The 115268-nt window shown below is 58.7% G+C and overlaps 3 protein-coding genes and 1 long non-coding RNA gene across 15 annotated transcripts; 2 read left to right on the forward strand and 2 right to left on the reverse strand.

Annotated features, from left to right (window-relative positions):
• Positions 1-314: 314 nt before the first annotated feature.
• Positions 315-43951, forward strand: LETM1 (leucine zipper and EF-hand containing transmembrane protein 1). 3 transcript variants are annotated; one of them, XM_066232936.1, is made up of 15 exons: positions 316-579; positions 5157-5217; positions 14435-14885; positions 27050-27193; positions 27533-27670; positions 28335-28538; positions 30571-30690; positions 34608-34739; positions 35044-35187; positions 36168-36299; positions 39351-39485; positions 41375-41565; positions 42494-42632; positions 43254-43423; positions 43515-43951. In XM_066232936.1, exons 1-14 carry the CDS (start codon positions 501-503, stop codon positions 43401-43403), a joined length of 2220 nt encoding a protein of 739 aa, XP_066089033.1. In that variant the 5' UTR covers positions 316-500; the 3' UTR covers positions 43404-43423; positions 43515-43951. The 3 variants fall into 3 exon arrangements, with proteins under 3 accessions (XP_066089034.1, XP_066089033.1, XP_066089032.1); XM_066232937.1 differs by having other exon boundaries at positions 315-579; positions 36171-36299; positions 43254-43951; XM_066232935.1 differs by having other exon boundaries at positions 43254-43951.
• Positions 43952-48620: 4669 nt separating this feature from the next.
• On the reverse strand, positions 48621-49657 carry LOC136306682 (uncharacterized). Its single transcript, XM_066233108.1, has 2 exons — positions 49609-49657; positions 48621-49192 (listed from the first exon to the last, which is right to left on the reverse strand). The coding sequence occupies exons 1-2, from the start codon at positions 49655-49657 to the stop codon at positions 48621-48623; spliced, it is 621 nt and encodes a 206-aa protein (XP_066089205.1).
• A 1228-nt stretch (positions 49658-50885) lies between these two features.
• Positions 50886-70856, reverse strand: FGFR3 (fibroblast growth factor receptor 3). 10 transcript variants are annotated; one of them, XM_066278783.1, is made up of 18 exons: positions 70646-70856; positions 70063-70273; positions 62658-62927; positions 60614-60667; positions 58429-58598; positions 58222-58345; positions 57947-58137; positions 55929-56073; positions 55283-55470; positions 54842-54990; positions 54304-54425; positions 54067-54177; positions 53759-53949; positions 53523-53645; positions 53376-53446; positions 53027-53164; positions 52752-52857; positions 50886-52652 (listed from the first exon to the last, which is right to left on the reverse strand). In XM_066278783.1, the coding sequence occupies exons 2-18, from the start codon at positions 70169-70171 to the stop codon at positions 52503-52505; spliced, it is 2412 nt and encodes an 803-aa protein (XP_066134880.1). In that variant the 5' UTR covers positions 70172-70273; positions 70646-70856; the 3' UTR covers positions 50886-52502. The 10 variants fall into 10 exon arrangements, with proteins under 10 accessions (XP_066134880.1, XP_066134875.1, XP_066134876.1 ...); XM_066278778.1 differs by lacking the exon at positions 55929-56073 and adding an exon at positions 56732-56882 and having other exon boundaries at positions 70646-70855; XM_066278779.1 differs by having other exon boundaries at positions 58429-58601; positions 70646-70855.
• A 23397-nt stretch (positions 70857-94253) lies between these two features.
• On the forward strand, positions 94254-97544 carry LOC136338608 (uncharacterized). Its single transcript, XR_010731983.1, has 3 exons — positions 94254-94379; positions 94708-94837; positions 97264-97544. It is a non-coding gene; the product is annotated as an uncharacterized lncRNA (long non-coding RNA).
• Positions 97545-115268: the final 17724 nt, after the last annotated feature.

Below are 115268 nucleotides of genomic sequence, written 5' to 3' on the forward strand. Positions count from 1 at the left end.
CCCGCAGAAAGACGAAGCGGCTCCAGCACCGGGCGGACCGTGTGCGCGCGTCCAAGAGCCCGCCACGCATGCGCCTGAGCCCGAGCCCCTCAACCTGCGCGGCCCGCACGCCGGGCGCCGGCGCAGCGAGAACCAGAAATCCGCGGGCACGCGGGGCCGGGCCGCGGGGCACGCCGGGACTGGTAGTCGGCCGCGGGGCACGCCGGGACTGGTAGTCGGCCGCGGGGCACGCCGGGACCGTCCTCACCTGGCCGGCTGCGCGCCCGACGGGCCCAATGGGAGCGGCGCCCGGCCGCCACGCCCCGCCGGACGTCTGTGCCGGGACATGGCCGCCGCCGGTGCCGGGTCCTTGAGCTGAGAGCCCGCCGCCGGGAGCCAACCGCTGCCCACAACCGTCCGCGCGGGCAGGCCGAGGCGCCGCCGGTGGGCGAGGAGCCGCGGCTGCCGCGGAGCAGCAGGAGGAGGCACGGCAGGAGGCAGGAGGCCGGCGGCCCGGGCGCATGGCGTCCATCTTACTGAGGAGCTGCCGCGGCCGGGGGCCCGCCCGCCTCCCGGGGCCCCGCGCCGCTGCCCAGAGGGGTGAGCGCTCCGCCGTCGGCGCAGGGAGGGCCGGGAGGGGGCCCGGGACGGGCGAGGCGGCTCCAGGCGGTGAGCGTGGCGCTCGGGCGCTGCCCGGGCTGGGGTCACGCCGGGCCGTAGCGGCCTTGGCCGGCCCTGCCCTGTGCCCTGCCCCTGCGCCGCGCCTGGCGGGCCGGCTGCCGGGCGTGGCGGGCGCCCGGGGCCGTGGGTGCCGCGCGAGCTCGGTACAGCCGGCACGGCGGCGGCCGGTGACTCGCGGCGCGGTGACCTTAGGCGCCCTGCCCGCCAGCGCGCCGTTGGCAGCGGGTTGGGAAAGTTTGGAAGGGAGCGCGCCGGCGGCCAGCCCAGCGACGCTCTCCGCGCCCCTCTCGTGGTTAAGCGCCGTGGAACGTGGCGTCCATCACGAGGACCGTGGCTGAGTCCTTGGGTCACTTCCCGGGCTCCTGGGGGCGAGGAGGACCTGCGGGCTTTGCAGGGCGTTCGTGGGACCGACGTGGTGTCCCCCCTGGGCGTCTGCAGAGAGGGTCCCCACCCAGGCCTTGCTCTCTGTGTGGTCTCGGCCAGGTCCATTTGTATACATAGTCTTCCTGACCCCTATCTGTGACATGGGAGTTACACATAATGCTGGACTCTTAGGGGTCCACCTAGGTGGAGTGCCTCGCCATCTTACAATACAATACATGAACCTTTCTTTTATTTTATTTTCTTTTTTTTTGTTTTTTGTATTTTTCTGAAGTTGGAAACAGGGTGGCAGTCAGACAGACTCCCGCATGTGCCCGACCAGGATCCACCCGGCATGCCCACCAGGGGACGATGCTCTGCCCATCCGGGGCATCGCTATGTTGCGACCAGAGCCACTCTAGCACCTGAGGCAGAGGCCACAGAGCCATCCTCAGCACCCGGGCCAACTTTGCTCCAATGGAGCCTTGGCTGTGGGAGGGGAAGAGAGAGACAGAGAGGAAGGAGAGGGGGAGGGGTGGAGAAGTAGATGGGCGCTTCTCCTGTGTGCCCTGGCTGGGAATCGAACCCAGGACTCCTGCATGCCAGGCCGATGCTCTACCACTGAGCCAACCGGCCAGGGCCACAATACATGAACCTTTCTGAGTTTGTTTCTGATTTGTAAGAGTGGGGTCAAGACAAAACTTGCCCTGTAGACTGAGAGCTTCAGGTAAAATGATCTATTTTGAGGTGCCTTACAGTTTTGACCAAGGTACTCCAAGAAATGTGAATCTTGTAATTTTTAACAGTAAGGGCTGCTTGGCTGCGTAGACCTTTGGAGCGGTGGGAAGGGAATTGGCAGCAAGAACTCCCGTGAATGTCTGGTGTCCAGCCCAGCCAAAGTTTAGTTTTTCGCTTTACTGTGACGGTTATACTTTAGCCTCTTCACATTTCCATAGCATGTTTACAGTTTGAAGTTAACTGAATTTTTTTTTGTAGTTGCATCATGTGGGGAATACTAATGTTTCCTGTGGTGTGGTCTCTGTTACATGAACACAAGGGCGTGAGAGTGGGTCAGACAGTCGGCTTGCTGCAGGACCAACAGGGACTCCAGAGCCCTGAACCCTGAGAAAGGACACTCCCAGCTGTGTGCTATGACCCTTTTTTGGAGTACATTCCCAGTATTATTAATATCTGACATCAATATGATTCTTTGTTACAGTTACTAAACCAACATGGATACATTGTTAATAACTGAGGTCCACCATGCATTCAGTTTCCCTTTATTCTGATACTTTTTTTTTCCTGTTACATACTTTCCTCTTATTCTACTTAATACTTTTTTTCTGATGTTCCAGGATCCAAGCCAGAATGCCATATTGCATTTAGTCCCTTTTCCTTTTAGTTCCCTTTTGACTGTGACAGTTCTGTGGAAGACTGGTCAGCTATATTGTAGGCTTCTCCTCCATGGGGATTTGTCCGATGTTTCCACATGCTTAGACTGAGGCTGTGTGTTTTGGGGAGGAGACCACAGAGGTAAAGTGTCCTCATCACATCCTATCTAGGGTGTCTGCTATCAGTGTGATTTATGGCAGTCATGAGACCTTGATCACTGGGCTGAGGTGGTGTCTGTCAGGTTCCTCCACCCTACAGTGACTCTCTTTGCACAACCTGTTCTTTGGGAGAAAGTGTGTGCAGTGTGTACTCAGGAGTGGGCTGGGGCTTCCTCAAGGTGGGCTGATCAGATTCACCAGGGGCTGGATGTGAGAGCAGCAGCCCGTCAGGGGAGATTCCCAAGCGGGAGGACTCAGGGAGAAGCAGGCTGCAAGTCTTGGAGCTGTTGAATGAGGTGCCCATGTACCTGCTGGAGGGGTGTACCCACAGGTATTCAGGTACCAAGGGCCCAAGGAGGAGCTGAAGAGGGGGTAGAGAGAATTCTGCCTGGAGCAGCTGGCGGGGAGAATTGAGAGCTGAGAGTGTGATCTCCTGGAAGGCAGGTGAAGAAAGGTGTGGGATGTGAAGACATGCATGTGGTCTCTGTCTCTCTCCCCAGTTCCTGCCAGAGCTCCAAAAGCCCTTGGAGTTCCCCGAGTGATCAGGATGTCTCATGATTTATAGTGAGCCCCTTTCTCTCTAACCTGAGTTTATGCTAGTGAGGTACCGGTGATAGCATCTGGACCTTTCAGCCCCACTCCCAACCCCCAGGTTGGAGCTAGAGACTGGAGATTGAGTTCAGTCATCAGTGGTCAAAGGTATGATCAGTCGTGTCGTTGTAATGAAGATAAAAACCCTTGAATAGGGAGGAAGGGGAGCTTCTGGGTTGGTGGTACTTACTGACCCCATAGAGATAGAAGCTCTTGCATTCAGGACTCTTCTGGACCTTGAGCTATGCAGCTCTTCACCTGGATCTTCATCTGTGTCCTTTGTAATGAGTTGTAATAATGTGTAGATGTAGAGCACTTTCTTGAATTCTGTGTCGCTCTAGCACAGGGTTCATCGGAACTCCTGCATTTGTAGTTGGCAGAGTGTGGGCAGCCTGGGGACTCTAACTGCAACTAACATGTGCAGTGGGGGCAGTGGGACATGTGGGATTGAGCCGTAAACTGTGGGTCTGCACTAACTCCTGGTAGGTCAGAACTGAGTGATGGACACCTAGCTGCTGTGGAGAGTTGGTTGTTGGGAAAAAGACACACACACAAAAAGAGGGCTTCCAGAAGAGAGTTGCCCATGGCAACTTGCTGTGAAGGGGAGGGAGGAGAGGACAGAACCCTGGAGCCCACCCGGGGGTTTCCTCAGAAGGAAGCCTTAGAGTGCAGTGAGCATAGGAAGAGGGTGTGCAGGTTCATACCACTTTGAGATATGGGGCACACCGGGAGCCCTGGGAGCGGTGGCAGCTGCTCTGCCTGCTGGGGTGCGTGTGCAGGGCCAGAAGCCATTTCTGAGCCAAGTTGAGGTGATGGGCTGGCCCAGGCAGGGGTGTGGTAATAGGCATGGGCCAGGGGGAGAGGCTTCTGTTTGGGAGACAATGGTGGCGGGGGGCTCCTTAGCTGGAGTGGTGTGTTCTTTTTAATTTTAACTGAAAACCTAACGTTTGAAACATAAAAGGTTATTTTATGAATCATGGTGACTGAGCTTATGAACTCAGCTCCCAAATTAAAATTAGGCTGATATCCATATACAAGGTCCTAAATTTAATGCTTGTTGGAAATAGCCTTCTGCAAAAGAAAGTGAGATTTGCCTGTGTTGACGCTAGCCTCCTATTGAATTACATAAGTGACAACTGTAAGTCTGTCCCAGACGGTCCACTAGGAGCGGCTTGCATCTGCCTTGCCTCGTCTGCTCAGAGGGTGCCAGGAGTGGGTCTGTCGCCCGCCCTGTCCGTCTTCTCTGCCCTGCTGGCTCCCAGAATTGGCTGTCAGCAGCCCAGACCTTTCTGGGCACTCCAGCTGCCTGAAAGCCTTCCTGTGCCAGTTTGCCTTCCCAGGCTCACTGCTTGGCACCCTGTCAGGGTCAGGATCAGTCTTGTCCTCACAGGCTGTCTCCCAGCACAGGGTTTATCTCAGGTAGCCCAAAGCTTAGGCATGTGTAGGAACCCTGAGTTTATGCTTATGGGTGCACTAGAATAAGTTAGAGAAAGGGACAAAAATACATCAAAATCCTAAAATTATGCTATATGCTCATCAATATTGTTTAAGCAAGAAATGGTTTACTCTTGGCATTTGTTTTTCTAGCAGTTCTTAGCCTTAGCGTGGGGCTGCCTGTGTTGGTTGTCATGTGCACCCTGGCCTCTGCCCACCAGAGCCAAGCTGGAGCAAGGGGGAAGTTGTCTCACCTGGGGGGACCTGAAGGCTGGACTCCCTGGGCCCTTGGCTGGTGGAGACTGGTGTCCTCACGTGGGATGCAAGGAGCCATGGACTGACGCAGGCTCTCCTTTCCGCTAGGGCCACCCCAAGACACGTGTGTCCCTCACTGAGGCTGGCCCTTCCCCTGACAGCACTCTGAAACCCTCCAGCTGGCCAGCAGGCCCCCAGCGACTCCCCTTACCAGAGGGAGGCTCTCTCTCTGACTCTGAAAGAGTGTCAGCCCAAAGTGCCTGGTTTGAGACTGATTCTCTTGTTTTTCCTTTGTTTTTGTCATAGGTAGTCTGGGCGATCACGCTTGTCTCAGTTGTGCCAAGACCGTGGGGTTGATAAGCCGCGTGTAAGTAAATGAACATTGCTGTGTGCCGTGAGTGCCAAGTGAGTGATGGTGACTCTCCATTTGGGGAGCTCACAGCTCCTACTTTGCAGTTCTTTGTTTTTGCTTCTTTGGGTTTTTTTTTTGTTTTGTTTTGTTTTTGTATTTTTCTGAAGTTGGAAACGGGGAGGCAGTCAGACAGACTCCCGCATGCGCCTGACCGGGATCCACCCGGCATGCCCACCAGGGGGCGATGCTCTGCCCATCTGGGCCGTTGCTCTGTTGCAACCAGAGCTATTCTAGCACCTGAGGCAGAGGCTGGAGAGCCATTCTCAGCCCCCCACCCCCACCCCTGCCAATTTTGGCTGTGGGAGGGGAAGAGAGACAGAGAGGAAGGAGAGGGGGAGGGGTGGAGAAGCAGATGGGTGCTTCTCCTGTGTGCCCTGGCCGAGAATCGAACTTGGGACTCCCGCACGCTAGGCCATCGCTCTACCACTGAGCCAACCATGTCTTTTCATTTTGAAATATGTAACTATGCCCTGGCCAGACAGCTCAGTTGGTTGGAGCATCATCCTGAAGCACAGAAGTTGCCGGTTTGATCCTCAGTCAGGACACATACAGGAACAGATCCATATTCCTGTTTCTCTATCTCTCCCTTCCTCTCTCCAGAATCAATTAAATATATATATATATAAAAAATTGGTGAATCTGTGAAAATAAATGAACACTCATAATCCCAGTGCCTGTCACAAATATTATCAGCATTTTGGTATATTTCTTTTTCTTTTTTTTTGTCATTGGAAATACCTTCAATAACAGTTTTATTGTTTTCTGTCAGGTATTATTTAATATTTTTTCATCAATATTTTAAAACTCTTTCTTATAAGGTATATTTCTTCTATTCCTTTTTCTTGTCTGTCTCTTTTTACAACACTCAGTGATAGCCACAGTCTGCATGTAGTGGCCTTTCCTGTATTTGCAGAAAGACGTGGGCTGTGGCAGGCAGCATTGTTGGTGCTGGGCTCTGTCAGCGAACACCAGAACAGACCCTGCCTCACACACACAGTCCTTCAGGGAGACTCATGTTGAGTACTGGCCGTGGGGCTCACCCCCGCTAAGTTCTGAGGACACATCTGGAATAAGGTGAAGTTAGCCCTTCCCTTTGGTGAGAGAGGTCCATATTGCTCTGAGGCTGGAGGGCTTCCTGGAGGGAGTGGCATTCGCCCTCTGTGAGGTCCACTGCCCCATACAGACTTGGATTTCTCTCAGGGCTGCTGTGCTCTCCCACTTGCCGTACTCTCTGCCCAGCACCCCTGAGTAGTGTCCTTCGGATGCCCCTCACCTGCCTGTGGTGGGATGCCCAGACCTCTGTCCTGGCACCTGCCAGACCAGAGTCCTTTTCTCCTTTCCACCATCCTTGATTCTTCCTTTTCGAGGGTGCAGGACCTCCTGTCTGAGTCTGCTGACTGGCCCCTCGCAGCCCCTTGCCAGGGAGCAGTGGGGTCTCTTGGGTTTTCTTACTCATTTGCGATTGTTAATTTGTCACCCCATCTTGGGTATAAAGCTTTTCTGGAGGGTGCTTTTTGGAACCGATTTAATTGTCTAAAAACTACACAAGTCATACCTGAAAACTTGCTTGTTGTTAAAGCAAAACACACTCAAGCTTATTTCCCATTGCATTGTAAGGCTCTACACGGCACTCCTGTGAGCAGCCGGCCCGAGGGGACTTCTACGCGGGTGCAAGTATGTCTGGTGGAGTCTGGGAAGGGCAACTTTTTTTTTTTTTTTTTTTTTTTTAATTTTTATTTTTTATTTTTTTATTTTTTTATTTTATTTATTCATTTTTAGAGAGGAGAGAGAGAGAGAGAAGGGGGGAGGAGCTGGAAGCATCAACTCCCATATGTGCCTTGACCAGGCAAGCCCAGGGTTTCGAACCGGCAACCTCAGCATTTCCAGGTCGACGCTTTATCCACTGTGCCACCACAGGTCAGGCGAAGGGCAACTTTTGTTGGGACACACGAAGCCTGTTAGAAGCCCCTCTTAGCAGCAGCCTCGACGGCCCCTCTTTGTTGCCAGAGTGCTTTATTTTTTAATATTTATTTTATTGATTTTAGAGAGAGGGAGAGAGAAAAAGACTGGATCATCAGTCTGTTCCTGTATGTGCCTTGACCGGGATTGAACTGACAACCTCTGACCCACTGACCCATCCAGCCAGAGCAGCTCCTGGCTCTGGACGTTGGTTTCAGTTTTTTGTTTGTTTGTTTGTTTTTTTAACAGAGAGAGAGTCAGAGAGAGGGACAGACAGACAGGAATGAAGAGAGATGAGAAGCATTATTCATCAGTTTTTTGTTGTGGCACTTTAGTTGTTCATTGATTGCTTTCTCTATGTGCCTTGACCGTAGGCCTTCAGCAGACCGAGTAACCCCTTGTTCGAGCCAGCGACCTTGGGTCCAAGCTGGTGAGCTTTGTTTAAACCAGATGAGCCCTCACTCAAGCTGGCGACCTCGGGGTCTCGAACCTGGGTCCTCCGCATCCCATTCCAACGCTCTATCCACTGCGCCACCACCTAGTCAGGCTCAGATGGGTTTTATAGTCATACACTGAGGTCATGAAATCTTTTTATGAAGTGGAGCCATTGATGTATGAGCATAGGACAGCTTTATTCTTGGCCTTTCTAGATCTCATTCTGAAGTGAACTTTGTAACCTGCAGGTGGCATTTCACATGCCTGGGGCCTTTGGGTGGCTGAAAGCAGCGCAGCCCAGTGACCCGAGGGGACGGTCCTGGTTTGGTTTTATTTTATTTTATTTTATTTTTATTTATTTATTTTTTTTACAGGGACAGAGAAAGAGTCAGATAGAGGGATAGATAGGGACAGACAGACAGGAACTGAGAGATGAGAATCATCCATCATCAGTTTTTCGTTGTGACACCATAGTTGTTCATTGATTGCTTTCTCATATGTGCCGTGACCGTGGGCCTTCAGCAGACTGAGCAACCCCCCGCTCAAGCCAATGACCTTGGGTCCATGCTAGTGAGCTTTTTTTTTTTGCTCAAGCCAGATGAACCCACGCTCAAGCCGGCTATCCTGGGGTCTCGAACCTGGGTCCTTCTGCATCCCAGTCTGACGCTCTATCCACTGCGCCATCGCTTGGTCAGGCATGGTTTTATTTATTTATTTATTTATTTATTTATTTATTTTGTATTTTTCTGAAGCTGGAAACGGGGAGAGACAGTCAGACAGACTCCCGCATGCGCCCGACCGGGATCCACCCGGCACACCCACCAGGGGCGAGGCTCTGCTCACCAGGGGGCGATGCTCTGCCCCTCCGGGGCGTTGCTCTGTCGTGACCAGAGACACTCTAGTGCCTGGGGCAGAGGCCAAGGAGCCATCCCCAGCGCCCAGACCATCTTTGCTTCAATGGAGCCTTGGCTGCGGGAGGGGAAGAGAGACAGAGAGGAAGGAGGGGATGGGGGTGGAGAAGCAAATGGGCACTTCTCCTATGTGCCCTGGCCGGGAATCGAACCCGGGTCCCCCGCACACCAGGCCGACGCTCTACCGCTGAGCCAACCAGCCAGGGCCTGGTCTGGTTTTAGAGTACTGTGGCTAAGATGGGTTAGGGGGCTGCTGTGTGCTTAGGTTCACCTGCAGTCAACAACCCCAGGTGTGGGGGCAGCAGCAGCATGATCAGGGACCCCAAAGTTTGCAGGACCAGTGTCCTGTCTCCCTGCATACAGTATCTGTTCTTTTTTTTTTTTTTTTTTTTTTACAGGGACAGAGAGAGTCAGAGAGAGGGATAGATAGGGACAGACAGGAACGGAGAGAGATGAGAAGTATCAATCATTAGTTTTTTGTTGCGACACCTTAGTTGTTCATTGATTGCTTTCTCATATGTGCCGTGACCGTGGGCCTTCAGCAGACCGAGTAACCTTTTGCTTGAGCCAGTGACCTTGAGTCCAAGCTGGTGAGCTTTGCTCAAACCAGATAAACCTGCGCTCAAGCTTGTGACCTCGGGGTCCCGAACCTGGGTCCTCAGCATCCCAGTCCGATGCTCTATCCACTGCGTCACCACCTGGTCAGGCAGCATCTGTTCTTGATAGTCTGCCATTTGCCTTAGTGAGTTCTCCAGCCAGCTTTCCGGGGACAAGGCCTCACATGGTTTCTTATTTCTGGACTGTCCCCCTAGTTGAACTTGAGAATTATTTCAGTTTTGAAATGGTCTTTTTGGGATTGTAACTAGAATGTCATTAAACCCATAAAATCATTAGGGAATATTACTTCTTTTATTTTAAGATTTTTATTTATTGAGTTTACATAGAGAGAAGGGGGACAAGAAGCATCAACTCATAGTTGCTTCACTTGAGTTGTTTATTGATTGCTTGTCTTATGTGCCTTGACCCAGCAAGCCCAGGGTTTGAATCAGCGACTTCAGCATTCCAAGTTGATGGCTTTATCCACTGCACCACCATAGGTCAGGCAGGAATATTAACTTTTATTAAAGTCACATAAAGTGTTCCCAGGTGTAAATTTTTTTTTTTTTTGTATTTTTCCGAAGTTGGAAACGGGGAGGCAGTCAGACAGACTCCCGCATGTGCCTGACCGGGATCCACCCGGCATGCCCACCAGGGGGCAGTGCTCTGCCCATCTTGGGGCGTCGTTCTGCCGCAACCAGAGCCATTCTAGCGCCTGAGGCAGAGGCCACAGAGCCATCCTCAGCGCCCGGGCCAACATTGCTCCAGTGGAGCCTTGGCTGCGGGAGGAGAAGAGAGAGACAGAGAGGAAGGAGAGGGGGAGGGGTGGAGAAGCAGATGGGAGCTTCTCCTGTGTGCCCTGGCCGGGAATCGAACCCAGGACTCCTGCACGCCAGGCCAACGCTCTACCACTGAGCCAACCGACCAGGGCCCAGGTGTAAATTATTTTATTAAGACCTTTTCTCTGCCTACCTGTGGTGGCACAGTGGATAGAGTGTTGACCTGGAATGCTGAGGTTGCCAGTGTGAAACCCTGGGCTCATCGGCTTGAGCACAGGCTGGCCAGCTTGAGTGTGGGGTCACTGGCTTGAGACCACTGGGTCAGGGCACATATGAGAAGCAATCAATGAACAACTAAAATGACACAACTATGAGTTGATGCTTCCCATCTCTCTCTTTTTCCCCTTCCTTTCTGTTTTTCTCTCTCCTTCTCCCTTTCTCTTCATATGCATGTGCAAAAAAAAAAAAAAATCTCATGTCAGTCTCAGCATCCAAAAATTAATAACTTTTTCCACTGATTTAAGAGTGGGGGGGAGGAGGGAGAGAGAAATAAAAGCATTGGCTCACTGGTGCACTTAGTTTTTACATTTAGTTGTGCACTCATTGGTTGCTTGTATGTGCCCTGACTGGGGATCAAATCTGCGACCTCGGTGCACCAGGACTGTTCTATCCATTGTGCAGCCCTACCAGGGCCCAACAGTTTAGTTTTCATTTTGATCATACAGTAAAAGAGATCTTGAGTCACACAGATAAGTAATTGTAAGTGGTGACCATTTGTATTAGTTGTTTTGTGATTTCAGTCTTCAGTTCAAATGGTCTAGACCCCTGAAATGTGGACAGTTTCTGGTCCAGGACAACATTAGTAGGACATTACCTAGCTACTCTTGACCTTTTTTTTTTTTTTTTTCTGAAGCTGGAAACAGGGAGAGACAGTCAGACAGACTCCCGCATGCACCCGACCGGGATCCACCCGGCACGCCCACCAGGGGCGACGCTCTGCCCACCAGGGGGCGATGATCTGCCCATCCTGGGCGTCGCCATGTTGCGAGCAGAGCCACTCTAGCGCCTGGGGCAGAGGCCACAGAGCCATCCCCAGCGCCCAGGTCATCTTTGCTCCAATGGAGCCTTGGCTGCGGAAGGGGAAGAGAGAGACAGAGAGGAAGGAGGGGGGCGGGGTGGAGAAGCAAATGGGCGCCTCTCCTATGTGCCCTGGCTGGGAATCGAACCCGGGTCCCCCGCACACCAGACCGACGCTCTACCGCTGAGCCAACCGGCCAGGGCCTTGACCTTTTCTTTTAATCACAGAAGTGAAGGCAGAGAGGAAGCACCCAGACTTTGTGTAACTAGTCAGACAGGAGAGCAGTGGTTTTGAAACCTCACTTAGTGGAAAAGTCCGAGTGAGGGGAGGCTGTTTGTATCCTAACACCTTAGCGTGGCCGCTCACAAGATTGGGTACGGAACTGTTGACGTGTTGGTGTTGGGTGCTTTCTGCGCACGCTTCTACTGGATGCTTCTGCTGGATGTCGCAGGGCCTCGTGGGCTCCAGGGGAGGCAGAGGTGCTGTGGGCAGGGGCTCCAGTTCCCCAGGTGAGGTGAGCGTGGTTTCACCTCTTTTCTCGGGGCAGAGAGGTGTTTTGCACTTCTAGAGCCATCCCTCCAAGTCACGGTGCTGCTGGCATCACATCGCCCTGCTGGTGTCGTGTCCCAGAAAAACGAGGGCATGTGAAGGCTTGGCATCCTCTGGCCCAGCTTGTGGCATTTTCACAGCTGTTTACAGTCAGGAGGTGTGGGCCGGAGAGCAGTCTGGGTGCCCCCTCCCTGTGCCTGCTGTCCAGGGCTGTGCTGCTGACCCTGAGCACTGCTCCTCAGGTGCTGCTCGCTCTTCTCTTCCTGGAGGGATGGCAAGGTGTGGGGTTGACACGCAGGAGTCGGCATCCTAAAGTAAAACAAGCAACTCATGGGGGTTCCCAGGCTTTTGAATGTGACTGGAAGGGCCTTCCTCTGGGGACCATGTGTTCTTGTTGACTTGTTCCTTTCGCCCAGAGGTTTTTTCCCCACCTGGAAGGTGATTAAAATGGGGAGGGGCATCAGGAGCAGGTTTGATGACTGGCTGGTGGGAGGCTGAGCCGCTGGCCCCTGCAGTGAGGGATTGGTGCTTCTCAGGACGCTGGGTGCTCTGGTGGGTTGGGGTAGAAAGGGTCAGCCGTCTTTCCCGCCTGCCTCTGGAGAGGTGGCAGAGCCCAGATTGGTTTTGGTTAGATGGGAAATTTTTTTTTTTTAATATTTTATTTATTGATTTTTTTTAGAGAGAGAGGAGTGAGAGAGAGAGACAGACAGAGAGAGAGAGAGAGAGAAGGGGGAGGAGCAGGAAGCATCAACTCCCATATGTGCCTTGACCAGGCAAGCCCAAGGTTTCGAACTGGCGACCTCAGTGTTCCAGGTCAACGCTTTATCCCACTGCGCCACCACAGGTCAGGCAGATGGGAAATTTTTTAAATAACAAATTACAATTTTATGCTTTTGAAAATAGCTAACTCTCTTCTGGCTAGAGTATCATTAGCAATCTCTGATGCACTTGAAGGCAGCAGGTCCAGGACCTCACAGCCCTCGCTGGGCACACTGTGCTGCTCAACTCGGTCTGTCTTCACATGTCTGTGCCTGTCAGCTGCCCTTTGTGACTGCTGATGTCGTGTCCTCTCATGGAAGCCACTCGCTGGATACTTGAGCTTAATGAAGCTAGGAGTGGTTGATCTCTCCATGTGCACACTGTCCTTGCTGAACCGAGAGGTCAGGGTGGGGCACAGAGGCCTAGGCCATGGCCAGAATCTCACAGCTGCAGGTGGTCGAGGGGCGACCGGAGCCTCAGCAGCTCTGGGGTGCTCCTTGCAGCCTGTTCCTCAAGCACTGTGACTGTCAGGACAGGGAGGATTTGAGGGACCCTCCGTGGGAGAAGACTGGCCCCTATGAAAGCAGGAGCAGGGGCTCAGAACAGAAGAGAGGCAGCAGGGGTTGGTCAGTGGGGGGCCAGCGGTGCCCTGTGCCCTGTGTCAGCTGTACCTGCCCCCCACAGGCTGTGAGCTTGTCTTTCAGCACCCCCACCTGTGAAAGGAGCAGCTGCACTAGACGTTCCCCAGCTTTCTTAAGCCCGTTGGCACCTTCTCAGTTAGTTTGATGGGACAGTAATAATAGCTTCCACTTCTGTGCTGGGTGTTGTGCGCCAGATCTTGTTCAGGTATCTCATATATATCAGCACCACATTTACAGAGGACGTTCCCAAAGCACAGAGGTTAAGTTACTTGCCTAAGGTCACACAACAATAAATACGGAGCTGAATTTGAACTGGGACAGTCAGCTCTAGAGTTCAGGTCCACACTGCCAGCGTGCAGCCAGGTGCGGAGAATTGACAAGGGAAGAAGCTGGGGTGTGCCTCTGAAGTAAGGTGGAGGCTGCAGCCACCTAGAGGTAGATTTGTGCATGAGCAGGGCAAGGTTTCTGGGTACAGGGGAGATGCGTATAAGACTGGAACTGAAAGAGGATTGTATGGGTCAGTTGTCCCAGTTCTGAGTTATGGATGGCGTCCATTTTCACTGCAGTCGGGAGAGGGTACGAACCCAGAGGTGTACCAGGCTCGGCTAGGCACCGAGAGCTGTTGGCAGCACGGTCCATGCTTCACACTCAGGCTGTAGTGGCCCTCCTTAGAATTCTGTTTTGGTGGGGACAGAGGGTGCAGCTGCTTGGGGTTCAGAAGAGTAGACTGGCCCTGCTCTGGCTGCTGGTGGCCGGGCAGCCCTGGCCTCACTGTGTGGGCAGAGAGGGCTGTGAGGTGCTTGCTTACAGAAACCGGTGGCTTCCCACTGGGCCTGGCAGGACTCCTGGTCCAGTGGAAGACAGAGCGTGTAGGATGGATTCGAGCCTGGCAGGGGCTGGCAGGACAGGACTGCAGGTCAGGGGCTTGAGCAGGCTCAGGGGGCGGCCTGTGTGCTGGGTGGGGAGCAGGGGAGCAGTGCAGAGCGCAGTGAGCAGTGAGGCTTCAGGGTTACTTGTTGGTTTTTGCTGTTTTGCACCAGATGCCTTCGGGCAGCTGCTCCACATGTCTGGGTCACTGTTGATTTGAGCATCCTCCCTGATTTTCAGGACTTGCTCAAGAATTGCATGTCTTTGTAGAAAGTTACCAGTTAGGGGAGAGGACCTACCTGCTCTGTAACCCACCCCCAAACTCTCAAAGTCTGTGTGAACCGGCCTGGGAGACCTGCCCAGAGTTGGATCTGTTTCCAGGTCAAGCTTCTGCTGGCTGCGTTTGTGTCCAACCTGCCCATTTGAGGCCCTCAGCCCCTGCTGCTCTGGGACGTGGGCAGGCTCCTTCACTGGATCCCGGAGTGTTTTACGGGCATCAGGAAGTGGTGGGGACTTTGTTTTATGTGCTGGGAAGATTGGGTGTGTGGTTGAGATAAGGTGGGAGGTTAGAAACATCGCTATTTTCTCTTTTTCCAGGCATGTTCCATTGGGTAGCTGCACTGCCATCTACCCCACGCACCTTCCCTTTGGACGCGATCCCCTGGGTTGCTGGACTCCAAGGCTAGAGCGCGCATGTGCGGTGTCCCGAGGGCCGTGGGCCCCGGCTGTGGCGGGTCTCCTGGTCACTGGGCCTCGATTCCTGCCCTCACGCTGCTGGCACTCCTCGCCCCCGCTGGGCGACGACTCCCTGGTGGAGAAGTCGCTCAAGTCCTTAAAAGACAAGAACAAGAAGCTGGAGGAGGGAGGCCCTGTGTACAGCCCCCCAGCGGAGGTGGCCGTGAAGAAGTCCCTGGGGCAGAGGGTCCTGGACGAGCTGAAGCACTACTACCACGGCTTCCGCCTGCTCTGGATCGACACCAAGATCGCGGCGCGCATGCTCTGGCGCATCCTCAACGGGCACAGCCTGACCCGCCGCGAGCGCAGGCAGGTAATGCGCCTTCCCCGCCTCAGCACGCCCGCCCGCGGAGGTTTGCAGGACACGTGCGCGTGCTCTCTGGGTGCTTGCGGGTGGTCCACGGTCTTCTGGCTCCTTTTCTTTCTTTTTTTTTTTTTTTTTGTATTTTCTGAAGTTGGAAACGGGGAGGCAGTCAGACAGACTCCTGCTTGCGCCAGACCGGGATCCACCCAGCATGCCCACCAGGGGATGATGTTCTGCCCATCTTGGGGCATCGCTCTGCCGCATCCAGAGCCATTCTAGTGCCTGAGGCAGAGGCCACAGAGCCATCCTCAGCACCCAGGCCAACTTGGCTCCCATGGAGCCTCGGCTGTGGGAGGGGAAGAGAGAGACAGAGAGGAAGGAGAGGGGGAGGGGTGGAGAAGCAGATGGGCGCTTCTCCTGTGTGCCCTGGCTGGGAATTGAACCCCGGGACTCCTGCACGCCAGGCCGGCGGTCTACCACTGAGCAAACCGGCCAGGGCTCTTCTGGCTTCTATTACTGTTGACAGGACCCTGTCTGCTGAACTGTATGTGTTTGCGGGGGAACTGCCGTCTGTCTCATCGCTTTCCGTTTCGTTGAGGCTGTGCATTTGCCTCGGTTTGTTTTTATTACTGTTTGGAGTCTGCCTCCCTGACCCTGAGGTTCCACGTCTGTCATCAGTTGCAGAACCTTCCGGCTCACTGCTCACTGCGGTGGGCTCTGGGGAGTTTCTGGTTAGGCATTTAGTATACCACTCCTTAAAGAATTCTGTCTGGTTTCCAAGTGCTCGGACCTTCTGGTCTCTCTTACTTGGTCCATGAAATAACAAACTTGAACTGTTTTTCTTTATCCTTCCCTCTTTGCTTTTTTTTTTTTAATTGACTTTTTTAGAGAGAAAGAGGAAGGGAGGAGGAGAGAGAGAGAGAGAGAAACTAATATTAATTTGTTGTTCCACATATCTGTGCGTTTATTTGTTGATTACTGTATGTGCCCTGACCAGGGATGGAACGCACGATCTTGGCATATCCAGATGATGGTCCAACCAAGATACCCAGCCAGGGCTTCTCTCTTTTCCTCTTTGCTGGGCCCCAGGGGACAAGGGACAGCTTCAAGCTCTCAATGCCCTAAAATCCTCCAAGGAGAGGCACAGAAATGGCCCTTCTCTCAAAGTTGACTACCAGAAGATTCCTTCGTGAAAAAATGGGGACTTGACCACATCTTGGGAATTAGTTGTTACCTGTGAGGGTGACTGGCTTCTGATTTCATACTTGTTCTCAAGAAGTTCATTGAGAACATAGGTTGTATTTAACTGGCTGGAATTTTCTAAAGGATGCTCTTTTAGAAGGGTGCAGATTGGTAATTTGAAGGAAGAACAGTTGGATTAGAATTTCAGAATCATCCTATCCATGTTCACTGATTATAATGCACATTTTCATTTGGATAATTACAGAATAATACTTGATGACTCAGACTTCTTCTGCCTCTCCCTATACTGTTCTACTGTAAAAGTGACAGGCGCTTTGCTACTTCACTGAGGACAATATGAGCCAATAAGAAGACAAAAAGTTGGAGCACCCGTGAGTCCGGGGGCAAGGTCCCAGCATAGACGCGAGGCTGGCACTGGTGGCTTGGTTTGGGACTTAAAATGTGCATTTGCACAAAATGCTTACGGTCCTGATAACTATAGGGAAATGATTGTTATTTTATTATTTTTTTAAAGATTTTATTTACTGATTTTAGAAAGAAGAGAGAGAAAGAGAGGGAAGGGGGAGGATTGGAAAGCATCAATTTATAGTACATAGTTGGTTCTTTTTCTTTTTCTTTTTTTTTTGTATTTTTCTGAAGCTGGAAACGGGGAGAGACAGTCAGACAGACTCCTGCATGCGCCCGACCGGGATCCACCCGGCATGCCCACCAGGGGCGACGCTCTGCCCACCAGGGGGCGATGCTCTGCCCCTCCGGGGCGTCGCTCTGTTGCAACCAGAGCCACTCCAGCGCTTGGGGCAGAGGCCAAGGAGCCATTCCCAGCGCCTGGGCCATCTTTGCTCCAATGGAGCCTTGGCTGCGGGAGGGGAAGAGAGAGACAGAGAGGAAGGAGGGGGTGGGGGTGGAGAAGCAAATGGGCGCTTCTCCTATGTGCCCTGGCCGGGAATTGAACCGGGGTCCCCTGCACGCCAGGCCGATGCTCTACCGCTGAGCCAACCGGCCAGGGCCGGTTCTTTTTCTTTTTAATAAATAAATTTTTATTAATTTTAATGGGGTGACATCAATAAATCAGGGTTCATATATTCAAAGAAAACATGTCCAGGTTATCTTGTCATTCAATTATGTTGCATACCCATCACCCAAAGTCAGATTGTCCTCCGTCACCTTCTATCTAGTTTTCTTTGTGCCCCTCCCCATGCCTCTCTCCCATTCCCTCTTCCCCTCCCATAACTACCACACTCTTGCCCATGTCTGTTAGTCTCGTTTTTTTTTTTTTTTGTTTTGGGGTGTTTTTTTTTTTGTATTTTTCTGAAGCTGGAAACGGGGACAGTCAGACAGACTCCCGCATGCGCCCAACCGGGATCCACCCGGCACGCCCACCAGGGGCTATGCTCTGCCCACCAGGGGGCGATGCTCTACCCCTCCGGGGCGTCGCTCTGTTGCAACCAGAGCCACTCTAGCGCCTGGGGCAGAGGCCAAGGAGCCATCCCCAGCGCCTGGGCCATCTTTGCTCCAATGGAGCTTCAGCTGCGGGAGGGGGAAAGACAGAGAGAAAGGAGATGAGCGCTTCTCCTGTGTGCCCTGGCTGGGAATTGAACCCAGGACTTCCGCACGCCAGGCTGACGCTCTACCATTGAGCCAACCGGCCAGGGCCAAGTCTCGTTTTTATGTCCCACCAATGTATGGAATCATGCAGTTCTTGGTTTTTTCTGATTTACTTATTTCACTTCGTATAATGTTATCAAGATCCCACCATTTTGTTGTAGATGATCCGATGTCATCATTTCTTATGGCTGAGTAGTATTCCATAGTGTGTATGTGCCACATCTTCTTTATCCAGTCTTCTCTATTTTTTTTTAAATTTTATTTTATTTATTTTTTTTACAGAGACAGAGAGAGAGAGTCAGAGAGAGGGATAGATAGGGACAGACTGACAGGAACAGAGAGAGATGAGAAGCATCAATCATTAGTTTTTCATTGTGTGTGGCAACACCTTTACATTTTTTTTTTTACATTTTTTTTCTCACACACTTGCTCTACTTTTTTTTTTTTTTTTTACAGAGACAGAGAGTCAGAGAGAGGGATAGACAGATAGGAACGGAGATATGAGAAGCATCAATTATCAGTTTTTTGTTGCAACCCTTAGTTGTTCATTGATTGCTTTCTCATATGTGCCTTGACCGCGGGCCTTCAGCAGACTGAGTAACCCCTTGCTGGAGCCAGCGACCTTGGGTTCAAGCTGGTGGGCTTTTCCTCAAACCAGATGAGCCCGCGCTCAAGCTGGCAACCTCGGGGTCTCGAACCTGGGTCTTCCGCATCCCAGTCCGACGCTCTATCCACTGCGCCACCGCCTGGTCAGGCTCTATTTTTTTTTTTTTTTTTTTTTACAGTGATTAAAGCCTTTAAGCAAACTCTTGGCCAATACAGCAAGAATCCATAAAAGAGTAGTGTCCTTGGACTGATCTGTGGTGGTGCAGTGGATAAAGCGTCAACCTGGAAACACTGAGGTCGCCGGTTCAAAAAACCCTGGGCTTGCCTGGTCAAGGCATGTATGGGAGTTGATGCTTCCTGCTCCTCCCCCTTCTCTCTTCTCTCTCACTCTCTCTACCCTCTCTATAATGAATAAATTTTTACAAAATCTTAAAAAAAAAAAGAGTAGTGTCCTTAACATGTTCACTAAGTCCAAGTTGGCACCAACACCATTCCAAATCCCTGCAAATGCAACCCAACCTCAGTTCAGTCCTTTAGGAGCTGTCACAAGGAGCAGGAGTCCAGGAAAAGTCCACATCCAGGAAAAGTCTGCATGGCACTGGAATTGTTGTCACAGTTCTATACTTTGCAGCTTACGTCCAAGTCCCAATGACCGCTGCTTCTAGCTGGTAATGATTCAGGTAGACTGGAAAAGCCATCTGCAGCATGTGTGGATATGGAGCTTCTGTTCTCCTCTGCCTGGAGAGATGAGACCAGGGTGCTTTTCCCTGGAGCTCTGTGACTGTGGCATGTTAAAGAGAACCTTGGGATACACTAAGCTGGGTGGCAAAGGTAGATTCATGATAGAAGTTGGCAAAAGGGGGAAAGAGAGCTCTAAATTAGGAGTAGGTGCCAGCCTGAAATATGAGTGAGGCATTGAGGTAGGAGAAATAAAGGAAACACTATATATTAAACAAAGCAGCAGAAAATAGGACTATCAACACCCACAACAGAGATCTTCGAGAGAAGAATAAAAAACCTGACTATTCAGGCAAAACATAGTTAAGTGGCCCTTGTGCAAATGAGATCAGTTTACCTGCTTCTTTTTTTTTTTTTTTTTAAACCTTTGCTTTATTTTTTTTTTTTTTTACAGAGGCAGAGATAGACAGGGACAGACAGACAGGAACAGAGAGAGATGAGAAGCATCAATCATCAGTTTCTCGTTGCGCATTGCGACTTCTTAGTTGTTCATTGATTGCTTTCTCACATGTGCCTTGACCGTGGGCCTTCAGCAGACCGAGTAACCCCTTGCTGGAGCCAGCGACCTTGGGTCCAAGCTGGCGAGCTCTTTGCTCAAGCCAGATGAGCCCGCGCGCGACCTGGGAGTCTCGAACCTGGGTACTTCCGCATCCCAGTCCGACGCTCTATCCGCTGCGCCACCGCCTGGTCAGGCTACCTGCTTCTTGGAAGAAATACCCTAGGCTCATCCACAGTGTTGTAGATGGGGCCAATGGCCCTGGGCACCTTCAGCCTTCAGTGGCAAACCTCAGCATTCTGGGCAAGGTTAGGTCATAGGTGGCTGGAGCAGGGCTGGAAGAGACTGAACCCTCCCTTAGAGGAGCGAGGGGGAAGCCCACCTTCCAGTGTCCCTGTTTCCTCACAGCAGAGGCGTGTAAGCCTGGCAGGCTTTAGCTCAATGACCTTCCTTTCCACTATTGAAGCAGGACCCAGATGGAATCCTATGAGACCCCTTTGTGGCGTTGGAGCCTTTAAGGGCATAACCTAAAAGCTGGCAGTTCCCCTGATCTCTACTGGGCTTTTTCTGCCTCTTGGTACCTTAAAAGCCATGCTCAGAAGATCTCGCTGAGGGGTTTGAGGATCCCCATCCGCCTATATAAACCTTTTCCATATATCTGGAGCTATTTGGAAAAAGACAAAACAGTGTTATTAGCTGGATCAAATAAAAGAGGGTAGAAGTTTGCAGGAGAAAAAGATTTGGCATCTCCTGTTCATCAGCATTCAAAAGAAATTTAAAATTTTTTAAGTAAAAAGCATGATATGGTAGACCCATTGGAGTTCCAGGATATGACTCCCCCCTTTTAAATTTTTTTAAATTGACTTTAAAATATTTGCTGGGTACACTTTAATAATACCTTGACTTTAAAGATTGTAAGAAATACCCATAATTTGAAATGTTTGACAAAATACAGTAAATGCTTTTGCTGCATATGCAGGAGCATTGTCAGTTTAATCAGTTTAGGAAATCCAATAATAGAAAAATGCATACAGACACTGAGCTATAACATGCTTAGCAGCCTCTCCTGTCCTAGCAGAGGCTACCATAAATCCAGAATAAGTATCCACTGTAACGTGGACATAGGACTATTTGCCAAGTGAAGGTATATGAGTAACATCCATTTGCCAAAGTTGTCCTGGTAGGAGTCCTTGAGGGTTAACTCCAAATGAAGGGACAGATTGTAGTATAGGACCCCTTGGACAGGATTTACCAGTCTGCCTTGCTGCTTCCCGAGAAAGTTGAAACTTTACACAGGGCTGCAGCGTTCTGGTGATGAATAGTATGAGACTGAATTGCTCGATCTGTCATGGTTGCTCCAAATAATTTTCTCTTGTGTAGCTTGATCAACAACAGCAATCCCTTGTGCTAAAGCTCCAGGGAGCATGGAGTGAGCTCGAGTATGTCCTATAAAACATGGAGCTCTGTTGACATACAAGTCTTTGAAGAAGGAGGAACTGCTGAAATAGTTCATCAGCTATTGTCCCTAAGACAGCAGTCTTTATAGTAGAAACAACCATAAGTAAATATTTGCTGTCTGTATATAGATTAAAGGAGGAATATGGCAAATGCTGAAAAGCTATGATAATGGCATATAATTCTAGTCTTTGAGCTGATTTTAAGTTGACTGTTTCAGTATAAAGTTGTCCATTGATTTGCAAAAGCGGTTTGCCATTTAGTGGAAGTTTCCCAGAGCCATTGTTGTTGATCCTTTGAAAAAAGGAACAACAATAATTTTGAGGCTCAAAACCTATAAACTGTAAGGGTCGCCTATGCCCCTTGATAATCCAGGAGGCGACAAGATCAAAATATGGAAGTGTATTCCATGGGCTATTAGATGGTTCAATGTGCCCTAGCTATAGCTGCTCTTGTACCAATTGAGCAGCTGCTCTAAGTTTCTCCTGAGGAAGGGGCCATTGGTCTACCCATACAGGATTATCCGATTTCCAAGTAATTGGGTCTGCACAATGCATTATTGGGGTAGCAGGAGCTACCAAGGCCCCTGTGCTAAATTTTGATATCCTAATCCACACCTTCTGGTATTGGGTGCCACTTCTATGGGGGTGAGAATTCCTCGCTGTTCTTTCCTTAGTCCCTTGGTGGGCAAAAATCCCCGATCAAGCATCTGAGTACTGACTAAACCATTAGGACTGACAAGCAACACTCCTGTATTTTTCAAAACATCTCTACCCCACAAATTAACTGGCCATGCCTGACCTGTGGTGGCGCAGTGGATAAAGCGTCGACCTGAAAATGCTGAGGTCGCCGGTTCAAAACCCTGGGCTTGCCTGGTCAAGGCACATATGGGAGTTGATGCTTCCAGCTCCTCCCCCCCTTCTCTCTCTCTCTGTCTCTCCTCTCTCTCTCTCTGTCTCTCTCTCTCTCTCTCTAAAATGAATAAATAAAAAATTTAAAAATGTTTTTTAAAAATTAACTAGCCATCCAGGGAGCACATAAGGCTTAAAAATCCAGAATGACCTTCTTAATCTTCCCAATGTAAAAAACGAGAACTTTGTTGAGGGGATTTACTCTGCCCTATACCTTGTAATTCTGTTGCTGCTGCATGAATGGGCCAGGAAGGAGGCCAATGTAGCTTAGCAACAACAGATACATCAGCTCCAGTATCTAAAAGTCCTTTAAATGTATGCCCATGTATTGTTAGTTCCATTTCAGGGCGTTTCTGACCTATTTTTTTAAATCTAATTGGCAAAATCAGAGGAGCCAAATCACCAATTTTCTTGGGGCCCCTTTTGCAGGATGTGGCCTGAGAAGCAGAATTAGCATCCTTATACTATTCTTCTAACTGCCTGAATTAGCCATGAGACAAATTCTTTTTTTTTTTATTAATTTTAATGGGGTGACATTGATAAATCAGGGTACATATGTTCAGAGAAAACATCTCTAGGTTATTTTGACATTTGATTATGCTGCATTCCCATCACCCAAAGTCCAATTGTCTTCCGTCACCTTCTAACTGGTTTTCTTTCTGCCCCTCCCCTCCCCTCTCCCAACCCCCTCCCTCTCCTTCCCCCCACCCTGTAACCCCCACACTCTGCTAACTACTGTCCATACGCCTCTTCTAGGCTCTGGGGCTGCAGGCTGGGGCTTTGTTCCTGGGATTCAGGACCCTCCCCTCTCTGCTAAACTCACTTCCCGCCAAGTGAGTCTCTCCCGGCTGCTGTTCGCTCCGGGGAGCTGGGCAGCCCTCTCTGCGTTTCCACTTTTCCTACCAGTCTCGGTGTGGCTTCTTCAGTGTTCCTTGGTTGAAGAGTCCTCTTAGTTTAGTCCAAAGTTGGTTTTTCCAGATGATAGTTCTTAAAATTAGTTTGTAATCCACTTTGGTTCTGGGAGGTGGATGTTGGTACGTCCGTCTACGCCAGTGCCATCTTGCCTTCCCATAGTCGGTTCTTATATGTGCTTTGATAGGACAAGCTTGGGGTTTTGAACTGGCGACCTCAGCATTCTGGGTCGATGCTTCATCCACTGCGCCACCACAGGTCAGGCGAGACGTCACTTTTTAAATTAATGATATTTTACAAAAGCAAAGATAAAACCACTCTAGAGATATTAAAAATATAAAGCTTATGTATTGTTTACACGGAAAATACATTTGAAAAATATAAAGCTTATGTATTGTTTACATGGAAAATACATTTGAAATATGAATTTTTATCTAACTGTTGGATGCTTGCTCATGCTCTAGAGAAGGAAGTGTTTGGATTGCTGTGGAACGAAGCTTTTGGGGAGTCGTTTGTGCCTTGACACTGGGACCGGGGATTCCAGTATTCAGTGCAAGGAGGGTTTCCGTCCCCCAGGTGCTCCCCCCGACACAGGAGACCTGGCTTCCGCACCAAAGTGCTGTATAGGGACAGGGCAAAGGTGCTAGAGCACACAGTACGCTCAGTGAAGTCACAGCCTGCCCAAGCTGCGTCCAAGTGGCTGTTGCGGGGGGGGGGGGGGGGGGGCGCATAGACTGTCCCATCCTAAGCCGTAGTTCTTGCCTGAGTTAGCGAGTTTTCTTTCAGACACCGTAGGACAATGTGCAGCTGAAGGCTGGCTTGCCGTAGAGAAGGTGTAGTTGGAGGGTCATGGGAGCTCAGGTCTCTGCCTCCCACAGCACCACCTGTGCTGGGGGTCTCTCTCCAGGGCCCTCCCTTCAGGGTGGTCCCTGTGGAGCTTGCTTAAGGTGCCGCAGTGGAGGGTTGACCCCACCCCATGCAGTGGTCTTCCTAGGACGAAGCACACTGTTGAAAGTCATTGTGTAGCTTCTTTATGAGTCCTCCGGGAAGAATCTGGTGTTTTGTGACTTTGTGTGCGGCTTTGTTAAATGGCTCTCATCTGATCCTTGGTCCTTCCTGCTGTTGAACCTTCTGCCTCTTTTTAATTTGGTGACCAGGCCTAGCAGCCGCAATGCCCTGTTAGCAGTGAGCATCCCTGGCCTCCAGCCCTGGGCTGCTAGCCACCCCCATGAAGAGGAACCGGGGCCCCTTGAAAACAGAGCTGATCCAGGGCTGGGACAGCAGGGCTCCAGGGTGAGCCCGTGCCGGAAAACGAGGGCATGAGACTGACCGTTGGGCTGGCCAGTGGGCAGTAAAACAGGACATTTTTTATTTCTACCAGCAATATTGTGTGCTTTCATATTATTTGACACTGTTATAGATGAAATTTTTGTATTGTAGTAATATACACAATCTAAATTTTACTATTTTAACAGTTTTTTAAAATTGTCTGATTTTAGAGAGACCAAAGGGGAGGGAGCAGAGAAGCACTCATTTGTTGTTCCACTTAGCTGTTTGTTCATTGGTCGCTTCCTCTCTGCCCCCTGATTGGGAATCAAACTTACAACCTTGGTGTTTGGGGACAACACTCGAGCCAACTGAGCTAACCAGCCAGGGCCCATTTTAACCATTATTAAGTATATGGTTCTGTGGCATTGAAGTCCATTCCTGGTGTGTAACCATCATCACATCCATCTCCAGAACTCTTTCCATCTTTCCAGACAGACCCTCTGTCCCCATTAGACAGCAGCTCCCTCCCCAGCTCCTGGCCGTTGTCCTTTTTTTTGGCCTCCGAATCTGACCACTGTAGTGACCTGTAAGTGGAGCCGTACAGTGTTTTTCTTGCTGTGAGTGGCTCGTTTCATTGAGGACATGTGCTCCGGGCTCATCCGCGTTGTAGCAGGTGCCAGTCCCCTTCCTGATGGGGCTGGGTCCTGGTCCACTGTGCGCACGCACCACATTCCAGTCATCCATTGCCCCGTCCTAGACATGGAATGTCCTCATCTTATGGCTACTGGAGGGAAATAGAGTTTTTAAAATTTCAATTTCTAACTGTTGATTGGTAGTACATAGAAATGCAATTGACTTTATGTATTGATTTTTTATCTTGCAGACTTAACAAACTCACTTATTAGTTCTGACATCTTTTTTGTAAATGTCTTTAGTTTTTATTAGCAGTGAATTTTGTCAAATGAGTTTTCTACATCTAATATCTAGATGATCATAGGGTTTTTTTTTATTTTTTAAAGTTTTCTTGGTTATTAAATGGCTGAGATTGTCAGAAAAGAGAAGAAAGAAAGACCCAGCAATACGCCTTAAATGTAAGGACACATGGGTTAAAGTAGAAGAACGGAGAAAGCTAAGTGGTGCTACCACTGGTTGAAAGAAAGCTGGAGTGGCTACATGAACATCAAGGAGGTTCCAGAGCAGGAATGACAGGTGGTAAAGGGGCCAGGGCGTCCGGAGGACAGAGTGTGCTGAAGGTTATGCAGCTAACGAGCCAGACTTTTTTTGTGTGTGTGTGTATTTTTCTGAAGCCAGAAACCGGGAGAGACAGACAGACTCCCGCATGCGCCCGACCGGGATCCACCCGGCACGCCCACCAGGGGCGACGCTCTGCCCACCAGGGGGCGATGCTCTGCCCCTCCAGGGCGTCGCTCTGCCGCGACCAGAGCCACTCTAGCGCCTGGGGCAGAGGCCAAGGAGCCATCCCCAGCGCCCGGGCCTTCTTTGCTCCAATGGAGCCTTGGCTGCGGGAGGGGAAGAGAGAGACAGGGAGGAAGGAGGGGGGGGTGGAGAAGCAGATGGACGCTTCTCCTATGTGCCCTGGCCGGGAATCGAACCCGGGTCCCCCGCATGCCAGGCTGACGCTCTGCCGCTGAGCCAACCGGCCAGGGCCACAAGCCAGACTTGAAAGAGCTTGTTGTCTGGTTCCATGGATGAGAAATGTCCCAAAAAGGCAAGTTTATAGGAATAGATCAAATCAGCATTTACTCGGGCCCTGAGTGGACATGGAAGTGAGCTACAAATGGACACGGTCGAACTTTGTGGCATGGCAGAACTGTTCTAAAACTGGATTTTGGTGATGGTCTCATAATCTATAAATTTACCAAAAATCATTGAATTATATACACTTAAAACAGGTGAATGTTATGGTATGTAAATTAAATCTCAATGGACCTGTTAAAACATGTTAATGTAGAGATGTCAGAAACAGGCACCAAGTTGAAGTGTCTTTTCTTGGCCAAATCTGGGGGCCATTTGAGCATAAAAATAAAAACAGGAATAAATTGTAAACAAATGAAGATGTAGGAGTCCGTTTTGATAACAGAAAAACGAGTGTGTGAGAAAAGAAAGCCAGGTTGCTGGGTGGGGAGGTAGGCTTGAGTTAGGAAGTCCGGTTTGGGGGCATCAGGGCAGAGGCCGGCCTGGGGAGACCATAGACGAGGGGTCTGGGGAGAAAGAGGGTGCTGGTGTGTCTCTGCAAGTGTCTCCTCACATCTCTCATCCTGGCCCCACCCCGGAGGGGCAGACGTCACCTGGAAGTATCCCCCACTCCCAGCCATGGAGAGACATTTCTAGACGTGACGTCGCTCTTCCAGAGGGGGTGGGTTAGTCTCAGTAAACACGTGGTGAGGACACAGTGCGGAGGGCAGTATCTGTCCTCTGAGCCGCTGCAGTTTTAGTGGGAGCACTGGGTAGTAACGAGGGAGGAGAAGGCTTTGCTGCCTGGGACCCAGCCACCCTCGCTCCCTGTCCCCAGGGGTTCTGAAAGATGTCCTCAAGTTGCCGTTTCTTCAGTGGCATCAGCCATAGCATGTTTACACTGCCGAGGCACTTGTGTTTTCCCAATGGTTGCTGAGGAGTGTAGTCCTGATCTACCCATCTTAGGAAAAGCCAGGCACATGCAGTGTTTGGGGGTGGATGGTGTGGCCACAGCCTTCTCTGCAACGACCAGTCAGTCCTCAGTTGTCGCTTGCCCGGCGAGGCTAGGCCAGCCCGTGAGCAGGACTGTGTCTGCCTCAGCTGTTCCTGGCAGCACCCAGGTGAGTGCCGCCCCGCACCCCGAGTCACCCAGCATGCTTTCCTGACAGTTGCGGCAGAAAGCAATGGCCCTTGAGAGGTGTCTGCAGAGCCCGCTGGGGCCTGGAGCCCCCAGGTGTGTAGGACATGCCACCAGTGACCTCTGACCACACTGCTCTTTGCAGTTTCTCCGGATCTGCGCCGACCTTTTCCGCCTGGTGCCCTTCCTGGTCTTTGTGGTGGTGCCCTTCATGGAGTTCCTGCTGCCCGTGGTTGTGAAGCTCTTCCCCAACATGCTGCCGTCCACATTCGAGACTCAGTCCATCAAGGTGACAGGGCAGTGCCTCAGACGTTCGGTTGATGCTTTGGCATTTGTGTTCCTTCACGATTGTCGTGCTGCACTAGATGTTGGGGTTTGGGTCTGTTCCTCTTAAATGTGTTTGAAAACGTGGTTTCTCGACCCTTGTCTGCAAGCCTGGGCTGAAGCCATTTGCGGGGGTGGGATCCGGATCAGCCCCCAGCTGTGCGATCCCTGCCTGTTTTGGACAGGGCCTACGTGTGTATGAGACCAGGAACCGGGGGAGGAGGTTTCAGGGTGCTTCCCGTAGGGGGTGCTTCCCGTAGGGGGGTTCTGGGTAGAGGAGTGCAGCCCTGTCTCTGCCCCGCAGGAGGAGAGGCTGAAGAAAGAGCTGCGGGTCAAGCTGGAGTTGGCCAAGTTTCTTCAGGACACCATCGAGGAAATGGCCTTGAAGAACAAGGCAGCCAAGGGGAACGCCACCAAAGACTTCTCCGTGTTTTTCCAGAAGGTGCCCTGATGCTGCGGAGCCCCTATGGCCTCAGCCCACTGGTCCCGAGTGCTGGTTAGAGCCTCGGGCCACCTGCGTACCTGGGGAGTGGTCCTCATTGCCATTGTCCCTTTTTACACTGCAGCAACAGGGGCGCCCCAGGCAGGCAGGGGCTGCCATGGCTTCATAGGGCTCCCTGGTGTTGGGTGAACCTCTGTCCCAAGAACTCGAACCTGCTGGCACTCGGTTGCTTGTCTGTCTGTCACTTTGCAGCAGCCCCGGGGGAGGGAGAGTTTGGCAGATGAGGAACAAAACCCTGCAGTTGTGACAAGTTGGGGGGCTGGGGGAGGAGAGGATGGAACACAGGCTGCTGCACAGCCACTCCCGCAGTCGGGGTGGGGTGGGGTGGGGGGCATGGGCAGGGCCTCCTGCCCAGCAGTGAGAGGCCTGGGGCCTCCTCCAGACAGCAGCACAGGCCACCTCGGGGGGTGCAGTCTGAGGCCACTCTGAGCGAGGGTCTGGAGGTGCAGGTGCTCCCACCCCGTCTTGTCTTTGTAGTCTTCGTTTCCTTGTTTGGGGGAGACGCCCTGGGCCATGGAGGGGGTGGAGTGGTGTGTGTGGGTACGCGCGCGCATGCTGGGAACAGGCCCTCACTGTAGGTAACCTCTTAGCATTGCTCCTGCAGATCCGAGAGACTGGGGAGAGGCCCAGCAATGAGGAAATCCTGCGTTTTTCCAAACTGTTTGAGGATGAGCTGACCCTGGATAACCTCACGCGGCCACAGCTGGTGGCGCTGTGCAAGCTGCTGGAGCTGCAGTCCATGGGCACCAACAACTTCCTGCGCTTCCAGCTCACCATGCGGCTGCGCTCCATCAAGGCTGATGACAAGGTGTGTCAGGTGGCCTCCTGGTGGGGCCTGGGCCGTCCTGAGCAGCAGGTGGTTCAGTGCAGGCTTCTCTGTGAAGAGCATTTTGCATGAGAGGCCCCTGGGTAGAAATGGCTGCTAGGCTGTGTTTTGGTTTTTTTTGTTTTTTCCATTGATGGAGGAGGGGAGGGAAAGAGAAAGAGCATCAACTCCTTCCACTTAGTTCCATTTAGTTGTGCACTCATTGATTGCTTCTCGTACATGCCCCGACCAGGGGTCAAACGTACGAACGACCTGATGTGTCGGGACAACACTTGATCCAGTGAGCCATCTGGCCAGGACCAGCTGGGCTCTTTCATTTAAAATTTTTTTTTTTTTTTTTTTTTTTTAAATAAATGTCTGATAACATAAGAAGGTTTTTTTTTTTTTTTAGTTTTTTTTTAAATTTTATTTATTCGGCCTGACCTGTGGTGGCGCAGTGGATAAAGCGTCGACCTGGAAATGCTGAGGTCGCCGGTTCGAAACCCTGGGCTTGCCTGGTCAAGGCACATATGGGAGTTGATGCTTCCAGCTCCTCCCCCCTGTCTCTCTCTCCTCTCTAAAATGAATAAGTAAAATAAAATAAATTAAAAAAAAACAACAAACAAACAAACAAAAAAAAAACTTTTTTAAATTTTATTTATTCATTTTAGAGAGGAGAGAGAGAGGGAGAGAGAGAGACAGAGAGAGAGGAGAGAGAGAGACAGGGGGGAGGAGCTGGAAGCATCAACTCCCATATGTGCCTTGACCAGGCAAGTGCAGGGTTTCGAACCGGCGACCTCAGCATTTCCAGGTTGAAGCTTTATCCACTGCGCCACCACAGGTCAGGCCTCATTTAAAATTTGAGGCCAGTTAGCCTCCAGGAGCCCTTAGTAAGTTTACGTTTTCTCAGGGCTTACACACAGAAGGAAGACCCCCTGGAGAGAGTAGAGAGGTCTCAGTGGGATTTATATAACCCCACGCAGGAAATGGGGACCAGAAAGTAAACAAAAAGCTGCTTTTTCGTAAGAACTCCAAACTGGGAACAGCCCAGATGTCCTTCATGGACAAATGGTTAAACCGGGATGTGCGTGCCAGGCGGTGCTAGCACAAAAGCCAGTGACATACTGATGCACGTCACATCCTGCGTGGACAGAACGCCATGGGACCCTAGAGTTGCATGCTGTGCAGCTGCACTCACGCTCAGCGTCCGGTGACAGGGAAGTGAAGAGCGGAGGTGAGGTCATCTGCTGGGTGTGCAGGCTGCCAGCCTCGGCTGGCCTGGTGTCACCTGGTGGTGGGTTTGTACTGCACTCTGAGCTGTCACCCTGGGAGAGCTCTGCTTTTGTTACCACTGCCTGTCTATTTTACCATCACCTCAAGATACAAAGCTTAATTAAGAAAGCAGGAGGGGCACTGTCTCCCTCAGGACCACTGTGAGGGGGAGGGGACGGCTGAGGTGAGAGAGTAGGGACGGCTGAGCAGCCACTGCTGTCTCTTGTCTCTCCTCACTCCTCGTTCCTTGCACAGCGTCCTGATGCCATGTTCGTGTCCTCTGTCTCAGCCTCCTTTCTGCTTGTCCCTCTTTTTCCTCGGGCCTGGGGGAGCTTTGGCTGAAGTTAAGAGACATCTTGGGAGCCTCAGGCTCACTCTGCTCTCTGCCACTCCCTTCCGTCAGGGAGACACGGAAAAGGCTCAGGTTGGGGGGGCTGTGGGACAGGGACAGTACTGGGACCCAGCAGGCAAGGCAGTCTCTGCGCCCCTCCTGGCCGGGCCTGGGCGGAGGCACACTTCTTTGAAACTAGTCTTGGGGTTGGTCCTGGCTCTTGTGTGCTTCCCCCAGCCCCCCTCCATTAGATGGTTCCTGTCCTTGCAAATCCAGAAAGGGGTCTTGGTGGGGCTGGTTTACCTGTTACCTGGCAAAGCATGTTAGGGAAGTGGCCTATAATTCGACACTTAGTTCCCAGGTGTGCAGCCATAAACACCGTAGGCCTCCAGTGGCCTTTCAAAGCAATGATGAGTTGACTTTCTTTTCCAGCTGATTGCTGAGGAGGGTGTGGACAGCCTTAATGTCAAAGAGCTGCAGGCGGCGTGTCGGGCGCGGGGCATGCGGGCTCTGGGTGTCACGGAAGACCGCCTGCGGGACCAGCTGAAGCAGGTGCGTGGTTGCGGGGCCAGCTGGCCACGTGTGTGGTCTGAGGGCCTTTTCCTTCTGAACCACTCGTTTGGAGAGTCCTGCACGGAAACCTGCAGAGGGCAGCTCACTGCTGAGTGGTGGGCTCACGGGTCTCGGCTGTCCTGTAGTTGAGAGGAGATGGCGAGTCCTGTAGATGCATGGGCAGCAGCAGCCCCCGTTAGTCGGGGGCCTGGACAGGGCGTGTCTGACCCGGTTCTGTGTCCGTGTCCACCTCCTATGAGGGTGGCTTGTGGTTGATGTTAACGTTCTTTCTGTCTTTTCCTGGTCATCTGTTGACAGCTGAGGACTAGGTTAGAACTCCCTTTGAGCTTGGGCATGTCTCTTACCACAGTCAGGATTTCAGGGCCCCCTGCCCTCTGCAGCAGCTCAGATGGCATCAGACCTCAGGAAGGCGGCATTCTCAGGGATTTGCCTTTCCCATCAGAAGGGGCACAGTGTGCCAGGGGCCAGAGGGTCCTCCTCCCAACTGGTGCTGCTGGCACCCTCCCCAGGGTCGTCTGAAGGTCTGCGTGGAGGCGCCCGTGTCATAGCAGGTCCTCTGACACAGATACGCGCTGTCACACAGTGTGCCCTCGCCCTTGTCTTCCCTGTGCTCCCTGCCAGGCCCTGCTCCGTCTGCCGAGTATGCCGGCTGCCTGGCTGGCTCCTGCACTCGTGTGGCTCGAGGTGTGGTACCAGTGTCCTCACCTCTTCCTTCTTCAGCTGTCTCCTCAGCCTTCCTCCCTAGTCCTCAGTTCCTTCTTTTTTTCCAAATGAGAGGAGAGGAAGCAGAGAGACAGACTCCCACATGCACCCGGACTAGGACCCACCTAGCAACCCCCATCTGGGGCCATGCTCGCAACCAAGCTACCCTGCTCACAAAAATGAGGGGACCAGGGGACGTGCAGGCACCCCAGTACTCTCAGCCCTTGTACAGCGCATTTTCACCAATGAAATAAAAAGTTGGTTTGCATCTTATTTGCATAATCAAATAACTTCCTTTGACTTGTCATTTGCTTTTCTGATGTTCTTGTTTAATAAAAGAAAATCAAATGCTTTTTTTTTTATTGCTTCATATTCATTTTGAAATATCCCCTAGTTTTTGTGAGCAGTCTATTTTGAGCACTTGAGGCAGAGGCTCCACAGAGCCTCCCTCAGAGCCCAGCGCTGAAGCACTCAAATCCTTGGAGCCATGCTGCAGGAGAGGAAGAAAGGGAGGGGAGGTGGGGGGGTGGAGAAGCAGGTAGGCGCCTCTCCTGTGTGCTCTGGGAATTGAACCGGGACTTCCACACGCAGGGCCAACGCTCTACCACTGAGCCAACCAGCCAGGGATCTTCAGTTCCTTCTTATCTCATCTTTTGTCCAGTTGTCAGGGTTCCTCTTGTCAGTTTAGACCAGGGGTAGTCAACCATTTTATACCTACCGCCCACCTTTTAAATTTTATTTATTTATTTATTAAAGAGATAGAGAGTCAGAGAGAGGGATAAACAGGGACAGACAGACAGACAGGAACAGAGAGAGACGAGAAGCATCAATCATTAGTTTTTCATTGTGTATTGAAACACCTTAGTTGTTCATTGATTGCTTTCTCATATGTGCCTTGACCGTGGGCCTTCAGCAGACCGAGTAACCCCTTGCTGGAGCCAGCGACCTTGGGTCCAAGCTGGTGAGCTTTTGCTCAAACCAGATGAGCCTGCGCTCAAGCTGGTGACCTCGGGATCTTGAACCTGGGTCCTCGGCATCCCCGTCCAACGCTCTATCCACTGCGCCACCACCTGGTCAGGCCCTACCGCCCACTTTTGTATCTCTGTTAGTAGTAAAATTTTCTAACTGCCCACTGGTTCCACAGTATTAGTGATTTATAAAGTAGGGAAGTAACTTTACTTTATAAAATTTATAAAGCAAGCCCTGGCCGGTTGGCTCAGCAGAAGAGCGTCGGCCTGGCGTGCGGGGGACCCGGGTTCGATTCCCGGCCAGGGCACATAGGAGAAGCGCCCATTTGCTTCTCCACCCCCACCCCCTCCTTCCTCACTGTCTCTCTTCCCCTCCCGCAGCCAAGGCTCCATTGGAGCAAAGATGGCCCGGGCGCTGGGGATGGCTCCTTGGCCTCTGCTGCAGAGTGTGGCCCCTGGTGGGTGTGCTGGGTGGATCCCGGTCGGGCGCATGCGGGAATCTGTCTGACTGTCTCTCCCCATTTCCAGCTTCAGAAAAATACAAAAAAAAAAAAAAATTATAAAGCAGCCTGACCAGGCGGTGGCGCAGTGGATAGAGCGTCAGACTGGGATGTGGAGGACCCAGGTTCCAGACCCCGAGGTCGCCAGCTTGAGCGTGGGCTCATCTGGTTTGAGCAAAGCTCACCAACTTGGACCCAAGGTCGCTGGCTTGAGCAAGGGGTTACTTGGTCTGCTATAGCCCCACAATCAAGGCATGTATGAGAAAGCAATCAATGAACAACTAAGGTGTCGCAATGAAAAACCGATGATTGATGCTTCTATCTCTCTCTGTTCCTATCTCTCTGTCCCTGTCTATCCCTCTCTCTGACTCTCTCTGTCTCTGTAAAAAAAAAGAAAAATATAGCCTGACCTGTGGTGGCGCAGTGGATAAAGTGTCGACCTGGAAATGCTGAGGTTGCCGGTTCGAAACCCTGGGCTTGCCTGGTCAAGGCACATATATGGGAGTTGATGCTTCCAGCTCCTCCCCCCTTCTCTCTCTCTGTCTCTCTCCTCTTTCTCTCTCTCTGTCTCTCCCTCTCCTCTCTAAAATGAATAAATAAAAATAAAATTAAAAAAAATAAGATAAATATATATACACACATATATATAAAGCAGAATTACAGCAAGTAAATCATATAATAACAATTACTTACCAAGTACTTTATGTCAGATTTACACTAAGTTTGGCAGAATAAATCTTTATAAGACAATTTATTACAGATTTAAATCTACCTTTTTCTTTTTTTTTTTTTTTTTGTATTTTTCTGAAGTTGGAAACAGGGAGGCAGTCAGACTCCCCACATGCGCCCTACGGGGATCCACCCGGCATGCCCACCAGGGGGCGATGCTCTGCCCATCTAGGGCATCGCTTTGTTGCGACCAGAGCCATTCCAGCACCTGAGGCAGAGGCCACAGAGCCATCCTCAGCGCCCAGGCCATCTTTGTTCCAATGGAGCCTTGGCTGCGGGAGGGGAAGAGAGAGATAGAGAGGAAGGAGAGGGGGAGGGGTGGAGAAGCAGATGGGTGCTTCTCCTGTGTGCCCTGGCCAGGAATCAAACCCAAGACTCCTGCACACCAAGCCAACGCTCTACCACTAAGCCAACTGGCCAGGGCTAAATCTATCTTTTTATTTATACTTTGGTTGCTCGCTACCGCCCATCCTGAAAGCTGGAACGCCCCCTAGTGGGTAACAGGGACCAGGTTGACAAGCACTGGGTTAGAAGTTATCTCTGTCGCTAACGTAGTCTAAAGCTGTGCTGGCCCGTAGTAGCCGTGGAAACTGGATGTTGAGTGAATTCACAAACACCCCCTTTGGGTTTTTGTGCCATCTTGAAGTGAAGACTGCTGGCAGTGAGCCTGGTCTCGCCCAGTGTCTCACACACCCTGAACTGGGCTGCTGGAGCAGTAATTCAAAGTCCTCTGGTGTCCCGTGCTCAGAAACTGGTAGACATCCAGTCACAGAACACAGTAAATGGATCTTTCAGAGCTCAAGGAGGATGCATCCCAGTGGCACATGGACCCATCTACTCAAGTCCTGTGGTGGCTGCTGCCACCAGTTCCCTCCTCCTTCCCCCCAACCGGATCAGAACAGGGACCAAAGTTCCAGGGCCAGAGCCACGTCCAGGTCACAGGTGAGGACAGAACAAGGCCAGCAGGTAAGTCTAGGTCTTGAACTCCCAATTCCAGTGGCTGGAGCTGCACCTGCACCAGGAGATCCCGACATCACTGCTCATCCTGTCCCGAGCCCTGTACCTTCCGGACACCCTGTCACCTGCTGACCAGCTGAAGTCCACGCTGCAGACCCTCCCAGAGATTGTGGTACGTGTTGTGGGAGGTCCTTCTGCCACTCACTCTGTAAGGGGCCTCTCACTTCTGAGGTCAGGGACAACAGAGCCTCCCACCCCTTTGCCTCCCCCGTCTCTAGGGTCTGTCCTTTTTCTGAGTAGCGATGGCTCCTGTGAGACATGCGGAAGGTGACCCTCAGGGTCCTCGTGGTGTTTCCCAGCAGTCGGGGGCTGAAGCAGTGTGTCCCATGCCCTTCCGAAGGCAGAGATGGGGCAGGGCGTTGTGTGGGCGCACCTGGGCAGCCCCTGGCTCACTCCCAGGTGTGCCTTCTCTGAAGGCCAAAGAAGCGCAGATGAAGGTGGCCGAAGTGGAGGGTGAGCAGGTGGACAACAAGGCGAAGCTGGAGGCCACGCTGCAGGAGGAGGCGGCCATCCAGCAGGAGCACCAGGAGAAGGAGCTGCAGAGGCTCTCTCAGGCCACGGTAAGGGCTGGCGGGGCGCTGGGTATAGCCAAGGGCGTTCAGCCCCGGCTTCTGCAGAAGCTGCCTCAGAGGCAGTGCCCAGGGCTCTGCAGGGCATGCCAGAGGGGCCAGGGGACAGAGCTGGCTGGGGCTCCCTTGGTTTGGGTGCTGATCAGCCAGTGGGGTCATCTCAGCCCGTGGCTCAGGCTGTGGCTGTGTCCGTGTCCCAGCTCCTGACGTGTCCACAGGCGTTTATTCTGCACTTTCCAGAGGAACTTCACGTAGTGGTCAGGGGAGGACTACAGAGGACAGGAGACGCTATGGCTACTTGTGGAGGCCTCAGGAACCCGGGGGCCTTGGAGCACAGCTGCACACAGCTGCTGGGCTCTGTAAATCTTCTTTTTTTTATTTTTTATTTTTATTTTTTTGCATTTTTCTGAAGCTAGAAACAGGGAGAGACAGACAGACTCCCGCATGCGCCCGACCAGGATCCACCCGGCACGCCCACCAGGGGCGACGCTCTGCCCACCAGGGGGCGATGCTCTGCCCATCCTGGGCTTCGCCATGTTGCGACCAGAGCCACTCTAGTGCCTGGGGCAGAGGCCACAGAGCCATCCCCAGCGCCCGGGCCATTTTTGCTCCAATGGAGCCTTGGCTGCGGGAGGGGAAGAGAGAGACAGAGAGGAAGGTGCAGCGGAGGGGTGGAGAAGCAAATAGGCGCTTCTCCTGTGTGCCCTGGTCGGGAATCGAACCCGGGTCCTCCGCACGCTAGGCCGACGCTCTACCGCTGAGCCAACCGGCCAGGGCCTCTTCTGAACCACCCGTTTGGAGAGGTGCACAGGCACCTACAGAAGGCAGCTCACCGCTGCTTAGTGTTGGGCTCTTACAGATCTCCACTGTCCAGCAGCGGCTGTGCTCCCGTGCTGGGCTCTGGCCCGTGGCACAGTAGTGCTGGTGTGGGCGCCCGGGAAGGCTGCTGAGCTGCCCTGCCTGTCTTCCAGAAGGAAGTGACTCCAGAAGTGGTGGAAGCTGCCCCAGGGAGGCCGGTGGCTGAGCTGCAGCCAGAAGTGCCTGACGTGATCCTGCCATCAGAGGTCCTGAAGGACACCGCCCCCGTCCTGGAAGGCCTGAAGGTACTCAGCGCCTGCGCACACCAGGAGGGACGCAGCACGGAGCTGAGCAGCAGTGAGGACGGGCCAGCTCGTCGGCAGGGCTCCCAGGGCAGTGGTGCTGAGAGCAGTGCCCACGGCTCTGGAAGGGGCCTGAGGCGGCTGTTCCAGGGTGCCCGGGCCCTTGGCACTCTGAGTGCGGGTCTCCAGCCCCGTGTCTGCTGACTGGGGCAGTGAGAGGAGCCTGTGTGGTCACTCTGCAGAGGCCCATTTCTGTCACCTCTGGGGTCCTGGGCTTGGGCAGCATCAGCACCCCAGCCTGTGGTGTGCTGATTCTGAGTGGCTCTGCTGCCCTGGCACAGCCTGCTCCCCAAGTGGGCCCCTTTGTCTGGAGCTCCCAGGGGTCCTGAGCAGGGAGCGCCTGCATGCAGCAGCTTCCGGGTGCACTGTGGGGGGATGTCCACCACAGACGGCCCTGCTCAGGAGCTGAAGGGGGGCGGGCAGCTGACTTGTGTCGGGGACTTCAGGCAAGGCCACGAAGTCCGCCTGGGAGGATGGGCTCTGTCCAGAGGGGGTGCTGAGGGCTGGATGGATGAGGCGTGCTGGACAGTATAAGGTCATCGGGCAGGAGCAGCTGTGGCACAGAGGTGGGAGGAAAACCGAAGGGCGGGGGGGGGGGGCGGGAGATGGCAGGAGATCCAGACTGCTCACGACAAGACACAGCGCACCCGACTGGGGCTTTTGCAGTTGATGGGCTGTGACCTGCAGAGGCAGCATGTTGGGGACAGTGGAGTGGTGAGTGGCTTGGGCTCTCCAGAGCTTTCTGGGCTGCTTTTGGACATTGCTGTGGCTTGGAACAGGCCAGGGAGGCCTTCTGCTTCACTCAACTGATGGACTTGAACCTGGGAGAGGTCTGGGCCACTCCTGGGACATGGCTCAAGGGACAAATGGAAACAAACACATGGTTACCAGGGTATTGGGGCCAGGAGGAAGGGGGGGAAGGCCCAGGAGCCTGAGCTGGAAGGAAGGGGGTCCTGGGAGGTCAGTGGAGCTGGACTCAAAAGGCAACCAGGGGCCCTGGCCGGTTGGCTCAGCAGTAGAGCGTTGGCCTGGCGTGCAGAAATCCCGGGTTCAATTCTCGGCCAGGGCACACAGGAGAAGCGCCCATCTGCTTCTCCACCCCTCCCCCTCTCCTTCCTCTCTGTCTCTTTCTTCCCCTCCCGCAGCTGAGGCTCCATTGGAGCAAAGATGGCCCGGGCGCTGGGGATGGCTCCTTGGCCTCTGCCCCAGGCGCTAGAGTGGCTCTGGTCGCAGCAGAGCGACGCCCCGGAGGGGCAGAGCGTCGCCCCTGGTGGGCATGCCGGGTGGATCCCGGTCGGGCGCTTGCGGGAGTCTGTCTGCCTTTCCTCCTTTCACTTCAGGAAAAAAACAAAGAAAAGAAAGTAAACACTCAAGGGCAAGCTTAGGAAGTAAGGGTTGTCAAAGATGTGTTAGCAGGGAGTACAGACGTTTGAAAATGACAGTTGAAGAGCTAGAGCTCATTGAGAAGATGCTGTAAAGCAGGGAAACCACGCGCCCTGCCCCCGTGGGCCCTGCAGACATGGGCCTTGCCAGGGCAGAGAAGCCAAGTAGCGCTGCCCAGTCAGGAAGTGCAGTTTGTGCCTGAAAAGCTTCCCACAGAGGGTGCCTCAGGCCCACCTGGCTTCCCAGGCAGAGGGAGCGGCGAGTCCACCTGTGCAGAGGAACCCTGTCCGGTGCTGCGGAGTCCTGGCGGGGAGCTGGGTGAGGGGCCCCCAGCTTCTTCTGAGATGAGCATCACCGGAGGCCAGAACTAGACAAGGGGAAGCATGTTATGGGAGCTCAGGGGTAAAATCTCGACAGCCTTAGCAGATCCAGTACAGCTATTCTGTAACGAGAAGCGGGCCTCATGATTTTGCGGGGGTTTTCAGGGAGAAAAAAAACGTGTAATTACCGTATCGGCGCAACCATTCCCATGGGTGCAGAGCAAGCTCAGGCGGCACCTGCAGTGGCTCACGGGCACAGCCATCGCCCTCACCACCTGTCCTTACGCGGAGGGCCTGGGGAGGACAGCAGGATGAAGGGAAAGGAAAAGCGTGCAGACCAGAATGGAGGAAGCAGAGCCATCTGAAAGCATGCATCTCTTGTAGTAATGAAGAATCAGAGATTGCCATCTCAAAAGCATGCCATTTACAGGAGTATGCAGAAGATGAACTATTTGGGGACAGATGTAAAAACAGATATACCCTGCCCAGATAGCTCGGTTAGTTAGAGCGTCATCCTGAAGCTCAAAGGTTGCCGGTCGATCCTTGGTCAGGGCACCTGCAGGAACAGATTGATGTTCTGGTCTCTCTCTCTCTCTCTCTTTTTCCCTAAAACCAGTAAAATGAACATAAACAAAGAGACAGTAGACACACAAGGCTTGTACCCAGTGCTGTGAAGTGCTGTGTAGGTGAGGCAGGGCCAGGTGAAGGGAGGTTTCTGCACCTGCAGGTGCCGGGACTCGGGAAGGTGCTTGGTCTCCATCTGCCCTGTAGTTTCAAGGCCAGCAAGATGCCAGCAAGCTCTCCCATTGGCGTTCCCCAAGTTCCTCTAATATTTACATGGAAATTCAAAGGATCTAGAACAGCCCAGACAGTGATGAGCCAATTTGGTGTCTGCACTGGACGGGAGACTACCCGCAGCTAAGGGACACACACGGGTATCTTGACGTCAGGGAGTGAGAGAAGGCGGACGAAATTCTTTTTGTGTAAAACTCCAGCATGACTACCTTAAAAAAAACAACTCCAGCATGACTAGTCTTGAGACAAGGCAAGTCAGGGTAGGAGGGAGGGGTCACAGGGCACAAGGAAGCATTGGGTAACAGATACTTTTCTCTTGGGTGGTGACAGTCTCACGAGTGTCTACGTGTCAGATGCACCCACAGGGGCACTCCTGTAGGGAAGAGCGAGGACGGGTCCTGTACAGGCTGCCTGAGACCCTGCCACATGCTGTGACCAGGATGCGCACTGGATGATTCCCCTTCACCTGGGTGTTTCCTCTTTGTTTCCTCCCCAGGAAGAGGAAATAACCAAGGAGGAAATCGACATCCTCAGTGACGCCTGTTCAAAACTGAAGGAGCAGAAGTCCTCCTTGACGAAGGAGAAGGAGGAGCTGGAGCTGCTGAAGGGAGACGTGCAGGACTACAGCGAGGTGTGGGGCGGGGCGTGGGCTGGGGGTGGGGCTATGGGCGTGGGGCGGGGCCTATGGACAGGGAGTGGTTGTGGGCGGGGCTGTGGCATGGGCACGGTGGGGTTTGCTCCTGAGGCAGTGGTGGTTTCCACCAGACCAATGGTCTCCAATTATACTGCCATCAAATATTTGATAAGCAAAAGAGTTGAGTATAACACCCAACGGTATTTGGAGAGAGAAAAGTGGATTCTGAGTAAGTTTCATTCAGTGATTCTGCCAGCCAGTGAAGCTGGTCACTTTTTCCTGGAAGCTGGCCGTTGGCTCTGCAGATGCCAAGCTTATGTTCTTATTTCTGAACACGTGAAGGTATGAGGTGAAGAATCTGGTCAGTAGATAAGTGAAACCTTTTCGCTCCTCATTTCCCAAAAAAGACTTCTTTTCTCTAGTAGTGTTTACTGATTTTTTTAACCCTTTGAGTAGTACGAACATTCATGTACATCCTTGTGCCTCTTGTGCATCCAGAGTATGATGATTTATTTTAAAAATGTGTAAGGCAACATTAAACAAAAGCAAACGTATGTTCTTCTTGTTCCCATAAATGGGTTATCAAACAAACATGATTTTAAGTTAATAAAACTGTAACTAATTTCGTTTTGGGGGGGAAAACACCACTCCTGGGTATCAACGACCATGAAAAAAACTCCACAACTCAAAGGATTGAGGAAAACAAGTCTTTTTTACTTATCAGTATTATTTCCTAACCTGTGTTGGAGAACTGTGTTTTTACAGCTCTATTGGGAAAAAATGACTAATTTTAAAATTGGTAAAAGTAATTTGCCATTTTTTAAAACTCTCCTGGCAGCCCTCATGCTCTTGGGTTCTGTCAGAAATCTGGGGTGGGCCTGACCTGTGGTGGTGCAGTGGATAAAGCGTCGACCTGGAAATGCTGAGGTCGCCGGTTTGAAACCCTGGACTTGCCTGGTCAAGGCACATATGGAAGTTGATGCTTCCAGCTCCTCTCCCTTCTCTCTCTCTGTTTCTCTCTCTCCTTCTCTCTCTTCTCTCTAAAAATGAATAAATAAAATGTTAAAAAAAAATTTTTTAAATCTGGGGTGTATCCTAGAATCTATGTAAACAATTAATTAAATTTTAAAAAAGTTAAAAAATTAATAAAAGCATGCTTAGATTTTGAAAAAGAAATCTGGGGTGTATCATAAACAACCTTTCCTGCCCCCTCCCCACCCCCCCCCACCCCGTCCTGCCCGCTCTGCCCCTGGGAAGGGCTGGCGTGGGGTTTAAGAAGACGCTACCATCCTTGGTTCTGTCATCCAGGTATTTCCTCTTTCAGCAGAGAGGAGGGAAGTGGAGGTTCGGTGCACTGTTCCTCTGCTGCAGACAAGGTGGAGTTTGCAGAGGCCAGAGCCCTCTGTGTGCTGGATGCTGACAGCACGGCGCTGCCCCGGGGCGGCGGCAGCCTCTGCTCTGCGCACAGGCCGCGGTGCGTCCCCTTTGGGAGGCTGACAGCACGGCGCTGCCCCGGGGCGGCGGCAGCCTCTGCTCTGCGCACAGGCCGCGGTGCGTCCCCTTCGGGATGCTGACAGCACGGCGCTGCCCCGGGGCGGCGGCAGCCTCTGCTCTGCGCACAGGCCGCGGTGCGTCCCCTTTGGGAGGCTGACAGCACGGCGCTGCCCCGGGGCGGCGGCAGCCTCTGCTCTGCGCACAGGCCGCGGTGCGTCCCCTTTGGGAGGCTGGCAGCACGGCGCTGCCCCGGGGCGGCGGCAGCCTCTGCTCTGCGCACAGGCCGCGGTGCGTCCCCTTAGGGATGCTGGTCTGGGTGAATCACTTTACAGGATAAACGTTAATGTAAGTTTTTTTAAGACAGCCTTTTTATGAAAATATGATTTCATTAGGACTTGCAAGAGATTAAGAAGGAGCTTTCAAAGACTGGCAAAGAGATGGAGGTGGAGGAGTCCAAAGCCAGCAAGAGGCTGACGAAGAGGGTGCAGCAGATGATCGGGCAGATCGACGGGCTGCTCGCGCAGCTGGAGGCAGACCAGCAGGCCGGCAAGCTGGACCCGGCTGCCCCCAGCTTGCCCACAGGGTGAGTGCGGGTGCCAACGCCAGGGCCGAGGACAGGACGGCCCAGCACCACTGACTCCAGAGTGTTTGCAGCCTCGGTGCCCAACTGTCCCTGCCCTTTGACCCAGCGGTTCCAGCCAGAAACCCAGCCTCATGTCAGTCTCCCTTCTCCATGAGCCTCCCTGGTAGTGCTCTGTCCTCCCCCTGTGTGCCCGCATGGCGCCACGGCCCCTCAGCCACCTGTCCACCACAGCCCACCCTCCCTCCAGGCTGCTGGTCTGCTCACAGCGACTCTGGATGCCATGCCTGTCCCCTCTCCCCCTGTACTTCCCCACCCTCCCTCCAAGCTGCTGGTCTGCTCACAGCGACTCCGGATGCCATGCCTGTCCCCTCTCCCCCTGTACTTCCCACCCTCCCTCCAGGCTGCTGGTCTGCTCACAGCGACTCTGGATGCCATGCCTGTCCCCTCTCCCCCTGTACTTCCCACCCTCCCTCCAGGCTGCTGGTCTGCTCACAGCGACTCTGGATGCCATGCCTGTCCCCTCTCCCCCTGTACTTCCCACCCTCCAGCTCAGCTGCACTCGGCCCCGTCTTCTTGACCCCCCTGCACACACAGGCACTCAGTAATGATGTCCAGAATAAAACTGCCCCACCAGGTGGTGGTAGCTGACCCTTGGCACCCCCAGGACCATGCTCGGTGCTGTCCTTAGTTTGGAGGACGCCCCCAGATGAGGTCAGCGCCCCCCCCCTGGGTTGACCTGCTGTGCTCTGTGAGCCTACCTGCCCTCACTGGTCAGAAGGCTGACCCCAGCGCACACAGACCTGAGGAGCACCCCCCAGGGAGCACGGAGCTTCAGGGAGGACTGTTTCTGTGTCCCAGCTGGCTGGGCATCCCCGTAGGGAGGGGCAGGCTGGCCTAGGAGCCACTTGCATGCTCTTCTCCCCACCAGGGAGACTGTTATCAGCGTCACCGAGCTCATCAGCGCCATGAAGCAGATCAAGGACATTCCAGAAAACAAGCTCAAGAGCCTAGTGTCGGCACTGGACGAGAACAAGGACGGCAAGATCAACATTGACGACCTTTTCAAGGTGGGTGTGGGGTCCTGGCCAGGGTTACTGGCCAGGTGTCAGGCTGAGCAGACCCCTGGGGAAGAGGTGTGCCAGGCAGTCCTAGGAGTCGGGTGTGGGGAGCCTCCTGAGGCCTGGGAGGTGTCCCCAGGGGTGCCACTCGGGTCCCTGGTACTGGAGGTGGGGCAGCCCAGGAGTCCTGGAGAGGGAGCCCACCTCCGTGAGGAAGGCCATGCTCTGACCTTTCTGAGACGGGTGCTTTTACATGTGGTCCTGACAGCTTCCAGTCTGCCCAGCCAGCTACAAGAACATGGGCCAACTTGCTCCGAGTGGGCGGGTGCTTTTTGGAGGCTGGGTGGCGGGTGTCAAGTCCATGCCACTGCCCCTTCCCTGCCACCCGCCTTGGTGTGGACAGCAGCCCTATGTCTGCGCCCAGCACACCTTGCACTCTGGCCAGGGCAGGCCCCCAGCCCTGATAGGGACATATGCCTGTAGCCTGGGGCTTGGAGCCTGTTGCCTGGGGGTGGGGGTCTGGTACTCTGAGGACCAGGGCAGTGAAGGATCCCACAGGTCCCTGGTGGGACAGTGGAGCCATCTCATCCTAAACCTTCCCTGAGTCCCTGTCCTTCCCTGTGTGCGTAGGTGATCGAGCTGGTGGACAAAGAGGACGTTCACATCTCTACCAGCCAGGTGGCCGAGATCGTGGCGACACTGGAGAAAGAGGAGAAGGTGGAGGAGAAGGAGAAGGCCAAGGAGAAGGCCGAGAAGGAGGCCGCTGAGGTGAAGGGGTAGTCGCCGCCTCCCGACGCGAGGTGATGCTTAGTGACACGTCTGATGTTTTGTCTGGAATAAATCAGAAACTTCCATCATAAAGTAATTTTTAATTTTCATCATTCCATGAAGAGTCAGTCGGTCTGGCATCCCGAGCCCCCCAGGGAGTCGTGTCTGCGTCCGGCCGACACAATCGGGCCTGCGCCTTGGCGGTGTCCGGGAGGAGAGAGGACCAGCGCATGGACTCCCAGCAGGCCCCCCGCTCAGGGGAAGACTCTGGTCTGCGGACTTAGGTGCCTGGGCGTGGGTGTCAGTGGAGTCGATGGTGCACCTTTCCAGGCCCCGTGTGACCGCTCCGTGGCCTCCGCAGGACCCCGCTGTGGCGGAGCGTCCGTGTGTCATGGCCTTCCTGTTCTGTGTGTCAACCCTTTCTTGATTTACCTTTGATTTTCACTTAATTCTTTAACCAACTAATAAGTACAGAATTGTCCCCCACCAGCGTCGGCCTGACCGCGCTGAGCCCCGATGTAAAGCGTGGCATGTGTCACTAATGAAGCCCTGGAAACGGAGCATTTGAGTGATTATTGTGCTGCTGTGGCTCTGAGCGTGTTTCCTGATGCGGTTGTTGGCGCCTTGTGGGCCCTGGGTGATCAGAGCAGGCATCCCTGCATGCGTCCAGCAGTGGCCCTGGCCCTGGGACCACGGGACGTCACCTGTTCAGTGCTGCAGCACCGGGCCTGCGTGTGCTCACAACTCCTCCCTGGCCTAGCCCCTCCAGGAGGAGCAGGCTGGTGGCCACACCTGGTCCTGTGCTGCGTTACCCCCTGGTGCCGGCCGTAGGCTCTGTGTACAGTCCTGTGTCTAGTGGTCTCAGTACCTGGCCCTCCGGCCTGTGCATGGGGTGGGCAGAGCCAGGTGTGCTGTGGCCTCAACTTTGTCTGACTCACCCTGCAAAGGCCAAATGTTCTTTTAGAGGAATCCAGACATAGAAATTGGAAGACAGGAGTAGATTGGTCAGATTAGCTAAAAAGAGAGGGGGAGGACTCCAAAGTGATAGCTTCTACTTGAAAATTTTCCTGTGCTACTGAAGCAGACACTTGACACAACATAGGAATAAAATTTATTTATTTATTTTTTTTTTTTCATTTTTCCGAAGCTGGAAACGGGGAGGCAGTCAGACAGACTCCCGCATGCGCCCGACCGGGATCCACCCGGCACGCCCACCAGGGGGCGATGCTCTGCCCCTCTGGGGCATCGCTCTGTTGCATCCAGAGCCATTCTAGCGCCTGAGGCAGAGGCCACAGAGCCATCCTCAGTGCCCAGGCAATCTTTGCTCCAGTGGAGCCTCGGCTGTGGGAGGGGAAGAGAGACAGAGAGGAAGGAGAGGGGGAGGTGTGGAGAAGCAGATGGGTGCTTCTCCTGTGTGCCCTGGCCGAGAATCGAACCCGGGACTCCTGCACGCCAGGCCGACGCTCTACCGCTGAGCCAACCAGCCAGGGCCGGAATAAAATTTTTTACTCTCAGATCTAAACCTTTGTATTGTACAGTGACAGCTGGGTTCTAAAGTTTGTTTTTTTAGTTGTTTGAGCAGTACACGCTGGAGGCTTCAAGTTGTATTATGAGTTGTCTCGTGTTCTCGAGGCTGGTGTTCAGCTATAAAGCACGCTTGTCTGTGAGCTTGGCCACTGTGTCTGTAGGTGGTGGTCTTTCTGGGGCCCTGTCGGCTGCACCCGGCTCCTGTCCCCGTCCTCGCTGCCCTGCCGGGTGCCCTGCATTCCCCTTTGCAGCCATCTCGCTCTGGAACCACCCTTCCAGGTTGTCCGCAACTTCGAAAAGAAACAGCTCACGCCAGTTCTCAGGGCTTCGTGCGCAAGCTGCTAGCGGGAGCCATTTAGTTTCTGCGGGCAGTGGTCTATGACATCCCCTTCTGTTTGTGTTTGCTTTTTTTTTTTCTTTGTATTTTTCTGAAGTGAGAATCAGGGAGGCAGAGAGACAGACTCCCCCATGTGCCCGACCGGGATGCACCCAGCATGCCCACCAGGGGGTGATGTTCTGCCCACTGGACATTGCTTTTTTGCAACCAGAGCCATTCCAGCGCCTGAGGCAGAGGCCATGGAGCCATCCTCAGCGCCCGGGCCATCTTTGCTCCAATGGAGCCTTGGCTGCGGGAGGGGAAGAGAGAGACAGAGAGGAAGGAGAGGGGGAGGGGTGGAGAAGCAGATGGGCGCTTCTCCTGTGTGCCCTGGCCGGGAATCGAACCTGGGACTTCCACACGCTCACTGAAGCTCTATGGCTGAGCCAACCGGCCAGGGCTGTGTTTGCTTTTACTCTCCCGAGCTCATTGCAGCTGAAGTTCTTGTGCAGGGGTAGCAGATGGTGGGTCTAGAAGCCAGTCTCGCGGACCAGGTGTGGAAGAGGCGGCTGTGTGTGAACTGTCCGCGCGCTCTGCCTCCTGCCCTGTCGGGAGTCCGTGTCGGACTGTGACACGCACATTCAGCCCTGGCCCCCTTCCCCGGCCTTTTTGAGCAGAGGTTCCGGCAGGTGGCACCTGGGCTCTGCAGTCACTTTGCAGCATCAGAATCATTGTGGAGGGCCTGACCTGTGGTGGCACAGTGGATAAAGTGTCGACCTGGGAACACTGAGGTCGCTGGTTCAAGACCCTGGGCTTGCCTGGCCAAGGCACATATAAGAGTTGATGCTTTCTGCTCCTCTCCCTTCTCTCTCTCTCTCTCTCTGTCTCTAAAAAAAAAAAACAAAAACTGAATAAAGTTAAAAATAAAGTATTAACAACAACAAAAAAAAGAATCATTGCGGAGGACCTCCAGGCAGTGGTTCTCACAGCAGGCCTGGGCCCGACAGTGTAACCCACTGGACCCTGGGCACTTGCTGTTTCCATGTGTCCTTCAGGGTCCCTGGGTTTACACGTCTGAGCATCTTTTTTTAGAAATAATGTTTTTATTGAAATACCGAATTGATGTTCCTGTAACAGCTCAGTAAGATTTTCAAACGAGGTGACACGGGAAGAGAGGTGGACAGTGTCACAGAGCACAGCGGTTGCAGGCCTGCCTTTGTGACGGCTGTGTGGCCCAGGGCCTGGTCTGCCTTGTGCCTGAAGGGGTTGGCGAGTGGGCCAGGGGTTTGGGCAAGCTCTGCCTTGGGTGCCCCCCTTGTTGTGCAACAGTGTACCCAGTCTGGTCCCTGTGCTGGCGAGACACCTTCCTGGCGTATGGAGAGGGTTGAATAAAGCATTATCTTGATGATCTGTTGCCACATGATGATTATTTGTCCAGGTTGGTGAGGTGGTCATTGCCTCACAGGCTTGTTTTCACCCACCCCTCAGGTGATGCCTTGGACTTGGGGGTCACCCAGGAGAGCACAGTTCTTTTTCGAAAAACAAGCACCCTGGACAGAGAGATGGTGCTGACCAGAGGCGTGACCGCCTGGGGGAGTCCTGGAGGCGGCCAGGCTCATCTCACCACCACTGTTCCCCAAGTAGCCTGAGCGCTGTGGGCAGGGGTGCCGCCCCCAGGTGGAGAACTGGCCCCGCAGAGGCCCCCGTAGCAGTCAGGACAGGGGAAGTGGTCTCCTCCACCCTCCCCACCCCAAGATGTGCAGCCTGGCTCAAGCGGCCTCATGCCTGCACTGGCATCAGGCTCCTTGGGCAGCCATGTGGGATACTTCCGACCTGGCGGAATCCTAGCACCCTGCCTGAGGGCTGCCCTCCCTCGCCAGGCACCCAGACCCGTCATGCTGCTGACCATGTGTTCACTGTGGGTCTGTCCTCTGGAGAGGCATTGTGAGAGCATGTGGGCAGGTGGGACCCGAGCTGGACCACATTGGGTATGGCAGGACATTAGGCCTGAGCTGGACCCCATTTCTCCACTGGAGCCACATGAATTCACAATTCAGAAAGCCACATAAAGGCATTGGGGCTCTGGGCATGCTGATCATGGGTCATCAGGGATCACTTGCTTCGATGAGGCTGCAGTTTGGGGGGTACAGCAGCCAGCCTGAAGGGACACACCTGGCCAAAGCCAGCATGGAACAAGTGTCAAAAACAGCAGAGAGGCCCTGGCTGGTTGGCTCAGTGATAGAGCGTCAACCCCGTGTGTGGATGTCCTGAGTCCAATTCCAGGTCAGGGCACACAGGAGAAGTGCCCATCTGCTTCTCCACCCTTCCCCCTATGGCTTCTCTCTCTCTCTCCTCCTTCTGCAGCCATGGCTCGTTTGGAGGGAGTTGGCCCTGGGTGCTGAGAATGGCTCTATGGTGTCCGCCTCAGGCGCTAAGAAGAGCTTGGTTGCTAAGCAACAGAGCAAGGCCCCCCAGTGGGCTTGCCAGGGTGGTCTCTCTGCCTCCCCTCCTCTCACTAAAAAAAAAAAAAAGCAAAGAGCCCTTATCAGTTAGCTCGGTTAGGAGGTTAGGAACATCCACCGGAAACACCAAGGTTGTGGATTTGATCCCTAGTCAGGGCATAACCAATGAGTGCACGGCTGAGTGGAACAACAAATGAATGCTTCCCTTCCCCCTCCCTTCTCTCCTTTCCTCTCTCTGCTCTATAAATCAATAAAAATTAAACCCTGGCCAGATAACTATGTTGGTTAGAGCATCGTCCTGGACCACGGAGGTTGTCGGTTTGATTCCTTGGTTAGGGCACATACAGGAACATCTCGATGTTTCTGTCTCTCTCTCCCGGCCTTTCTCTCAAAAACAACAAAGACAGCGGGGAGAACTGATTGTAAACCAAAGACCGTAGCCAGTTTCCTACTGTAAAACTCGGAAATTAAAAGGAGTTAAGTATTGCCCTGTCTTCTCAGAAGGAAATCAGTCCACGAGGCAGCTCCGTGCAGAAATCTCAGCTGATGGGGCAGGGGAGCCGGTCCCGCCCACCCTGCCCTGCAGCCCGCTGCGCGCTGGTCTAGGGGCGGTTTGGGGGCAGGAGCTGGCGTGAGGGCGAAGGCCTCGCGTCAGGCACTGCCCTTTTCCCAGAAGAGCCACCGGCTTGTGCAGGAGACACAGGGCATCCCCGCAAGTGCCGGGAGAGGGAGGGAGGGAGAGAGAGGGTGGGCCGCCGCTGCTCCAGACCCGACGCTAAGGGGAGGCAGCTGGTGGCATCCTGATTTAAAACATTCTCAACTGCGGAGGGCAATTGGGGACAGACGTTCAACTTGCAGGTTTACGTGTGGAAGCCACCTGAAGCCTCCTGAAGGCCACTCAGGCCAGAGGCCAGGTGAGCCCTCTTAGGCAGTGAGGGGAAGGGCGAGGGCGGGCCGCGGAGAAGGAGCCAGACAGGTAGGGCAGGCTGAGGGCAGTTGCTGGGGGCGGAGCCTCTGGAGGAGGTGGGGCCTGGCAGGCGAGGGGCGGGGTTGTGGAGGTGGAGCTGGGAAGGTGGGGCGGGTGAGGGGGTTCGCTGGGGGCGGAGCCTCAGGAGGAGGTGGTGCCTGGCAGGTGAGGGGCGGGGCCGCAGAGCCAGACTGATAGGGCAGGGTGAGGGCGACCACTGGGGGCGGAGCCTCTGGAGGTGGGGCCTGGCAGGTGAGGGTCAGGGTCGTGGAGGTGGGGCCGGGAAGGTGGGGCGGGGTGAAGGGGACAACTGAAGGCGGGGCCTCTGAAGGAGGTGGGGCTTGGCTGGTAAGGGGCGGGGCCGAGGAGCCAGACTGATAGGGCGGGGTGAGGAGGGTCACTGGGGGCGGAGCCTCGGGAGGTGGGGACTGGCAGGTAACAGGCGGGGCCGCGGAGGAGCCAGACTGGGGTGGACCCAGGACGGTAGCGCAGGGTGAGGGGGTGGAGCCTCGGGAGGGTGGGGCGGAGCCTGAACGGTAGGGCGGGGCGAGGCCTCAGGAGGAGGTGGGGCCGCGGAGGTGGAGCCGGCTTGGTGGGAACAGAGTAAGCTGGGAGGACCCAGCAGCCTGTGCCCGCCTGTCCTGTGTCCCGAGCGGGCGGTGAGGACGCAGTCCGGCTGACGCTAGAGGGCGTCCCTGCTTCGCCATCGGCTCGCTTCCTAGCTCAGGCACTCGGCCTCCCTCACCATCCAGACACGTCGCCGCGAATCTCCAGTGCACTGGACACAAATATGGGGTCTCTAGCAGGTTGGGGGTTGAGGGTCGGGGCTTTGGGACACAATGCCAGAGTGCTTCCCTGAGTGGGGTCAAAGTATTGGACCACCCCTGGCACCTGGAACCAAGATAGATGCGTTGCACACAGCAAAAAGGGCAGTAACTTTCTTACAAGAGTAAAAGTTCACCCAGTCCAGGGGCTCCCCCGATGCGTCCCTCATGATAGCGAGATGTGAGGAGGGACAGGAAGGAAGGATACCGGGTTACAACGCAGGGGTGAGTCTGGGCCAACCAGACCTGGGTCATGCCGAGTTCCAGGATCTGTGAAGTCTGTCTGCATGCTGCCTGCCCCCAGTTCACCCTAGGCTTCCCACGTGACCTTGGCACTGCAGCCTCCTGCAGAAGCCTTCCTAGACTTATTCCCCATCACTGCCATGTGGTACCACGCTGTGTCCTCTCCTGCCCAAAGTCACAGGACTTTTTTTTTTTTTTTGGTGGCAGAGACAGTGTTAGAGAGAGGGACAGATAGGGACAGACAGGAAGGGAGAGAGATGAGAAACATCAATTCCTTATTGCGGCTCCTTAGTTGTTCATGGATTTCTCATATGTGCCTTTAATGGAGGTGGGGAGGGCGGCTACAGCAGACTGAGTGACCCCTTGATCGAGCCAGTGACCCTGGGCTCAAGCTGGCAACCTCAGGGTTTCGAACCTGGGTCCTCCACATCCCAGTCTGATGCTCTATCCACTGCGCCACCACCTGGTCAGGCTCCAAGTCATAGGACTTGGGGAGTGCAGGAGCACAGGTGGAACCCAAGGAGTGGGCACCATTCCTGAGGGTGGTGGGCAGGAAGCCAGCCAGGAGCAGAAGTGTTGCCACCAGCACAGACAGCAGTCTCCCAGTCTGGCTGCATCAGGGCACTAGGGGAAAACTGCTTACATGTGGCTCCTTGTGGGCCCCACCTAGAAACCTCCCCCTGCCCAGCTGACTGGGTGAGCAGACGCCAGGGGTTGGGGTGAGAAGGGGAGGGGGCCTCAGAACCAGATGCAGGTGTCTAGATGCCCTTGGTGGTCTTGCTGCCATCTCAAATGCATCCCCTGCCATTGGGGACCTAAGACCTCGGTAGCGAAAACCATCGCTGACACTGAGGTACTTCCCTGCCAAGTGTTAGGCCTCGTGTAGCTGGACACATTGGACTACCCTCACCCTGGCTTTGCCCAAGGCTGGTCCTATCTGAGCCAGAGACCTGTACTGGAAACTCCTAGAGAGAATGTGACAGAGGCATTCAGCCAGTCCTGGGGCCACCCAGCCTTTGCTGTTCCGGCAACAGCTGGTCACCCCCTCCCCCTTCAGAGCTACAGCCCTCAGAACCTGTCCCAGGTGGGCAGTGATGATGCGAAGCTGCTTGGAATTGCAGAAGGGCAGGAGATAAGGAAGCTTGGAGCAGGATCTGAACTGAATCACTGTTTATTTTGGGGGGAGCACATCTGCCAGTTTGGGGCGACACCTCTGGCCCTCACAAGGCTGGGGGGCTGAGAACAGACCACCCTGGGCCCCTGCCAGGCCTGCTGCCGACAAGCAGAGAGCAGACACCCGAATTTGGGGCGTTAACAGTACAGAAAGTAACAAAACTGAATTCACGGCTTTCTCTCCCAAGCTTTGAAAGGTAGCAGTCCAGGCTATAAAAGTCTAGAAGCATTGCGTAAGAAGTGTTAAATCTACAGCAAATACATCTTGTAAAAACTCAATAAATTATATATATAGATATATATAAACTTGTAACATCTAATAACATCTGAACCTGCCGTGCAGGGCTGGCCCCACTGGAAATGTCTCCCTGCCCAGAGCACATGGCAATTAGAACTTGTATGAAAATACCAGCTTGCTTTGAAGTCCAAAAAAATAAATCTCCCAAAAGAAAAATCCTATAATAATCGAATTCCCCTGCAAAAGAAGGCCATAGGAAAAAAAATATATCCTCACTGGAGGAGTCACCTCACACTCTTAATGACCCTTTGGGTGTGAGGGGCTGCTCTGGCCTGGGGGTGTAGACTGGGGGGTGCCCAGCACCGGGCACACCCTGGGCAACCCCTCTCAACGAAGCATAAACATTCTCAGCTGTTAATAAGTTAAGACAAGCCACAGCCATGTGGCAGGCTAAACACTCCAGCTTTGTAGCGGGCGCAGAGACGGGTCTGGGGTCCATAAATATCTTTACAAATATACAGGTCCAGGGACAATTTTTAAAACAAAACTGTGGTGCCAGGAAAGCCCCTCCATCCTCTGGTGGTTTCTGCGTCTGTCTCAGCCACAGGGTGCCCCCCACCCCTGCTAGGCCCCCAGGGCCCTGGGCCTCAGTTGCCCCAGCCTTTCTTCTTCCATATAGTTATTTATATATGTGTGTGTATATCATACACAGCATCTATTTATGTACATGTACACTCATCTCTGGAATAAACCTTTCGGATAGAGGTTAAAGGCTCCCGCCTTCAGATACCCGTAATTTCAGTCTCTGAGGGACAGGGTGGCAGGTGGGGGGGCCTGGAGGTGGGGGCTGTGCTAACACTCACCCCCCCCCAGGTGCAAGGTGCCACTTGTGTGGGAAGCACACCACACGGGGGCTTCCCGGCAGGCTCAGCTTGGGCACTTGAGAGGAGGCCAGAGCCTGGAGCTGCGCCCTGTGGGGTGACAGTGAGGGACAGGAAAGGTTGGGGAGGGCCCACAGGAGACGCCCCCTTACATTCTACATTCGGTCCTCCTGGTCCTGCTGCTACAGATAGTCAGGAGGTCATTGTACAGCAGGCAGCACCCCGGGGACCCCCGTACCAGGGCTTTGGAGCCCCTCTCTCTCTCTCTCTCTCTCTCTCTCATACACACACAGACACACACACACACACACACACACACACACAGATGCAAAGTCATCCATCTGTCCATCCATCTGTGTCAGGTCTTAAGCCTGGGCTGCTGGGCCCCAGTGGTCACCGGCACACCGAGGGCAACATGGTGGGCTGAGGCCTCCTCTCACACTGACATTGGCGGGGGCTTGGCCTGCAAGCTGTGGCCCTTCACGTCTGCAGGCTCCCGCTGCTGCTGGGTGGGGCCGGGGGCAGCAGGTCATGGGCAAACACAGAGTCGTCCCCCGAGGAGCTGGAGCTGGGGGTGTCCTGGCCGCCCGGTGAGTACTGCTCAAAGGGCACCGACAGGTCCAGGTACTCCTGCAGGCGGGTGGTGACCGGGCTGAGCCCTCTGTGTGCCCTCTGCACCCCCTTCCCTGGGGCCCATCCCCTTGTGGGCGGGGAGGGGTCAACACTCACGTCGGTGGAGGTCACAGTGAGGATGCGGTCTAGGTCCTCCACCAGCTGCTTGAAGGTGGGTCTCTGCGAGGGCACGGCGTGCCAGCACTCTCGCATGATCATGTACCTTGGAGGGGGGCGCGCTTGGTAAGGCACCAGCCCGGTGCCACCCATGCCCAGCCTGTGCCAGTGTCCCCACCTCCCCCTCCCCAGCTCAGGGCAGCGAGCAGAGGGCCCCGTAAGAGCCACCGCCACAGACGGACGCTGGGAGGTTGGCCAAGGGCACGTGCACTCACAGGTCATGTGTGCAGTTGGCCGGCTTGTCCATGCGGTGACCTTCCTTCAGCAGCTTGAAAAGCTCCTCCACAGGGATGCCGGGGTACGGCGAGCCCCCCAGTGTGAAGATCTCCCAGAGCAGGACACCAAAGGACCAGCTGGGGACAGAGGGACAACAAGCACATTGGGCTCCCGCCTGTTACGAACAGACACCACTGATGTGAACACGTTGGGTGGAGCCCAGGGTGAGGCGTCCAGGGGCTCCAGCTGGGAACCGTGGAAACTCCCTGGACCCACCTGGGGCTGGCCCGGGCCCCTCGCAGCACCCCAGCCTGCCCGCCCCCACCCAAGGTCTGGAGGGCCACGTACACATCGCTCTGATGGGTGTAGACTCGGTCAAACAAGGCCTCGGGCGCCATCCACTTCACGGGCAGCCGGCCCTGAGGAGAAGCGGGCATGTTGGCTACCAGGTGCCCTCCAGGCTGGAAGCCCCCACTCCCCCAGGGCTGGACTCACATTGGTGGTCTTTTTGTAGTAGTCAAGATTATGCACGTCACGAGCCAAGCCGAAATCTGCGATCTTCATCACCTTGTCTTCGGTCACCAGCACATTGCGGGCTGCCAGATCCCTGTGGATGCACTGGGGGGGGGGGGGGGGGCAGAGGCCAGGGCTGAGGCTCCCGCCTGGGCCTCCCACCCCACTCTGTGCATGGCCCTGGCAGGACAGGGGCCCCTGCTCCCCCCCCCCCTCACCTTCTGCGAGGCCAGGTACTCCATGCCCCGCGCCACCTGGTAGGCACAGGACACCAGGTCCTTGAAGGTGAGCTGCTCCTCGGGCAGCTTGCAGGTGTCGAAGGAGTAGTCTGTGCCCGGGGGCCGCCTGGCTCGCAGGTACTCCCGCAAGTTGCCCTTGGCCGCGTACTCCACAAGCACATACAGGGGCCCTGTGGGCACCGGCACTCAGCAGGGATGCCCTCCACCTGTCAGTCACCCGCTCTGCATGCACCCACCACTTGTCAGTCACCCGCTCTGCCCGCACCCACCGCCCCACAGGCACCCACCGCCCTGCGTGCAGGCGCCCAGCAGGTTGATGATGTTCTTGTGCTTCCCAATCATCTTCATCATCTCCATCTCTGACACCAGGTCGGAGAGGTCCTTGTCTGTGGCATCATCTGCACAGGGACAGAGGGCGTGTCGGGCAGGGACAGAGGGCGTGTCGGGCAGGGACAGAGGGCGTGTCAGGCAGTGCAAGCCCCCAGCCGCCCAGCCCAGGCTTCCCTGCCACTGGACTCCCTCACCTTTCAGCATCTTCACAGCTACAGTGACAGGCTTGGTGGCCCGGTCCTTGTCAATGCCAATGGCCTCCGCCATGACCACCTGGCCGAAGCAGCCCTCCCCAAGGGGCTTGCCCAGGGTCAGCCTGGCAACAGAAGCAGAGACAATGAGCACTCCTGTCACTCAAAGCCCTGCCCCCCAGGCACCTTTGGAGGCCCAGTGCCACTACCTCCCGGAAGACCTCCATACTTGCTCCCAAAATCCTGCTCATGAGGATAAAGAACATTGCCCCTCTAGCCTCTGGCCCTCTGTCATGCCCTGTAAACAGAGCACCTTGAAGTGGTGGGTCCTCACCCACTGTCCCAACCTCAGGAACCTCTTTCCCTGCTTGGCCTCCTCTACCAGGCTTACATTCAAAGGTCACTTTGATTCCTGCCTGACTCCCTGAACCCATCATGTCTCTAAATGATGTCCTCCTGGCCTAGGGACCCCACCCTGGAGGTGCCCCCACTCTTGTCAGGCCAGGACCCCAGCATCAAGTGTCCCCTCACCACCACTGACCGGGCTCGGGGCAGCTCCCACTTGGGGTCTGCAGGCAGCTCCAGCTCAGAGACGTTGGCCAGAGTGGGGCCCTCCCCCGAGGACAGCCGGGCAATTCGCACCAGCGGCGTGTTGGAGTTCATGGATGAGTTGGACTCCAAGGACACCTGCTTGGGTCGGCAGAGGCAGGTTGGTGCCACAGGGCCACACAACGCCGGGGGCGGGGGTGCAGCCCCGGGGATGGCCACACAACGCCGGGGGTGGGGGTGGGGGCGGAGCCCCGGGGATGGCCACACAACGCCGGGGGCGGGGGCGGGGGCGGAGCCCCGGGGATGGCCACCCTTTGCTGAGATGGGAGTCACCGGGCCTCGCACACAACAGTGTGTCCACGAGCTCAGAAGCCCAGAGGAGTGGGTCACGGGGGTCCAGGCAGCTCAGAATCTGGTATCTACTTTCTGTTACCTGTCGCTTCAGCGGGAAGCGGGAGACCTTGTGCACGGCGGGCGCCAGGCCCTTCTTGGGGGGACTGTGCAGGCGGCAGAGTGTCACGGCGGCCACCACCAGGATGAAGAGCAGGAAGCCCACCCCGTAGCTGAGGACGCCTGCGTACACGCTGCCAGCCTCGCCAGCCTCCACCAGCTCCTCCTCGGCTGCAAAGACACGGGCATTGGGGCCTGGCCCAGCCACATGGGAGCCCCCACGGGCCCAAGGCCACCCGGAGCCGCAGGCACAGTGGGAGCAGGGAAGGATGCTCAGCCCCTGGTGGGGTGCTGAGGCCCTGTGCCCGGCTTGGAGAGGGTCCTGTGGTCAGAAATGCCCAAGAGAAGGAGCCCAGCGGAGCCAGCAGCACCCACACCCGCCACCCAGGGCAATGCCAAAGCTGCCACATAGGCTTCTGGGGGCCCCATGGGGATTGGGGGGGGCTCCATGGAGGCCCCTTTGGGCCAGGCAAGGGCCAGCTGACCTTGATCCCATCCCAGGCACAGGGCCTGGTATGGAGCACAGTGGCCATGAGCCGCGGGGCCCCCCATCTGTCCCTGGCGGCTTTGGCATGTCCCAAGCCAGCGACCCGAGGACAGGTGCAGTGAGCAGCAGCAGGAGCCAGTACCTGGCAGCACCACCAGCCACGCAGAGTGATGGGAAAACCCGATAGAATTGCCCGCCAGACATGTGTACTCCCCCGCGTCCTCAAAGGTGACATTGCGCAAGGACAGAACCTCTAGCTCCTTGTCGGTGGTGTTAGCGCCCGCCGTCTACAAAGAGAGAACAGAGCGCGATAGGCAAGTGCCAGCACCCCCCACAGGCACCAGAGCCAGAGTCCACAAGGCGGCGACGATCCAGCCAGGCTGCAAAGAAAACGCTGCCACCGCCACCACCACGGCCACGGCCACGGCCACCGCGGCCAAGGGTCTTCCGCACTGTGCGTCCACACCGAGCCCGAAGCCAGTCCCTTCACCGGCGAGTCCTCTGTCCCAGGTGAGCGCCAGGCATGTGGCCAGCAGCGCGGCCAGCAGCGTGCGGGGTTAGCGCGGACACTGGCGGGGGGTGGAGTGGGGGGACAGACAGGCGGGCAGACGGACGGACAGAGAGATCAACAGGAAGTGAGCAGGCAGCAGAGCCAGGGGCCAGAGAGACAGGAGAAAAGCAGATGCCCAAAGACAGAGGGGCACAGCCCCTGCCGGGCAGCGGGCTTTCTGGGGGGGGGGGCGGTTGCAGGCAGGGTCAGTGGGCCACGGGGCTCAGGGTGGGCGGTCACAGGAAGGCCAGAGGCGCCAGCGTCGCAGAGCTGCGTGTGGAGCGGAGCGAGCAGCAGGGTGGGGCGCGAGCAGGACGGGGCGTGCAGCGGGCGCATGGCCAGGGCGTCGGAGCTGGAGCTCGGCGTGCCAGGCAGGCGTGGGACAGAGTTGTTACCTGCTCGGGGCCCGTGAACACGCAGCCAAAAGGCCTTCTCAGACACGCCTATGAAATTGGAGGCTCGACAGAGGTACTCGCCCCCGTCGCGCTCGGACACATTGGCCAGGCGGAGGCGCGCGTCGGCCTCCACACTCTCACTGATCCAGGACTGCGGGGACAAGAGACCCGGCTCAGGCATGCCCGCGGCAGCCCAACCGGGCACCAACTGGCTGTGCCGGAGTGGCCCTGGTCCATGTCCAAACCCCGCAAGGTGGGCAGCCCCAGATCCCGAGGCTCCAAGGCAGAAGTGGAAGACCCCCCCCCCGCCAAGGATTGAATGGGGCTGTGCTAGCCAGGAAGGCTGCCTGGAGGAGGCATGTAGGCGCCTTACGGAAGGAAGTCGATTGTGGTTTCACAGAATGCGCCTCTGTATCCACCCTCCCCTGCCCGGAGCACAGCCCTGGCAGGCACCCCAGAGAGGCCCTCAGGGGGCTGGTGCTCGGCCTGCTGCGAGCCACGGACAGCTCACATGCTGACCAGGGTGCAGAGACACCACGCAGCGGGGCCACTGGGTCTCTCCCCGTTGGGTCTGGCCTCCTGCTCTCAGCCTGAGCCCCTGCTCCCCACCCCCACCGGCCCGTCTTGTCTCTAAACAGATGTTTCTCTTTGGGCTGCTCGTGTCGCAATCGTCCCCACTCGGGTGGCCCCCACCCTGGGGCCATGGGAACAAAGCTGAGGCTGTCCTGCCCCAAGGCCGAGAGAGGCAGGCTGGGTGGCAGACTACTCCGCGCACACACACAGACGACGCCAACCCCCCCCCCCGAAACGCCCCGGCTCCGGGAGCACACTGGCAGCCCCCCAGCCCCAGAGGCTGCTGGGCGAACTAAGCTGCCGTCTGCTGGTGGGGGCTTCAGCCGAGCCCCCCTCCGCCATCTGGAAGCCTGCCTCCAGGGCAGAGACCCACCCTGAGAGAAGACGGGACACTGAGGACTCACGGGAGGGCAAGCTGGGACTCAGCCCCCACCTCCTGGGCAGGGCGGGGCCAGCCCACAACTGATGCAACAACCCCTGAGCCCGACCACGGCCCCCCCCCCCCGAGCCCAACCACGGCCCCCCCCGAGCCCAACCACGGCCCCCCCAAGCCCGACCACGGCCCCCGAGCCCGACCACGGCCCCCGGAGCCCGACCACGGCCCCCCGGCCCCTGCGCCCCGCAGCCGGGGGCGGCACCCACCTTGAGCACGGTGACGTAGGGCGTGCCGTCGGGCCCCACTTTGCTGCCGTTCACCTCCACGTGCTTGAGCCACTGGATGTGGGGCTGGGCGTCGCTGTACACTTTGCAGTGAAACTCCACGTCGCTGCCCAGCACCGCCGTCTGGTTGGCCGGCAGCCCCGCCTGCAGGATGGGCCGGTGCGGAGAGCGCTCTGGGGGCAGACGGGGGCACTTAGGGGCGGCCCGGAGTGGGCTCCCCCCCCCCCCGACACCCACCTGGCGGCCCCGGGCCTCACCCAGCACGTCCAGGGTGTAGGTCTGCCGGATGCTGCCGAACTTGTTCTGCACGACACACGTGTAGTTGCCGCGGTCCGAAGGCACCACACTCTCCATGACCAGGCTCCACTGCTGGTGGCGCAGCTGCGGACGGACAGGCTCGGGTGAGCGGGTGGCAGATGCGGCCCGCTGGAGCCCCAAGGCCCAGCCCCACCCGGAGGGCCCACCTTGATGCCCCCGATGCGGTGTTCGCCCCGGAACTCCTTGCCGTTCTTCAGCCAGGAGATGGACGGGGTGGGGTTGCCGGCGGCCGGGCAGCGGAAGCGAACGGTGTTGGCGGCAGGCACAGCGAGCAGCTTCTTGTCCATCCGCTCGGGCCGTGTCCAGTAAGGGGCCCCTGCTGGCAAGGGGCATATAAAGACCACAACCAAGGTGAGAGGCGGAGGTCCACTGCCCACCCCTGCAGACTCAGTTTCCCTCTGCAGGGCGTTGGCCTTGCAAGGACGCCTGCCTGGGCTGAGCGGGGCTCCCAACAGACTCGACACCCCCTCGTAGCCTTCTCTGTTTTTTAGAGAGAGAGTGACAGACAGGAAGGGAGACAGATGAGCAGCGTGAACTCAGTCGCATCATTTTAATTGTTCATTGCTTGTGCGTGCCTTGATGGGGTTGGGGGACTCAAGCCGAGCCAGCAACCTTGGGCTTCAAGCCAGCAACCTTTGGACTCAAGCCAGCGACCATGGGGTCATGTTTATGACCCCATACTCAAGCCAATGATGAGTCCGCACTCAAGCCAGTAACCTTGGGGTTTCAAACTGGGGACCTCAGTGTCCCAGGTCGACACTCTATCCATTGTGCCACCACAAGTCAGGTATCTTTCATCTTCCAGCATTCTCAAGGCCAAGCCACGTGTCCCCTCCCCTTCCTGTCCACTTCCCCCAGGGTGCCACACACTGGCCAGGGAGCCTTCAGGACAGAAAGTGTCTCCTCGGGGAACACCCACCCACCCGGCTGGCAGAGGAGCCAGGTCAGCCCAGGTCAGGCGGCTCAGCTGATGGAGCGGCAGGCACCAGGAGGCCAGGTACAGCCTCCTGTAGAACCAGCCGGGTGCCTGCCAGAGTCTGCGAGACCCCAGGCCGCTCTCTGCCTCCCTCGCTCCCGGGCCTGGGGGGGGGGGGTCGTAACACGGCAGACAGACTGGTTTTTCTCCTTCTCTGGGGCCACGTGGGGGCTGCATTCCTGCTGGGGGGAGGCTAGGCAGGTGCCCCCAGGGAGGAAGGCACCCCTCCTGGAGAGCCTGCTTGCCCTCCACACACCCGCCGCACAGGAGGGCACTGAGACTGAGGCTCAGGTAGGGGGCACTGTGGACAGACGCTGGGGTCTGGGAGGGCAGTGTGGACAGACACTGGGGTCTGGGAGGGCAGTGTGGACAGATGCTGGGGTCTGGGAGGGCAGTGTGGACAGACGCTGGGGTCTGGGAGGTGGAGACCAAGGGAGACCCAGGCCCAGCGGGCTGTGAGAAAGTGACCCCAGCGTCCCTGAGCCCAGCCTGAGATGACCGGGACAGCCGGGGCACCAGAAGAATGCTGTCCGGAGAGGGGCAGAGGGGGTCACGGGGCAGGGAGTGAGGCTGTGAACCTCCTAGTGGACAAAGGTTAGAAGGGACCCCACGGATCTGAGAAGGAAGCAGGAGCCTTTCCTGCCTCCATCCTGGGGCCTATCCCCGAGGCAGAGCTGGCAGCAGAGCAACGCGTGGCCTTCCCAAGCCCCACCTCTCTAGGGGGCCGCCCAGCTCCATCCCTGGCTGGCTCCTGCTCACCTCCTTGCCCGCTAGACCCCAGAGGGCCCCCACCCCCCATCTTTTGGTATTTCAAACTCATCTCCAAAAACCAGGCACCCACGCCTCCTATGCAACCCTCCACGATTGGGCAAAGTCCACCTGCCATTGTCCCAAGCTGAAGTATCCAGGTGCTGTCACCCCAACTGGACTCACTCATAGCCTGTCACCACAAACACGGGCAGCACCCCCTTTACAGTAAATGTGTCCAGATCTGGAATCCCCGATGCCCTAGGGCCATCGTCCTCTCCCAGCCCGGCTGTCTGGTCTCCCACTGCCCCGAAGCCCTCGGTCCCCTGGCCCCACAGCAGCCCGCGACACCCTGCCCTGGTGTACTGACCCCTGGGGTGCACCACCCCACCCCACAACCAACCTGCCACCCCGAGGCACAGACACAGGCACCCAGTGCCAACTCACACGGAGGGGACCCCTCAACCATGACCAAGAGGTGGTCTCCAGGCCTGGTCTCTCATCTGCCCGAGGAGCAAGTGCCCCAGACCTGGGGGCAGCCGGGCCTGTCAGCAGGGAAGCGGGTCCTTGACCCCGGCCACCCCCGTGAGCCTGGAACCTGGTCTCACCTGCGTCTTCTGCCTCGTCCTCCCCATCTTCGTCATCTCCCGAGGACGGAGCATCTGCAGGGCAGGGAAGAGGGGACATGGAGGAGAGCCCCTGCCTGCCCCCACAAAGTGGGGGGGGTAGGAGGAGGACCCGTGTCCAGCACCACGTCCCCCACAAAGTGGGGGGGTAGGAGGAGGACCCGTGTCCAGCACCACGTCCCCCACAAAGTGGGGGGGTAGGAGGAGGACCCGTGTCCAGCACCACGTCCCCCACAAAGTGGGGGGGTAGGAGGAGGACCCGTGTCCAGCACCACGTCCCCCACAAAGTGGGGGGGTAGGAGGAGGACCCGTGTCCAGCACCACGTCCCCCACAAAGTGGGGGGGTAGGAGGAGGACCCGTGTCCAGCACCACGTCCCCCACAAAGTGGGGGGGTAGGAGGAGGACCCGTGTCCAGCACCACGTCCCCCACAAAGTGGGGGGGTAGGAGGAGGACCCGTGTCCAGCACCACGTCCCCCACAAAGTGGGGGGGTAGGAGGAGGACCCGTGTCCAGCACCACGTCCCCCACAAAGTGGGGGGGTAGGAGGAGGACCCGTGTCCAGCACCACGTCCCCCACAAAGTGGGGGGGTAGGAGGAGGACCCGTGTCCAGCACCACGTCCCCCACAAAGTGGGGGGGTAGGAGGAGGACCCGTGTCCAGCACCACGTCCCCCACAAAGTGGGGGGGTAGGAGGAGGACCCGTGTCCAGCACCACGTCCCCCACAAAGTGGGGGGGGTAGGAGGAGGACCCGTGTCCAGCACCACGTCCCCCACAAAGTGGGGGGGGTAGGAGGAGGACCCGTGTCCAGCACCACGTCCCCCACAAAGTGGGGGGGGTAGGAGGAGGACCCGTGTCCAGCACCACGTCCCCCACAAAGTGGGGGGGTAGGAGGAGGACCCGTGTCCAGCACCACGTCCCCCACAAAGTGGGGGGGTAGGAGGAGGACCCGTGTCCAGCACCACGTCCCCCACAAAGTGGGGGGGTAGGAGGAGGACCCGTGTCCAGCACCACGTCCCCCACAAAGTGGGGGGGTAGGAGGAGGACCCGTGTCCAGCACCACGTCCCCCACAAAGTGGGGGGGTAGGAGGAGGACCCGTGTCCAGCACCACGTCCCCCACAAAGTGGGGGGGTAGGAGGAGGACCCGTGTCCAGCACCACGTCCCCCACAAAGTGGGGGGGTAGGAGGAGGACCCGTGTCCAGCACCACGTCCCCCACAAAGTGGGGGGGTAGGAGGAGGACCCGTGTCCAGCACCACGTCCCCCACAAAGTGGGGGGGTAGGAGGAGGACCCGTGTCCAGCACCACGTCCCCCACAAAGTGGGGGGGGTAGGAGGAGGACCCGTGTCCAGCACCACGTCCCCCACAAAGTGGGGGGGGTAGGAGGAGGACCCGTGTCCAGCACCACGTCCCCCACAAAGTGGGGGGGTAGGAGGAGGACCCGTGTCCAGCACCACGTCCCCCACAAAGTGGGGGGGTAGGAGGAGGACCCGTGTCCAGCACCACGTCCCCCACAAAGTGGGGGGGTAGGAGGAGGACCCGTGTCCAGCACCACGTCCCCCACAAAGTGGGGGGGTAGGAGGAGGACCCGTGTCCAGCACCCATACAAGTGGGAACGTGGAGGAGGACCCGTGTCCAGCACCACGTCCCCCACAAAGTGGGGGGGGTAGGAGGAGGACCCGTGTCCAGCACCACGTCCCCCACAAAGTGGGGGGGTAGGAGGAGGACCCGTGTCCAGCACCACGTCCCCCACAAAGTGGGGGGGGTATGGAGGAGGACCCGTGTCCAGCACCACGTCCCCCACAAAGTGGGGGGGGTATGGAGGAGGACCCGTGTCCAGCACCCACGTCCAAGCACGGTCAGCCCTCCTTTCCTGTTTGTCTCTGGCCTGCCTAGGAGGCCTGAGGTGGGAGGAATTGTCCCACACACAGTGTCACTGGGAGGTGCCCTACTCTCCACTTAGACTTAAGTGACCACTCAGACGCGCTGCCCAAGCCCCAGCCCCCCCCCAGGAGGCAGGCGCCCACCTGTTACGCGCACGGTGAAGTGGCACAGAGCATGCTGAGTGAGCCTGTGCCGGCAGCTGTAGGCCCCGGAGTCCTCGTGGGAGGCGTTGAGCACCTGCAGCCGCTGCAGCCCCACCAGGACTCGGTCCGAGGGTGCCAGCCCTGCCCCGTCCTTAACCCAGACAGTGGGTCCTGTGGGACCACCTGCAGGCGAGTGGCAGCTCAGCTCCACGGTGTCCCCACTGCCAAAGACCAGCTGCTCCTGCTGGCTGGGCTCAGGTCCCGGGACCGCTGTGGGCAAGATGAACGACCATGAGGCCAGTGCCCCCAAACCAAGAACACTGGGCGTTCAAAACGCCAGGAGACACAACGGCACCCCGTGGTTCAGACACACCCACGCTGTGGGGAAGGGACCTGGAGCAGGGGGCTGCGCAGGGGTCCAGGGTGAGTCTGGCTGATAGAAGGATTTTGTACCCAGAGTCTGGGGTCCTGCAAACCGCCCTATGAAGGGCTGGGGCAGCGTTTTCCACCTTGCCCCAGGGACAACTCTGCCGGTGTAGCGCTTACAAACCTAATACATACGACCAGGTGTGGCTTCGCCCCAAAACTTGACTGATAGATACTAAAAATTCAATCTCCAAGTATTATAAGTCTTCATGCTTGGGGTTTGCTCCACCTTTTAGATACATAAAACCCATTCTTCACTTTGGAGTGAAGTGACCCGGGACCCCCATTTCACGATGACACACAGGTTTTGGGGGGAGATGCCCAAGGAGAGGCCCCCAGAGTCAGACCTCAGGGCCCACCTCACCACACCAGTGGCAGCCCAGTTCCTAGGAGGCCAAGAAGGCCTGAGACCCAGGGATACACCACTGGCCAGGCTGACCACCGCCTGTCCACTCTGCCAGGGACAGACAATGCCCAACACAGGCAGGCAGCCCGGGCTTAGGGCCCAGGACAGGGCTGGGTGGTCCCACTGCACAGGCCTCCTTTCCCACCCAGCTGGGTCGGCAGCTCTGTTACTTGTCATTCTGCCGACGCATGGCCTACATTCGAGGGCCCAGCTGCCCCTCCGGCCATCCCGATCCCTGGCTCCCCGGACAGGCCCAATTCTGCCCACCCACCTCAGGTGTCCTCAGAAGCCCTGTGCCCACTAGGAGGATGTCCGAAGTGTCCAGAGTCTGTGTGTCTCAGAACCCCACAGTCTGAGGGTACCTGGCTTGGCCTCCAGCCCCCCAGTCCTGGCCACTGTGTCCTGTGGGGACCACCCAGGGCCAGGAGCTGACGGAGGCTGCCCACCAGAAGGTTGAAAGCAGGCTGGTGCGGCAGCCTCAGCCCCAGGCCCCAGCCCAAGGGCAATAGCAGTTGGTTCCGGTTTGGTCTGGGCAGCCAGGCAGGTCAAGCCATCAGCACAAGTATTCGCTTCAACCTGGTCCAGCCACGCCGGGCAGCCCCCCGCCATGGTGGGACTGGGGGGTCGACCCCTGACCTGCCTACCATCATCCCAGTTGGGTACCTGCATAGGCCAGGGACTCCCAGACCAGATCAGAGACCCTAGAAGAGTCTTCCTTACCCCCTACAAGATCCAATACACCAGGCCAACTCGGAGCCACAGGGACCCTGGGGAGACCCAGCAGCAGCTTGAGGGGGTCGTGTCAGGAAGGGGGACATGGACAGGCACAAGGGGGTGCTATGACTGCTAGGATCTGGAGATCCCTGGCGAGCAGGCTCCACCCAAGTAGCCCCAAAAAGGGTCTTTCTTTTTTCTTTTTACAGAGACAGAGAATCAGAAAGAGGGGTAGATAGGGACAGACAGACAGGAAGGGAGAGATATGAGAAGCATCAATCATTAGTTTTTCATTGCGCATTGCAACACCTTAGTTGTTCATTGATTGCTTTCTCATATGTGCCTTGACTGCGGGCCTTCAGCAGACCGAGTAGCCCCTTGCTGGAGCCAGTGACCTTGGGTTCAAGCTGGTGGGCTTTTGCTCAAACCCAGATGAGCCCACGCTCAAGCTGGCGACCTCGGGGTCTTGAACCTGGGTCCTCCACATCCCAGTCCGACGCTCTATCCACTGCGCCACCGCCTGGTCATGCTTTTTCTCTTTTAATGTTTTTTTTTTATTTATTCATTTTTTTTTTTTTTTTTTTTTTAGAGAGGAGAGAGAGAGACAGAGAGAGAGAGAGAGGAGAGACAGAGAGAGAGAGAAGGGGAGGAGCTGGAAGCATCAACTCCCACATGTGCCTTGACCAGGCAAGCCCAGGGTTTCGAACCGGCGACCTCAGCATTTCCAGGTCGGCGCTTTATCCATTGCGCCACCACAGGTCAGGCTTCTCTTTTAATGTTCATTGATTTTAAAGACAGAGAAAAAGAGACAGAGACAGGAACATCAATCTGTTCCTGTATGTGCCCTGACCAGGGACTGAACCAGCAACCTCTGAGCTTCGGGATGATGCTCTAACCAACAAAGCTATCCAGCCAGAGCGAAAGGGGCTTTTCTTTTCTTTTACAGAGACAGAGAGTCAGACAGAGGGACAGACAGACAGGAACGAAGAGAGGTAAGAAGCATCAATCGTTAGTTTTCTGTTGCGCGTTGCAACACCTTAGTTGTTCATTGATTGCTTTCTCATATGTGCCTTGACCATGAGGCTACCGCAGACCAAGTAAACCCCTTTCTCGAGCCATCGACCTTGGGTCCAAGCTGGTGAGCTTTTGCTCAAAGCAGATGAGCTTGCGCTCAAGCTGGCAACCTCAGGGTCTTGAACCTGGGTCCTCTGCATCCCAGTCCAACGCTCTATCCACTGCGCCACCGCCTGGTCAGGCAAGGGGCTTTTCTTCATCAGGAAAAACCCACATAGGCACTGGGGGCCCACACACACTGGAGGATGTAAGTCCCATGTGCCACAGCAGACACCATTGTGCCATGGTAGAGGGGGGGTATGGTAGAATGTCTGCCCCTGTGGGCTCCACAGTGCCTGTTCCCACCTGTGTGCCCCCCACACAGGGCCGAGGTTGACCAGGAGGCCACGTGCCAAGGGCAGCCATCGTCAGAGTCCTCCTGACTCTACCATTCCCTGGCTCTGTGCCTCAGTTTCCCCCAACTCTGGTACTAGATAAAAATCCTATTGGCAGGCCAGGGAAGCCACCACAAGCAGTTAAAGCCCTGCTTTAACACATGGCAGTGGGGATAAAAGACCCTCCGTGCCTGGGTCTACTGCCCAGGGATGATGGACACCAGGCCACGGTCACCGTCAACCTGCTTGGCACACTGTGCTCCCAGTTTGGAGTCACCGAGGCATGGGGGGAGGGGGTGGGGCAGAGATCAGTGACAGCCTATCAGATGGGCTTGGCGGTGACCCCAGGGAACAAGCAGCAAACTCAGACATGAAGCCAAGTCACCCACGGTTCCAGTTCCAGGTGCTCAGAGGAACCCAGCCCTGGGCTCTGCGTCGGGGAAGCTCTCCACGGCTCTGCATCGGGGCAGCTCTCCACAGCTCTGCCCTCGGGGGTCTGCGGGGGTCTGCTCTCGGGGGTCAGGGCAGACGTGCTGCCAGGCACAGGCTTCCAAAGAGCCCGAAGGAGGAAGTATCTCAAAGGGACCCTGATGCCTCGGGCAAAGGTTCTGGCCTTCCCAGCCGGAAGCACTCTAAGACGTTTCGTAACAAAATCAGGAAAAAAAGGGGGAGGGTGTCGGATCTGGTGGCTGGGCGGGCTAATGAGGATGTACAGGATTATCCAGCCTAAGCCTCCAACAACCCTTCCATTATCAGTCTTCTTGAAGAGGTAAGGAAATCAAGGCTCCAGGAAGGCACCCAGAGCAGGTGGACAGCCGGCAGCCTAGACCTCAAGCAGGGCCTGGGGCAGGGAGCCCCCTCCCCTGCCCACCAGAAAAGCCTCCATTTACAGCTCATTGACTTGTAAATCACTCAGTCCGGTGTGGTCTGATGGGAGAGACACCTCCCCCAAACCCAACCTGGGCAGACTGGTCCCCCCTTCCCAAGGAGGTCCCTCTTTTTTTCTCTGGGTTCAACTGTAAAATGGGATATATAGACAAAAAAAAAACAAGGAGCCATATACTATAAACCTCATAAGCTCCAGGGAGGGCAGGCCCAGAGACAAAAGAACCAACACAGGGTGGTGGTCTGAACGTAGTAATTCCTAACTAAAAACAGGTCCTGACGGATAGTCATGTCCTAGGCCTGTAGCTTCCGTGACAAAGCTCAGCCTTAACCTCTGTGCATCTGAGATAACATACCTTTGAAATATCACAGCGATCTCCTTTTCCGGGCCCCTCGAAGGCACCTCGGGAGAACCACACGGTTATCTTGTCGCCCGCATGCCATCTCTATGTGCTGTAAATGTTCACTACTCTGCACCCACCCAAGGAAGAGTACAAGTCCCTCTCTCGACCGCAGCCCTAGCCGGTTAGCTCAGTGGGTGAGAGCGTCGTGCCAAGACACCAAGGTTCCGTCTCTGGTCAGGGCACACACATGGGAAGCAACCAACCTATGTACAACTAGATGGAACAAGAAATGGATGCTTCCTCTGTCTCTCTGAATATCCATCAATCAATCAATAAAAAAAAAAAAAAAAAAAAAAAAGACCTTTAAAAGTCCAAGTCTCTTGCCCGTGGAGAGAATATCAATGGGACACTGAGGTCCTGGGTTTGAAACCCTGAGGTCACCAGCTTGAGCCCAAAGGTTGCTGGCTTAAGCAAGGGATCACTGGCTCAGCTGAAGCCCCCCTGGGTCAAGGCATATATGAGAAGCAATCAACGAACAACTGAGGAGCCACAACTATGAGTTTACACTTCTCATCTCTCTCCCTTCCTGTTTGTCTCTCTCGCTCCTTCTTTCTCTATTAAAAACAAAAAACAAACAAACAAAAACAAGTGTCTCTACACTTTACTCTTGATCCAAACTCAGAGATTTCTCTACTTTGAGTCTAAAGTATAAAGTAAACTGCAAAACTGCCCTTCTCCAGAGCATTTTCTTTATCTGTTGAGATTTTGCTTCCCCTGCAATCGTCATTGGTTTGGCTAAAATAAACTCTCAACAAGACTTTTTCTAAGGCTGTACATTCTTAGGGCAACTGACCCTCAAGTGGGACTTGAGGCCCGGGGGGAGGGGGCGCTGGTGGACTCATTGCAGGCCACAAGTCCAGCCTGGGGCTCAGCCCAGGTTAATGAACCACCCAGAGGCCCTGGAGGCTCAAAGTCCAGCCCTGCAGAGGAAGAGGTGGAAGAGGTTACAGCCAGTGCCTTCCAGGAATATCTCAGCACCCTAGACCCCTGCTGTCTGGGTGGGCTCAGACTGCAGGGCGTCAGCCTCCAGCTGCTCCCATCAACCTCCCTTCCTGGTGGGGTACCTACCCTACCCAGAGTCCCCCATGGAGAACATGACCCCATGTGGAAAAGGAGGCTACCTTGCTGTGGCCTGGAGTGGGTGGTGGCAGCCCTCCAGGGGGGGCAGGACACCTTCCCCATGATCCTTGACCTCTGCCAGCTCTGGCTCCACAATATATGTTCTCCAGAAAGTGCCAGCAGGGACCTCTGGAAATTTCACGAGGCCTTTGTATTTCTACTGCCCAACCCATCTCTTTAAGGAACCGGATTAAGTTTATTGACCTATCCACTCACTACCTGTTTCACCAGCTCTACTGCAAGGGTGGAGGGGGGGGGGGGGGGAGCACGACGTTCAGACAGAGTGAAGGCCCTGGCCCCCTTCCCGCGTCCCTGAGGGACCTCCAGTCGTTCTGACCCAGGCCCAGGCCCGCGTCCGGTGGGGGCAACATAGGCTTTGCGTCCCAGGACCCGGCCTCCAAGGCACTGCCAGTTCCCGGAAGGAAGGAGATGGAAGAGGCCACTACCCGACCCGGGCGCCGCAGGGAATCCAGGAGAGGGTCCGGAGCCCCTCCCCCGGGGCTAGTTGACATTCCCCGACCGTAGGGAGTAATATCTTTATCTGAATGCCAATACGAATGCTAATGCGGGGCTCCCTCCCGGAGCTCCCCCTCCCTGCTGCCGCTTATTCTGAGCCCCTGGAAGAGAGGGCTGCCGGGGCAGGCACTAAAAGCGCGCGCTGACCTCCCGACGGCCTCTGTCACGCCGCTGAATGACACGCACATTCAAGCGCCGGGCCCACTTTCATTCATAAAAAAAAATGACATTGTTCCGGGAGGCTGCAGCCGCCTCCAGAGAAAGGGGCGCGGGGGCCGCAGGGAGGGGCAGGCCGCCATCTGCCTGCGTCCTGCCCGCGGCCGCCGCCTCGCTGGCACTGCGCGCCCGCAGCCGCTGCGCTCACACCTCCCCGCGAGGCTGCCGCGGCGCCCGCCATCAATGCGCGTCTGTGGCCGCGCCGAGTTACAAAGGAGCGGCTGTTCGGGTCCGCCCGGGTGGGGCGTGAGCTCACCGGGGACGAAGGCCTCCCTCCGTGCGGCCGCCGGACTGGGGCAGGGTGCACGCAGCCCCCTCGCACGCGTCCCGGAGTTGGCTGTCCCCAAGGGGCGGATTCCCCGTGGCCTCTGCCTGGACCACGCGTCCCTGCCCTGCCGCCCGAAGCCTGGCAGCGCGCGTGCGGGGCGAAGCACCAGGAGCGCCGAGCCGGGAGCTGCACCTCGAGGGCCGCGGCGCGTGTGCGGGGTGAGGCCTGCCTCCAAGACAAGCTCCCGCCCCTCCGCTGTTTTAGCCCCGCGGGCCGGAACCTCCTCGAGACCCTCAACGTTCTGCCGGACATTGACCACCAGCTAGAGTACACGGCTCCACGTCCCTCGGATATCCGCCTTTCACCTCCCGGCGTCCCCGCTGGCGTTCGGAGCGTACCCCTCGGGGACAGACACCTTGTCCACAGGGCATGAAAGCAAGGTGGGCGGGCAGAGGCACCAGAAGGTACCGCCCCGTCATGCAGGCCACTGAGGGGCAAGGCTGACGCGCTCTCATACCCTCCCTCCAAAGTCCGGTCCCTCGCTTTGGCCGAAACTGGCCATGAACCCGAAGGGGGGTTGTGGGAACAGCACCAACAATAGAAACTTTCCGTCACTGCAGAACAACAATAGGGACGGTGGAAATGCAGCCTCCGCGCCCTCCCGACCGCACCAGGGGCGAACTGCACTCCTCTGGAGAAGCGCAGGGGCGGGGGCTGCGGACGCCACGGCAGTGCCCAGCTCCCGCCGCAGCCTCGCACTTGAGTGGTAGCCCTGCGGCTCCAGGCGCCCCACAAATTGCCGCGCCAACTCTGGCCGCGATCCCCGGGGAGGGAGGATGACAGAAACCCCGGACACTGGCCCCGCGGTGCCAGTGCACGGCGCGCCCTCGGGCCCACTTCCATCTGCGTCCCCTATCCACCCAGGCGCCCATTCCCGGGCCGCGATGCTTCTGCCTCCTAGAACCCCAGGCTCCTCCTCTGTACCCGTCCAGTCCTTCCTTACCTGTCACTCTCCGCACGACGCGCTGATCTGCGCCCGGGGGCCCCGAGGCGGCGCGGGTCCCGACCGCCAAGGCCACGCAGAAAGCGAGAGCCCAAGCCAGAGCGCCCATCGCGGGGGCGGGGGCTACGGCGTCCTCAGGCGATGCGCGCGGGCATGCTGCCCCCCATAGTCCGGCTCTGGCACCGGCGGGAGGAGGGCGCCGCTCGGGAGTCTGCGGGAGGTGGGCAGCTCATTACCCGGACGGGCTAAGCGCGCAGAGATGGAATCAGCGGTGGCCGGGTCGTGCACCCCGGTCCCTCCGACCCCTGTCCGCCCCGCCCGCCGCCGCCGCCCAGGGCTCCCGGGCCGCCTGGCGCCGGCCGCCTCCTCCCCGCCGCGGTCCCTCCCTCCTCCCCCTTCCCTCCCTGGCTGCTACAGAGCCCTCCCAGGGCGGCGGCGGCGGCAAACTTTCCAGAGCGAGAAGCCTGCGTCCCGCCGGGCCCCGCTGCAGGGACCGCTCGGGACCCGAGCCGGCCGCGCGCTCTGGCTCCGCCGCGCGCTCGCCTCGACCCCTCCCGTGCCCGCCCGGCCCCCGCGCACCGACCTGGAGGCCGCCGGCGCCCTACTAGTTGCGCGCTGCCCTTTCTTCCGCTCGCTGCCCGCCGGCCTTGCCCCTGCGCTCCGTCTCTCCAGCCGTCGGCTAGCCAGTGCGTCCGTGCGCGGGGCCGAATAGGACCGCGCAGCGCCAGCTGCCCGCGCCACCGCCGCCGCCGCCACCACGCACTGAGTCCTGGCGGCCCGGCGCGCGGCAGGCAGTGGGGGCTGGCCCGTGCCTGCCCCGCCCCTGGTCCCGCCCGGCCTGGCCCGGCCACGCCCGCCTCGACGCTTTCGGGAGCAGGGGCACGCCCCTCCCCTGGGGCGGTCCGGAGGCGGGGCCGCAGCTAGGCTCTTCCCAGCCCGCCGAGGGGATTAGAGGGGGCGGGGCGGGGAGGGGGCGCCGCGCGGTCTCGGAGGGCGTGGGAGCCAAAGCTACGCGGGTGAGGTCCCGGATTGCCCTGCTGGGCGCACAGGGAGGCCAATCGCAGTCCTCTATTTGTAGAGCGTGCAGTCCAGGTTACCTCTCAGCTGCTAGTCCGGGGCTCAGGGTCGTCTCTGTGGGTGAAGCATGTCTGAGAGGCTTCAAAGTAGGAGCTGCTCAAACTAAATCCTGAGGTGTAAGTAGCCAATCCTCAGGTGCCGGAGTGCAGGAGCGCGGCATGTGGGGTGCTGTGTGCAAAGGCCTGGGATGAAGGACAGCTCTGCCTGTTTGCCTGGGGCTGATATGCGAGAGCACTGCACCCCAGAAGTGCACTGCTGCATTTATTAAGCGACTATGGCGCACATGTAGCTAAGCTGCCTGAGTTCCCTGCCAGAGGGAAGTCATTACTCCCTTCCTCCAGAGGACATAACTGTGGAGCCTGGGTGCTTTCCCTGCATCAGAATGGAGAGCAGTGGCTGAGGGACCCAACCCTAGAGCTCTGTGTAAGGAACACCAGGGGAGCCGGCCAGTGCCTGAGGTGAGCCACCTGGGGATGACCCAATGTGACCGTGGCTTCTGTGCCCACCTTCACAAGGAAGAGGACCCTTCTCCCATTTTCAGGCAAACCCAGGAGGATGGGGGACCTACAGGAGCCAGAGAGGGTATCACCTGGACAAGGGTTGGCTGCCCCAGCCAAGTGCCTCTGGCCCACCTGGCTGTGGATTCTGGGGTTCTATTTGCTTATCAGGAAAATGGGCGATGAATCCTCCTCTAAGACCGGCTGCACAGGCTATCCCAGGTCCAGGGGCTGCCTGTGCTGCAATAGGCCAGCCTGGAGACCGCCGAGCCTGAGGTCAGACTTCAAGGCCCTGGAAGGGCCTCACCCTCAGGGAGTCCTCTGGCCCGTCGCTCTGTGGCCCCCTGCCAGATCAGGCTGCCCTCACTGCCTGCTGTACTCACACCCATGTCTCCTGGGCTGTCCACACCCCTCCAGTGCACACAGCCCCAGGCCACCTCCACTTAGGTCCTCCCGCAGGATACAATCCCAGGGGCCAGGTGACACATTCTGTTCTCATCTATTAACCAGTTACTTCAGTAGTTACTTAGTATCTTGGGATGGGTGTGGGTTGCTGCTCCCTTTGGCTACCTTCCTCTGGGGGAGGGGCTGGATTGGGCTTGAACCCCCAATTCCTTTTTATTTTGTACAGATTTGAGAGAGGGACAGGGAGAGAAGGGAAGGAGGGAAAGAGAGAGAGAGAAAAAAAAAGTGATTTGGTGTTCTACTTAGGTATACATTCATTGGTTGCTTCTTGTATATGTGCCCTGACCAGGGATCAAACCCACAACCTTGGTGTATCTGGATGACACTCTAACCCACTGAGCTACCCGGCCAGAGCTTGAACCTCTGATTTCTTTGTGGAGGAAGCTGGCCAGCGGGGCAGGAGTCAGCCTGGGTAAGGCAGGGAGGAGGGGCTGGTCACTGGCACCTGAGGGCTGGCCTTCCACAGGACCCTTCTGAGGCCCAGAAAGGCCTCATCATCTCATCGTCCTCTCCCAGGACAGTGCCCACAGCCCCTCCCTGGCTCCCCGAGAGGGTGTTCTGCATCCCCTGGTATCTGAGAGATGAGCATCCATTCATCTTTGTTAAGTAGCTTTCTGTTTTCTGCCCCCCGGGACTGTGTCCTTGGCACGGAAGTGCCCATGGGGGGTTGAGGGCCTGTGCTAGCTGTTCTCCCGTTGTGCACCCCCCCGGCCACCCACTCCTCGTCCCACTTATCCCACCTGTTCCTCATCCCACCTGTTCCGTGTGCACAGGCCTGAACCCACATGGTGTCACAGGCCCTCTTCCTCCCCCGCTTCTGTGTGGGTTTGGCCGGCAGGCAGGAGACGGACCCTTCCACCTTTGGTCTCTCCCTTGGGCCTGCAGAGGGGGTAAGCCCTGTCTTCCTCCAGTAACAGGCCTGGGCTGACCCCTGGCTACTTAACAGCTTGTATTCCCTTCTCAGGGCTACTGTAACAAATCCTCACATGCTGGGTGGCTGAAATTTAGTCTCTCGGTCCTAGAGGCGGGAGGTCTGACATCAGGGTGTCCCAGGGGCCCGGCTTCCTCTGGAGGCTGCAGAGGGCTCCTCCTGCCTCTTCTAGCCTCCGAGGTCTCCAGGCATCCTGGGCTTGTGGCCACGTGGCTCTGACCTCTGCCCCCCTAGTCACATGGCCTTCCATTGTGTATAACAGCACTTGTCATCGAATGGGCCTTCCCTCAGCATTGGGGACAGGCCTGTTGTTTTTATGGCACCATCTTTACCTGTCTCCTAGATTTTGGTGACGCTTTCCATAAATGAGCCATCAGTAGCCACTATTTTGTCACAGCCCCTTTGATGGGTCATTTCCCCCAAGACCCTCTGCAGGGTCACCTGGCACCCCGAGAAAGTAGGCCCTCCCTAGGCCATGGGACAGGTGAGCCAAACGGGACAGTGAGGAGGAGCTGGCTGAGAGCCAGTGCGGAGGTACAGGGGTCCCAGGGGCAGCCAGCCCTGCTGCGGGGCACCCCTCGGGGGTCACACTTCTCTGCCCACTCCCCCCACGTGCCCACCCGTCTCCCAAGGCCCCCACCCACAGGGTTCCTGAGCGAAGGTGAGGATGTGAGGCCGAGGGGGAGCTGAGAGTCTGGGGCTGAGGGCCACCTGGCCCAGCCCACCCTGGCCGGTGACTCAGAGAGCCGGCAGCCAGCTTGCTGGGCCTGTGCGGGTTGCTCTGAAGGGGCCTCTGTGGGAGGGAGTCAGGGTGCAGTGTGGCCTGGGTGCAGCTGTGCCTGCGTTTACCCTCCTCACCTCCCCTGCCAGGCCTGGGCTGATGCAGCAGAGGACCTGGCAGGGAGGTGCACTCGGCCGTGGGGACCTTCCTGCTGCGGCCTTGGGTCCACATCCCGCCTGCTGTCCTCTTGGCGGGCAGTGGCGGCTGTCATTGCCTGTCAAGGCCGGTGCCAGGCCGGGGACCCAGGGCAGGGGAGCCCCCTGCTCAGCTCCTCTCCCGAGTGACAGGGGTGGGCCCCTGGGACCAGGGCTGGCTACCAGGGGATGGAGGAGTGGAGACCTCTGGATGATGCACTGAGCTGGGCTGGGCTGGGCTGATGCCCTCCCCAATAAAGAAGAAAGAGCGAATCTGGGAGAAGCCGTGACTGTTGTAGATGGTGGGTGATTTCTGCCTTTTTATTTTTATTCTTAGAACATTTGAGGAGGATTAATTTTTTATTTTTTTTGGTGACAGAGACAGAGAGAGGGACAGACAGGATGGGAGAGAGATGAGAAGCATCAATTCTTTGTTGCGGCACCTTAGTTGTTCATTGATTGCTTTCTCACACGTGCCTTGACCTTGGGCCTTCAGCAGACCAAGTGACCCCTTGCTCAAGCCAGCGACCTTGGGCTCAAGCTGGTGAGCCTTGCTCAAACCAAATGAGCCCGCGCTCAAGCTGGCGACCTCGGGGTCTCGAACCTGGGTCCTCCGCATCCCAGTCCCACGCTCTATCCACTGCACCACTGCCTGGTCAGGCAGGAGGACTAAAATTTTAAAAAGCACAATTGATTTTCCTTTTTTATATAATAGAAATGCAATTTTAAAGAACATGGACAAGAAAAGCTATTCCAAAACCTATTAGCCAACCCTAGAGACTGTAGAATAGCCTTCATTTTAGCTCTGAGCTTCCTGGCAGGCTAAGCAAAAAGGGCAATACCATGAATCATGTGCTGTTTGTCGAGGCCGCCTTCTTGTATGTGCTGTGACAGTCCGAGTCCAAACAATCTGGCCTTTCTGCCCCTTGGTTCACTCACATCCTGACTGTAGGTTTGGAGAATGCAGTTCCTTCCAGATGAGCAAAGCAGGGAGCCGGGCGAGGGTTGTCTGTAGACGCAGGAGAGTGGGTGGCTGGGGTGGGCGAGGGAAGACGGAGGCTTTGGCTTACCCAGGGCTCCAACCCCGGCTGGAGGTGAGGGCCCCCCCCCAGCTTCCACTGGAGCCTGGCACCATGGGCTGCTCTGTCGTGGGGAGAGAGTCAGGCCAGGGCTGGGCCCCAGAATGAAGGCGGTGTGTGTGGAGGTGGCCAGGGCCAGCCAGGGAGGGGTTAAAGGCTGCCATAGCTCCTGGGCTGGGCTGGCGGGGGCCAGGCCGGTAGCCGCTGAGCAGCTCAGAAATCTATTTTCCTAAGCACTTGGCATTTGCCTAAAACCTCAAGTGTATTTTCCCTAAGTTTTATTTTTTCTTTGACCCCAAACTCTGGTAAATTTAAGGGAAATTTAATTATGATGTTTTGGGTCCATTTACACTTAAACCTTCTCAGCATTTTTTCCAGGACCCTTTTGGAGTTCAGCACGTCTTGGGAGCCTTCTAAATGAGCGTTTTTATTATTATTATTTTTTGAAAAGGCTTCACTGCCCCCCCCCTCCACCGCCCAGCACCAACCTTCCTGCCAAGAATAAACAAGCCCGACTCCGCAGGCTCCGGCTGAAGTAGGAATCCAGGCCCGGGCGCTGGGGCCAGCCCCAGTCACACCCTCCTCCCTCCGGCGGGCAGCCTCACCCTCCCGGGAATGCCCCCTTCTTTGAGTCCTGCTGGCCCATGGCCTGCTCCAAGAAGCCCCTGTGAGCGCACTGCCCCGGGCCTCCGCCAGAGTCCCCTCGGGGCCTCGTCCACCCCTGCCCCTGCTGGGGCCGGTACAGGTCACCCACGGACAAATCTCTCCCAGCCATCGCGGGCCAGTTCAGAGTGGCCAGCTGTGTCTAGCGGGTGGTGGGGACCTCAAGCTCTGCTGGCTGGAGGCTGTCAGACACCACCCAGGCCAGGGCGGGGATTCCCCAAGACTTGGAGTCGGGGCAACCCGTGTCCTGTGGGACTGGGAACAGGAGGACCGAAGTGGGAGGTGACAGTGACTCTTGTCTTGACCGGGAACCCCCAGGGGGGCCAGTCCTCACCTCAGCCCCATCATCAGCCCCGTGTGACAGGTAGGGAAACAGGCACGGAACCTCAGGTGACATGGTCCGCCCAGGTTCACAATGGCCAGGTGTGGCTGCCCTGCACAAGGGGGTTTTAGCAGAGCCTGGGAAGAGAAGGGTGTTCTGTGCACAATTTAGGGAGCCCAGAGTGCAGGCTAGACCCCCCTCCCTCCAGCCTCAGGCAGGCTCCCTGCAGCCAGAGGGAGGGCTGGCCCCTGCCCCCACCCCAGGCCCACCACCGGATGCTGGCACACAAGGCCGCATGGGGCTAATTGGAGGAGGCAGCTGTTTGCAAGGTGAACTTGCCGAGGCTGGGCAGAGGTCGCTGGCTCTCTGGGCAGCCGCTGTCAGGAGCCTCTCCGAGTGCACCCCCGACTGGGCCCACCATGAGCCATGGTTCTCACCCCACCCCCCACATTAGCAGTGGCCGGGCTCTCTACCCAGGAGAATGAAGCACGGGGGACATGGCCTCCACTCCAGCTGCCCCAATGGCCAGCTTAGCCCCAGTGCTTTGGGTGACACCAACGATACTGTGGGCAGTCAGGCCAGAGGCCACAGCCGCACTCGGTCTGGGGGGGCTCGGGGGTGAAAGGTCGAAGCCTGGGATCCGAGGCAGATTCCTGAGCTGAGCCCAGCACCTCTGTGGCCTGGTCTTGGGGTCTCAGCGGCGTGCCCAGGGCCTCAGTTTCCCATCCGTAAAGGGAGCTCTGCAGCACCTGCTTGGAGGAGAGTGGGAGAGGAGGCCGCCTGAGAAAGTGCTCAAGGGGCGCATGGGGCCGGGAAGGCGGACCTGCCTGGGTCCCGGGCTTCCCCACGAAGGGGCCTGGCTCTGGGGATTCTAGGCTGAGCTCTGCTGATCCAGGACCGTCGCCCACACCACCCCCTGGCCCCCAGGAAGGAGAGACGGGGAGTGGCTGGTCCATGCAGGACCTCTCCCCAAACCTGGCTGTTGGGCCTTTAAGGAGAGAGGCTGTGGTTTGCACGGGGTCTGCCAGCCCCTGACTCCGGTGGGGCGGGCAGGGTGATGGCTGAAGCCAGTGTTCCTGCAAGAAGCCTGCCCTGGTCCCATCTTCCCAGGAAGAAGGGGCTCCCCCAGGCCCTGAGCGGCTCACAGCCCTGACCCAGTGGAGGCCCAGGAACAGGGCGAATGTGCCACCCTGCCACCCCCGCTGGGCTCACGTCGGGCACCAGGAGAGATAACGTCTGTTTCACCCTAAGCGTTGCCTAACGTGGTCAACACTGCCCCATTGTACAGATGGGGAAATTGAGGCACGGCATGGTGAACCACTTACAAGGGCTGTATCCCTGTAACTGCTGAGGGTCCGCTCCGGCACTGCCCGGAGGACAGCTGTGATTGGCTCCAGCCACCCGCAACCATGAACAGGAGCGGTAGGAAAGGAATGGATTGTGATACATGAGAATGTTTTACATTTTTAACACTATTATTTTTTTTATTAAAGATTTGTCTGCAAACCAGAGCAGCCATCAAAAGAGCCACATCTGGCTCGCGAGCCGTAGGTTCCCGATCCCTGCCCTGGCCCATCGGCTACTGCTGCCCGTGGTGGCCACTCCTTCCAGCCCTGTCTGGCCCCTGGGCCAGGCAGGTCTGTGGCCCCTAATAGAGATGTCTTTGCAGGACCCTCCCTCCCCAGCCACGCCCGCCTGCCTGCCTGCCTTCCCCGTGGCAGCGGCCGGAGGCTGCTGACAGCTTCATCGACCAGCTGGCCTCCTCTGCAGGAACTGAGAGGGTAGGGACGATGACCAGGCCGAGGAGGGCTGTCATGGAGGGAGTGCCCGCCCCATACAAAGCTGTGTCCGCACCTGTCCCCACCCTGGTCTGCAACCCAGGTCGGAGGGGGAGATCTACAACACTGGCTTTGGCCATCACCCTGCCCGCCCTACCGGAGTCAGGGGCTGGCAGACCCCATGCAAGCTGCCCAACGGGCCCCAGCCAAGAAGTGTGGCCTCTCAGGGGCCCCAGGCTCAAGGCGAAAGTAGGTGGGAGCTGGGCAGGGAGGCCGGGCCAGAGAGGGCTGGACGCAGTGAGGCCAGCGCTGGGGGTGGCCTTGGGGACCAGGGTGATGATCGGGCAGGGCAGCTCCCCAGGGGGACAGGCAGACAGAGCTCCCCTCTCTGCAGCTTGACTGACCAGCATTGGCGGGGTCCCTGACAAGTCTTGGCTCAAGGCTCCCCTGCCCCCCCAGCTTCCAGCCTGCCCTGAGGACGGTCACCTTCTGGGCCAGGGTCTGTCCAGGGCTGTCATGGGAGGGCGGTGGGGGATGGGTAGGGGTGAGGTGTCCCTGAGAAGGGCTCCTGGGTCTGGAGCCCAGTTCCCAAGCCGGGTTATCTCAGGATGGGTCTGTGCAGCCTCAGTGTGGATCAAAGGGGCCTGCTTATCAGACCAGGGCTCTTCCCACACCACCAGCACCTCCCCCTCCTCCCCCCCTCCCAGCAGTCTCTGCTCTGGAAGTGATCCTACTGCCCCCTGCCCAGGGGACCCTCCCTCACACCTCCCCTCTGGGGCATCATCCAGGCTTTCCCAGCCCTGGTGGCTCCGTGGCTGAGCGCCCAATCCACGGTCCTCCAGGCTGCACGACCAGCCTCGGGAAAAGGGGTTCAGGGGAACACCTGTGAGGTCCGTCTTGGTCTCAGGTGAGGTGTCTGTTCGTCTGGAGGCAGAAGATGGGGGTGAGCAGGACAGCCTAGTGACCACGACAGGAGGGGGCGGCACAGAACAGGGTACAGGTGGGCTCAACCTGGGAGCAGGTACCGGGTGTGGGCCTGGAACCCTCCGAGGGGCACACAGGGACACACCTCTGAGCACGTGTATGTGTGTGCCCATGTCTGCATGTGTGCATACTTGTGTGCGTGTGTGTGTCCTCAGGAAGCAGCCCAGCCCTCAGCACATCAGCCAGCCAGGTGCTCCCAGGAAACGGCCATGGGCCCAGGAGACCACGTTGCTGTCAGGAAACCGTGTGAGTGCCTGCGGCTGGTGCTGGTTGCTCGCCCGGGCACGGAGAGCCGGCCTGGAAAACTGGGTCAGAGCAAGGCTGGGCAGGCTCTCCACCCGCCAGAGCACACGCCCGGCCAGGGCAGGGGCTTCCGATCCCGCCACACCTTGGGCCCAGCAGAGCCTGGTGTCCGTGTGTGTGCTCGCACGATGGTGCCAGCATGCAGGGGCAGGGTGGGGGCTCCCGCTGACAGTGTCCTCCAGCCCCATCGACGCCTGACCCGGCCGAGGGCGACCTTTGGCCGGAGCAGACTCCAGGCTAGCCCAGGTCCCGGGCTAGCACACAAAGGCTGTGCAGCCCAGGGACCTGGCCAACCCTGGCCATGCTCAGGACAGAGCGCCCATCTCTGAAGATGAACAGGGCTGAGGAAAAATGACTGCTCTCAGGTACACAGGTGAAGGATCTAGATTCAGCGGAGGACAGTGACCTGCCCTGGGGCACACAGCAAAGCAAGAAGGGGCCCTCCTCCTCTGCCCGCCTATAGCCAGGCCTTTCTGCGGCCTGATGTGTCTCCCAGGTCGGCCTGCCCAGGCCCCCACCCCTGACTCCTGTGACCTGTGTCTCCTGTGACCTGTGTCCTCACCGTCCACCCCGTCTTGGCTGCCTCGAAGGTCTACTGGGGTTCGGCTAGCTGGGCCCCTCCCCTGCAGCTTTGGGGCTCGCCCCGCCCCTGTGAGGCTCAAGGCTGATCCCGCTGGGGGAGGCATGGTTCAGGGCTCAGGAGCAGCCCCAAGGGGTCAAAGAGAGCAGACTAACTAGACCAGCTCAGTCCTGGGTTCCAGCTCACTGAGGGGAGGAGGGAGGCTGCAGCTGGTCCAGGGGCAACTTCCTGTCCCCACGGCCAAGTGTCCCTGGGTAGCAGACCTCACCATGGCTGGCTGGCCAGGAGAGGGGAGCCATCCACACACCATACTGAGTGAGGGCACAGCCTCTCAGTTCCTGGTCTGGCCCAACTTTCACACCCCCTTTGCTACATCCATCCCCCTGAGCAGTGAGGGAAGCAGCAGCGTCTTCAAAACCAAGAGTCGGGCCTGACCAGGCGGCACAGTGGATAGAGTGTCCGACTGGGATGCAGAGGACCCAGGTTCGAGACCCCAAGGTAGCCAGCTTGAGCACGGGCTCATCTGGTTTGAGCAAAGCTCACCAGTTTGTACCCAAGGTCGCTGGCTAGAGCAAGGGGTTACTTGGTCTGCTGAAGGCCTGCGGTCAAGGCACATATGAGAAAGCAATCAATGAACAACTAAGGTGTTGCAATGTGCAACGGAAAACTAATGATTGATGCTTCTCATCTCTCTATTCCTGTCTGTCTGTCCCTGTCTATCCCTCTCTCTGACTCTCTCTCTGTCTCTGTAAATAAATAAAGAAAAACATTTAAAAACCCCAAAAAACAAGAGTCGGGGGTGCCTTACAGACCCCCTTACTCCTATGCCCCCATTCCTGTCCTGACACGGTCCCATCCCCACCTATCCACTTCTCTGCCAGGGGACCCTGCGTCCAGCCCCCCAAGACAGGCCACCACCCAGCCCGGCGCGCAGGCTGATTCGGCCCAGGCTCACGGCCACTTTGCCGGCCCACCTCCCACCTCCTGGGAGACCCCTGTGCCACCCAGCATTTGCTGGACCTGGGGGGGTGCTCAGAGGAAGACCCCCACTCCCCCCACCCCCCGTGGCCTAGACACCGTGTTCTGCTTGTAAAGAGCTTAAAGGATTCGGAGCTGTTTGCTACTGTTGAGCTCACAGAACTGGTAGTGCCAGAATCGCGCCCGAGCTGGCTGGGCAGGTGCAGACTCGATGGGGGCCAGCCTGCTCCTTTCCCCTCCCTGGGGCCTCCCTGTTCCGATCTCCCCAGCCTGTCCCGCCCCCACCCCCTGGAGATGACCCTCAAGGAAAGGGAGCTGGGTTTGTGAGGCACCTGCCTCTCTCCAGCAGACCTCCCCCCCCCCCCGAACTCTCCCAACCCCGGGGCCTGCCCAGGGCTCCTACCCAGACCCTACCCTTCCTGTCTCAGGGATGGTGCCCGCCCAGAGGGTGTTGGGTGCAGGGGTCCTAGCTCGGCTGGCACTGCTGAGCGGCCTCAGGCATGTCTGTTTTTACAACAGGGACAGCACGAGTGCCACTCAATGGGATCCGGTAACGGAGACTTGGGTCTCTATCAGAAGGCCAGGGACACACAGCAGAGGTGCTGGCCTCAAACCCTTCCCACCTCTTGTCATTCACCCTGTTCTGTCCAGCCGTTCTGGAGGGACCACCCCATGTCAGGGCTGTGGGAGACTTACAAGTGGCAAAGCCCTTTGTAAATTGGAGGCTTAGCAAAAGGCTAAGTTTCCCCTCCCCTTACCCCCCACTCCTCTTTAATGACCATGAAGCTGAGTATTTGCACTCATCTCAACCCGCCCACCTCACTTGCTTGGTTAAATTGCTAGAAGTAATTTACACGCCCTTCCTCTCACCTTTTGTTTGTTCTGATGTTGGTTGATTTCACTTATGCATGGTGAGGGGGATTCCTATTTATGCCTTAAATAGATTCCTGTTGATGCCTTAAGAGAATTCCTGTTTTTGTCTCAGAGTTATGACTTTGTATCGGAGACTTCCTTATTTGCATATAGCGATATAATAAAGCAAGCTGTTTTGCTCTGACTTGCCGTCAGCTTGCAGAGGCTTCCGGATCTCCTCCCTCAGGGACCTGGAATTACTAGCCGTGCTGGTTCATGGCACTGTTCTGCTGGGGGGGGGTCTCAGCCAGTCCCCCACTCTTCCCCACCCCCAGATCTCTAGAGCTGCTCCCAAGAGCTCTCTCCTCAGTCCCAAATCACTGTGGCCCCCTTATCCAAGAAGAGGGCCCAGGGATCGCTTCTTGGCCCTCTGGCTAAGATCAAGTGAAGAAAGGGGCCCAGGGTGCCGGAACGCCTAGGGCCCGGCTGGGCCCCACCCCCCTGCACAAGCCAGCGTTTGTGGAGGTGCCCTGGACTGGTGGAAGGGATTTCAAGGCTGGGATAGGAGGACTTGGGTTGCAAGCGTCAGGACCTGTGTCCCCAGGGTAGGGCTGTGGGCGGCTGCACCGGCCAGAACAGCTGTGTGAGGCTGTCCTTAGCTGCCTTCAGGACAGCTGACTGGGTGCAGGGGTGGCGGAGCACAGGGCTGCCTCTGCACAGGGGGGTTTCCCAGCACCCCCAGGATACGCACCAGTTCCCAGCTGAGGAGGCCGACATCTGGGCCGCGTGTGGCTCCCGGCTGCTGCCAGCTGGCACCAGGGCCTGACAACATGAACACATCTGTCCTGCCAGGTGGGCAGGGTTAGTGGCCCTTGAGGAGCACAACGGCCCAATTGACAGTGGCCTGAACACAGCCATGTTCACCCGGGATGCCTGCCAAGCCCTGGGCCCACCAAGCCCCCACAGCTCCCCGAAGCCCAGGTGCCCTCCAGGGACATCCAGGTAGAGGGTGGACGTTGGCCAGACATGTGGGGTGCCAGGTGCCAGGGCCTTGCCATCGGGCCCCTCCACGATCCCAGGACATCCAGGTACAGGGTGGACGTCGGCCAGACACGTGGGGTGCCAGGTGCCAGGGCCTTGCCATCGGGCCCCTCCACGATCCCAGGACATCCAGGTACAGGGTGGACGTCGGCCAGACACGTGGGGTGCCAGGTGCCAGGGCCTTGCCATCGGGCCCCTCCACGATCCCAGGACATCCAGGTACAGGGTGGACGTCGGCCAGACACGTGGGGTGCCAGGTGCCAGGGCCTTGCCATCGGGCCCCTCCGTGACCCCAGGACATCCAGGTACAGGGTGGACGTCGGCCAGACACGTGGGGTGCCAGGTGCCAGGGCCTTGCCATCGGGCCCCTCCGTGATCCCAGGACATCCAGGTACAGGGTGGACGTCGGCCAGACACGTGGGGTGCCAGGTGCCAGGGCCTTGCCATCGGGCCCCTCCATGATCCCAGCACCTGCCATGGTCACTCTGCCAGTGTCTTAGACATGGGTGGCCCCTGCTTGAACCTTTCAGGAACAGGGCGCTCACTCTTGCTCAGGACTCCCCTTCCACCTGGGAGGCAGTGGGGTGCAGGCGAGTCCCCGGTTCTTCATGAGGAAGGCCACCTGCGTAGGCAGATGACCTGTGCCTCTGTGCACGTGGATGCCCTGGGGGACGGGACGAGCTCTAGGGCTTTGCATGAACGTAGGAGAGGCTCGCTGCTGCCCTGCCCCAGACCCCACTCTCCGATGGCCAGTCTCCGCCAGGGCCACCTCGCCACTCCACCCCCGGGCACATCCTGCTCTCAGCCTGGCTCTGCGTTTTGTGAATTAGGAGGCATTCCTTCATTCCACAGCTCTGCCCCGAGCGCCTCCCCGGTGCCAGGCACAGCTCCTGGCTGGGGCTCAGGTGAGCATCACAGACCAAGGCCTGCCTTCCAGACTGTGATCAGTTGTGGGCGAGGGTAGTAGGGGTTCTCTGCCGGCAGCGTCCAGGGAAGGCAGCCACACCAGGATGCCCCATGATGCCCAGAGGTGAGGAGAGGGGCTCTAGGCAGAGGGACCAGCCCTGGGGCCTAGGGTCCAGGGGGGCAGGCACTATGGGGCTAGCAGGGCACTATGGGCTCAGGCGGCCTGCACGTTGGCTTCTCCTCAGCAAGCTGGCACTGGAGGGCCTGGAGCTGGGCAGGGGGTCTGACTGGGGGTCTCGCGGCGAGGGCAGGGACTAGGGGCCGGAAGGGGTTTCTGGACTCTGAGCAGCACGGGTGACAAGGAGGCTGGCTTCCGGAACCCTTGTGCAAAGGGCTGGGGCTGACCTGGTGCATCTGTGCCTGTCTGTAGCTGTGTGGCCCCGGCTCAGGTCCTGAGCATGAGGACAACAGGGTCAGGCCCTTCTGGGGAGCCCCAGGGGTGGCAGGCCAGGTGGGCAGTGTGGCCAGGGCCTGAGGGCATATCTGTCTGGAGCCCTCACCCTGTTTATCCCTGGAGACCTCACCAAGCCCAGACGGGGCCCCAGTACCATCCCACCTTACTTGTCTGGGGCTCCCTGACACCTGTCTGAGGGCAGTGGGCCGCAGTGTTCGCTCGGGATGTATGCCAGACCTGGCAGGGTGCCCCCCGCTCTCTGCCCTCCCCCAGACTGCCCCCCCTACCGCTAGTGCACCCAGGAGACAGGCTGGTGAGCTCATCTTCCCACACAGGACGGAAGAAGGTGTCTGCATAGGGACGCCCTGCCGCTGTGGGCACTATGCCAGCCTGCCTCCAGCCCCTGAGTTCTCTCCCAGGCTGGGGCCCCAGCAGCCAGATCTTTGTCCCTCCTGGTCACCCACCGTCCCCTGGGACTACCCCTCTGGGCTCAGGTTCCCAGCATCCTGTGTCGTGTCCCCCCCCCACCCCCGCCCCAGCCTGAGACAAGACCACTAAAACGACCTGGGTGGGGGTACTGTGCTCAGCCACAGAGGGCAGCGAAGCCCAGGGTCTGTCCAGGAGACCCTTCCAGGTGGGGACAGACACTGATGGGCACCGTTCAGGCCACACCGGCAAAAGGCAGGTCCAGGGCGGGGGGAGACCTGGTTCCTGGTGCACCTTGGGCAGATGACCTGTGCATGTTGATGCCCTTGGGGACAGGACAGGCTGTGGGTCCCGGGGAACATGGCCCTTCTGTGCTTTCTGGCATTAAAACCTTGATTCCTCTAATCCATACGGGTGCCCTGAGTGCCCAGCTCAGAACAGGTGCTGGACACCGGGCCCTCATGGGGCTGGCAGTGCAGTGTGGGGGTGATAATGGACAAGAAGTGGAAGAACTCAGGGGAGATGGTCAAGCAGGATGAGAGCAGGTCAGTGGCCGGTCAAGGTGCCCCTGGGCAGGGTGAAGGAGGTGGAGACCAGGGCTGGGAAAGTGGGGAGGCGGCCGCCTGCTGGCCCCGTGGCAGGGGGAGAAGATGCCCCGAGGTTTTACTGGTCACTGGGCAGCCCCCAGGGTTCTGGGCAGGGGCGTGCCATGGTCTGATTAAGATGCAGTCTCTCTCTGACTGGCAGGAGAGGGTGAGAGGGCTAACGCCCTGCGGTCATCAGCCAGTCGGTAGGGGACCCAGGCCCGCGCAGGGCCCAGGAGGGTGTGAGCAGCTGATGTCGGTGATACTGAGAGGGGGAGACAGAGGAGGGGGATCCCGAGTGGAGGGGCGCTGACGGCTCAATCCTGCCCGTCACCGCTCAATGGGCCCTTGTCCCTGGCCATTGAGCACGGCATTCCCGGCCCCCTGGCAACGGGCTGGCCATGGCCATCTCCGGGGAGGCAGGAATGTGGCGGGTGGGGCTCAGGCTGAGGGTGGGGGCTCCTGTTCTCACGCCCGCTGGCCACTCTGGCCGACTCAATTGGAATTTAAATGCCAACCATTGTTGTCCTCAGAATGGCCAGGAGTCAGTGCTGCCCTGGGGACTGGGGCCAGGACTGGACTAGAGCAGACACCAGTTGAACAGGTCAGCCCCTTCTCTCCTATCAGCTTTTACCCTAGCTTCCTCTTCCAGGCAGCCCTCCTGGACCCCTTTAACCCACTGCACCGGCTGCTTGGGTCTAGCTGTCTGTCTGAAAGGGTCCCTGCCAGGGCTGGGACTTAATCATGGCATCTGTGTGAGTACTGTGGTGGTGACAGAGGAGGCTGGACAGGGACCCGGATGACCTATAAGGAGTCCTCTGCCCAAGCAGACCACAGCACAAGGCTCTGGGAAGGTCTGGCTCAGGCAGAGCGTCAGGCAACAGTGCAGCTCTCAGGCCCCCGACAGGCTGGCAGCCTCGTGCACAGTGTCCCCAAGCTCTGGGTCCACAGCAGGCATTCCGGGATCAGGGATGCAGCTCTGACTTCCCACCCTGGAAGGTAGCACATTGGAGGGGGGGATGCCCCAAATCCCGCCTGCTCTTCACAGAGCTCGGGACCACCAGGAGGGTCACTCCTCTAGGTTAGATGTTGTCTTCAGGACCAGGAAAGTCAACAGTCAAGGGTGGCACCTGGCTTGTAGGGATATGCCGGGAACCATCTCTGAGGCCCTGGGCCTTGCTCCCTGGAGTGCCCAGGACGTGTCTCAGGGTACACCAAGCTCCAGACAAAGCCAGCCACTGAGCCTTTGCAGGAGCCCGCTGTGTGGCACTCCAGTTCCCGGGCCTCGTGCGCCCAGTCCCTCCCAAACTCAGTTCAAGTCCCCAGACTGGGTGGGCACGCCCCCTGGCACCCCAGCCATCCCCTGGTCCCAGCCGGCTGAGGGGAGGGTGCCGGCCCGGCCCCCAGCCCTTCCCACCACCTCTTCCTCCCCGAGAGTTCATCCATTCATTTATTTGCTGAACTTCTGACGTCCTGAAAGGGGCCTTTGTCCAGGCAGACAATCGATGGCAGAAATGGGCTGGAGTTGTGTTTGAGGAAAGTCTAGTGTGTACGTCTGTGGGGGTGGGGGACAGTGGTCCGTGCCGGAGGTGGGGCGCACCGCCAAAACGGAGCCTTCCCAGGGGGGAAACCTCGAGCACTCTTACCCCAAGCCTGGCCGTGGGACCCTCTGGGAGCAACAGACATGTCCCCCCACTCCCCATGAGCAGGAGACACAAGCCCTGATCCCAGGCCCTCTGAGCTCCGTGAAGGAATAATGTAGAGCAAAATCCTATATAGCTGTGGTCATTGACATCATCTCCACAGCAGCCAAGCAAGGGTGGGGAAAGGCCGGTTTGAGTGAATGGCCAGAGGCCTGGCCCCTGACCACTAGACTGCATGACCCTGATATGCAAGGAACAGTGTGCTAAGACCCAGGGAACAGCCCCTGCGAGGACCCTGAGGCTGGGGCCGCGGACCAGTTGTGAGGCACGATGAGCAAACAGAAGCTGGCACAGACGGAAGAGGCTGCCCCACTTTGATTGGGATGAGATGAGAACCCCGGGGAGAGAGGGAGAGTTGGCCTAAGGGGAATAGAACCTGCTTAAGGTTCTCAACAGGTTGTGTGGGGCTGAAGGGGCCCTGAGGCCAGGGAGGAGTAGAGGGGAACAAGGACGTGAAGTGTAAGATTCTGGTTGTCTTGAAGGTAGAGGGAAGCGGATTTGCTGAGTGCTTAGTGGCAGGTGCAGAGAAACAGGGGCCTGGTTATGAGAAGGGGTAGGACGTGGTTTTAGACAGTCCCTTGAGGTCAGGACCTGCCTGCCACGCTGTGTCTGCATATGCTCAGGCCTGGGGCTGATGTTGGGTGAGGGTCTCAGAGGTCACTGGACACGCTGGGATGCAAGGGGTCTTCTTCCTCAGAGGGCTTCTTGATGGAGGTGTCTGGCTGGAGGGAGAAGCAGGCAGAGTAGCACGGCTGATAAACTGCAGCTGGTCGTGTGTCCCCTCTGGCCCAGAGTGGGTACGGAGGGGGTCAGAGGGGCTCGCTGCCTGCCCCGGGGCTGTGAGCAATGCTGACCCAGCACTGGCCACCTCGTCCCGGGCGCTGACCTGGGTGCTGGCCCTGGACACAAACGTGGACCATTCACAGGCAGCAGGGACTAGGAGTCAGGAGGCATCAACATCAGCAGGCTGGCCTGGCGAACAGCTGGCACTGGCCTGGGCTGTCTCTCCAGCGTCCATTTGTCAGTCTTGTCTGTGGCAGGTTGACGGCCCAGCTGGTTCAGGGAGGCTGGGCTCCCATGGTGACCTCAGCGACGGTGGCTGTGGTCTCTGGAGCTGGGATGGGAACGGGAGGGCTGAGGACAAGGAAAGCACCCCACTACCAGGTTCCCGGCTGGACTCACCCCTGTGGAAGGAGCTGTCTTGCCCGGGGTGCTGACCACCCCAGGCCGGGGCACAGCCCAGGCCCCAGGCCCCCTTGGGCTGGTCTGCAGGTGGCCAGGAACCCTCAATTATTAAGTCCCAGAGGAGCTGTTCCCTCGGGACACACGCCCCTGATGCCAAGGCAGATCAACCCTGGGGCGGTGGGGGGGTCTCACTGGGCCCCTCATGCACCAGTGTGCCCTGGACCCAAACGTCTGGGGGTCTGCCCCCTGTCGGAGGATACTTCTTCAGTCTGATACAGCAATGTGTACGAGCCATTCGCTCCAGCAGACATCAGCCCTGCATCTGCCCCAGCTCCCAGCTCCCGCAGTGGCACAGCCAAGAGGCCCCCCGGCTTGGCCTGTAGGGCCATGGGCGGGGGTGGGGGAGGCAGACATGTGTAGGGTCCCAGGCAGCCCCATCCTGATGTGACCTCTACCCCCCACAGCCCCCAGACCCCCCTCCCCCAGGAGCCCTGGATTCATCCCTGGACTTGGCCCAAGGAGGCCCCTTCCTAAAATGAAAGCAGTGTGGTTTGGATGTGCTCAGGCCCGTCACTGGGGACAGAGCCCAACAGGGGCGGGATTCTCAGGGATGCAGGAGCTGAACCGTGGGCCACGGATGGGTCCTGCTCTGCCCCTCTTCCAGCTTCATTCTGGGACCCAGGTGACCTTTGGGCTTGGAAATGGCTGACAGGAGCCCATGGGAACCACAGCTGGGTCTTGGGGCCACCCAGGGGCAGGTTGGGGAGAGCACAGGGCAGCAGGTGGGTGGACGGCAGGTGGGGATAAAGAGGAGGCAAGGGGGAGAGACGCCCTCGAGCAGAAGACACGCTGGGCACAGGCCCACGGAGAGAGGCCCGGACATGGAGAGAGGCCCGGCCCGGACACGGAGAGAGGCCCGGACACAGAGAGAGCCCAGCCCGGACACAGAGAGAGGCCCAGCCCAGGCACGGAGAGAGGCCCGGCCCGGACGCAGAGAGAGGCCCGGCCCGGACGCGGAGAGAGGCCCGGACACAGAGAGAGCCCGGCCCGGACACGGAGAGAGGCCCGGCCCAGACGCGGAGAGAGGCCCGGACACGGAGAGAGGCCCGGCCCGGACACGGAGAGAGGCCCGGACACAGAGAGAGCCCGGCCCGGACACAGAGAGAGGCCCAGCCCAGGCATGGAGAGAGGCCCGGCCCGGACGCGGAGAGAGGCCCGGCCCGGACGCGGAGAGAGGCCCAGACACAGAGAGAGCCTGGCCCGGACGCGGAGAGAGGCCCGGCCCGGACGCGGAGAGAGGCCCGGCCCGGACGCGGAGAGAGGCCCGGACGCGGAGAGAGCCCGGCCCAGACGCGGAGAGAGGCCCGGACACAGAGAGAGGCCGGCCTGGACACACACAGCCCAGGGAGGTCTGCGCAGAGGAGGCTGGGTCACGACAGCCGTGGGGTGTGGCAGGACAGCTGGCAGGTGAGGGGCACGGAGGCAGGAAACCAGGGGGAATGTACACGTGGGCCAGCTGGCCAGGCAGGTGGCTGGACCTGGTGACCAGTGGCCGGGCTGTGGACGCAGGGTGAGCCGAGACCCTCAGCAGCGTCGCCCCAGGGAAGGCTGTTCTGAAGGAGGAAGAACAGGCCGACCACCCCTCCGTGGGTTTTAGGGCCTTGCCCGTGCCCATCTCACCCTTGCCCGGGGCCATGGTGGTCGGAACATGGGCACGCCAGGCACAGAGCCCCGAGGCAGGGCCCTCTTTGGAAACTCCCCTATCACAGACAGTGAGGCGGTTGGGGGGAGGTTCAAGCCTCAGAAGAGACTTCCCAGAATAGGCCACAGCTGGGCTGGGGTCTGGGGAAACAAGGACTGTGGTCCCTGAAAGGGTCCTGTCTGGGGGCACACGCAGCAGGGGTGCCCCTGGGTGGAAGCCACAGCTGGGCCGAAACAGGTGGGTGGTATGTGAGCTGGGCCAGCACGGTCACCCTGGGAGCCTGGGCCCCGGTGCCCCAGGGAGGCGGGTGTGAGAGCAGGAAGCCCATATACCAGCGCCCCGCCCTTCCCGGCCCCCCCACCCTGACCCAGATCTCGTTGCCATCTGAGCAGGAAGGGAGCTGGGATCTGAGATTGGGCACCCCTCGTCAGCCCAGGGACTGAGAGTGTGGTCCCCGAGAGCCTCCCCCTCCCCTACAACCCCCCCCCCAGCTTACTGTGGAAGTGACTCCAGGCCCCCCTGGGCCCGGCCCCGGCCCGTATCTGGGGCAGATCGATCTGGGAGAGGCCAGGACAAGGGTCCAGCTAATCTCGCATCTCAGGGGACAGCCTGCCAGGTTTGCAGCGGGCGGGGGTGGCGGGCGGGGTTGGGTTTCCCGTTGGCCCCTTCCCAGGCGCCGACACCTGCCCTGGGTGCGACGGGCCCATTCTGCGGCTGTCACAGATAGCACCTCCAGCGCTCACCGGCTGTCCAGGGAACAAGGGCTGGCACCAGGTTCTGGCCGGGCAGGGAGGTGGGTACAACGGGCCAGGGCCCAAGGGAGGGGCAGTTGGAAGTGAGAAGCCTGCGCCCCCCCCTTCCCATCAGCTTCTCTCAGGGCTCAAAGGGCTCCCGGCTCATGAATGGCCTCCAGCACCGAAACCTGGATGACCTCGAGGGGACGGCAGGGAGGGAGGCTTCCTGGAGGACATGGGCAAGGGTGGAGAGGGCTCAGGGGTCCAAGGGGGTTCTCTCCTCGCCAGAGCACAAACGTGCTCTGCACCCAACTGGCCCCCAAACCCCATCAGATGAGGTGACCAGAGGTGGAGAGGTGGGCCTGGGGGTAGGATGGCAGTTACCCCTGCCCACGGCCCACGTCTCGCCCTGTGAGCACACGACCATGAGCACTCTCCCACGGCCTCTGTGTTCTCCCGGTCACAGGGGCTGGCCTGTCCCTGGGTCCCCCACCTTCAGGAGGGTTTTGGTGTGTCTCAGTGCCCATGCCTCTGTGGCCTGGTGCTGGCTTGGGCTGGTCCCCCTGGTGCCCTGGCCCACCCTGGGCTCTCTGCCTGGCTCAGCTGTCCCAGGAAACTGGGTCACGGTGCAGCCTCCAGATCCCTCTGCACAGAGTCTCAGCCTCTCCACTGCCGCACACCACAAATACTCACCAAGCCCGACCCTGCGGTGAGTTGGGCCCTGGACCCCTCCCAGGGCCTGGGTCCTCTGCCCGCCTGGGGGCCACGTGCTGGCGTAACCGTGTGCATGGAGGCCCCAGCTGGGTAGAGTCCTGGATTGACTTGCTGACCAGGTCCTGAGCCCCCCTAGGGCACCCCGTGGTCAGGCCAGCCGAGTCAGGGGTCCCCACACGTGTTGCCAGGCCAGGAAGCCGAGGCCGGTGCCCCCAGCCCACCCGTCCGCACTGCCACGCGCTCCCGTGCAGGCCTCTGCGGCCTGAGCTGGGGCCTCTGCAGCCAAAGCTCCCTTAACCCCCCTTCAAGGTCTGAGGCCCCACAGCTGGGCCCACACTGGAGGAGGTGGGAGCGGGAACAGGGGCTGCACCACAAACCAGACCTGGAGGCCCCAGCGAAACCACGAGGCCCAGCACAGAGAGCCCCCATCTGGCAGGCTGGAGCAAAGAGGGGGCTCTGGGCCTGCATCCCAGCCCCTCGGGAGCGTGGGCCCGGGCCCCGAGTGTGTCAGTCCCAGCCACGCTCAGCTTGGCCTCCAGAGATGGGTGACTTCTCCACGCTCGCATGGCACACCAGGCTGGGCAGACAGAACGGGGTTGTGCGTCCTCACTGGAGAATCCCCAACCAGCAACCCAGCCTCCCACCATAGCCCCCCAGCACACAGTCTGGCTGGGGACGCTCCACTCTGTCCCTCCACTGGGTGAGTCCTGTGTACTGTACTGGGTTCCCCATCTCCAGGGAGTGGGGGGCCCACTCTGAACCAGGAAACTGCTCGGGGCCTGAAGCCCATCCCTGGGTTAGGGGAAGTTTGCAAAACCCGTGAAGCCTCCCAGGGGCCTTCCAGGGCCACCACTCCTGGTTTGAGCAGACATGCCCAGGGCAGTCTCAGAAGTTTCTGGCCAGTTCCTTGGTCCTGCCATCCCAGCCTCTCCAGCTACCCCGAGCTGCAGAGCTTGGAGCACCAGGGCCTTGGTCCCTCTGGCCTCTCGGCTCCTGACCCCCAGGCCCCAAGCTGCTCCTTTGAGTGACATGCATAGAGGGGGCACCCCTCAGATCTATGACCCACAAGGTGTCAAACACCAGCCATGCACCTCCCCTGGCTGCTGTACCCAGGGCCGCTCGCCCTGTGAGAGGAAGCCTCTCCCTAGCCACTAACCCCATCACCAACCACTGAACCCCAGCCTTGCCCACCTCCTGCCCTGCATACGGGTGTCCTGAGCACCTCCCACCTTTCCTGCCGGCTGCCAGGGGTCTTTGCCCTGGGGAGCTACTTTCCGCACAGTCAGGCCTATTTCTCCCTCGTGGGGGGGGGGGGAGTTACAGAACTGGACCCAGCAGACGGACACAGATGGCGGGCGGAAGTCCCTTGGGCCTCTCTTCCAGAGGAGTCCCAAGTCACCCCATTCAAGCCAACTCTGTCCCCCCCTAGCCACCCGCCCCCCCCAGCCACCCCGCCCCCGGTGCCCCCCTGGCGTGGAGCCCAGTGGCCCGCAGAGCTCATTAGCAGCCGCAGCCCTGTGGAGCTCGCTTTAATTGGGGCCTGTGGGACGTGAGAACCTGGGGACCCTGTGCCCGGACTGCAGGGGGAGGGGGCACCCGCCTGAGCCTCCCGTGGTGGCAGCCCCGGATTAGCGCGGCTCAATGGGCCCAGCGAGCGGTAATTAAAGCTGCCCGCCAACTGCAGCAGCGGGGGGAGGCTCTGGCGCCCGCCGACCGAGCCTGCAGCGTATGGCCGGCTGTGCCCACGAGTCCTGAGCGGCCACATCGGCCCGGCTCGGCCAGTCCCCCATCTTCCTCTCTGGAGTGACCCAGGCCGTGGGTTGACCTCTCTGAGAATTAGGCTGACACGGCCTGCCAATCACAAGGTGTGTCAGTGGCAGTTCATGAGTGGATGGATTCTAGATTCTGAGGGGGGTCATGGGTGTGACCAGCCACTCCAGGACCTTATAGGACCTCTGCGGGCCTGCCTCAGCCTCAGGCCTCCCAAGGGCTACCCAAAGGCCCTGGCTGGGCGGCTGGACACCAGGCCTGAAGGGGTCTAGCCTAGACTCCAGATCTTAACAGAGGAGCAGCCCCAAGTGTCTATGGGATGCCTGTGGACAGTGGGGGTACTTGTGTTGGCCTGTCCATGGGGCTGGGCTGCTGAGGGGGGTCCAGTGGAGCTAGCGGCCACAGGACACTTGTGACCTTTTGTTTCTCTTACTTCACTTATTCCTGGCTGTCCCAGGCTCTCACCTCGGACCCTTTGGGCCTGGAGGCACCTGAGGGCTGGGACAGAGGGGCCAGACTGACCCAAGGAGGGGTGCAGGTGACAGTGCAGAGTACATAGCTTCCCCTTGGCCTGACACCCCTCCTGGGGCTGATTTCAGAAGAGCTCCCGGAAGCTGCGGAAGGTTCCTGGAAGGTCCCTGGTGTGGGCTGGGGGCAGGTGTCCAGGCTGAGTTAGTCTGGGGGCCCACCAGGAAAAAAGTAGGAGGGGGGTAGGATGGGGGGCAGGCTTCAGAGTTCCTGCCGTCAGTGGGGAGTGGAGGGGTATGGGGGTTCTCCACCGCGGAGAGGCTGGTGGAGGGGGTGGCTCCCTCGGCCATGCACCCCCACACCAAACCTGTCATTACTTGATTGGGTTTCCCGCTGCAAACCCCAGGCTCCACGTGGTTTCTCCAGAGTCATAGGATCTGGCTGGGTCTGTCCTTGTCCTGGCCAAGGGGTGGGGGCCCTGGCGGGGGCTGCCTCTCCCAGCTTTTCCAGAGGCCAAGAGGTCAGAGTCAGTCACAATTTGTAGCCTCCAGCAAAGATGGGACTCTTGGACTCAGTGTCATCCCAGGGCCTAGGACCCAGGAGCCCTCTGTCTTGGGGGTCCCCCACAGCTAGGGTGCCTGTCAAGCCTCAGAAGGCCCCACACCTGCCCACAGCCAGTCCTGAACCATGTGGGCACAGGGTCAGTGTGCAAGGAGACTCAGGCACCCAGGATGTGGGTTCAAGGGCGTGGCAGCCCGGCTTTCTCTCAGGCAAGATCCTAGCAGCAGATGGGGCAGCCCTGGGGCCAGACAGGCCTGCAGGGGGGTGGGGGGACTCACAGGAGCCCACCCACAGCTGCCTGCTCGGACACCAGCACCTGCAGTGAGTGCCACGTGGGTCCTCTGGGCCTGCCCAGTACCAGGCTCCCCAACACCCACCCATGTGGGTGCCAGGCCACGGGGTGGCTGTCAATGTTTTACCACCATTCTTGAGAGGCCATTGTGACTCTGGGGTGGTAGCAAGAGGGGGGCCCACAGGCGGCCTGGGTCTGGTTTGGCCACATTTTTTCTCTTGGGAGACCGGCCTGTTGTTTCCTCTGGCGAAGATGTTTACTCTTCTCAAGCCGGGGGCCCTGGCTGGGCTGCGTGTGCATGCGTGTGCATGTGTACATGTGTGCGCCCCTGTGCACGGGTCCCAGATGGCCAGGTGGGTTTGAGCCCGCACCAGCAATGAGTGGGAATGGAGGCTCAGAGAGGGGAAGGCCCCGTCCAGGCCAAGACCCCCCACCCCAGATCCCCTTGCTCTCTGGGCAGATGTTGAGAACCCCTAGGCCAACAGCTGCCCCCAAATAGACAGGTGAGTGGGTGGGAGTAGGCAAGAAGGCCCAGGGGGAGAAAGTTTTGAGGGGCAAAAACCTCTGCTCCACACCCACTGGCAGGGTGACCTTGGTGGCTGGCTTCCCCAAGGTGCACCTCAGTTTTCTCATCAGTTAAACGGGGTCATAGCTATCCCTTCTTCTTGTAATTTAATCCAGGTCAGGTGTCTGGGCAGGAACTACGGGCTCGAGTTCCTGCTGGCGACAGGGATCTCTCTATCCTACCTTCTCCTCTCTGGCATCCTGGGAGCCACTGGTCCAGGGCCCAGGAGTTATTTAGAAAGATAAGGTAAGATGCTTTCTTCTCTCCGGGAAGGGTGCTAAATCCCCTATGAGCTTTTAGAGCCAGGGGTTCTAGGATGAAAAGATGGACCCACGGGCCTGGCGCTTACTCAGCTTGGGAGAACCCAGGCAGGGTGCCGTTTGGGTTGGTGGAAGGGGTTGAAAGCAAGGACCTGGGTTGAAAGTGGGGCCTGACCCCTGCGTTAGGGCTGTGTGGGTATGGGAGGGGGCAGGGCCTTGAGCCAGGCCAGCTCTGCCCAGTGGGCAGCACCTGGCCCTTTCCTGGGTAGACCACCTCGGCTCTCCTTGGCGAGGCCTGCCTCCCTGGGGGTGTGCGTCCAGGTCCACGGTGCAGACCTCCTGCCTGCGGCCCCTCGGCTCCTCCAAACCAGGACAGAGCCCTGACCCCAGGCCTGACCCTGACTGGGGAAATTCCGGCAGCAGGGCAGCAGGACCAGTCCCTGCGGGGCCAGCAGGCGGGGCGGCTACGGAAGGGAAGCCCCAGGCGCCGCTCAAAGGGCCGCTAATGTTCGCTAATCCCGGCTTTTCAGACGGCCAGGCCGGGCTGTTGGCCCAACAACAGGCCTGTGAAAGGCGAGCGCGGGGCGTGGGGGGTCGCTGCCCCCCGCCGCCGCCCCGCCCCCGACCCCGCGGCCTCCCCTCCCGCCCGTCCGGACCCGAGGCCGCGGGACAGGGCGCAGGTGCCCCGGGCGCTGGCTCGTGCGCGCCCCGGAGGCAGAGGCGGAATGAGTGCAGCGTCCCTCCCGTCGGGGCGGGGCCGCGGGCCGGGGGTGGGGGTGGGGGTGGGGAGCGGCTTGTGCCCCCTAGGCTGGCGGTGGTTCCCAGGCCCGGGAGGGGCGCGGGGGCTCACGTCGCAGACAGGCCTGGCCCCTCCAGAGCGTGACCCCAGCGCCACCCCTGGCCCGGCCCCAGCGCCTCGTTAGATATTTAATTAAGGAGCTGGGGGGGGGATTTGCATAATCTCGGAGCCGGCTGGGAAGCCGGACGGACTGGAGGGCTTGGCGGGAGTGGGGGTGGGAGTGGGTGGGGGGAGCTAGCTGTACAACTATTTGGGGGTAGGGTCTCCCAGTTTAGGAGGCAGGAGGAGCCAGGAGGAGGCCAGCGGACCGAACGGACCCTTCTGTGGCACAGCCGGACCTGGAATTCCCCAGCCTAGCTAGCTGGAGAGTCCCTCCTCCTCCCCAGCTGCCTGGAGCTGTGGACTCAGCTGGGCCAAGGCCCCCGGGTGTGGGGAGGGGCTCCAGGAGGGGCCAGGGGCACCCCCATCGGGCAAACAGTGAATGCAAACATTCCAGTTTCAGCCCAGCCCTGGGGAGCAACAGGCCCCGCCCCTGCCCGCGGGTCCTTGGGCGGCTGAGCCCACCCTGGTAGCCTAGGGTCAGGCAGGCCCTCAGGCATCCCCAGCCAGAACAGAAGGATGGGGAGGCTGCCCACCCCCGTCCATCCGTCCAGCAGCAGGGCATCTCTCCCCAGTCAGTGTGGGGTGGAGAGGGCAGGGACCAGGCTCCACCCTCCACACTCCACTTCTAGCTGGAGTTTCTGTGCTGACCACAAAGTGCTGGTGGTGGTTCCACGACATGTCCTTGGACCCTGGACCCTTGAGCAGAGAGGCCTCTTGAGCCTTCCTTCTCCCGGGCCCTTTGGTCAATAAGATGGACGCTGGGTGTGGGGGTGGGGAGTAGTCTGGCTTCCCCTTCCTCCCCCTCCGCATTCGGGAAGCCTCTGTCTGTCTATACAGCTGTCTAGACCCAAGGCTAAGGCCCTGGTTGTCGGACTTGCTCTTTATAGCTGGGTCAAGGAAGGTGGCATCTCAGACACGGTCTTGGGAGGGTGGTGGGGCCCCTTCCAAGAGGCTCTTTGGGTCACAGTCACAGCACAAGCAGGCTCCCCCCCCCCCCCCCCCCAGTTCTTGGCACTCATCTGTCCTGCAGACATGGTGACAGCCTGCATGGCAGGGACTTCCACCTCCTGGGCGGTGGGCCGGAGGCTGGATGATCCCCAGCCTGGTCACCTTCTAGGCTCCCCCCCCCCACTCCAGGCAACTGGTCCGACCCCCCCCCCTTCTCTGCAGGGCCTATGCTGCCCTGCCTGGGGACCTGCCCCTCAATTCGAGTGCAACTCTGTATTTGCAGTGGCTCTTGTGACCTCTGTGTCAAAGCCAAAGTCCCTGTAGTATACCCACAAGGTCACCGTACCTGGTACCCTGTGGTCCCACCACCTATACCCTCACCCAACCTAGACTCTCTGCTCCAACCAGCAGGGGCCCCACACTTCAGGGTCACTTGGGCCTGCCTCTGTCTCAGCCCGGGTGTCAGCCCAGGAGTGCCCTCCTGAGGCGCCCTCCGCACTCCTGCTCTCTGTGCCCACCCACGACACTCCCTGACTCTGACACGGCTATTTTCTACACTACAGGCTGCGGTCCGGCCCTGCTGGGACCCTCACCCTAAGTTGGAGGGCAGACGTGAGTCGTTGGCGCCTCTCAGGATTGGCATCTGCAGATGGCTGTGCGACCCCTGGGAGCCCATGGCTTCCGCCAGGGAGCCTGAGTGTCTCAATCCCCACAGACGGAACTTCCAGGGAGCGGGGCACACAGCATGTGCTCAGACAGGCCCAGGGCTGCCACAGGCTGTCCAGACCCGAATGGCGCAGTGCAGACCGCACCCAGGCCCACTGTGGCGATGGCCTGCATGGCATCTCCCCTCTGCCATCTCTCAGGACAGAGGATAGGGAGACAGTGCCCAAGAGGGGCTGTGGTCATATGAGCCACAGTGCCCTGCCTCGGTCACATCAGGAAGGTGTGAGAGGTGACAGGAAGAGGTAGTAGCAACTTGAACTGGGCCAGACAGGTGGGCCTGGGCTTTGAGACCCTAGATTGTCCCTGGAGCTTTGCCTGGCCCAGGGACCCTGGGGACAAGGAGCCACTTGGGCAGCCCCTCCTTCCACTGGGCTGCAGTCCTGTCCAGCTTTGTGCCTGGGAACCTGCACTCCCCTGGGGGGTCTGGAGCTGGGGGATCCAGAGGACCAGATAAGGAAGCCAGACAGGAGCAGGACGAGGTCCGCCCTAGGCCTGGCTTGGGGTGTGGTGTGGGTATCATAGCCTGGTGGGAGATGTGGGCAGAGGGGTTCTGAGATGGGTGGACTCCAGGGTAAACCACAATCCTGACTGCCTGGCCCCGTTTTCAGCTGAGGTCTCTGGAAAGCCCAGAGGGCACGGCCCACGCTGCTACACTTTAAGACAGACAGAGAAGGAGCCTGACAACCCTCTGCCCCACGCTAGCGCTTGCTCGACTGACTCTGTCCCGAGTGCCCCCCACCCCCACCCTAGAGCGAGCGATCCACCAGGCACCCATCCTGCCAGGGCCTGGGGTGTAGGGAGGAAGGAGGGAGGTGGGCCCACTGTGACTTGTGGGGCTGGGAGTGCTTTGAGAGGCTCTGGAGGAGGCTAGGGGCACAGATGGTGGCAGGCAGAGGACCCTGCTCAGGGGGCTGCCTTACAAGGGGCAAGCACATGAGGACTGGGGCTAGGGACCACCAGGGGCCTCCTTCAGGTGGTGACTTGTGACAGGAGAAGCCCACCTGTCACACCTGCCCACCTGCCACACAGGGTCTGCAGGACCCTAGAGCCCTTCTGGCCTCAGAAGAAGAAAGATAAATGCCCTAGTTTTCATTTATTTCTACTTAAATTATCTCAATATTATCCTAGGCAGCTCCGAAAGCCCCCTGGCCTCCCCTGAACTTGAAGCTGGAGCAGCCAGGAGGGGGTGGAAGCCCTGGGTGGAGGGGTACACCGAGGGCTGGCCTGTGGTGTGTGGCCCCTGCCGCGGAATGAGGCTCTTCTGAGCAGGGCCTGACCCCACAGGGCCTGGATCCCTCTCCGCCTTCCTTCTCTGAACCCCAGGCTGGTCCCTTGTCCGGCTCAGACCCTGAAGGGAAGACGCAGCCCTTGGCAGGGGTGGTGGTGGCTCACCCAGAACACCACCCCCCCCCCCCCCCCCCCGCTCTGGGCTCGGGCCCCTCTGGGATCCGGGGGGGGGGAGGACAAGGGTGAGGCAGCCAGCGAGCCAGCAGCCGTGGGGCCTGACGTACCAGGTACAGGAGCTCGCCCGGCCCCCCTGGCTGGAGCTGGTCCCTGCTGAAGGGGCCTTTCTCTCAGGCTCCAGGGTGCGGCAGGAGCCCCCTGCCTACCCGGTGCCCAGCCCTGCTGTTGGCGCCTCCCGGCCCCCCCGGCGGCCACAACCCCGATGTTGCTTTAATAAAACAAAGTTTTTCTTTCGTGCGCGGCCTCCAGTGGTGAAAGGGCCGATTTACGGAGCCCCGAGCCCCCCTCTGGGCTGCCCCGCCCGCCCTGCGGTGGCGCTGGCCGCGGCCGGGGTAATTTATAGCTTCAACTTAGCGCACTCGCGCTGGGCCAGCCAGCGGCATGACTGGGGCCATTTATCCCGGGCCCCCCCGGCCGGCCGCAGAGGACCGCCTTTCTCCGGCGCTCACAGGCGCCATTCACAGCCTGGCCGCCGAGCGCCCGCCCAGGCCACGTTCCTTATTAAGACGTTGGAAACCCGGCGGAACCCCGCGGATGAAAACACCGGCTGTTTGTGCCTTGGCAGCGCGCGGCCACCCTCCCCCGGCGCCTCCCCCCTCCCCCACCTCCTTCCCCCGCGTCCTGGGACGGCAAGGCCCCCCTCGGCTGGCGGGCCCGGCCACAGGTGGGCGACCTGGGCAGCCCCCGTGGGGGCGGCTTCATTTCTCTTCTGTTCAGTTTCCTCCCAGGAACGTGGATTGACAGATTCAATCACATCCAGGAAACGTTGTCCTGGTTGGGAGGCTCCCGGCTGGAGGCCTGCTTGCCTGCGGCCAGGAAGTGGCCTCATTCACAGGGTGCTGCTCATTGACAGGCCAGTGCCTGCAGGCCCCCCTCCCAGCTGCCCCCCAAGAAGGAAGTGTGGGGGTGCCCCTACCAGGGATTGGGGGCCCTAGCGAAGGGGCATCACCCTGGCACTGGGCAGAACTCAGGTGCCCCCCCCCCCCAGAGAGAGAGGCTTGGTGGCGTGACTGCTCGAAGGGGACTCTTGCCTACGACTCAGGATGAATGCCTTGAGGTCAACACCCGCCGTGTGCATGCACCCTGGTGGCGTCGCAGGCCCAGGCCAGCTCTGTCTGGGGGGCTGGTACACACACAGCCCGTGGGCACATGCAGAGGCACATACAGACACGCACACGCAAGGCCGCTGCCGATGGGCCCTCTCCTCAATGACTGCGCTTGGACACAGCTAATGGACATCTCGACCGGATGTCCCTTCGAGTCTGACCACCCTGTACACACGAGGGCACCTGCTAGCCTTTGGCTGCCCTCCGGCTGGCCCTGTCCACACACTCTGCAGATGGTGTGGTTTCGGGGTTCCGAGAACAGGGAAGCCCCGAGCTCTCTGCCTGCTGCCCAGGCTGCAAGGCCTCCTGGCCGGAGCCCAGCTGTGACTTTAGCACCGCGTCCCCACTCCAGCCTGTTGCAGAGGCCAGCCGAGGGTAGGACTCAGGGGGCCACTCCCAGGGGTGGGCTCAGTCCCAGGAAGCCGGCTTTCCTGCACGGGGAGGGACCTGGCATCGGGGAGAGACGTGCCCCATCTGGACCTCAGGCTCTTCCTCGGGTAACGAGTGCGAGGAGCAGCTGGGAGCAGAGCCGGGGCGGAGTGCTCCTGGGGTGCCTCCTTTCACCGCCCCCCCCCCCGTGAGCAGTCTTGGTGCCCACCCTCACCCTTGGGGGCTCTCTTGGGCTGTCCAGTGTGGCCAAGACTGCAGATTTCTCTCTGCGGCCTCACTTCTGCCCTGGGTCCCCGAACACCTTCCCCTCCAGGAGAGTGAGGCGAGGGCACCCAGGGCTTTGCCAAGGGCACAAGGCAAGTCCAAGGCCACCACTGGCGACAGATCCAGGTCTAGGCCGGCACATCGAGGCAGAGGTGGGAGGCGGTGCGAGTCGGTGGGGGGAGTGTGATGGGTGGGGCGGTGGGGGTGGCCATGCCTCTGAGAACCTCGGGGTGCTGAGAGAAGAGAAAAACTGAATGCAGGGGCTGTCAGGATGCCCCCCCAGGCCTCCTTCCCTCAGGACCCCCACCCTGGGACCTGGGGTAGACCACTCCCATCACTGAGACAGCCACCCCACCCCAGCCTCCTCCTCACCACGTGCCCGTCTTACAGGTGGAGAAACTGAGACAGCAGCGGTGGGGAGGCCCCTGGACGGTGTGGCATAAACGGGGAGCTGGTGTCTCCGGCATCTCATGCTCCAGCTCTGCAGCCCTCGCGGGCTCCGGGTTTGCTCTGCCCCACGAGGAAAAGCTGTGTGTCCCAGGGAGTGGGGGAGGGCAGATTCCCACCCGGCAGGTGACACTGGCCGGCAGGCTGGAGAGGCAGGAGAGTCCCCAGGGCGGAGGGCACGGATGGACGAGGGGCGGGTGTGGCAGGCTTGTGTCCGGCTCCGCCTGGGCCCTCACCTCACTTGGCACCTTTGGAAGGGGACAGGGCACAGGTTCCCTGGGCAGGGGCATTGGGGGAGGCTCTTGGGAGAGGAGATTTTTTTTTTTCCCTGTTGTTTCCAGCCTCTCGGGTTCAGTGGGGGGGGGGGGGGCCGGGCCGGCAGTGGGCGTCCCCAGCATGAGGGCCCAACAGGGTTAACAAGCGGTCTCTCTGCCTGCCACGTTACAGGCGGGTCATTAAAACCCCATCTCCTGCCTGCGTCCCGGCCCTCCCGGGGCCTCCCGGGCCTTTGTCTCACTCTCTAAGGCTGTGACAGGATCGCTGGGTGGGGGTCCAGGAAGAGAGAGGGTCCTCAGCCTACAAAGACCCCCCTGGCCCTGGCGCCTCCTCTGCCAGGATGCCAGCCCAGAGCCCCCTCCCAGGATGCCCTCCTAGGGCGGGGGGCTGGCAGGGCCCCGCTGGGCAGGCGTCCCCCGAGTCCATGCTGGGGCGATCCGCCCGGCCTCACCCCACGGCCACCTCTGCGCTGTTCCCAGGCCCGTGGTGCGGCCCCAGCCCCCCTCGAATTTGCCCACGCTCTGCTGCTGGTTGCTAGGAGCTGGGTGGGGGTGGGGGTGTGCAGCAATTGCCGGCAGGGCCGGCGGGCGCACTGGGGACAAAGCCCGCCTGGGATTAAGTCATCTGCCTGACGGAGCCACGCAAGCCCCCAGCCAGCCGAGGGCCACTGCTGCCCACACCCACAGCCACGGCGGCCGGCTGCCTCGTGCTCTGGGCCCGGGCCTGAGAGCCCCCCACCGTGCTCAGGGGTGTCTTCCCACACCCACAGCCATGGCGACCGGCTGCCTCATGCTCCGGGCCTGGGCCTGAGAGCCCCCCACCGTGCTCAGGGGTGTCTTCCTTCCTCCTCACCCCGTCGTGTGGTCTCGACTCTCCAGATGCCCCCCGACACCTTGCCAGCCCTGCTCTGACCTGCAGGGGGCCACCGCCAGGCGCCTTCTCCTCAGGGTACCTGTCTGTTTCAGCGGCTTGGCAAACACCTAAAGACGCCAGCATCAGAGCTGCACTCTCCCCACACCTCCCCCAGGTGTTGTTAGACCCTCTTGCCAGCCCCCCCACTCTGTGGCCAGGGCCCTAGGAACGGGCTGGGTGTGTGGGTGGGTCCCCTGACTCAAGGGAGGGAAGCAGGGGGTCCCTGTGCCCCCAGCTGCCTCTCCTGCTGATCCCAGGGTCCCCCCCAGGTCCTACAGGAGCCTCCCCGTCCCTTCCTGGGGACCTCAGGAAAGGCTGGTCTCTGCCAGTCCCAGGACAGGGCCATGTGGGACCTCCCTGCAGAGACAGTTCAAAGGAAGAGCCCGGACTCGGGGAGATCCTTGCGGGAGGAGTGTGTCCAGGACACGCGTCCTCCCTGATTTCTCACCAGGGGGCCCTGCTGGCTCCACTGGGCACTTCGGGGGGCCCTGGACAGAGCAGGACTGGGCCCACCCTTTGGCCTCTGAAGACTGGGGGCCACTAGGGACCTTTTACTTATTTCAAAGCGAAGACTGAAGGGGGGGCTGGTGGTGGGGGCATGGGCCAAACCAACTGTGGACCTCTCCTGTCAGTCCGTCCCTGAAGAGGGTGGGACGCCCTCCGGGCAGGGAAGGCTGGGGCCTCAGGGGGGGCGGCTGGGGCCGGCCTGCCCGGATGGGTGGGATCACTGCCCACTTCAGCCAGGCTCCAGATGGGGTTTCAGGATGGGGCGGGGACTTCCTGGGATTTGTGGGCCATGAGGGCCTGGGGCAGGCAAAGGAGTTTATCTCGGCCTCCTCACACGCGTTATCTCTGCCTGGGGAAGGAGGAGGGTGGGGTCCAGGCTCGGGCAGGGGACCTAGGACCAGGCTCCGCTGAGGCAGGGGCGGACGCAAGAGCTTCCCTGTGGGACCCGGGCCAGTCTTTCTTTCTTTCTTTTTCTTTCTTTCTTTCTTTCTTTCTTTCTTTCTTTCTTTCTTTCTTTCTTTTTCTTTCTTTCTTTCCTTTTCTTTCTCTCTCTCTCTCTCTCTCTTTCCTTCTTTCCTTTTCTTTCTTTCTTTCTTTCTTTCTGTACATTTTCCCCCTTATTTATTAATTTTTAGAGAGAGAGAAAGAGAAACACTGATTTGTTGTTCCACGTATCTGTGCATTCATGGTTTGATTCCTGTATGTGTCCTAACCAAGGGATCAGACCCCAGCCCTTCTCTCTTTTGAAAACCCCAACCTTGCCAAGGGGGTGAAGAGGCTCGTGGACTTGTGGGCCCAGAATCCCCTCGAGGGGCCGGCAGCCAGGGTCCCAGGGACCCCTTCCGCCCAGGGAACTGCTCTGTGCCCTGGGAGAACACGTGGTGTGGACAAGATGCCCACAGAGAGGGTGCAAGCGAGGAAGCCCGTTCCTGGTCCCCCTGTGTGCTCCTGCTGACTTGGGCGGGATGTGTGGGTGGCAGTCAGAACCCAGGATCTTGCCAGGACCCCACTGCCCAAACCAGGGGCTTTCGGCCCACAGGGCGGTTCCGAGGATCTAGGCCACATCTCAGCACAGGCAAAGGGTGATGCTGTTGAGTTGTGTTGGTTTAAATCTCTGCTTTCCCGGCTCCGTCCCGGTCAGCTGGGCCTGACCTGCGTGATAAGCAGGCCCAGGGAGAGCTCGCGGGCCCCAACATCGCCTCGAGCTCCACCAGGTGTGCACACAACAGCCCCGTGCTCCCCCACAGTCATGGAGCGAGCAGCTCCGGCCCAGGTGTATTGTGGAGAGAACCCCCATGTCTACTGTCCACTCTCGGGGTCCCAGCTCTGCCCAGCCCTGTGCCAGGCTGTTACACCCCCCCCCCCCCCCCACACACCAACTCATTCTCCAGCCACTATTCACGGGCATTGCCATCCCCTCTAGTGTCTACCCGCTAACACCCATTCATCCTTTAGCGCCCTACTCAGGGTCACGGATTCTGGGGTCTTTCTTTCTCCTTGGCTCACCCCATTCCTGGGCAGCTTTGATGTTGGCTGTCAGGGGCCAGGACGACGGACCCCTCCCTGGACTAAGAGCTGGTAGGGGCTTGGTCTTTTTGTTCTCAGGTGTGAAAAGGGTCAATACCCCACCTGCATGGCCAGGTACCATGCCAGCCTAAGGAATGTGGCAGTGACAAGACAGATCACCTGGGCCTGGCAAGGGCCACAGTTAGGTGGCCAATCGTCCTCCTTTAGGGAGGACAGTCCTTCTTTTGTAAGTTCCATCCTCCCTCGAAAAGTATCCTCCTACATGTCCTCCTTTTTTTTTTACAGAGAGAGAGAGTCAGAGAGAGGGATAGACAGGGACAGACAGACAGGAACGGAGAGATGAGAGGCATCAATCATTAGTTTTTCGTTGCCCATTGCAATACCTTAATTGTTCATTGATTGCTCTCCCATATGTGCCTTGACCGCAGGCCTTCAGCAGACCAAGTAACCCCTTGCTGGAGCCAGCGACCTTGGGCTCAAGCTGGCGACCTCGGGGTCTCGAACCTGGGTTCTTCTGCATCCCAGTCTGATGCTCTATCCACTGCACCACCGCCCGGTCAGGCCATGTCCTCCTTTTTGATATTGGAAGACTAATCTGTAAATGTCTGTATTTGATCAATGCAGAGTTGATCTATTGCGTGTGATGTGACATATTTGTATCTAAATGAGTACTTTGTTCTTCCAATTATTATTAAAAATTAATAGGTATGTAAGCATAATTATAATATAAAATATTATACATGTTTTTATTATGCATTTATCATATTATTGTTGTATATTATTGTTGCCATGAATAAAATGTTTCTTTTATTTACAATATTGTTTTCTTCTATTTATTTTTGTCCTCCTTTTCATTGTAAAAGAGTTGGTTATCTTAACCACAGTGACCCCCCCCACCCTGTCAGCAGTGACAGGGGATGTCCCAACCCTCAGGTGCGATAGCAACATCCCGGTGCCCACAGAATCCCCCCTTGAGGAAGGCTGACCCAGGGGGTGGACACACCCAGTGGACACAGACTCGACAGACTCAGCCTGGCCTCTGCTGACCCCTGCAGCCTCACGGAGCTGGTCCCACCAGACTGGTGCCAGGGCCCAGGAGGGCCCAGATAGACGGAGACTGACATCTGAAGGGAGAAGGCTTTGCTGGTCCGGTGCCCTTGAGTTTCCTGTCCAGGGACAACCTCAGACGGCATCTCTCCTTCACCTCCAGGTGTGAAAGGCAACTCTGGGGTGGGCGCCAGCACGGGGCTGGTGGGGACTCTCCGGCCACCCCCCCTGCAGCCAGAGTCTGGTCAGGCAGTGGCGGCAGAGCTGGAGAAGGGTCTGGAGTGAGCGGTCAGCGGCAGGGGAGCTGTCAGGTATGCGGATGAAGATGTCAGCTCTTGTCCGTGTCCCCCGGTGGGTGGCGTGGGAGGGAGGGAGGTTTTCCCACCCTCTCAAGGCAAACTCCCTCCCTTGTGCCTGGCCCGGCGGGGCCTCTGAGGTGGAGTGGCCCGCCTCTGGTCACATCACACCCACTTGCATTCGTCAGGGCCGGTGGCAAAGCGGTCCTTTCATTCATTGCAGCCCCCGCCCCACCCCCTGGCCTCAGAGGGAGCTCTGTGGGAGCACGGCCTCACCCGGCAGCACCTGGGGCCACACATATGTCAGTACATGTTAGCCGGACAACAGACAGAGCAGGGGAGCAGTGCAAGGGGTCAGTGACAGAGAGGTGGCCAGAGGAGTAGACGTAGGTGTCAGGTGAGTCGATAGGTCCGTGGGCGGCCAAGTGGTGTGCAGGTGGCTAAGTGACCACTGCCGATGAAGGGATGGGAAGGGCCGATGGGCACATGGGGCTCACGTAGCGGGGGTGGGGTGGGGTGGGGGTAGAAGTGGTGGGTGGGTGGAGAGGTGAGATATTGGAGGACAGGGACATGAAAACAGAAGTTGGCATCTCCCAGAATACTGGGAGCCGGCTACCAGAGTGGGTGTGTGTTTGAGATGCCAAGAAGGTGGTGACACTCTCCAGGGAAGCTGGGCATGACCCGTCCAATCCCGTGTATCAGAGAGGGTGACCTGTGGAGCCCGCCTGTGCTAGACAGGCCTCAGGCCAGGAGGCAGCTGCTGGCCCTGGAGAAGCACCAGGAAGCCAGGGTCCCCCCGGGGCCGGCGGGAGGTTCTGGCCTTGGCGGGCATGCCTCGCCTCCCCGGCTGGGCGCAGAGCTGGGGGCTGAGGAGGTGAGTCACCGCCTTGGGGAGCCCTGTAGGAGCCGGCACCCACGCCTGCCTTGGTGGGCCCAGCGGGGTGATGTCACGTCTGCTGTCGGTGCCCCGGGGCCTGGCACAGAGCCCAGGGGCATCTTGGGCAGCGTGTGCCGACCAGGGCTGGGCCGGGTCTCACCTGGACCCTGCAGCCTCGGCTCACCGAGGGTCATCCTGGGAGTCATCAAGTGGGCGGGCCATGAGGAGGAAGGAGCCTGCCACCAGACCCCTTGGACAGCTCGTCACTACCTTGTGGCAGCCTGGCTTGAGACAAGCCCACTGCTTCCTCCAGGCCTCTGGTTCATGCTTTAGAGAAGTCAGGCCAGCCTGGGTCATCCCTGGGGTGCTTGCTGTGGCAGAAGGCAGGGGGCCATAGGGGGCCCCCCGCCCCAAAAGCAAGGCCAGGAGAGGCAAAGTAGCCCCTCTGGATGCCAGTGTTCCACAGGGTAATGCCAACCCCCACACCTCCCTACATACTCTGGGAAGGACCCTTGGTTTGTGCCCATTTTACAGGTGGGACACTGAGGACAAGTAGCGATTGGGCCGGGGACTGTCTGCGGTACTGACTCCAAAGCCCCAGATGTGATGGGCTGGCGCCCCTGCCAAGGCCACGTCGGCAGGGCCAGGTGAGGGCCTAGAGGGTGAGGGCAGTCCTACCTGCAGACTCTAGCAGCTTCCACCCCCCCCACTCTCTGCCATCATGTCCACCCACTTCCCCTGGCTCGCGGGGTTGGGGGTCCCCAGGCCAACACACAGGCAGAAATGGGGTTCTCAGCCCCCCGAGTTACCCTCCTGTCTGCTGATCGCTGTGCAGGAGCCAGGGCCCGTGCCTGTCCTGTCCACTCAGGCTGGGCTGCGCTGCGGCCGGGGGCGTGGCCGGCTGCAGAGAGGAGCGGTCCCGGCAGACGCCAGAACCAGGACAGTCCACGGGCAAATCGCATTAGCTGGCTGACTTCCGAAGCCCTGCCGCTGACCGCCCAGTGACCTTCCTCCGCCGCCCGGCCTGTGGGCGCACCCCCAGGGCCTGGGACTTCCCAGCAGGGAGCACCGGGGCCTCCAGCTCCCAGCGGTGCCCTCAGCCAGGCTGGGCTACCCTGGTCCTCCTTGAGGCCCCGGGTTCTCACTTGGGGTCTGGGAAGGCTGCTGGGTCTCTGGGCGCTTCCCTGCCTGGAAGAGGCTGTCCAACTCGGGGTCCCACACGGCAGCCAGGACGAGGAAACCTCAGGACCAGCCGCACGCGTCCAGAGTCCAGGATGGGCAGGCAGGCACTCAGTGGCTAGCGCTGGCTCGGCCCATCCCTATAGAGATGGCTCTCCTGGGCAGTGTGGGTCAGGCCTCTCCTGACCTGGGGCCTGAACAGTGACCCACATCCCTGACACCGGGTCTGGGCTGGCCCACCTCAGGGTCTTCCGAGCTCAGAAGGGCCCCGGGGTCAGGGTACCATCCCCTGTGCTCAGGCGATGCCGCTCAGCAGGACTGAGCCTCAGTTTCCCCATCTGTAAAACGGGAATCATGGCTGATAACAGCCACCGTGGTCCCGACGTGAGCTGGGCAGTGAGCCCCGGGCCACAGGCTCCCTGTCGTCCTTTAGGGGGCCTGGCCCCCCGCTTTCCTGCCCCCGGCCCAGTGCAGCACGGCCGTTGACAGGGTCCTCATCTGGAAACAATTGTGCCTGTGGCCCTCAAAGATATAATTAAAATATATTGGGTTTTTATGCTCCTTCCTTGGCTGGGGCGGAATCCAGGCGGGTTATGAAACTGGATCGCGCTGACGTTGGCATGGGGCGCGTCCGACCCCCCGCCCGCCTGCCTCGGGCCGGCCGCTTCAAAGCACGCAGCGGGAGGACTCTGAGACCCGCCCAGACAGCAGCGCGTAGGCTTTGCTGTGCCCACTGCCCCTTGTCCCCAGTGGCCCTGTCCACGTGTGTGGGGGGGCATACTTTGCACCAGCGGCCCCCAGGCCTTGGGCCACTGTCCTGTCCCCAGAGGAGGCTGTCCTCCCCTGGCCAGAGTTACTGCCTGAGTGGTGGGCAGCGAGACAGCCAGCTTCACCCTGCTCCTCCTCCCCAGAAACGCCCTTCCCTCTGCCGGCTCTCTCTTCCGCAAGACCTTGCCTCCTCCCCTGTCACTGTCACCAAGTGGGAGTCTCCCTCTCTCAGATGCCCTGACTGAGACGAGATGTGAGGGTCATCCTGGCCTCCCAAGGAGGAGCCCCCGGGTCAGGCTTGGGGTGTGAAGGGGGCTTGGTGGGGTGCCTGCCTGGCCGGGTCCAGCCCCACCGCCAACCACAGGCTGCAGGGTTCTGATGAGAACTGCCTGCCCAAGGGGCGGGCTGCCTCCTCCTCCAGGGAGACTTCCTGCCCCTCCTCTCTCAGCTCATCCCACCCCGAGCTCATTGTCCTCAGAGGGGCCCAAGGGAGCCCACTCTCCCCACCTCAAGCAGCAGCTTGCCCCCAGCAGTGGGATCTCAGGCTCTCCCCATTGGGAGGAAGACACGGTCTGGGTCACACACCTCTGCAGTGTGGCCACTTCACCCTGCCCTCCCTGAGCCAGCGGTGGCTCGGAGACCCGTAGTCACTCCCTCGGGTCCTGGGGGTTGCTGTCCCATGGCTTCCCCCCATCTGCTCCCCCTCCTCCAGCTTGACTCTGGTACCCACACCCCAAACCCAGTGGATCCCCCAACCACCAGCGTCTTCCACAGGACAAACCCCAACGGTCACCGTCCTGGTCATCCACCCTTCAGAACCCTCCCCACGCCTCCCTGAGACCCATGTGGCTCCTGGACTTGGGTCCCAGGCCAGGGGGCCCACAGAGATGCAGTGCTGTGCTGACCTCCTGACCCCCCCCCCAAAGTTTCCATCCTGGTCCCTAACTATGGGACCATACCCGAGCCTTTGTCCTCAGGTCTGGAAAGAGGAAATGTGCGTGTCTTCGGCTGTGTGTGCGGGTGCTAGGACGGGCGTGTGAGCTTCCCTGGGCCCAGCTGGGCCGGAGGCAGGAGCAGGGGGCACAGCCTCAGCAGGTATTGTCCCTGTCACCGCTGCTTGGGCCAGAGGCAGGAGCAGGGGGCACAGCCTCAGCAGGTATTGTCCCTGTCACCGCTGCTCGGGTGGAGGTAAGGGCAGCGAGCCCTTGGCTTTGGAGTCTGGGGACTTCCGTGTGAAGACAGGGTGCAGTCTGGCCATGAAGGAGGGAGTAGCCAGGCAGAGAGAACGCTGCCCAGGGCCCCTCTCCCTTCGCCCTCTCTGTTGCCCGAGGTCAGTCCCTGCCTGGCCAGAGTCCTGGCCCACCGGCTTCCCCTCCGATCTGGCTTCCGGGAAGCCAGCCTCACCCAGCTGTTGGGGGAGGGTGTCAAGCTGGACTGGCGGGGCCCCTGGGGCCAGGCAAGCCTGGGCTCAGGTGACGAGGATAACATTCCTGCTTTCTGAGCCCATGGGGAGGGGGTTCTAAGAAGCGAAGGAGGCCAGTGGCCTGTGGGCAGAGCCCCCGGCGCTTCCTGCTTGGCGAGAGGAGGGCTCCAGAGCGCAGGACACATCAACAACACCGAGACATCGCAGGCCTCCCGGAGTCTTCCTCTGTCCGGGGGCCCTGAGGCCTCGTTTCCCGGGGATCCTGACCCCACAGGGTGCAGCCCTTGTGTCCCTCTGCTCTCCTGGCACAACGGGCACCTACCTACCACTGCATTCTTCCTTCAGTGCCACCCAGCCTGTGCTGGGCCCCTGTGCATTGTGCCGGCTGACCACCCCGCTGCCCTTGGCTCCCCCAGTGGTCACCGTCCACTCCAGGCGGGGACAGGCCAGCTCAGGAGGCCTTGGGCTATCCCAGGAGGCGGAGGAGAGCGAATGGTCAGGCAGGGCAGGGAGCCACCAGGATGGTGAGACGGCTGTGGGAGCTCGTGGAAGTCACGTCGCCTGTGGGGTGGGGTGGGGTGGGGTAGGGTGGGGTGTCGCTGCCACCCGCCCCGCCGCCGGGGTGGGGGTTAGGGGTGGGGTGGGGCGGGGGGCGGAATGAGATCACGCTCCTGGCAGGCGAGCCAGCACCTGGCGCGAGGAGCGCTCCTGGAGGGCGCGGCCCATGGGCACGCCGGGGCGGGCACAGAGCCGGCCTGCACTCGCCTGGCCCCGTGTGGCCCTCCGCAGGGTGGGGCCTTCCTGGGGCGGGGGCAGGGGGCCCGTGGCCAGCCCCTGGGCAGCTCAGAGACTGGACCCACGTTGGAAGCCTCTTCTAAGAGAGAGGCCCCAGCCTGGCAGTGCCCACTTCCCCTCCAGAAGCCAGCTCAGGAACCCCTTCCTCCTGGAAGCCCCTCAACATGGGGCTGGCCCGCAGGGTGTGCCCACAGACGGGGCGTGGGGGTGTGTGAGCAGGGTGGCCTGGTCTGGAGGTCAGGGCCTCGGCGGCCACGGAGGTGGATGACCAGGGTCTGGGGGCTGACGCCCACTGCTCTGGAGGCCGACTTGGGGGCTGGGTGTTCTCGAAGGCGCCTGCCTCCTGGCTGGGGTACCGTCCCCGTCGCGGTGACTAAGTGCTCAGGAGGGGCCGGCTAATGGTGGCGGGGGGGGGCTGTGTGTCCTTGATTCATTCCTTGGATTCTGAGGCCTGGGTTCTCCAGATGTCAGGAGCAGGGGGGCACTTCCTGGGAGCAACCCTGACCCTTGGCTCAAAGGCCCCTCTCTACCTGACAAGGCCGGGCACACAGTCGTGAGCCTTCAGACAGGGGAAGCAAGCAAGCCACGCCACGAGACGAAGGGGCTGAGACCGGATGGCATGTCCTTGGTGTGAACCAGAGCGTGTAGGGGGGAGGGCAGGAAGGCCCAGCGAGTCCCTGCCATCTGGGCCCGTCCTGGCTCAGCTCTGCGGGTGAGCTGCCCCAGGGCTGGATGCAGGGACGTTCGGGCCGGCCTGGCCATGTGTTTCTGATTCCTTGGGGCCTCCCCAGAGTGGCACTTATGCAAGAGGCACCCCCCACCCCCCGCCTTGGGCCCACCCAGTGCCCCGCTGCCTCATCTGCCTGGATGGACCCACCCTGAGCCCTGGCTCCCACCCATCTGGGGGGGGGGGTGTGCTCTGGCTGGAGGCCCTTTTCCAGGTCCAGAGGGGCCTGAGGGTTGTGGGCAGTCCAACCTCTGCTGCACAGACAGGGCGAGGGGATCGCCCGGATCCCGGAGCAGGGGACAGAGCCACCGGGCACCCCGTGGGAATGTTGGGCCAGCCGCTCCCTGGGTGTGTGAGAGCCCCCTGGTCTGTGTTGGGTGCTCTGCTGCCCTGGCCTCGAACATGTCAGGCACTCTGGAGCCTCTGTCTGGCTGGATGTCTGGGGAGTGAGCACCCAGTCTAGGGAGCTTGACAGAGGTGGGTGACCCATCCTCCATGGTGTGAAGGGGTGAGCAGGGGACGCGGGCTGGAGGCGCACATGGAGCCCCCAAGATACACCTATACCAACTTCTTCTTTTTAAAAAAATTTATTTATTTTAGAGAAGAGAGAGAGAGAGAGAAGGGGGGAGGAGCAGGAAGCATCAACTCCCCTATGTGCCTTGACCAGGCAAGCCCAGGGTTTCGAACTGGCAAACTCAGTGTTCCAGGTCAACGCTTTATCCACTGCGCCACCACAGGTCAGACTCCTATATCAACTTCTCCCCCCCTCCACTGTCACCTCTTGATGTGTTCTGAGTTCGATTGTTTATTCCTTCCCTGTCTGCACCCCCCCCCCCACAGTCCTCAGCCAGAAGGTTGGGCTGCACTAGGGCAGGGACTGGGACTGGGCTAGTCCCCCCCCCCCACACACACTGTCCCCTAGGGCCTGGAACAGAGAAGGCTCTCAGCACGTATTTGTCATGTGAATGAATCAAGGACCAAGTGTGAGGAGCCATCTTAGAGCCTGAGGGTCCCCATCTTGTTGACTGATGGGGACAGTGGGCTTGGGGGCTGGGTGGGGGTCTATGCAGAGAGATGGCCCCGCCTCAGCCTCCCCCACCCCCCACTGCCTTCTGGAGCAGCCGGGCGGTTGGGCCCAGAGGGCAGCAGTCCTTAGCTGATGAGACACCCCAGGCAGAAGCCCTGGCCTGGAAGGCTCCCCGCAGTCCCTGCTGTGGCCACAGGGGAGGCACCGCCCACTGGTGGGGTGCTCGGGTTCAGTCCACCACGCTGTCCTTGGCTGGCTCCCTGCGCTGCCCTGGAATCTCTCTGCCAGCCCGGTACGCCGGGGAACCAGCGCCCTCTGGTGGCCCACTCGGGCTTCTTGCTGTGACCTGTCTCCCCAACACGGCACAGGCCCCCTAACCCCCTCCTCCGGAGTCCCCCTCAGGGTTCAAGGGGCCCAGGTGCGGTGTCCAGCACACCAGGGGGTGGCCCAGAACATTGCTGGACCGGGACTGGGAGGACGGGGCACGGACCTGGCCATAGATCCTGTCCCGAAGCCTTACCCCGGGCTTGCCCAGAGCCTGAGCGAGCTTTGGTGCCACCCTGGGCCTGGTCCCTCTGGGTCCTGCACAAGCTTGGGGTGATGGCCATCCCTCAGTTCTCCCGCGTGGGCCGGTCTCCCAGCTGCACATAGGAGGCCTGGCTGGACCTGCCGACTCTCCTGCTCGCTGTGGGGTCAGAGGCTCCGGCTGGCCCACTGGCTCCCCCTGCAGGCCTCCCAGCTCAATAAAGCCAACTTGGCCCCAGCAGTCTGGGTTCTCAGAATTTGGGGTGGGGGACCTGAGGGTTAGGAGAGCTGGGGCCAGGGGAGCACAGGGGTTCTCGGACCTAGGGTCTGCGGACTGGAGGCCGCTAGGAGCCAGGGACAGGGTGGGCACTCCTGTCCCCAGATAGTCCCCAAAGAAAACCTTGGCTGTGTCAAGACCTCGTTTTCTGGGGACAGGCAGCTGTCCCTCAGGGTGTACCAGCTTCCTGCCGGGCAGGGCAGCTGCTGGGCCTTCTCTCTGGAACATCCTGAAGAGGGACACAAGCGACAGGAGCCCAGTGCTCTCTCAGGGCACACGTGGGCACAAGTGCCACCAGAGGGTCCTCCCTGTGCAGACTCAGCCACGCGGCTCACAGCCCCTGGCCACCGAGGGCCTGCGTGAAGGAAGACCCGGGGGGGATCCCAGCACGCCTTCAGCGCCAGGCGGACTTGGTCTTGGCGGCGTGGGAACGGGCAGGGCCACCCCACAGACCTGGGCCTCCCCAGAGGGGCTGGAGCCCCCTGGGCTGCCGCTCAGGGAGGACAGGTGGGCAGTGGGTGGCCCCGGGCTTGGCCACCACCGGTCACTGTGGCTGTCTCAGTGAACACCTGCTACTGTAACAAAACGCCATGGACAATAGGTATTTATTTCTCATACTTCCGGAGGCTGGACGTCTGCGATCAGGGTGGCGGTCAGTTCGGTGTTCAGGAGGGCCGCTTCCTGGCCCGCAGCCGGTCACTGTCCCCACAGCAGACAGGGCGCTCTGGTCTCCTGTGCTTAGCAGAGCACGAATCCCATCCTGGGGCCCCACCTCGTGGCCTCATCTAACCCCACTCGCCTCCACATCCCGTCCCATTGGGCCAGGGCTTCTATATGTGACTATTCAGGGACACGGAAATTCAGTCAAGGCTGGTGGGGGTCTCGGTTCAGGTCCCCAGAAGCCGGGGCCCGTGACGCCAGTGGGCAGGGGGCAGCAACCCTCATCTCCTGTGCGCTGGGAAGGCAGGGGGGCCCTGAGCCTGGGAGGCTGGCCATGAGGGCCGGGTTCACAAGGGCCTCAGTGCTCAGGGATGGGGACCGGGAGGTGGCTCCTCAGGATGGCTTCCCTCCTCCCCATTTCCCCATGTTCCCACCCTGGCAGGAGGCCCTGTGACCCTTGTGTGTTGATGTGCAGGAAATGCAGGGTGCAGGAGTCCAGCTCGGGTCGTGTTTACCTGCGGAAGACCAGTGCCAGGGGCCCCCACCCGGCCTCATGGCCCCGAGTTAACTCAGACTCCAGGATAAACACCCATTCAGCCGCACAAGGCCCCTTTGTCCCGGAAAGGTTCTTGGCTCAGGACGCTGCCCGGCAGCCTGTGGCCTTAGCAAGGCCAGCCGCCCCTCATGGCCTTCTCCAGGAAGAGCCCTGGTCTGGCTCACAGGCCCCAGCAGGGGGGACAGGGCACTGAGTAGTTCTCATAGTGGCCGGAGAGGCCGGACAAGCAGAGCTGGGTGAGGAGGGTGCCCCTTTGGGCCCCTTCAGAGCAGCCCTGACTGTGAACAGAGCAGCCCTGAGGCCACATGGCCACCTGCCCTCTCGGCGGATGCAGCGTGGGCAGGGGAGGGCATTGAGCAGCACAGAGCCTGAGGGGAGAGGGTGGGAGTGGAGGTTCTTGTCTAGGGGCTGGTGGAAGGGGTGCTGGGATGGGGTGGAGCTGCTGTGGGGGTGGGGGCAGGGAAGGAGTTGTAAACTTGGGGGGTATGGCGGGGGATTGCCTGTCAAGGGCAGGAGCCTAGGTCATTCCTGAGAAGGGTCCAGCATGATGCAGAGGGGCCCAGAGCCCTGCTTCTAGTAGCAAGGCTTGCGAGGGGCTTCTGGTCTGGCTTGGGGGGGGGCACACACCTGTCACTCACACCCCTGCGGCCATGCCCTGGGGCCTGATAACGTTGAAGGGGGTAACTTTCAGGGGATCCTAAACAGACTGCTCCACACAGAATGGGACAACGGCCTGGGGCGTGGCCAGTGGCTTGGAGAATCAGAGCCCTGAGCGGGGACACTGGAGGGTCA

Source organism: Saccopteryx bilineata, chromosome 5 (assembly GCF_036850765.1).
Source record: "Saccopteryx bilineata isolate mSacBil1 chromosome 5, mSacBil1_pri_phased_curated, whole genome shotgun sequence".
Taxonomy (NCBI): Eukaryota; Metazoa; Chordata; class Mammalia; order Chiroptera; family Emballonuridae; genus Saccopteryx; species Saccopteryx bilineata.

Bases quoted from the DNA above. Each gene is read 5' to 3' on its own strand.
- FGFR3 (XM_066278776.1), bottom strand. From the start codon at position 70,171: ATGGGCGCTCTGGCTTGGGCTCTCGCTTTCTGCGTGGCCTTGGCGGTC. The intron at 58,602-60,613 runs GTGAGACCAGGT...GCCCCTTGCCAG, and splicing joins GGACGAGGCAGAAGACGCAG to CAGGGGCCCCTTACTGGACA. The intron at 55,471-56,731 runs GTAACAACTCTG...GTGTCTTTGCAG, and splicing joins TGTTCACGGGCCCCGAGCAG to CCGAGGAGGAGCTGGTGGAG.
- LETM1 (XM_066232935.1), top strand. From the start codon at position 501: ATGGCGTCCATCTTACTGAGGAGCTGCCGCGGCCGGGGGCCCGCCCGC. The intron at 34,740-35,043 runs GTACGTGTTGTG...CCTTCTCTGAAG, and splicing joins AGACCCTCCCAGAGATTGTG to GCCAAAGAAGCGCAGATGAA. The intron at 41,566-42,493 runs GTGAGTGCGGGT...TCTCCCCACCAG, and splicing joins GCCCCCAGCTTGCCCACAGG to GGAGACTGTTATCAGCGTCA.
- LOC136306682 (XM_066233108.1), bottom strand. From the start codon at position 49,657: ATGAGGGACGCATCGGGGGAGCCCCTGGACTGGGTGAACTTTTACTCT. The intron at 49,193-49,608 runs GTAAGAAAGTTA...CCTACCGTTCAG, and splicing joins CTGGGTGAACTTTTACTCTT to GCTCCGCCCCACCCTCCCGA.